A 144,179-nucleotide genomic window follows, 5' to 3' on the forward strand; every position below is an offset into this window, starting at 1 on the left:
CAATCATGGCACCCACCTGTTCCCAATTAGCCTGCTCACCTATGGGATGTTCCAAATAAGTGTTTGATAAGCATTCCTCAACTTTTCAGTCTTTTTGCCACTTGTGCCAGCTTTTTTGAAACATGTTGCAGGCATCAAATTCCGAAGGAGCTAATATTTGTAAATAAAAAAACAACGAAGTACGAACGTTAAGTATCTTGTCTTTGCAATCTATTCAAATGAATATAGGCTGAACAGAGTTTGCAAATCATTGTATTCTGTTTTTATTTGCGACTGGCATGTGCACACATAGGGCCCTATGGGTGCTTGAGCCCCTGCCCCTTTTTGCCTCGTCTTAAAAAGTGCCCTCTGCCTGTGTGTCTGTGTGTGTGTGTGTGTGTGTGTGTGTGTGTGTGTGTGTGTGTTTTTTTCTTTAAACAACATTAATAAATTCCTGTTAGGGATGTAAAAAAACAAACAAACAAAAAAAAAAAACAGCGGTACAAAAACTGCACGTTTTTTTGTAATACCGGGTTGTTTGAGCCTGCGCTTCTGCCAGATAGAGAGAGAGGGCGAGTGCGTGAGTGAGAGAGAGGGAGGAGAGAGAGCCAACTGCGGCCTGAGGAGACGTGACAGTGGAGCAACTTGAACCTGTGAATTATGATCTAGTCGCCGTCTACTTATTCAGCATCTAATATGGGTAATATTTCAGAAAAACGCTGTATTATTTTATTATTCAATGTGTCAGCTTCTGTTCTTGCCAGACGTCGGAGCACAGCGCATCAATTGAGCACTGCACATCTATTCCGCACAGAGCAGAGTGGATCGTGCAGGACAGGAAGTAGTGTAGAAAATATAAAATAAAACCCCGGGTTAATTTTCAAAATAAAATGCACTGTGTTTACGGCTGATCACCTTTCTCTCACAGTAGAGGTTTAGATATAAAGTTGTATTGCGTTTCAGCTGTTTAGTCTGAGCATTAAGTGAGAAAGACCATAAGTTACAACTTGATGGTGTTTTCATCTAGTTAAGGGAAGAAAGACAGATTTTCACATTGACGTTTTTTCCATTTGGGTATTTATTTTTTATTCAAAGTTTATGTTGCACTGTTCAATGTTCAATATTAAAGTGCTTATCTTTAACAATAAATAGCCTAATAATAAACCAGTGTTTTGTTGCTTTCCATGTCTTCCAAGCCTATGATAATGTGAATTAACTCATTATGACAATAATTTGTTGACACAAAATAAATGGCAATCACTTTTACCTACAAAGGACACACGGCTAAGTAGTTAGCTTCCTATTACCAAATTTAATTTTACATTAATTTCCATATTGTGTAAAGGACAAAAAAAAAATGTCCTGCCCTTTTCTGACTTTGAGCCCCAGCCCCTCCATAATCATGTGCACGTCCTTGATTTACAATGTACACAAAGTGCCAACTTCACTGGTTTTGGGTTTTGTAAATACTTTACCTGCACTTCGCCAGCCATCTCTGCATTCTGGGGTCAAGACCAATACAACTGTGTATAACTTTAAGAAAAATAAAAGCCTTTAGTGGTAGTAAACACATAATTATGTGACATAGTTTGACACCAGTGGACTTCCTTTCATCTCGAACAGATAAAATACCGAGATTGGATCATATCCCTGCCACCGCCATCCGCCTCCTCCCACCCTGTCATACCACCTCGGGATTCAGGAGCCTCTCACGAATACCAGCATGGCTGAGCTTGTCCTACCACTGAACCTGGTCCCACCTCCCATACGAATAAGGATAACACGCTCACACACACAGCTAAGAAACACAATTTCACCAGCATTTTGAGTGCTTAATACAAATACCCATGCATAACACAGCTCTAACCAAACCGTACGTCAGCCGCCAAATTTGATTCCACGGACATTTTCACAGTGTGCTGCTGCAGTTGTTATCTAAATATCTGAACAGAATAAGTAAGGGAGACAATAGAAGGAGTGACTCAGGGCAGGCAGCCATGCTTATCCTTCCCGTTACTGACTGCATGCTCACACACATGCATGAACACGACTCCACGTCTTCCTGGACAAGGAATGAATGAGACGTGTTGAAAAAAAAAAAAAGCTCATGGCGAAAGAAACCGCTAACGTAATGATGTTGATTTAAGCTGACAAGATTTATTTTAAAAAAGGTATTAATTTAAATAGAAAGATAATGTGGCTCATGAATATGAATCAACTGCACACATTCTGTCTGAATTTACTTGTGCTTGAATATGTTCAGGGTTTTATGAAAAAAAAACAGGCATTTAAACAAGCAGTTTGCAGCAAGATCCAAATGACAAAATATAAGAACACCACTTTTACAGACAAATGTCACATATGTCACAATTTAAAAAAATAAAATCACCATTCACTCTTTATTTATTTATGGAACAATATAAAAGTCCATACACTTAACAATTGTGTGTTATTTTGTTAGACCTTTGTAAAGGAGAAACTCCCAGGAAGCTGTAATAGCTTATAAGCAGGGGCCTCAAAATAGTACATATTAGATAATAATTATTGACACACGTAACACGTATCTTAGCTCTCTTAAAAACTGATGATTCTTCAGAAGAAAGTAATTCATGTTGTATCTAGTGTTGTCCTGACACCAATATTTTGATACCTGTACTGGTACCAAAATTATTTCGATGTTTTTCTAAATAAAGGGGACCACAAAATATTGCAATATTGGCTTTATTTTAATAGAACATCTTAGGGTATATTAAACATGTTTCTTATTGCAAGTTTTTCCTTAAATAAAATAGTGAACATACAAGACAACTTGTCTTTTAGTAGTAAGTAAACAAACAAAGGCTCCTAATTAGTCTCCTGACATATGCAGTAACATATTGTGTCATTTATCATTCTATTATTTTGTCAAAATTATTAAGGACAAATGGTAGAAAATTAAGTATTAATCTACTTGTTCATGTACTATTAATATCTGCTTACTTTCTCTTTGAACATGTTCTATCTACACTTCTGTTAAAATGTAATGATCACTTACCCTTCTGTTGTTTGGATACTTTACATTAGTTTTGGATGATACCACAATTAGGGGTATCAATCCGGTACCAAGTAGTTACAGGATAATGCATTGGTCATATTTAAAGTTCTCATGTGTCCAGGGACATATTTCTTTATAAACAAAATATACCGTTTAAAAAAAGGAAAGAAGATGTTGTGATGCCAAAATGTATCGACGTAATCATAGTAGTATCAACTAGATAGGCTTCTGTACTTTGTATCATTACAGTGGATGTCAGGTGTAGATCCACTAATGGCGTTTGTTTACATTTTGACGTCGGTGATCTAGGGTGTGTAGTGAAGCATGTTTAGCTATTCAACCAGAAGCTTCCCAGAAGCTTGTGGACAGAGGTGGGTAGTAACGCGCTACATTTACTCCGTTACATCTACTTGAGTAATTTTTGGGATAAAGTGTACTTCTAAGAGTAGTTTTTATGCAACATACTTTTACTTTTACTTGAGTATATTTATAGAGAAGAAACGCTACTTTTACTCCGCTCCATTTATCTACAATTAGCTTGCTACTCGCTACTTTTTTTTTTTTATCGATCTGTTAATGAACGCTTTGTTTGTTTTGATTTTGTCAGACACGCATTCTAAGTAGAATCTACGCATGCCTGTGTTTCACCAATCAAATGCAGTCACTGGTGACGTTGGACCAATCAAACAAAACCAGGCGGTCACGTGACCTTCACACGTCGAATCCGACCTAAAAAGGTTGAAAAACTTATTGGGGTGTTACCATTTAGTGGTCAATTGTACGGAATATGTACTGTACTGTGCAATCTATTAATAAAAGTTTCAATCAATCAATCAAAAGTGTAAAAGAAAAAAGACACTTTTTACTTCAACCGTACTTCCCGTCAAAAGCCTAAAGACTGATCGCACAATTCCTGTCTTCACAATAAAAGTGCCGCTCCATCGCGCCTGCGCTTAGTGCGCTAACAAAATAAGAGTCTCCGAAAGCCAGAGCATACAAGCTAGATAACTACGGAGTTTGCCGCCAATGTATTTATTGTAAAGTGTATAAAAACGAATATGGCAGATTCCCAAAACCAACGACATTCATGTGGTATTAGACAGAAAGGAGGAACTTTTTTTCTCCTCCATTTGAAAACATGGACGTTATCAGCAATACTGTCTGATTCCAATCAATGCAAGTCATCAGAATCAGGTAATACACCAACCTATATTCTTGACTTCATGAAAGATAGAATCTATATGTTAAACATGCATGTATATTCATTAAAACACCTTTAACATGTCAACAAAAACGGCAAAATAAATAACTATAAATTATATACAGATATATATATATATATATATATATATATATATATATATATATATATATATATATATATATATATGAGGTAGATCACCTCGACTTGGTCATTTATTAAGTAATTGATTAAAGTTGAAAAACTTATTGGGGTGTTACCATTTAGTGGTCAATTGTACAGAATATGTACTGTACTGTGCAATCTACTAATACAAGTTTCAATCAATCAATCAATGGATGAATGCCTACTGAGCCTATGGTGCTGTTGAGTTATTGTGGCTCAATTTGCCTTAAATTTTTTTATTTTCATGATTTATTATTTAATATATATTATTGTTTTAGTTGTTTAAGAGATATTCCTGGCTATGAATTTGCTCATTGCTATTTTTATGTTTTTGTGCATTATTTGTTGCCGTATTAATTAAACAAACAGGTTACTCATCAGTTACTCAGTACTTGAGTAGTTTTTTCACAACATACTTTTTACTTTTACTCAAGTAAATATTTGGGTGACTACCCCCTACTTTTACTTGAGTAATAAATCTCTAAAGTAACAGTACTCTTACTTGAGTACAATTTCTGGCTACTCTACCCACCTCTGCTTGTGGATGGCTATCGAAAGCGCCTTATCGCAGTGAAATATAACCAAATATAACCATTGCTGTATGTATACTTTTGACCCAGCAGATTTGGTCTCATTTTCAGTAAACCCATAATAAATTCATAAAGTAAAACAAACTTCATGAATGTTTTTTGTGACTAACAAACAAGTATGTGCTCCAATATCTCTATCACAAAAAAATAAGAGTTGTAGAAATTATTGGAAACTCAAGACAGCCATGACATTATGTTCTTTACAAGTGTATGAAAAACATATATTTATATATATACACACATACATTTATGTATATATGTGTGTGTGTGTATATATATATATATATATATATATATATATACATATATATATATATATATATATATATATATATATATATATATATATATACACTCCTCTCTGAGCTGCCACCTTATTGTGGTAGAGGAGTTTCCGTTTCCCAATGATCCTAGGAGCTATGTTGTCCGGGGGCTTTACGCCCCCTGGTAGGGTCTCCCAGGGCAAACAGGTTCTAGGTGAGGGATCAGACAAAGAGCAGCTCGAAGACCTCTATGAAGAAGACAAAACATGGGCCCAGATTTCCCTCGCCCGGACGCAGGTCACCGGGGCTCCCCTCTGGAGCCAGAAACCCGGAGGTAGGGCACGATGGCGAGCGCCTGGTGGCCGGGCCTGTTCCAATGGGGCCCGGCCGGGCACAGCCCGAAGAGGCAACGTGGGTCACCCCTCCAATGGGCTCACCCCCCATAGCAGGGACCATAGAGTTCGGGTGCAATGTGAGCTGGGCGCAGCCGAAGGCAGGGCACTTGGCGGTCCGAACCTCGGCTACAGAAGCTAGCTCTTGGGACGTGGAACGTCACCTCACTGGGGGGGGGAAAGAGCCTGAGCTAGTGCGCGAAGTGGAGAAGTTCCGGCTGGATATAGTCGGACTCACTTCGACGCACAGGAAGGGCTCTGGAACCACTTCTCTGGAGAGGGACTGGACCCTCTTCCACTCTGGCGAGAGTGGAAGAGTGAGAGGCGACGGGCTGGGGTGGCAATTCTGGTTTCCCCCCGGCTTAAAGCCTGCACGTTGGGGTTCAACCCGGTGGACGAAAGGGTAGCCTTCCTCCGCCTTCGGGTGGGGGGACGGGTCCTGACTGTTGTTTGTGCTTACGCACCAAACAGCAGTTCAGAGTACCCACCCTTTTTGGGTACACTCGAGGGAGTACTGGAAAGTGCTCCCCCGGGTGATTCCCTTGTCCTACTGGGGAACTTCAACGCTCATGTTGGCAACGACAGTGAAACCTGGAGAGGCGTGATTGGAAAGAATGGCCGTCCGGATCTGAACCCGAGTGGTGTTTTGTTATTGGACTTTTGTGCTCGTCACAGTTTGTCCATTACAAACACCATGTTTAAACATAAGGGTGTCCATTTGTGCACTTGGCACCAGGACACCCAAGGCCGCAGTTCCATGATCGACTTTATAGTTGTGTCATCGGATTTGCGGCCTTATGTTTTGGACACTCGGGTGAAGAGAGGGGCGGAGCTTTCTACCGATCACCACCTGGTGGTGAGATGGCTGCGATGGTGGGGGAGGATGCCGGATAGACCTGGGAGGCCCAAACGCATTGTGAGGGTCTGCTGGGAACGTCTGGCAGAGTCTCCTGTCAGAGAAAGTTTCAATTCCCACCTCCGGAAGAACTTCGAACATGTCACGAGGGAGGTGCTGGACATTGAGTCCGAGTGGACCATGTTCCGCACCTCTATTGTCGAGGCGGCAGATCGGAGCTGTGGCCGCAAGGTAGTTGGTGCCTGTCGGGGCGGCAATCCTAAAACCCCCTGGTGGACACCAGCGGTGAGGGATGCCGTCAAGCTGAAGAAGGAGTCCTATCGGGTCATTTTGGCTCATAGGACTCCGGAGGCAGTGGACAGGTACCGACAGGCCAAGCGGTGTGCGGCTTCGGCGGTCGCGGAGGCAAAAACTCGGACATGGGAGGAGTTCGGGGAAGCCATGGAAAACGACTTCCGGACGCCTTCGAAGCGATTCTGGACCACAGTCCGCCGCCTCAGGAAGGGGAAGCAGTGCACTATCAACACTGTGTATGGTGCAGATGGTGTTCTGCTGACCTCAACTGCGGATGTTGTGGATAGGTGGAAGGAATACTTCGAAGACCTCCTCAATCCCACCAACACGTCTTCCTATGGGGAAGCAGTGCCTGGGGAATCTGTGGTGGACTCTCCTATTTCTGGGGCTGAGGTCGCTGAGGTAGTTAAAAAGCTCCTCGGTGGCAAGGCCCCGGGGATGGACGAGATCCGCCCGGAGTTCCTTACAGCTCTGGATGCTGTGGGGCTGTCTTGGTTGACAAGACTCTGCAACATCTCGTGGACATTGGGGGCAGTACCTCTGGATTGGCAGACCGGGGTGGTGGTTCCTCTCTTTAAGAAGGAGGACCGGAGGGTGTGTTCCAACTATCGTGGGATCACACTCCTCAGCCTTCCTGGTAAGGTTTATTCAGGTGTACTGGAGAGGAGGCTACGCCGGATAGTCGAACCTCGGATTCAGGAGGAACAGTGTGGTTTTCGTCCTGGTCGTGGAACTGTGGACCAGCTCTATACTCTCGGCAGGGTTCTTGAGGGTGCATGGGAGTTTGCCCAACCAGTCTACATGTGCTTTGTGGACTTGGAGAAGGCATTCGACCGTGTCCCTCGGGAAGTCCTGTGGGGAGTGCTCAGAGAGTATGGGGTATCGGACTGTCTTATTGTGGCGGTCCGCTCCCTGTACGATCAGTGCCAGAGCTTGGTCCGCAAGTCGAACACATTTCCAGTGAGGGTTGGACTCCGCCAAGGCTGTCCTTTGTCACCGATTCTGTTCATAACTTTTATGGACAGAATTTCTAGGCGCAGTCAAGGCGTTGGGGGGTTCCGGTTTGGTGACCGCAGGATTAGGTCTCTGCTTTTTGCAGATGATGTGGTCCCGATGGCTTCATCTGACCGGGATCTTCAGCTCTCACTGTATCGGTCTGCAGCCGGGTGTGAAACGACCGGAATGAGAATCAGCACCTCCTAGTCCGAGTCCATGGTTCTTGCACGGAAAAGGTTGGAATGCCATCTCCGGGTTGGGGAGGAGACCCTGCCCCAAGTGGAGGAGTTCAAGTACCTAGGAGTCTTATTCACGAGTGGGGGAAGAATGGATCGTGAGATCGACAGGCGGATCGGTGCGGCGTCTTCAGTAATGCGGACGTTGTACCGATCCGTTGTGGTGAAGAAGGAGCTGAGCCGGAAGGCAAAGCTCTCAATTTACCGGTTGATCTACGTTCCCATCGTCACCTATGGTCATGAGCTTTGGGTCATGACCAAATGGATAAGATCACGGTTCAAGCGGCCAAAATGAGTTTCCTCCGCCGTGTGGCGGGGCTCTCCCTTAGAGATAGAGTGAGAAGCTCTGCCATCCAGGAGGACCTCAAAGTAAAGCCGTTGCTCCTTCACATCGAGAGGAGCCAGATGAGGTGGTTCGGACATCTGGTCAGGATGCCACCCGAACGCCTCCCTAGGGAGGTGTTTAGGGCACGTCAGAGAAGTTAAGTCCCTACCTTTAGTCAAAAGTGATTTATGACCCCCCATAAATCAATGATTTATGACCCTCAAGGTCAAAGGTCAATGATTTATGAGGGGTCAAGTTCAAAGGTTAATGATTTATGAGGGGGTCAAGGTTAAAGGTCAAGGTTAAAGGTCAGGTTCAAATGTCAGGTTCAAATATCAAGGTCAAGTGGGTGTGGCTTACCCGGAAGAGGGTGGAGTTAAGACCTGCGGTGGGAGTGGTTAAACCAGGAAGAGGGTGGAGTTTTAAACAGAAAGAGGGCAGAGTTAAGACCTGCGGTGGGAGTGGTTAAACCAGGAAGAGGGTGGAGTTAAGACCTGACAGGGAACAGAGGAGGGTTCAGTTTTTTTAAGAAAGCAATGTCATCTGAGCAGCATGTGACCATATATTTGATAGTTTAAATGTTTACGATCGTTTGAAACAACTTCCAGATTTCGATGTATTGATGGCTGGGAATGTTACGTGTGGAGATGTGGACACACACACACACACACACACACACGCACACGTAGAGGAGGGGTACAAAAGGGCGGTGTAAGGCTTAGTCATTATTTGGAGCTTTATACGTTAGCGTAAAGACTTTGTTCGATTCGGTCATGATTAGTGAAACGCCTGTTTCGATTTATAAAAATAATAAAACTTACATTGACGCTCCGCAAAAAAGTCGAGTGTTTCTAAATCGTATTCAGATGCCGCCGACCGAGTCTTTGCGTGAGAAATGGGATTTGGATGCGTACGGGATGGAGGGATCTTTTGGATTTGTATTCAGATACGAAATGGGTGATATCTGCTTATTTCAGCTAAAAGAAAGAAGAGACGGAAGCCCTTTCTCGATATTTTCATCGTTATCTACCGTGGATTGGGAAGTTTTTGGTGAACACGCACACACACGCACACACACGCACACACACACACACACACACGCACACACACGCACGCACACACACGCACACACACACACACACACACACACACACACACACACACACACACACACACACGCGCACACACACACACTTCACACACACACACACACACACACACGCACGCACGCACACACGCACACACACACACACACACACACACACACACACACACACACACACACACTCGTACGCACTGAAACAACTTCCGTACCTCACGAAAACATATTTAAACAGATGGAAAAAACTATCGCAGAACACAGTGTCACGTAGCAACTGGTCTTTACGGTCGTTTGAATCAACAGGTCAGTTTGGGGGACAAAAGGAGGGTTCAGTTTTTACTGACTTCCCATCTGACAGTTTAAATGTTTATGACCGTTTGAATCAACAGGACACGCACGCACACACACACACACGCACGCACACACACACACACACACACACATACACACACACACACACGCACACACACACACACACACACACACACACACACCATTACCTCTGCTTTACCATGTTATTAGACATTGGTTTAACTCCATTTAAGCATTTAAACGTTAAAAGCATTGCACTTGTACGACGTTGTAATACTTTTTACAACGTCGTACAAGTGCAATGCTTTTAACGTTTAAATGCTTAAATCGAGTTAACAATGTCTACTAACATGGTAAAGCAGAGGTACTGGTGTGTTACCTCGATTAGTTATAGTGTGTGTATTCATTATTTTGTTTTATAGAGGATTTGCCGTAAGATCCTAACGCGATCGTTTTAACACAATCGCAGTCTGGTGAGTCAAATGATTCTCATTTTACAAGAAAAAAAACATGCGGTATACGATACATATATACATATATTTACTTACAGATTTTCCGTTTACATCTCTTGCTCACTGGTCTCCCTTAAAGCTGGCGGGTCCGTCAACGGCCGTTCCAGGCAGAGGAGAAGGCTTGATTGCGCCAAAGACTCCAGACATCGATTCCTTGCTCCGAGGGGAAATCATCGAAAACGACGGTGAATGTCCGACAGGCACCCGCTGTAAGTTTTTCTCGTTTTCTGTAAGCTTTTTAAGATTCTCAGGAGCTTTAAAGAGCTCCTCTCACTCTAATGTCTTTCGCTCAAATGAATTTCGCGCCTAAGGGGAATGGGCGGGGACTGATTCCGGAGGTGGGCGGTTGTTTCCGCCAAGCAACCTTCTGGTTGAAATGGAGTGTGGATCAAGATGGATCCCTACTCTATATTCTTTTATTTAACCCAATGTTTTTTAAATACGTGTATAATGCTTTATATCCTATGTGTTGTGAATTCCATCCTACAATATCTTCCAAGGAACCCAAAGAAATGTTACCACACCTCCCGCTTTATTTATTCTATAGATTACCTGAACTATTTCATAAACTAAATCTTGTCTTGTTTCTGATGCTATGTTTTTTTATGCTCATCAATGCACTGTTGGACTGCGAGCACACAACTACTTTCCTTGCTTTGTTTTCCTCTATCCAGTTAACTGCCATATAAATTGCTACCAATTCCCCCGTAAAAACAGATAGTTTATCACTGATTATTTTATTTAATACTATGTTTCCTTGTGGGATAACTGCTACAGCTCTTACCTTTATTTTTTTTATATAGTTTTTGATGCATCCGTATATATCATATCTCAATCCATTTTTCTATCCGGTAACTATTTAAATTTCTATTCTTTAGTAATTGCATGTTTTCTTTTGGGTTATCAAACATCCACGGTGGTATTGCAGGCATTGGTACTGTAGGACTAACTTTAATATTGTCAATTTTAACTTTATTACATATGTCTCCTATAATCCACCCAAAACTATTCTTTTTTTCTTTTCTCTTTTTCTTGGCAGATTGGTAGCACTGGACAAGTCGGATATCCTTGCTTGGATCCTTTTAAAGTTGCCCGATAAACTGCTGAGAGTTGATCTCTCCTCTTGTCCAAAGGTTTTTCGTTCATTTTTACTTGTAATACTGGCACTAGGGTTGATGTAGTAGCTCCACAACATAACCTTAAAGCCTGTGACTGGATCCGGTCTATTTTCCCAAGTCATGTTTTTGAAGCAGATTGGTAAATAATGCATCCGTAATCAATAACAGATGGAATTAAAGTTATAAATATATACATGTATTGTTTTCAACGTTAACCTATCAGCCCCCCAATCATTACCCCTCAAAGCCCTCATTATATTTAACACCTTTTTACTTTTTCCCCTATTTTTTTATTTTCCGGAAGGAACACTCCTGAAGGAATAAATAAAGTACTATCTAATCTAATCTAATCAAATCTATTTTGCTGATGTGGGTTGACTAGTTCATATTTTTATCAAACCATATTCCTAAATATTTAAATACTTGTACCTCTTCTATATTTTCACCTTAGAGTTTTTATTTGGAGCTTGTTTGGTACTTTTGTCTTTGTAAAATGTATGACTTTTGTCTTTCCAACAGAGAATCTTAAACCTCAAGCCGTTCCCCAGTCTTGAACATTATTTACCACTTTGTTAGTTTTTTGATTATTTCTTTTGACTCTAAATAATATACTAGTCTTTCATTAATCTTTTTTTTTTTTTCCATTACTTTTCCCCAAATTTATAATTTCCTGCCTCTTCCGGGTCTTACCCTGACTTGCATATTGGAATTGTTACCGCTAATTTTCCCCTCTGCCGGTCATTCTCCTTCTTCATATATCCTGTCATATCATTTCAAGACCACTTCTTTGACGATGCTACCTAAGTTTTTGATCATTTGATAACCCGCTAGGTCTTTCCCCGGTGACGTATTTTTAACCTTTTTCAAAATTCGAACCATTTCATTCAAAGAAAATGTCATATCCATAGTGTTGGTAAAGCTATTATCGTTGTCTTCCATCATTTCCCCAATATTTAAACTCATTGTTTTTTCTCTCTTTTGTTTTTCCACATTTCTCAAATTATCATTACTGTGCACTTTAACAAATGTTTTTGCTAAAGGTTCTGCTGTTTCTTTACCCGTGACTACATCTTCTTTAATAAATGTGGCACATCATCCTCTTTACCCTTCATTCCTATCTTTACGAATCGTTATATATCCTTTTATTATAAAGTTAAATTTTGGCTTCAGCCCTGTTTCTTGAATACAAATTATACGTGGTTTAGTTTTCATATTTTTAATATATCCCTTTAATCCATGTTCGGTTGCTATCAAACTTCTGGCATTCCACCGGACAATTAACAGGGTGTTGGAATGTGGTAACATGACTCCGTCACGTCTACTCTCCGTAGTACAGCTTGCACCCGGTACCAAGATAGTTCTTTCAACAACTTTGATGCTGCTTTGACAATTATTTTGATCTTCTCAGTCTTATTTTTACTTTCATTTTGTATCAAAGTTGAGTTGTGCTCTCTGGTTTATTTTGCAAATGAACCGACAGAACATGATCATGTACAAGACTCGCCTACCCACAATGCACTGCAACCCAACGCTCCTGGTCGGATGTTTTTTTCGGGGTTCATGGAGAGATGCGGTAAAGAGTGGTAGCCAAGACACACGGTCACACACGGTCACACACGGTCACACACGGTCACACTCGGCAATTATTTTGACCTGGGGAGCAGATACAGAGGAAAAAATGTGTCTGGGGGGCCGGGATATCTGATTTTCAGGTACAAAAAACTTCACAATGACACAAAATAAACACAACAGTTAAACCTCACACTAAAAAACAAGACATTGACTTGTACGTTCAAAAGACAGAATAGAACAAGTCAAGACATGCAATGCCATCTACAAAATGTTATGTAAATGTTAGTCATTACACACGCGGCTATGGTTTTGATGTATTTGTTACAGACATGTTTACGTCAAGTAACATCACATGGTTCCATTTGCACCTTTCAACAAATCTGAAAAGGAATATTAAGAAGTAAAACTTATATTTAATCCTACCTCTTCTCCGAGCACACGGTGACTGTACATACGGGTCGAAAAATGTTGACCTAATTCAGCATTTCTCAAAGTGTGGGGAATAGAGACATGACAGGTGGGGCGCGAGGAAAGGGAGGAAATTTTTTATTTTTGATTTTTTTTTACTATGCTTTCATTTTCTATACACACTGTAAATCACTTTGTGATTCTGTCTGTGAAATCCGCCGTATAAATAAATGTAAATTACTTATTTTTCCTGTAGGCTTTAAATTTCTCGGCAGGAGCGAAAGTTTGACAGACATAGCAACAGTAACTTTTGCAGGCAGGGCTAAGAGGAACAAACTTTCGCGCGGATGGGTAGCAGGCTAATGTTTTGGCTCTGCCCATCCCTGTGCAGTTATTGGACTGACATTTTTAATACTTTGTCTGATGTTGTAATTACCTACTAGGCCTTCTTTGCCTTTATTTGATGTTGTATCTTTATGTTAGCAATTGGGACTTTTTGAATGAAATTGTCTGTGGCTCCATGTTAACGAAGTTGCCTGTACTATTTGACTGATGCATTTTATTGATTGATTTATTAGCAGTAATTGCACAAAGGCATTCTTCTTCTTTTAGTTTTCTGACAGCACGTAGGCGTTCGCATCAACTTTCGTCTTTTTAACAAATGGGTAAAGGGGGAATGATGTATGCCGTAAAACTAGTTGGCACATTTAATATTTAATAATAATGAATATTGTAAAATTCTATAATTTTTGTTATTTAAAGGGGAAAACCCGATTCAATAGTACATAACAGTTGTTTACTGGCTAAAAATAAAATGATCCTGAAAGTGATCACATTCATTTTAGATTTAATGATACTGTACAATATCCTTAAAACATGTCCTTGTGAAATAATTGATAATATTGTACATTGTACATTTTACTCCTCGTTTCATATTCAAAGTGAAAACATTTAAATGATCGGTTTGCCGTTTAAAGTGAGATCCGTACAATTAGGTCAGGGCTTCTCAAACTTTTTTTTTTTCTGTCATCATCACTTTAGACTCAAGGCCCACCTACCCCCATCGCCCCAACAAAACAATTTATTGGACATCATGTGTGGTCTCGAGTTGTCTCTTTACTTTGTTGGGCCTGATGCTGTCTGCTGCTAGCCGTTTTAGACAAAGAACACACAGGGGTCTCTCCTCTGCCCCCACCTCCGCTGCCGTGAATCCAAGAGCAAGATACCCTTCGCCATATTTTCTTTTAGGTTGACTTTTTGGTTGATTAGACCCGTCATATTTTTGTTTCTCCGCAGACCTTTGAGGTGCGAGTTGCAAATGTATCCATTTTGTGTAATTGTGGTCCGCACATTAGCCTGCTACCCATCCGCGCGAAAGTTTGTTCCTCTTAGCCCTGCCTGCAAAAGTTACTGTTGCTATGTCTGTCAAACTTTCGCTCCTGCCGAGAAATTTAAAGCCTACAGGAAAAATAAGTAATTTACATTTATTTATACGGCGGATTTCACAGACAGAATCACAAAGTGATTTACAGTGTGTATAGAAAATGAAAGCATAGTAAAAAAAAATCAAAAATAAAAAATTTCCTCCCTTTCCTCGCGCCCCACCTGTCATGTCTCTATTCCCCACACTTTGAGAAATGCTGAATTAGGTCAACATTTTTCGACCCGTATGTACAGTCACCGTGTGCTCGGAGAAGAGGTAGGATTAAATATAAGTTTTACTTCTTAATATTCCTTTTCAGATTTGTTGAAAGGTGCAAATGGAACCATGTGATGTTACTTGACGTAAACATGTCTGTAACAAATACATCAAAACCATAGCCGCGTGTGTAATGACTAACATTTACATAACATTTTGTAGATGGCATTGCATGTCTTGACTTGTTCTATTCTGTCTTTTGAACGTACAAGTCAATGTCTTGTTTTTTAGTGTGAGGTTTAACTGTTGTGTTTATTTTGTGTCATTGTGAAGTTTTTTGTACCTGAAAATCAGATATCCCGGCCCCCCAGACACATTTTTTCCTCTGTATCTGCTCCCCAGGTCAAAATAATTGCCGAGTGTGACCGTGTGTGACCGTGTGTGACCGTGTGTGACCGTGTGTCTTGGCTACCACTCTTTACCGCATCTCTCCATGAACCCCGAAAAAAACATCCGACCAGGAGCGTTGGGTTGCAGTGCATTGTGGGTAGGCGAGTCTTGTACATGATCATGTTCTGTCGGTTCATTTGCAAAATAAACCAGAGAGCACAACTCAACTTTGATACAAAATGAAAGTAAAAATAAGACTGAGAAGATCAAAATAATTGTCAAAGCAGCATCAAAGTTGTTGAAAGAACTATCTTGGTACCGGGTGCAAGCTGTACTACGGAGAGTAGACGTGACGGAGTCATGTTACCACATTCCAACACCCTGTTAATTGTCCGGTGGAATGCCAGAAGTTTGATAGCAACCGAACATGGATTAAAGGGATATATTAAAAATATGAAAACTAAACCACGTATAATTTGTATTCAAGAAACAGGGCTGAAGCCAAAATTTAACTTTATAATAAAAGGATATATAACGATTCGTAAAGATAGGAATGAAGGGTAAAGAGGATGATGTGCCACATTTATTAAAGAAGATGTAGTCACGGGTAAAGAAACAGCAGAACCTTTAGCAAAAACATTTGTTAAAGTGCACAGTAATGATAATTTGAGAAATGTGGAAAAACAAAAGAGAGAAAAAACAATGAGTTTAAATATTGGGGAAATGATGGAAGACAACGATAATAGCTTTACCAACACTATGGATATGACATTTTCTTTGAATGAAATGGTTCGAATTTTGAAAAAGGTTAAAAATACGTCACCGGGGAAAGACCTAGCGGGTTATCAAATGATCAAAAACTTAGGTAGCATCGTCAAAGAAGTGGTCTTGAAATGATATGACAGGATATATGAAGAAGGAGAATGACCGGCAGAGGGGAAAATTAGCGGTAACAATTCCAATATGCAAGTCAGGGTAAGACCCGGAAGAGGCAGGAAATTATAAATTTGGGGAAAAGTAATGGAAAAAAAAAAAAGATTAATGAAAGACTAGTATATTATTTAGAGTCAAAAGAAATAATCAAAAAACTAACAAAGTGGTAAATAATGTTCAAGACTGGGGAACGGCTTGAGGTTTAAGATTCTCTGTTGGAAAGACAAAAGTCATACATTTTACAAAGACAAAAGTACCAAACAAGCTCCAAATAAAAACTCTAAGGTGAAAATATAGAAGAGGTACAAGTATTTAAATATTTAGGAATATGGTTTGATAAAAATATGAACTAGTCAACCCACATCAGCAAAATAGATTTGATTAGATTAGATTAGATAGTACTTTATTTATTCCTTCAGGAGTGTTCCTTCCGGAAAATAAAAAAATAGGGGAAAAAGTAAAAAGGTGTTAAATATAATGAGGGCTTTGAGGGGTAATGATTGGGGGGCTGATAGGTTAACGTTGAAAACAATACATGTATATATTTATAACTTTAATTCCATCTGTTATTGATTACGGATGCATTATTTACCAATCTGCTTCAAAAACATGACTTGGGAAAATAGACCGGATCCAGTCACAGGCTTTAAGGTTATGTTGTGGAGCTACTACATCAACCCTAGTGCCAGTATTACAAGTAAAAATGAACGAAAAACCTTTGGACAAGAGGAGAGATCAACTCTCAGCAGTTTATCGGGCAACTTTAAAAGGATCCAAGCAAGGATATCCGACTTGTCCAGTGCTACCAATCTGCCAAGAAAAAGAGAAAAGAAAAAAAGAATAGTTTTGGGTGGATTATAGGAGACATATGTAATAAAGTTAAAATTGACAATATTAAAGTTAGTCCTACAGTACCAATGCCTGCAATACCACCGTGGATGTTTGATAACCCAAAAGAAAACATGCAATTACTAAAGAATAGAAATTTAAATAGTTACCGGATAGAAAAATGGATTGAGATATGATATATACGGATGCATCAAAAACTATATAAAAAAAATAAAGGTAAGAGCTGTAGCAGTTATCCCACAAGGAAACATAGTATTAAATAAAATAATCAGTGATAAACTATCTGTTTTTACGGGGGAATTGGTAGCAATTTATATGGCAGTTAACTGGATAGAGGAAAACAAAGCAAGGAAAGTAGTTGTGTGCTCGCAGTCCAACAGTGCATTGATGAGCATAAAAAAACATAGCATCAGAAACAAGACAAGATTTAGTTTATGAAATAGTTCAGGTAATCTATAGAATAAATAAAGCGGGAGGTGTGGTAACATTTCTTTGGGTTCCTTGGAAGATATTGTAGGATGGAATTCACAACACATAGGATATAAAGCATTATACACGTATTTAAAAAACATTGGGTTAAATAAAAGAATATAGAGTAGGGATCCATCTTGATCCACACTCCATTTCAACCAGAAGGTTGCTTGGCGGAAACAACCGCCCACCTCCGGAATCAGTCCCCGCCCATTCCCCTTAGGCGCGAAATTCATTTGAGCGAAAGACATTAGAGTGAGAGGAGCTCTTTAAAGCTCCTGAGAATCTTAAAAAGCTTACAGAAAACGAGAAAAACTTACAGCGGGTGCCTGTCGGACATTCACCGTCGTTTTCGATGATTTCCCCTCGGAGCAAGGAATCGATGTCTGGAGTCTTTGGCGCAATCAAGCCTTCTCCTCTGCCTGGAACGGCCGTTGACGGACCCGCCAGCTTTAAGGGAGACCAGTGAGCAAGAGATGTAAACGGAAAATCTGTAAGTAAATATATGTATATATGTATCGTATACCGCATGTTTTTTTTCTTGTAAAATGAGAATCATTTGACTCACCAGACTGCGATTGTGTTAAAACGATCGCGTTAGGATCTTACGGCAAATCCTCTATAAAACAAAATAATGAATACACACAATATTAAATAATTCGAAGGTTTAAACACACCTCGATAATCATCTTCCAACTTTGTAAGACCGTTTAAGCAAAGTTCATCGTCTTTCACTTCGTCGTCATCGGCTGGTAAAAAAAAAAGTATTACAACGTCGTACAAGTGCAATGCTTTTAACGTTTAAATGCTTAAATGGAGTTAAACCAATGTCTAATAACATGGTAAAGCAGAGGTAATGGTGTGTGTGTGTGTGTGTGTGTGTGTGTGTGTGCGTGTGTGTGTGTGTGTATGTGTGTGTGTGTGTGTGTGTGTGCGTGCGTGTGTGTGTGTGTGCGTGCGTGTCCTGTTGATTCAAACGGTCATAAACATTTAAACTGTCAGATGGGAAGTCAGTAAAAACTGAACCCTCCTTTTGTCCCCCAAACTGACCTGTTGATTCAAACGACCGTAAAGACCAGTTGCTACGTGACACTGTGTTCTGCGATAGTTTTTTCCATCTGTTTAAATATGTTTTCGTGAGGTACGGAAGTTGTTTCAGTGCGTACGAGTGTGTGTGTGTGTGTGTGTGTGTGTGTGTGTGTGTGTGTGTGTGTGTGCGTGTGTGCGTGCGTGCGTGTGTGTGTGTGTGTGTGTGTGTGAAGTGTGTGTGTGTGCGCGTGTGTGTGTGTGTGTGTGTGTGTGTGTGTGTGTGTGTGTGTGTGTGTGTGTGCGTGTGTGTGCGTGCGTGTGTGTGCGTGTGTGTGTGTGTGTGTGCGTGTGTGCGTGTGTGTGTGTGTGTGTGTGCGTGTGTGTGCGTGTGTGTGCGTGTTCACCAAAAACTTCCCAATCCACGGTAGATAACGATGAAAATATCGAGAAAGGGCTTCCGTCTCTTCTTTCTTTTAGCTGAAATAAGCAGATATCACCCATTTCGTATCTGAATACAAATCCAAAAGATCCCTCCATCCCGTACGCATCCAAATCCCATTTCTCACGCAAAGACTCGGTCGGCGGCATCTGAATACGATTTAGAAACACTCGACTTTTTTGCGGAGCGTCAATGTAAGTTTTATTATTTTTATAAATCGAAACAGGCGTTTCACTAATCATGACCGAATCGAACAAAGTCTTTACGCTAACGTATAAAGCTCCAAATAATGACTAAGCCTTACACCGCCCTTTTGTACCCCTCCTCTACGTGTGCGTGTGTGTGTGTGTGTGTGTGTGTGTCCACATCTCCACACGTAACATTCCCAGCCATCAATACATCGAAATCTGGAAGTTGTTTCAAACGATCGTAAACATTTAAACTATCAAATATATGGTCACATGCTGCTCAGATGACATTGCTTTCTTAAAAAAACTGAACCCTCCTCTGTTCCCTGTCAGGTCTTAACTCCACCCTCTTCCTGGTTTAACCACTCCCACCGCAGGTCTTAACTCTGCCCTCTTTCTGTTTAAAACTCCACCCTCTTCCTGGTTTAACCACTCCCACCGCAGGTCTTAACTCCACCCTCTTCCGGGTAAGCCACACCCACTTGACCTTGATATTTGAACCTGACATTTGAACCTGACCTTTAACCTTGACCTTTAACCTTGACCCCCTCATAAATCATTAACCTTTGAACTTGACCCCTCATAAATCATTGACCTTTGACCTTGAGGGTCATAAATCATTGTTTTATGGGGGGTCATAAATCACTTTTGACTAAAGGTAGGGACTTAACTTCTCTCACGTCCAACCGGTAGGAGGCCACGGGGAAGACCCAGGACACGTTGGGAAGACTATGTCTCCCGGCTGGCCTGGGAACGCCTCGGGATCCCCCGGGAAGAGCTAGACGAAGTGGATGGGGAGAGGGAAGTCTGGCTTTCCTTGCTTAGGCTGTTGCCCCCGCGACCCGACCTCGGATAAGCGGAAGATGGATGGATGGATATATATGTATATATATACATATATATATATATATATATATATATATATATATATATATACATATATACACACATCGATGAGGCGGCGACTTGTCCAGGGTGTACCCAGCCTTTCGCCCGAATGCAGCTGAGATAGGCTCCAGCAACCCTTGCATGCATTTTTTTGGTTAAGATTTTACATAGATGATGTTTTACAGACCATCTTCAAACCACGGCGATCCTATTTATGGTCTTATTTATGTGCCTTCACTATGACTGTGTCTTCTCTCCGTCATCCATGTTGTCATTTTTGCCGCTTCCGTATCGAATCTACTGACAGATATAAGTTAGAATTGACCCATCAGCGTTCCTGTTTTGTAACCCTGTACATTCTTTGTTTGTCTAATCTTAAATGGGTTTGTGCTGAAAACAAAGTTTTGTTGTACTTGTACAATGACAATAAAGACCTATCTATCTATCTATCTATCTATCTATCTATCTATCTATCTATCTATCTATCTATCTATCTATCTATCTATCTATCTATCTATCTATCTATCTATCTATCTATCTCTCTCTCTCTATCTATCTATCTATCTATCTATCTATCTATCTATCTATCTATTTATCTATCTATCTATGTATCTATCTATCTATCTATCTATCTATCTATCTATCTATCTATCTATCTATCTATCTATCTATCTATCTATCTACCTATCTAGCTATGCTTCTTTGTATTAGAAACGGCAACAGCGGAAGAAGATACATGTGCATGTACGAGCCAGTCTGCCCCACAACAAGAGGATAGTGAATAAGACGGCGCTTATTGACAACAGTGACGGACTACAATGGCGGACTCGAGCTTAGCTCTTCGGGTAAATCTCTACCATACATGGAAATATCCACTGATGTCACACTTGGGGAAAAATGTCACACATTGGGCACATTTCACTTAAAATCTAACTTACAGTATGTAGATCCCAAATATACAAAAACGGTACCAATAGGTAGTAAAAGTTGATGTTGCATAATAGTTTTCTTTTATATAAAAGCAGAGTTGGTTTAGTTGCCATGCAACAACTACTTAAATACTATTCATCCAACATTTGTCCGACATTTACATGTTGACTGACTGTCCAGCTTTGCACAAGTAAACACGTTGCAGGGTTTCTTGTATCAAAGCACCTATGCCGGATGTTTTATATTCAAGTCGATATAATCAGATGCTGATATTGTCCAGAGGTGGGTAGTAACGCGCTACATTTACTCCGTTACATTTACTTGAGTAACTTTTGGGATAAATTGTACTTCTACGAGTAGTTTTTATGCAACATACTTTTACTTTTACTTGAGTATATTTATAGAGAACAAACGCTACTTTTACTCCGCTCCATTTATCTACATTCAGCTCGCTCCTCGCTTCTTTTTTTATCGATCTGTTAATGTTTGTTTTGGTTTACGACAGACCTTCAAAGTAGGATACACATGCCTGTGTTTCACCAATCACATGCAGTCACTGGTGACGTTCGACCAATCAAACAGAGCCAGGTGGTCACAAGACCCGAATTAAACAAGTTGAAAAACTTATTGGGGTGTTACCATTTAGTGGTTAACTGTACGGAATATGTACTGTACTGTGCAATCTACTAACAAAAGTTTCAATCAATCGATCAAAAGTGTAAAGGAAAAAAGACACTTTTTATTTCAACCGTACTTCCCGTCATAAACCTAAAGACTGATCGCACAGTTCCTGTCTTCACAATCAGCAATACTGTCTGATTCCAATCAATGCAAGTCATCAGAATCAGGTAATACACCAACCTATATTCTTGACTTCATGAAAGATAGGAATTTATATGTTAAACATGCATGTATATTCATTAAAACACCTTTAACATGTCAACGAAAACGGCAAAATAAAAAAATATAAATTATATACTATATATATGTGTATATATATATATATATATATATATATATATATATATATATATATATTTGTCCGATCATTACCTTATAAAATTCGAGGTTCAGACGCATGTTCGTCAAACTAATAATAATAATAACTGCTATAGCAGCCGCAACATTAATACGGCCACAACGATAACTCTTGCTGACCTACTGCCCTCGGTAATGGCACCATTCCCAAAGTATGTGGGCTCTATTGATAACCTCACTAACAACTTTAACGACGCCCTGCGCGAAACCATTGATAACATAGCACCGCTAAAATTAAAAAAGGCTCCAAAAAAGTGCACCCCGTGGTTTACAGAAGAAACTAGAGCTCAGAAATTATTATGCAGAAAGCTGGAACGCAAATGGCGCACGACTAAACTTGAGGTGCACCATCAAGCATGGAGTGATGGTTTAATAACTTATAAACGCATGCTTACCTTAGCTAAAGCTAATTATTACTCAAATCTCATCCACCGTAATAAAAACGATCCTAAATTTTTGTTTAGTATGGTAGCATTGCTAACCCAACAAGGGACTCCTTCCAGTAGCTCCACCCACTCAGCTGATGACTTTATGCAATTCTTTAGTAAGAAAATTGAAGTCATTAGAAAGGAGATTAAAGACAATGCGTCCCAGCTACAACGGGGTTCTATTAACACTGACACGATTGTATACACGGCGGATACTGCCCTCCAAAATAGTTTCTCTCGTTTTGAGGAAATAACATTAGAGGAATTGTTACAACGTGTAAATGGAATAAAACAAACGACATGTTTACTTGACCCGCTTCCTGGGAAACTGATCAAGGAGCTCTTTGTATTATTAGGTCCATCAGTGCTAAATATTATAAACTTATCACTTTCCTCGGGCACTGTTGCCCTAGCATTCAAAAAAGCGGTTATTCATCCTCTTCTTAAAAGACCTAACCTCGATCCTGACCTCATGGTAAACTACCGACCGGTGTCTCACCTTCCCTTTATTTCAAAAATCCTCGAAAAAATTGTTGCGGAGCAGTTAAATGAACACTTAGCGTCTAACAATCTATGTGAAACCTTTCAATCCGGTTTCAGGGCAAATCACTCGACGGAGACAGCCCTCGCAAAAATGACTAATGATCTATTGCTAACGATGGATTCTGATGCGTCATCTATGTTGCTGCTCCTCGATCTTAGCGCTGCATTCGATACTGTCGATCATAATATTTTATTAGAACGTATCAAAACACGAATTGGTATGTCAGACTTAGCCCTGTCTTGGTTTAACTCTTATCTTACTGATAGGATGCAGTGTGTCTCCCATAACAATGTGACCTCGGACTACGTTAAGGTAACGTGTGGAGTTCCCCAGGGTTCGGTCCTTGGCCCTGCACTCTTCAGCATCTACATGCTGCCGCTAGGTGACATCATACGCAAATACGGTGTTAGCTTTCACTGTTATGCTGATGACACCCAACTCTACATGCCCCTAAAGCTGACCAACACGCCGGATTGTAGTCAGCTGGAGGCGTGTCTTAATGAAATTAAACAATGGATGTCCGCTAACTTTTTGCAGCTCAACGCCCAAAAAACGGAAATGCTGATTATCGGTCCTGCTAGACACCGAACTCTATTTAATAATACAACTCTAACATTTGACAACCAAAGAATTAAACAAGGCGACACGGTAAAGAATCTGGGTATTATCTTCGACCCAAGTCTCTCCTTTGAGGCACACATTAAAAGCGTTACTAAAACGGCCTTCTTTCATCTCCGCAACATCGCTAAAATTCGCTCCATTCTGTCCACTAAAGACGCTGAGATCATTATCCATGCGTTTGTTACGTCTCGCCTCGACTACTGTAGCGTATTATTTTCGGGTCTCCCCATGTCTAGCATTAAAAGATTACAGTTGGTACAAAATGCGGCTGCTAGACTTTTGACAAGAACAAGAAAGTTTGATCACATTACGCCTGTACTGGCTCACCTGCACTGGCTTCCTGTGCACTTAAGATGTGACTTTAAGGTTTTACTACTTACGTATAAAATACTACACGGTCTAGCTCCATCCTATCTTGCCGATTGTATTGTACCATATGTCCCGGCAAGAAATCTGCGTTCAAAGGACTCCGGTTTATTAGTGATCCCTAAAGCCCAAAAAAAGTCTGCGGGCTGTAGAGCTTTTTCATTTCGGGCTCCAGTACTCTGGAATGCCCTCCCAGTAACAGTTCGAGATGCTACCTCAGTAGAAGCATTTAAGTCTCACCTTAAAATTCATTTGTATACTCTAGCCTTTAAATAGACTCCCTTTTTAGACCAGTTGATCTGCCGTTTCTTTTCTTTTTCTTCTATGTCCTACTCTCCTTTGTGGAGGGAGTCCGGTCCGATCCGGTGGCCATGTACTGCTCGCCTGTGTATCGGCTGGGGACATCTCTGCGCTGCTGATCAGCCTCCGCTTGGGATGGTTTCCTGCTGGCTCCGCTATGAACGGGACTCTCGCTGCTGTGTTGGATCCGCTTTGGACTGGACTCTCGCGACTGTGTTGGATCCATTATGGATTGATCTTTCACAGTATCATGTTCTCATATGTTCTCATAGTCATCAGTATCATCAGTATCACAGTATCACGTTCTCATAGTCATTATTGTCACCGATGTCCCACTGGGTGTGAGTTTTCCTTGCCCGAGGATGTCGTAGTGGTTTGTGCAGCCCTTAGAGACACTAGTGATTTAGGGCTATATAAGTAAACATTGATTGATTGATTGATTGATATACACAGTGGGCAAAAAAGTATTTAGTCAGCCACCGATTGTGCAAGTTCTCCCACGTAAATGATGACAGAGGTCTGTAATTTTCATCATAGGTACACGTCAACTGTGAGAGACAGAATGTGAAAAAAAATCCAGGAATTTACATTGTAGGAATTTTAAAGAATTTATTTGTAGATTATGGTGGAAAATTAGTATTTGGTCAACCATTCAAAGCTCTCACTGATGGAGGGAGGTTTTGGCTCAATATCTCACAACACATGGCCCCATTCATTAATTCCTAAACACGGATCAATCGTCCTGTCCCCTTAGCAGAAAAACAGCCCCAAAGCACCACCCCCATGCTTCACAGTAGGTGGGGTGTTCTTGGAATGCAACTCAGTATTCTTCTTCCTCCAAACACGACGAGTTGAGTTTATACCAAAAAGTTCTATTTTGGTTTCATCTGACCGCATGACATTCTCCCAATCCTCTGCTGTATCATCCATTTATCCATTTTGGTATAAACTCAATTCATCGTGTTTGGAGGAATTTGCTCATTTCTATTTTTATGTTTTTGTGCATTATTTGTTGCCGTAATCATTAAACGATCAGGTTACTCATCAGTTACTCAGTACTTGAGTAGTTTTTTCACAACATACTTTTTACTTTTACTCAAGTAAATATTTGGGTGACTACTCCTTACTTTTACTTGAGTAATAAATCTCTAAAGTAACAGTACTCTTACTTGAGTACAATTTCTTGCTACTCTACCCACCTCTGCCGATGTCTGATATCAATATCCCGTACAAAACTATTCAATTATATAGATTCATGCACAACACCGGCTGTCACACAGACGGTTACACAAGAAGCCCAATTAGTCGTAACTCTGCCTGGAGGCGGTGAGTCTCAGTAATAAGTGCTTGTTGATGTTTTGTAAATCTGGCTAATGGAAAGAGTAAACATGCCTAACCTTTTAATTGAGTGATGACATGATGATGATGGAGAGATTGTTAAGCACACTCAGTGTGCAGCCCTCGTCTTTAATTTCACCCCTTCTGTCCCCCTCATCCTTTCATCCTGTTCCTGTTTGTGTGACGTAGCACCGCGAAGACCGGGCCTCAGTCCTAAAAACAAATGCTCATTCAGTCCCAATTGACGCACATTAAAACAATGCTTTATTTTGCAGTGCATGATTTGTAATATCATGGTTACCATTACAGCAGTGTGTGTTTAATGGACAGAGTTCCTCTATTCATTACTATTAACAACTGATAAGGCTGAAAACTGTAAGTCAGAAAGGAGCACAATTTTGGTCAAACAGAGTTAGAGCGAAAGCTATAGATGTAGGTGTCAAACTCTGGCCCATGGGCTAAATTTGGCCCGCCGTGTAATTTCATTTGGCCTTTGAGGCAATATCAAATTAACATTACAGCTGGCCCACCAGTACAGCGGTACCGTTGTAACACCGCATTCACCGATTTCCCGGGAGACTCTCGAATTTCAGTGCCCCCTCCTGAAAATCTCCCGGTGCAACCATTCTCCCGAATTCCACCCGGACAACAATATTGGGGGTGTGCCTTAAAGGCACTGCCTTTAGCGTCCCCTACAACCTGTCGTCAAGTCTGTTTTTCCTCCTCACAAACAGTGTGCCGGCCCAGTCACATAATATATATGTGGCTTCTACACACATGTAAGTAAATGCAAGCATACTTGATCAACAGCCATACAGGTCACACTGAGGGTGGCCATATAAACACCTTCAACACTGTTACAAATATGCTCCACACTGTGAACCCACGCCAAACAAGAATGACCAACACATTTCGGGAGAACATCTGCACCGTAACACAACATAAACACAACAGAAAAAATACCCAGAACCCCTTGCAGCACTAACTCTTCCAGACCGCTACAATATACACCCCCTACCCGCTACCAACAAACCCCGCCCCCCTAACCCCACCCACCTGAGCCCCGACATTAACTAAGCAGTAAAAAGGCCTGAATGGTTGATTTATTCATTATTTTATTTTCAAATGTATTAGCCTCTGGAAAAAGTTAATGTTAATATTTACCTCAAAAGGCTGCAAATACAAAAGAGGCATTCAATTTTTATTTAAATTTGATTTGATATGCCATTGATATTTTTTAATTATCATTATTATTATTTTAAACTCAATTTGCATGTCACTATAAAGTTATATAAGCCTTGCTTGTTCAATATTCAATGCCAAACTTGTTTGTGTCCCTATTAAAAGATTAATTTGTTCAACCTCGGCCCGCAGCTTTGTTCAGTTTTAAATTTTGGCCCACTCTGTATTTGAGTTTGACACCCCTACTATAGATTGTAAGACAAAGAAGACCATTATTAAGCATTACGTACAAAATAAAAGTGAATTATATTCATATAGCGCTTTTCTCTAGTGACTCAAAGCGCTTTTACATAGTGAAACCCTGTCAAGACTAGGACTATGGTGTGGATTGTTTTCCCGAGGTGCGAAGCGACTGGATCGGACATGGCGTGAATGTAATGACATCTTTTAATTTTAACACTCAAAAGTACTACAAAAACAAAGGGTATAAACAAAAACTATGGACATACAACAAAACTTGCAAACTATGGCATGAATAAAGAAAACTTACTTGGAACGAGAAAAGAGCATGAAAAAGAGCAGCATGGATCATCAGCATGAATAACAAGGGTGTATCAAGGGTGATGTCGCCAGGCTGACTGCCTGGCAACTGCAGGCTTGAATGGTGATGTGTTGCGTGACATAAGGACAGGTGAAAACTAATGGGTTGTCATGGAAAGAAAGCAGGTAGTGAAAAGACAGGAACTGGTAAAATCCAAAAACCAAACAGAACATAGCCAAACTAAATATGATCACCAGGACATGACAAACCCAATATCAAAGTTACATTTAAACCAGTGTGGGCGGCTCTGGGAACAGGTAGGTAAAGTGTCTTGCCCAAGGACACAACGGCAGTGACTAGGATGGCGGAAGCGGGGATCGAACCTGGATCCCTCAAGTTGCTGGCATGACCACTCTACCAACCGATCTATACCGCCTAAAACTGACTCAAATAAATGCTTTTTGAGTCGTATCCTATTGCAGTATTTAGGAAAATGACAATATCCAACAGTTCTGTTAAAGGCCTACTGAAACCCACTACTACTGACCACGCTGTCTGATAGTTTATATATCAATGATGAAATATTAACATTGCAACACATGCCAATACGGCCTTTTTAGTTTACTAAATTAAAATTTTAAATTTCCCGCGAGTTTCTTGTTGAAAACTTTGCGGAATGATGACGCGTGCGCGTGACGTCACGGACTGTAAGGAAATATTAGCGCTGCACCACTAGCGGCTAAAAGTCCTCTGCTTTAATCGCATAATTACACAGTATCTGGACATCAGTGTTGCTTAATCTTTTGTAATGTGTTTATTTAATAAATGGAGACTATAAAGAACAATGCTGTTAGTGGAAAGCGGTGGATTGCAGCTGTCTTTAGCACCGAGACACAGCCGGTGTTTCTTTGTTTGTTGTGAAGCAGAGCGGTCAAGCGAACATGTTTTCTCTACATCAACCAGCATGTTTTTGGATGGGAAAATTGTGATATATATCTTACCGGAGACATCATTGGATAATTCGTCGTCCTGCAGCAGCTGTCAAAAAACGCAGCTGTGAGCTTGGCTCCTCGGCTTCTCTCTGAGACACTGCGTGTTCATCGCAGCCATCCGACCTCGAGGTATGTCTTTACAATCATTAAAATCTCACTAAAACACTATTAAAACAATACGCCGATAAGGGATCTTTCAGAATTATCCTAGTAAATGTGTCTAATTACATCTGAAACGCTCACACTGCCGCCGACCGGAGCTGTCGCATTTTTTTTTTCTTGTCCTTCACTTTCAATATCCTAATTCACAAATTTTTCATCCTCGCTCAAATTAATGGGAAAATTGTTGCGTTCTCGGTCCGAATTGCTCTTACTGCTGGTGGCTCCCATTATAAACAATGTGAATATGTGTGGAGCCCTACAACTCGTGACGTCACGCGCACATACTTCCGGTAAAGGCAGTTGTTTTTTATTAGCGACCAAAAGTTGCGAACTTTATCGTCGATGTTCTCTACTAAATCCTTTCAGCAAAAATATGGCAATATCGCAAAATGATCAAGTATGACACATAGAATGGACCTGCTATTCCCGTTTAAATAGGAAAGTCGCATTTCAGTAGGCCTTTAAACCAGTTAACAGTTTTTGAGGACACTATTCATTCAGTGTTTGGATTATTTTATTATTATTTTTTTAGCTGAGAACAGGGGGGTATTTTAGGTAGGAGTTTCAACAAACCCTGAGTTTAAACCAGAAGTCTTAGCTGACTTACCCTGAGAGTCAGGTTGCAGAACAGCTGATCTGAGTTAATTCAATAAATCCTGAGTGTGCTCACTTTAATTTAAGACCACAAACAAGACATCATCATTGTAGAGTTGATAGCAATCTGGGACAGAAAGGGCTGTCTTTATTTAGCCAGCTGGGCTTCAAAGTGTTAATGTGTGTATTTAGTGAGTATAAACATTATTTTTTTGAAAGAATAGAATTCCAAAGAATATTGGACTGAAGTGAGAGACAATTACTTACAGAGTAAATGTGTAAGTAATTTATTGATTTAACATTTAATCACATTTTTTTATTAGCTTACAGGTCAAAAAGTGAAGGATTGATATGGAGTAAAATCAAATTTTGGAGAAAAACGCACACGGAAGCAGTGGAAAATATTATGTCGTATTTGTTTTAATTATATTTGACATGTTAAGTTAATGCAAATGGCAACTAAATATTGGTGGGTGTATCTATATTTTTTCTAACCTACAGTGTTTGTTAGATCATTTTGTACAAGAACATAAATACTTCCTGAAAAAATAAATATATCTGCATCTGCAATTTCAGCTTTGATTGTGAAGTTATTTTGCTAATTGTTATGTTTACAATAACGAAATATCAAAATATCTATTATATTAATTACAAATGTTATTATGACAGGTTTAATAACTGAAATATGTCTTTATCCTCTTTTTTGCTAATGAGATATTTTCTTTCCTGCCAGTTCACTTTATGCTTGACCAGTACTTCTCAATTATTTTCTGTTACGCCCCCAAAGAAGAAGAAAACATTTAGTGCCCCCCCCCCTCCTGCAACACACACTCTCTGCCCCAACCATCAACATTACAACTATGACGCTGCATAAAAATGTATCTTTATGAACATTACAGACAACAGAGAAAGAAAATAAATAAACTTTCAACAAAGAATAACTTTATTAACATTGTTTTTTTCTGTAACAGAAAATATTTGAAGTGCATCAATTTGCCTAAAATACGAAAAAAAAAAAAATGGTATCCTTATTTAAACTATAACTATAAACATTTTTTGACCAACTTGAACCATTTGGTACTGGAAATAAAATTAAATAAATTCAATACATGATAAACAAAATAGCAGGGGCCATAGAGGTCGGGTGCATTGTGAGCTGGGCGACAGCCGAAGGCAGGGCACTTGGCGGTCCGATCCTCGGCTACAGAAGCTAGCTCTTGGGGGGGAAAGAGCCTGAGCTAGTGCGCGAAGTGGAGAAATTCCGGCTGGATATAGTCGGACTCACTTCGACGCACAGCAAGGGCTCTGGAACCACTTCTCTCGAGAGGGATTGGACCCTCTTCCACTCTGGCGTTGCCGGCAGTGAGAGGCGACGGGCTGGGGTGGCAATTCTTGTTTCCTCCCGGCTCAAAGCCTGTACGTTGGAGTTCAACCCGGTGGACGAAAGGGTAGCCTCCCTCCGTCTTTGGGTGGTGGGACGGGTCCTGACTGTTGTTTGTGCTTATGCACCAAACGGCAGTTCAGAGTACCCACCCTTTTTGGGAACACTCGAGGGAGTACTGGAAAGTGCTCCCCCGGGTGATTCCCTTGTCCTACTGGGAGACTTCAACGCTCACGTTGGCAACGACAGTGAAACCTGGAGAGGCGTGATTGGGAAAAACGGCCGCCCGGATCTGAACCCGAGTGGTGTTTTGTTATTGGACTTTTGTGCTCGTCACAGTTTGTCGATAACAAACACCATGTTCAAACATAAGGGTGTCCATATGTGCACTTGGCACCAGGACACCTAAGCCCGCAGTTCCATGATCGACTTTGTAGATGTGTCATCGGATTTGCGGCCTCATGTTTTGGACACTCGGGTGAAGAGAGGGGCGGAGCTTTCTACCGATCACCACCTGGTGGTGAGTTGGCTGCGATGGTGGGGGAGGATGCCGGACAGACCTGGGAGGCCCAAACGCAGTGTGAGGGTCTGCTGGGAACGTCTGGCAGAGTCTCCTGACAGAGAAAGTTTCAATTCCCACCTCCGGAAGAACTTTGAACATGTCACGAGGGAGGTGCTGGACATTGAGTCCGAGTGGACCATGTTCCGCACCTCTATTGTCGAGGCGGCAGATCGGAGCTGTAGCCGCAAGGTAGTTGGTGCCTGTCGGGGCGGCAATCCTAAACCCCCTTGGTGGACACCAGCCGTGAGGGATGCCGTCAAGCTGAGGAAGGAGTCCTATCGGGTCCTTTTGGCTCATAGGACTCCGGAGGCAGTGGACAGGTACCGACAGGCCAAGCGGTGTGCAGCTTCAGCGGTCGCGGAGGCAAAAACTCAGACATGGGAAGAGTTCGGGGAAGCCATGGAAAACGACTTCCGGACGGCTTCGAAGCGATTCTGGACCACAGTCCGCCGCCTCAGGAAGGGGAGGCAGTGCACTATCAACACCGTGTATGGTGCGGATGGTGTTCTGCTGACCTCGACTGCGGATGTTGTGGATAGGTGGAAGGAATACTTCGAAGACCTCCTCAATCCCACCAACACGTCTTCCTATGAGGAAGCAGTGCCTGGGGAATCTGTGGTGGACTCTCCTATTTCTGGGGCTGAGGTGGCTGAGGTAGTTAAAAAGCTCCTCGGTGGCAAGGCCCCAGGGGTGGACGAGATCCGCCCGGAGTTCCTTAAGGCTCTGGATGCTGTGGGGCTGTCTTGGTTGACAAGACTTTGCAGCATCGCGTGGACATCGGGGGCGGTACCTCTGGATTGGCAGACCGGGGTGGTGGTTCTTCTCTTTAAGAAGGGGGACCGGAGGGTGTGTTCCAACTATCGTGGGATCACACTCCTCAGCCTTCCCGGTAAGGTTTATTCAGGTGTACTGGAGAGGAGGCTACGTCGGATAGTCGAACCTCGGATTCAGGAGGAGCAGTGTGGTTTTCGTCCTGGTCGTGGAACTGTGGACCAGCTCTATACTTTCGGCAGGGTTCTTGAGGGTGCATGGGAGTTTGCCCAACCAGTCTACATGTGCTTTGTGGACTTGGAGAAGGCATTCGACCGTGTCCCTCGGGAAGTCTTGTGGGGAGTGCTCAGAGAGTATGGGGTATCGGACTGTCTTATTGTGGCGGTCCGTTCCCTGTACGATCAGTGCCAGAGCTTGGTTCGCATTGCCGGCAGTAAGTCGAACACATTTCCAGTGAGGGTTGGACTCCGCCAAGGCTGTCCTTTGTCACCGATTCTGTTCATAACTTTTATGGACAGAATTTCTAGGCGCTGTCAAGGCGTTGAGGGGTTCCGGTTTGGTAACCGCAAGATTAGGTCTCTGCTTTTTGCAGATGATGTGGTCCTGATGGCTTCATCTGACCGGGATCTTCAGCTCTCGCTGGATCGGTTCGCAGCCGAGTGTGAAGCGACCGGAATGAGAATCAGCACCTCCAAGTCCGAGTCCATGGTTCTCGCCCGGAAAAGGGTGGAGTGCCATCTCCGGGTTTGGGAGGAGACCCTGCCCCAAGTGGAGGAGTTCAAGTACCTAGGAGTCTTGTTCACGAGTGGGGGAAGAGTGGATCGTGAGATCGACAGGCGGATCGGTGCGGCATCTTCAGTAATGCGGACGTTGTATCGATCCGTTGTGGTGAAGAAGGAGCTGAGCCGGAAGGCAAAGCTCTCAATTTACCGGTCGATCTACGTTCCCATCCTCACCTATGGTCATGAGCTTTGGGTCATGACCGAAAGGATAAGATCACGGGTACAAGCGGCCGAAATTAGTTTCCTCCGGCGTGTGGCGGAGCTCTCCCTTAGAGATAGGGTGAGAAGCTCTGCCATCCGGGAGGGACTCAAAGTAAAGCCGCTGCTCCTTCACATCGAGAGGAGCCAGATGAGGTGGTTCGGGCATCTGGTCAGGATGCCACCCGAACGCCTCCCTAGGGAGGTGTTTAGGGCACGTCCAACCGGTAGGAGGCCACGGGGAAGACCCAGGACACGTTGGGAAGCCTATGTCTCCCGGCTGGCCTGGGAACGCCTCGGGATCCCCCGGGAAGAGCTAGACGAAGTGGCTGGGGAGAGGGAAGTCTGGGTTCCCCTGCTTAGGCTGTTGCCCCCGCGACCCGACCTCAGATAAGCGGAAGATGATGGATGGATGGATGGATAAACAAAATCAACATTAAATACATTTTTGTGGTATGTTTTTTCTAAATCAAAATAAAGAAGTCAGGATTAAAGGCTACAATGAGCACATTTTGTGCTTCACAGCTTTTCAAAGCGGGATTAGAAGTATGATACTGCATGATACTGATAAAGCATATTCCCCTGGGTCACACCCTGCCATCACAGAGGTGCACGCCCCACTGTTTGAGAAGAACTGTGTTGGATATGCTTAACTACCTAGCGTCCTTTACAGTGGACATTTTTGTATTGGTTTCAAGGATGCTGTGGTTCTCAGCAGGATATAGCACACACTTTAGTTCTATTTACAATGACAAAACAAAATAATGTACGTTTTACATTGTTCTTTATTTTTTAGTAAAAACAAATCCATTCAATAATACATATTTAGAATACAAAATGTGTTTTTATTTACTAACTAGACGTTTTTTCTTACCAGTCTTACATAAGGATAGTATATCGAACTAACATGGCCTCACAATCCCGACAGAATGCGGACTAAGTTACCATGGTAATTGACTTGGGGTTTGATTCCCCTCTTCTTTTTAGAACCGAAAATCCTGAAATGTCCTTCATCTCAGAAGTTTCATAGACCAGTGATTTTTAAACTGTGGTACGTGTACCACTAGTGGAAAGTAGGCTTCGTTGAGTGGTACTGTCATATTTTGTTTCCCGGATCATGTTTTGTTTAGTTTTGACTACATCAGTTCTGTTTTCAGCACCCTTGAGTCCGTGTGTTTTTGTTACCACGGGTGCTGACTAGTTTCACCTGCCTCTGATTAGTGTCCGGGACGGTCCCCTGCTGCCGGGTGTCATGATCTGTGGTCTGGATAATTTATTTTCTGTCTAAGACTCCTTTGGTTCCTGTTTTTTTGTGCACCTTTGTTGGTTTTAGTTACCATGGTTAGTTATTATTTCCACCTACCTCTGATTAGTGTTCGCCCGCTCACCTGTCGCATGAGCACTAATCGGAGGCATTATTTAAACCTCCCTTGCCCTCCTGTCATCTCTGCTTCAAGTCTAGCACCCCTTCCAGCTTCAAGGCTAGTCCCATGCCAAGCTCCACCATGCCAAGCTCCACCACGCCAAGTTGCACGCCAAGCGCCAGTACCTGCACCACGCCGCCAAGTGCTGCCAGTAGCAGCTCCACGCCGCCAAGACCCAAGCCAAGTACCTAAACCAAGCTTTGCCAGTCGCACACCCACCACGCCAAGCTTCGGCCGTCGCATCCGCACCATGCCAAGCTTAGCCACTCGCAGCTTCCACGCCTGCCACTAGGGCGACGGACGCAACTTCCACGCCTGCCACGAGGACGAGACACGCAGCTCTCACGCCTGCCACGAGGACGACGCACCCACTTCCTTGTCGACCATGGATGTGACCGTTCCCTTGTCGTCCGCCACGCCAAGTGTGCCCTCCTCCTCGGCGGCCACGGATGTGGCCGTTCCCGGGTCGCCCACCTCGTCAGGTGTAGCGGCGTTCTACACGTCGCCGCCACCTGACTCTCCCTCGTTGGTTGCGGGGACACTTGGTCTGGCGACCCACCGCCAAGTCCCCTTCCCACCCTTCCATGACTCTTGATCATGTTTTTTTTGGTTTTGGACATCTGGGATCTGTCTAAGACTCCTTCGGTTCCTGTTTTTTGTGCACCTTAGTTTGTTTTAGTTACCATGGTTATTTATTTTTTCCACCTGCCTCTGATTAGTGTTCACCAGCTCACCTGCTGTTTGAGCACTAATCAGAGGCATTATTTAAACCTGCCTTGCCCTCCAGTCAGTGCTGGAGTATTGTTTGCTGTATGCTGTGGACTGCCTTTTTTTTGTATGCTGTAAGCTATTCCCTAGATCCCGACTCCTGTCCCTGTTTGCTGTTTCCTGGTTTGTTTTCCTTGCCTTTTCTGAACATTAAAAGCATGTTTTCATGTACCAAGCCTGTCATCTCTGAATCTTGGGGTTCGTCACCTCCACTTCAGAGTTACTTATTCCCGTTTTTCACCACGCTCGGTCTGGCTTCCTTGTTAACACTACGCAACAGTTAACGACGTCTATTTTTTTATTCCTCTGCCTGTTCATATGCTAAGCTTCCGCGCTAGCTCTTTTCAGCAGGCTTGTTTTGTTTTTCTGCATTTCCTGCATGATTTATACGAATAAACCATTGTCTCATCTGCACCTTTCCTCCGGAGTTTCTGTCTGCATCCTGGGAGAACAATTCGCGCGTCACCATGCGATCACGTCATTACAGGTACTCCAAAGAATCATTTGAATAAAGTACGGTGTTTTATTTTCCTATATTTAAACACACTGTTTCTGTTCAAACTGGGGGTTGTGTTACAGTAGCCAAAAATATTAAATAAACCTCTGCCTTGTTTTTAATGAACACTTAGGCCTTCTACGTGACTGTACTTTAATGTTGGTCCTGGGCATGACGTTAAAGTGCATCCGGCAGTGGAGGCTCCTCTATGGAGTTTTGGGGCACTAGGAGGTTAACCCCTTTACTACTGTTACCCCAGGTGGCCCTTGGCAAAGGCCTAGTACCTGACTGCCCCCTAGCCAGGGATACGGTGAAGACCACAACGGCGGAGCAGGAGGAAGACGGGAGATGTAAGAACTACCGCAACGGCTGCGATGGCAGAAGAAGGCTCCCCCACATCCATGTGGGCCCAGTTATGGGGAATTAACGACCCAAGACCTTAACGGTGGAACAGGTGGAGGATGATAGCTAACCCTATGGAGCGTCACAACGGCTGGGATGGCGGATGAAGGCTGCAGCAGAAAAGGGTCCCCAGTCGTCTTGGACTCCATGCCACTGGACCCTGACCCGGATCTGTCAAGGATCGTGTAGCGACTGTCTGTGCACCAGTCTCCCCACGTTAAACAAAGTCACGCACGGGCATCCTCCATAAAGGGATACCCCCCTAACAGGAGGATCGTCATACTCGCTTCGAGTGACCGCCGATGATGATGACTTTTGAGTTTGAGTTTGAGTTTATTTGGAACATGCAAGCATACAACATGATACATCACAATTTCCAGTTTCTTTTTTCAACATGTTCGAAAAGGAGTAGGAAGAAGCAGAGCTTATTTAATCCTACCCCTTTTCTTTACATAACAGTTGCTAAAACTTTTGTTCACTTCCTGTTCTCAATGTATTCACAATATACTCCATAAGTAATCACAATAAAAATAAATAAATAATTGATGAAGTAAGTGTTATTTCATATGATGAGAATGAAAGAATGAATGGGTGAATAAAATCAGAATGTTTATCATGGTTCTTCTTTTTTGTACTTTGTAAACACTTCCAGTTTGAAGAGTTTCTTGAAGTGGATCATATTAGTACATTGTTTGATTGCTTTGCTTAATCCATTTCATAATTTAATTCCACATACTGATATACTGAAGGTCTTAAGTGTTGTACGTGTGTACAAATGTTTTAAATTACATTTTTCTCTAAGATTATATTTAATGTTGGTCATAATGGTGGTACTCGGTGAAAAAAGTTTGACAACCACTGACATAGACAAAGTTTTCCCTTAGTCTTCTTTTTACAATAAGCCCCAGATCCTATATTTACAAAAATAAATGAAATTCCACATTGCCCATCCATCCATCCATTTTCTACCGCTTATTCTCTTTTTGGGGGGGCAGGGGGCGCTGGCGCCTATCTCAGCTACAATCGGGCGGAAGGCGGGGTACAACCTGGACAAGTCGCCACCTCATCGCAGGGCCAACATAGATAGACGGACAAATTTCACACTCACATTCACACACTAGGGCCAATTTAGTGTTGCCAATCAACCTATCCCCAGGTGCATGTCTTTGGAAGTGGGAGGAAGCCGGAGTACCCGGAGGGAACCCACGCATTCACGGGGAGAACATGCAAACTCCACACAGAAAGATCCCGAGCCTGGGATTGAACCCAGGACTGCAGAACCTTCGTATTGTGAGGCAGACGCACTAAACCCTCTGCCAACATGAAGCCAAATTCCAAATTGAAGAAAGACAATTACATATCCTCATTAGGATCAAGCTGTTGGTCGTATTCACTAGTGAAGACTGCCATGCCTTGATTGCATGAATATAAACATGATTAATTTTTTTGGTACAATGTATCTACGTCTGAATAACAACATATTGACAACATCTTACAATCGATGCAATGGTCCTGCAGGAAAGCATGTATTAGTTTGTTTACTTCCATGTCTGCTTGCTCCTCTTTGTCCTAAATCATTCCCAGAGCAATACATTTTACTCCTCACTCACTGCGTAAAAATAAAAAATCCATCTGATAAAAAGGAAAGCCAAACCAAGTGAATAAATAAATAACATAAAAAGCATAGTATTAAGTTACCCAATAGATTTCATATCTCTGTTTCCATGCCAGGATTTTTCTACCACTGGTATTCAACATATCTTCCCCTTTTGTCTGTAAACAATTACTGCCAGCAGGACATTTAGCAAAGGAGGATCGAGCAAGTCTTACTTCCTCTTGTGTGCGTCTTGCTATTCATGTTTTGAGAGCTCCTGTCAGAGAGCTGCCAGTACCGATTAATATGACGGAAAACTGTCTTTTTATGAACTCCAAGATAGCTTATTCATCTTTTAAATCCCTCTGCAAAAATATAGAGGGAATAAATGGTGTCTGAAATGTTTGTCCATACGCTGCAGATCTGTGTGTATATGAGGTATATGTATATATATATATATATATATATATATATATATATATATATATATATATATATATATATATATATATATGTATATATATATATATATATATATATATATATATATATGTATATATATATATATATATATATATATATATATATATATATATATATTAGGGCTGTGAATCTTTGGGTGTCTCACGATTCGATTCAACATACATTCTTGGGGGTCACGATTCGATAATATATCGATTTTTTTTTATTCGATTCTCGATTCAATAACGATATTTTTCCGATTAAAAATTATTCTGTATTCACTCAATACATAGGATTTCAGCAGGATCTACCTCAGTCTGCTGACATGCCAGCAGAGTAGTACTTTTTTTTTAAAAAAGCTTTTATAATTGTAAAGGACAATGTTTTATCAACTGATTACAATAATGTAAATTTGTTTCAACTATTAAACGAACCAAAAATATGACTTATTTTTTATCTACTGATTGCAATAATGTAAATTTTTTTCAACTATTAAACAAACCAAAAATATGACTTATTTTATCTTTGTGAAAACATTGGACACAGTGTGTTGTCAAGCTTATGAGATGCGATGCAAGTGTAAGCCACTGTGACACTATTGTTCTTTTTTTATTATTTTTTATAAATGTCTAATGATAATGTCAGTGAGGGATTTTTAATCACTGCTATGCTGAAATTATAACTAATATTGATACTGTTGTTGATAATATTCATTTTTGTTTCACTACTTTTGGTATGTTCTGTGTCTCCTCTCAATTGCTCTGTTTATTGCAGTTCTGAGTGTTGCTGGGTCAGGTTTGGTTTTGGAATTGGATTGCATTGTTATGGTAATACTGTGTAGTGGTTTGTTGGATTGATAAAAAAAAATGATAATAATAATAATTAAAAAAAATTTAAAAAATGAAAATAAAAAATCGATTTTAAAAAAAATGAGATTCAATTCTGAATCGCACAACGTAAACGATTCGATTCTATACACACATATACATACATATATATATATATATATATATATATATATATATATATATATATATATATATATATATATATATATGTATACACACATCGATCAACCCCTATGGCCATTATAAGGCACCGCAATAAGTCAATCACTATTAGCCGTATTGTTTGACGCCTCTTGCCATCAGTTTTTTACTATTATAACGCACCGAAAAGAGAACCCCATGTGTGTTCTTGTCTTACATAAGGATTGTGAATGATGGGCACAATTCCAAAGAAGGTGCAGTTCCCCTTTAAGGTTTTTTTTTCTAACCAAATGGTTAGCCTGCTTTTTAGTGCACACACTTTTGTTTAATCTCACAACTTTCCATTTATGAGGACTTCCGTTGTGTTTTAAAAAGCTGAATAGGAGCATCGGATGTCAGCAGAAAACCCAGCAGAAAATAGGATTCAAGCAACTAATTGTTTCCAAAGTACAACTTTTAGAAAAACACTTATTCCCACAGGATGTGACTACAGCATAAAATATGACAGACTGTTGTCCCCCTCGGACCACAGCCAGGATTTTTATTCAGCCGTTTCCTTTTTACTTTAGTTTTTGAAATAATTTGAATGCAAGGCAAATGTTTGATGGATGCCCAGTCACACAAATGTTCTCACTTTTGTAGTTTATAAAGAAACAGCACAGGGACTAAACAGGTGTACAGTGAATGGATCTTTCACCTTTATACCTTCACGGACTCGCAGTTAAGTGCTGTGTCTGAGTGCAAGGGAGGTCCTTGATCCCCAGGGAACCAATGGCAGGTCAGCACTAGAGGTACGGAAGGGGGAGGGGGTTGCCTATTAGAGATCCACAGAGGAATTCTCTGTGAAACAGAGACTAGTGGACTGACAGAGACGGCCCACAGCTGCATGGTTGCAGTGTCACTGACATGCTGGATACCTCCTTTATTTATCAATACTATTTTTTCAAATATCTTATTTTGAGCCATTATTTACATTATTAATATGTATATACAGTACAGTATATAACATCAATATTAAGGTTGTACGGCATACCGGTATTAGTATAGTACCGTGATACTAGATAAATCATATTCTGTACTATACTGCCTCTGAAAAGTACCGGTCCCCCACCTAACACTCACTGTAATGATACCAAGTATAGTAGTGTATCTAGTCGATACCACTATGATTACGTCAACATTTTTTGGCATCACAACATGTACTCTCATTTTTTTTTTTCAAGGCCTACTGAAATGAGATTTTCCTATTCAAAGGGGATAGCAGTTCCATTCTATGTGTCATACTTGATCATTTCGCGATGTTGCCATATTTTTGCTGAAAGGATTTAATAGAGAACATCAACGATAAAGTTTGCAACTTTTGGTCGCTAACAGAAAAGCCTTGCCTTTACCGGAAGTCGCAGACGATGACGTCACCCGTTGATGGCTCCTCACATATTCACATTGTTTTTAATGGGAGCCTCCAACAAAAACAGCTATTCGGACCGAGAAAATGACAATTTCCCCCATTAATTTGAGCGAGGATGAAAGATTCGTATTTGAGTATATTGATAGCGACGGACTAGGAAACATTTTTAAAAAAAAAAATAAAGTTAAAAAAAAAAACGCGATTGCATTGGGACAGATTCAGATGTTTTTAAACACATTTACTAGGATAATTCTGGGAAATCCCTTATCTTTCTATTGTGTTGCTAGTGTTTTAGTGAGTTTAATATTACCTGATAGTCGGTAGGGTGTATCCACGGGTGTGTTGACACCAGTGTCTGATGGAAGTCGACGCCAGCTGTACGGACGGCGCAAGCTCCGCTGATATCCGGTAAGTGCCGACTTTTTACCACAATTTTCTCACCGAAAACTGCTGGTTGATAAGTGTTCGGGATCCATGTTCGCTTGACCGCTCTGATCCATAGTAAAGTTTCACCTCAGTGAATTTTAAACAAGAAATCACCGTGTGTTTGTGTGGCTAAAGGCTAAAGCTTCCCAACTCCATCTTTCTACTTTGACTTCTCCATTATTAATTGAACAAATTGCAAAAGATTCAGCAACACAGATGCCCAAAATACTGTGTAATTATGCGGTAAAAGCAGTTGACTTTTAGCTGTGTGTGTGCGCAGCGCTAATATTTCCTAACAGTCCGTGACGTCACGCGTACACGTCAGCATTCTGCGACGTTTCAACAGGACACTTTGCGGGAAATTTAAAATTGCAATCTAGTAAACTAAAAAGGCCGTATTGGCATGTGTTGCAATGTTAATATATCATCATTGATATATAAACTATCAGACTGCGTGGTCGGTAGTAGTGGGTTTCAGTAGGGCTTTAAATGTATATTTGTCACGGCGGGGGGGGCGCAGCTTGCTGCGGTGTCGTTCCTCCCAGATTGCAGACAGACAACTCCAGACGACAGCGTGAGGTAGGAACATGATTTAATCCATAAATTAAACACAATACAACATGCGGGAAAGAATCAAAAGGGATATGTGCCAATTACACGCGGAAGCTAAGGCAAAACACTTAGCACAGGATTCGTAAGTCAAGAAAACAAGGAATACCCAACGTAACTGTTGCATTCGCAAACAAGGAAGCCAGACTGAGCGTGGCGAGCAAGGTGAATAAAAAGCTCTCTGATTAGCGGTAGACAGCAGGTGAGCGTGCCAACCACTAACCAGAGGCAGGTGAACCCAATTAATCCCTGTATTAACCAAGAAAAAATCCAGAGGTGCAAGAAACAGGAACTAAGGGAGTCCAAAAATAACAGAAAATGACTAAACATGATCCAGGCCACGGACCATGACAATATTATGTTTATAAACTCAGGCAATATGTCCCTGGATCCTGTAACGACTTGGTATGGGATTGATACCCAAATGTGTGGTATCGTCCAAAACTAATGTTAAGTATCAAACAACAGAATAATAAGTGAGTATTGTATTTTAACAGAAGTGTAGATAGAACATGTTGAAACAAGAATTATACAGATATTAACAGTAAATTAACAAGTAGATGAATAATTCATTTTCTACCGCTTGTCCTTAATAATTTTCACAAAATAATAGAATGGAAAATGACACAATTTGTTTCTGCATCTGTCAGCAGCTAAATTAGGGGCCTTTGTTTGCTTACTTATGACTAAAAGACAAGTTGTCTTGTATGTTCACTATTTTATTTAAGGACAAACTTGCAATAAAAATCATATGTTTAATGTACTGTAAGATTTTTTGTTAAAAAAAAGTTAGTAAAAAATTCTGTGGTCCCCTTAATTTAGACAAGTACTGAAAAGTACCGAAAAGTATCGAAATAATTTTGGTACCGGTACCAAAATATTGGTATCGGGACCACATTAATCAATATCCCTAAGCAAAACCCATGTGTTGGTTGGGAGGTTATTCTGCCTTATGTTTTAAAGAATATTTGTCAGTGGTTTTATACTCAATCAAAAAGTAAATTGGATTCATAGTCCAAATATTTCTATAGCCAAAATATTGGTTACATTTTTAGAAGGAAATTAAAGGTGTTTTCATGTGAAGAAAATCGTTTTTTGTCTGTGTCAGAATTGAAGGGACTTAGTTGTTTCGGATTTGTTTTTGCTTTCACTTTTGTCTTGAGGCCGGTTGCCTCTGAGCTTGTGCCGTCTTCTCTGGTGTGCGGCGGTCCAGCCTTTTGGGGCTCAATGGTGGTGGGGAATTTCAGTTTTTTTATGGCATGGTCGATCGCCTTCGGCTTTAAGCCTACGTCTTGTGGATTTCATCGTCATGATGATGATAATGATTTTTAAGTTAAAATACCACTGATAGTCGCACACACTATTACCATCCCCTTGTTCCACCTCCTGAGAGGTGAGGGGAGCCGTGTACCTGACTAAATGAACGTGTGATAGTGATTGATTTAATGTAAACAATTTCACTTGTCCAGCATCACCTGTTGGACAATTTAATTGGTCTGATGTGACCATGCTAAATTTCTTAGCGGCATGTGAAGCTTGTGAATCTGGTAAAAAAAAAAAAGGCTGAACATTGTTTAAGCCGCAAGCGTGGGGAAAAAAGTTGTGGCTTATAGCAGTGGTCCCCAACCACCGGGCCACGGCCCGGTACCGGGTCGCAGAATAATTTTTTATTCATTTAAAAAAAATTAAAATAATAATACTTTTTTTTTATTAAATCAACATTAAAAAACACAATATACAGTTAAAATTTGTGCACCAACCACAAAAACCTCCCTTTTTCATGACAAAAACGTCCCTTTTTCATGACAAGAAGAAAAAAAAAAAAAAAAGGGGGTTCCGCCCCCACCCAAATATCCAGAGCGCAGGATCGAACCCAGCACCTTCGTATTGTGAGGCACACGCACTAACCCCTGTACCATCGTGATGCCTAGACCTGATATGGCGGCGCTAAAGCCACATTACAACCGATAAGGTTGTAATTCCAGATAGCTGGGAATCTTTCCTTGCATCGTTACCCGCTATTACCGGCGGAATTTGTTCAGTGCCGATAAAAGCACCGAATTTGGTCCCCATCCCTAAACACACTATTCTGTATACTCGAATCGCAACAAAAATTATGTCAACAATATAGCGAAAGTCACAAGTACTTGCGCAAGCAATGGTTATTTTTGCTTATGTCACCTTGGAAGTCAAATTACTGTAAACTGGTTCCACGGTATAAAATGCTGGTTTAGGATTGTTTTTGTGGACTGTTTTTTTCCTATGGATATGGTGGAATGTGGAGCACTCCCAGTCCCAAGACACACACACACCTGTCTTCAAATTTGAGTCCGGTATACCAGTGCTGAAGGAGGGAGGGCTGTCTGTGTGTTGAGATGTGACTGTATCACAAACATACACACACACGCACACACACACACACTCACACACACACACACACTGGGTATTTACCTTGGCCCCAAAGGTGCAGGCAGAGTCAGAAAGAAGAGTGCCTGCAGTGTTTGGATAGTGTTCAATGCATGTGCGTGTGTGTGTGTGTGTTTGTGCGTGCGCGTGTGTGTGTGTGTTGGTGCACGTGTGTGTGTGTGTGTTTGTTTTGAAAAGAGCAAGTGTATTCTCTTATTAGCCAAATGATTTTCATTCTTGCAGCATGTCAATGAAGACAAACACATTATTGGCACGCAGCACTTCAATGGAGACGTCCATCCATCCATCCATTGTCTACCGCTTATTCCCTTTGGGGTGGCGGGGTGCGCTGGTGCCTATCTCAGCTACAATCAGATTAACTCAGAGTTAGAGTGTCTGCCCTGAGATTGATAGATCGTGAGTTCAAATCCCAGCAGAGTCATACCAAAGACTATAAAAATGGGACCCATTATCTCCCTGCTTGGCTCTCAGCACTAAAGGCCTAATTAAACCCACTACTACCCACCACACAGTCTGATAGTTTATATATCAATTATTAAATATTAACATTGCAACACATGCCAATACGGCTTTTTTAGTTTACTAAAATACAATTTTAAATTTCCCGGGAGTTTTATCTTGGAAGCGTCGTGTAATGATGACATATATGCAGGACGTGACACGATTTTAGGAAGTATGAGCGCTACACACACACACAGGTAAAAGTCGTCTGCTTTAACGGCATAATTACACACTATTTTGGACATCTGTGTTGCTGAATCCTTTGCAATTTGTTCAATTAATATTGGAGGAGTCACAGTAGAAAGATGGAGTTGGGAAGCTTTAGCCTTTAGCCACACAAACACACGGTGATTCCTTGTTTAAAATTCCCGGAGCTGAAACTTTACTATGGATCAGAGCGCGGTCAAGCAGACATGGATCCCGACCACTTGTCAACCAGCAGGTTTCGGTGAGAAAATTGAGGTTAAAAAGTCGCCATTTACTGGGTATCAGCTGAGCTTGTGTCATCCGTACAGCTGCCGTCGACACCCGTGAGACACTGCGGTGTCAAGACACCCGTGGACAAACCCCTCCGACTATCGGTAATATTAAACTCACTAAAACACTAGCAACACAATAGAAAGATAGGGGATTTCCCAGAATTATCCTAGTAAATGTGTTTAAAAACATCGGAATACGTCCCAATTCTATTGCGTTTTTTTTTTAAACTTTTTTTTTTTTTTTTTCTAGTCCGTCGCTATCAATATCCTCAAACACGAATCTTTCATCCTCGCTCAAATTAATGGGGAAATTGTAATTTTCTCGGTCCGAATAACTGTTTTTGTTGGAGGCTCCCATTAACATCAATGTGAATATGTGAGGAGCCCCCACACTTGCGACGTCATCGTCTGTGACTTCCGGTAAAGGTGAAGCTTTTTCAGGAAGTACCAAAAGTGGCGAACTTTATCGCCGATTTTCTCTACCAAATCCTTTCAGCAAAAATATGGCAATATCGGGAAATGATCAAGTATGACACATAGAATGGACCTGCTATTCCCATTTAAATAAGAAAATATCATTTCAGTAGGCCTTTAAGGTTTGGAATTGGGGGTGAAATCACCAAAAATGATTCCCGGGCGCGGCACCGCTGCTTTCTACTGCTCCCCTTACCAATGTTCTATTTTGGTTTCATCTGACCACATGACATTCTCCCAATCCTCTGCTGTATCATCCATGTATCCATTTTGGTATAAACTCAACTCGTTGTGTTTGGAGGAAGAAGAATACTGAGTTGCATCCCAAGAACACCACACCTACAGTGAAGCATGGGGGTGGAAACATCATGCTTTGGGGCTGTTTTTCTGCTAAGGGGACAGGAAGATTGATCCCTGTTAAGGAAATAATGAATGGAGCCATGTATCGTGAGATTTTGAGCCAAAACCTCCTTCCATCAGTGAGAGCTTTGAATGGTTGACCAAATACTTATTTTCCACCATAATTTACAAATAAATTCTTTAGAATTCCTACAATGTGAATTCCTGGATTTTTTTTTTCACATTCTGTGTCTCACAGTTGAAGTGTACCTATGATGAAAATTACAGACCTCTGTCATCATTTTAAGTGGGAGAACTTGGACTTGGTGGCTGACTAAATACTTTTTTGCCCCACTGTAAATCAACCATTTATAAATACACGTCAGCAGGCTAGATGAACCTCTTCAACATAGAAAGCCCACTGTTTAATGTGTTTGTGTGTATGCTTCACTCATGACAGTATTTGGCCAGCCCCGTTTTGTCCTACTAATTTTGGCAGTCTTTAAACTCATCGTTTTTTGTTAACGTGTACAACATTCTCCGTCGCTGGCACAGAAAGACGTGTTTTATGCCACTCCTTCGTTGACTCATTTTGTCCACCAAACGTTTTATGCTGTGCTTGAATGCACATAGGTGAGCTTTGTTGATGTTATTGACTTCTGTGGAGTGCTATTAATCATTCAAACATGCTATTTAGGCTAGCTGTGTGTACATATTGCATCATTATGCCTCCTTTGTAGGTATATTTGAGCTCATTTAATTTCCTTTACTTATCACCTCTGTGTATTTAATTTATATTTGCAGGTCTCATGACACATTATCTGTATGTAACATTGGCTGCATTTCTGATTGTGTTTCATGTTGTTCCAGACCACAGCAAACGTTACCCAGCTTGCAAAGATTGTAATAAATCCATTAAAAGAAGACAGCCTGTCCTTTCCTTTAACTTGGGCACACACATCTATACCCTTGTCAGTTTCAAGCCAGTCATTTCCAGGAGTTATCTCTGAGACAATTAATGTGTTGCCTTAATTATAACACTTACATAAGGCTTTTAACTTTGTGCGGCTCCAGACAGATTAGTTTTTTTGGTCCAATATGGCTCTTTCAACATGTTGCCGACCCCTGGTCTAGACTCTAGAGTTCCCTTTGGCTACTGTTTATTTACCCAGATGAGTGCAGATTTGGGAGTATTTTAAAAGTTTTAGAAGCAAAAATATAATCGATCATGAAAAAATATTTAAAATGGTATGGAATGAACGAATAAGATTTTTTTTTTTTTTTAAGATTTAAACCAATTATTATCACCGAATTTGATATTACTGCTTGCTTCAATCTCAAGGATTTAAAAAAAGATTGGATTGGAGGCACATCTTGTCCGTACATCTGAGCGGTCCTCAAATTATTAATTAATTGGTGAAAGACAAAGTTGGACTTATCACTAAGTATCGTATTTGATTGACATCAACGAAGGAGTACTGTGCTGCTGTGATCATGATGCCAATGAGAAATGGGATAAGTTTGTTTGCAGTTGATTTCCTGCTACAAATATTAGTCTCATCTACAATTCATGTCTGCAGTTGTTTTTATGGTGTGAAATTCATGTTTTGTTTCAATATTTAGGTATAGATGTCCCTGTTGTTCAGCAATGTTTGTAGCGATATCCAGATTCAGGTGACCCTTCAGAAGAAGACTGCAGATTACAGTCGAAAAATGTCTGGAAAAAATTCCATGCTGCTGGTAACTATGATTGCAAACAATGTGAGAATGTGAGGAGCGCCACAACCCGTGACGTCATGCGCACATCGTCTGCTACTTCCGGTAAAGGCAAGGCTTTTTTATGAGCGACCAAAAGTTGCGAACTTTATCGTCGATGTTCTCTACTAAATCCTTTCAGCAAAAATATGGCAATATCGCGAAATGATCAAGTATGACACATAGGATGGACCTGCTATCCCCGTTTAAATAAGACAATTTCATTTCAGTAGGCATTTAAGTTGCATGTTATGAGCCTCTGTCATGTATTAGTTTCACTCTTTTTGCTGGAATGAGCAAACCTTCATCCGAAATTCAAATTTTTTGAGTTTCACCTTAAAATGTCCATTCATCAAACTCCGATAAAAATGTTTTATTTTAATTTTATTCTCTTAAACAAGTAAATTACAAATTCGTAAAATAACAAATGCATGCGATGGTTCCACAGCCTCCGTAGCAGAACCTCCAGGTTCTGTAACAACTTCTTCCCTCAGGCCATAAGAGTCTTGAACGCATCATAATAATCCCCTAAATTCCCCCCCAAAAATGGATTAACTCGCTGTAATATAAAGACATATACATATCCAAAAGTGCAATATATATCCACACAGTAATGTATTTTTTTATATCTGCACCTTATTGCTCTTTTATTCTGCACTACAACAAGCTAATGCAAGGAAATTGTGTTCTTATCTGTACTGTAAAATTCACATTTGAATGAAAATAAAAGGAAGTGTAAGTCTAATATTGACTTAAAATTAAGTTATTAAAATGTTGCTGCAAAATCAGCCATTTCAAGCTGCGACCATCACAAAGAAAGCCTGCAAAATCCGACAAAGACTCACACACACACGCACAAACACACGCACACACACAACACCCTCACTCATTGGACACAAGTGTGGTGTGTGGGGCTGATGTTTGATTGGCAGGCAGTTGAAAGGAGAGGAAGTGAAGCTGACAGAGCACTCAGGTGTCGTTAACTCCTAAATGACAGGTATAGGCTGCACCCTCGCTGACAGGTGTTAACGCTTCCATGGCCCGACTCCCACTGTGAAATGTTTCCAAAATATGTTTATTTTCAGATTTATTTATTTTTTTGCAGGGGCTATTTTCCCCTTAACATGTTAATTGCATTTTTTTCTGTTTTTGTCTCACATTTGCCCACAACCACCCACTCGCTCTTTCTCGTTGAGTACTATCTTGCATCTGGTCCCTTCCGTCTTCTCCTGTTTCTCCAGAGTGTTTCTGCTGATCCCTGCAGTTCCCCAGGGTGTGTGTGTGTGTGTGTGTGTGTGTGCGTGCATGTAAAGCCAGGTGTCTGCTCTTTGGGCTATGTCTATCAGTGGTGTGTGTGTGTGTGTGTGTGTGTGTGTGTGTGTGTGTGTGTGTGTGTGTGTGTGTGTGTGTGTGTGTGTGTGTGTGTGTGTGTGTGTGTGTGTGTGTGTGTGTGTGTGTGTGTGTGTGTGTGGGAGCTGCCAGGGCACTGTGACCAGGAGTGTCTGGGAGAAAATTCCCTACATTCTCAGGGATCTGCCTGGGATAAAAGCTCCCTACTGCTGTTATGCACCTGGTGAGAGAGCGACACAGATACAGTCCCGACGCGCACAAAGACCATGGCAAAGACGCACACCCCGAAAGCTGCACGCACACACACAGGGGCGCCAATTAACCTGAGATGTAAAACAACACCATGAGGTGCAAAGGTCAAATGGTAAAACCGAAACAGAGGACCACCCCTCCTCCCCTGTCCCACCCTGAAAGAGGAGAATATAAACTCACCTTTACTAATAAATGAACCTAAAATATGACATTTTTATCCTTGTGGTAAATAATACATGCAGTGTGTTGTCCAGTTTATAAGATTAAATGCAAGTGTAAGGCAGTGGGACACCATTGATTTTTATTAATAGCTATGACAGCAACGGAAAGTATTTTTTTTCTTGTTTAATGTTTTTATTCCCTGTAGGTTCAATCAATTTCCTTTATTTAACCATGTAAATACTGCTGGTATTCGTATTATATTTGATACTATTGTAGTTATTATTCATTTTTGTTTGACCTATTTATCATTTTGTGTTGTGTTTGTGTCTTCTCAATTGCTCTGTGGATTGCTATTCGGAGTGTTGCAAAGTTGTTCTCTACAGTATTGTTTTGTTTGGATGGACTGATTTTCGGTGTGCACTAGGGTCGTACGGTATACTTGTATTAGTATAGTACCGCGATACTAATGAATCATTTTCGGTACTATACCGCCTCTGAAAATTACCGGTCCGCCAACCCCCCGGACTGAAACCCAAATTTGTGGTATCATTCAAAACTAATGTGAAGTATCAAACAACAGAAGAATAAGTGATTATTACATTTTAACAGAAGTGTGGACAGAACATGTTAAAAGAGAATTTAAGCAGATTTTACTAGTAAATGAACAAGTGCATTAATAATTCATTTTCCACCACTTTTCCTTAATAATTTTGACAAAATAATAGAATGGAGAATGACACAATATGTTACTGCATATGTCAGCAGACTAAAATAGGAGCCTTTGTTTGTTTACTTACTAATAAAAGACAACTTGTCTTGTATGTTTACTATTTTATTTAAGGACAAACATGCAATAAGAAACATACCGTATTTCCTTGAATTGCCGCCGGGCATGTAATATGCGCCTGCCTTGAATTACTACCGGGTCAAACTCGCTCCCCAAATTTATTAGTGCATGCTTACTTTTACCGCTGGGTCAAATTCGTGACATCACGAGTGACGCTTCCCTTGTCGTCTTTCTTAAAATGGCGAAAGAGGTTTTTTTTTTGCTTTTACTATGTGTAAACCAGGGGTCTTGTTCCACAGCCATACATATCACACTGATGGTTGTGATATAAACAACTTCAACACTCTTACTAATATGCGCCACACTCTGTGAACCCACACCAAACAAGAAGGACAAACACATTTCTGGAGAACATCGGCTCTGTAACACATTATAAACGCAACATAACACTTACCCAGAATGGAATGCATCCATGACTCTTACTGCTTATATTATACACCCCACTAGCACCAACCCCCCCCCCCCCCCCCCACACACACACACACACACACCCCACCCTGTCCGCAAGTCGGTTGAGGTGGGCGGGGTTGGGTTGGGGGCGCGTGTATAATATAGCCAAGAGTCATGGATACTTGGCATTCTGGGTAATTCTTATGTTGCGTTTATAATGTGTTACAGAGCCGATGTTCTCCAGAAATGTGTTTGGTGTGGGTTCACAGAGTGTGGTGCATATTAATAAGAGTGTTAAAGTTGTTTATATCACAACCATCAGTGTAAAAGGTATGGCTGTTGACCAAGTATGCATTGCAATCTTGCATGAGAAGAAGCGAAATGCATGCATCCGGCCGGCATGCAGTTAGCATGGTGTAAAGGTGGGAGCGATGACATGTTGTAGAGCAGTGGTCCCCAACCACAGGGCCGCGGCCGCAGAATAATTTTTTTTTATCTTTTTTTTTTTTATCACACTCCATTTTTTACTGCATGCCATTGGTAAGCACAGGGGTGAGAAGAGGTTTTAAAATGATTAACGCCTGCTTACTTTTACTGCATGCCTTGAATTCGCGCAGGAGTGAGAAGAGGTTTTAAATTAATTAGCGCCCCGGCGGCTTTTCAAGGATATACGGTATGTTTAATGTACCCTAAGATTCCTGTGTTAAATTAAAGCCAATAATGCATTCTTTTGGTCCCCTTTATTTAGAAAAGTACCAAAAAGTTTTTAAATATTTTTGGTACTGGTACCGGTACCAAAATATTGGTATCGGGACAACACGATTGTGTACAGGCAAAATATTGGTATAAAGTCACGGACAACTGCATTCCTGAATGTCCCCAACACAGTGCAACAATACACAAAAGGCTCATCAATTATCCACAATTCAACCTTGTCTCAATTGGGGCCAAACTGGAGATCAGTCTCCTTTACATAGTTTAAGAAAGCAGTCCATACTTCTTGAAATTTTACAGAACAACCACACAATGTCTGCCTAATTTTCTCCAATTTAAGTAAACAAATAATATCTAACAATTATCCTAACCCGATTATGTTTGGATTATCTGAGAGAGGAGAGAACAGAAAGGCTACCCTGATTAGTCTACTTAGAGAAGGAGTGTCAAATATGCGGTCTGCGAATAGGTTTTATCCGGCCCACGGGATGAGTTTGCTTAGTATAAGAATTAGCTGAAATTTTTGAATGAACGAAATTGCTGTTCTAAATGTGTCCACTAGATGTCCCAATAGCAATTCTTTGTATTTTTGTAGATTATGCTACATATATAAAAATAATAATAATACATGATTGTGACAGACTTCCTGCCGTCACCGTGTGGGTTGCGGGGACACCGGACACACGATGCATCGTAGCAGGTTTGATTCACATTTATTATTCCAGTAAATCTGTTTTTGGGCCTGTCGGGCACCGCTTCCTGGTCACGATGCACCTTTCGGTGCTCGCCTGCTGCGTCTGTGGCGGGGACTCATCTTGGTGTGATCTCGGTTGTCGGGCTCGTGGTCGGGCTGCCGTGGTTTCCTCCACTCGTCCCGCGATCATGCCCCCTTTGCCTCTCTTATAGTCTAGGAGCAGATGCGCCGATTGTGAGCAGGTGTGTGTCTTACGCACCTGACTCAGGTTGCCTTTCTCGTGCCGCTCCGCGTGCGTCACGCCTCTCCTCGCCGCCACATGCCCCGCCTCCTGGCCTCCTTCTTGGTCCACACCGCCTCTCTCAGCCCGCTGTCGGCCCGTCGGCTGCGTCTCTCCACAATGATGTTAGTGCACCCGTTGAGGAAAATGAACAAACTACATAAATAATAGGGGTCTGGAAAAAAATTTATTTGAATTTGAATCGCGATTCTCACGTTGTACGATTCAGAATCGATTCTCTTTTTTTTTTAATTGATTTTAATTTTTTTTAATTTTCTTTAAATTTAATCCAACAAAACAATACACACAATACCATAACAATGCAATCCAATTCCAATACCAAACTTGACGCAGCAACACTCAGAACTGCAATAAACAGAACAATTGAGGAGACACAAGCACGACACAGAACAAACCAAAAGTAGTGAAACAAAAATGAATATTATCAAAAACAGTATCAATATTAGTTATAAATTCAGCAAAGCAGTGATTAAAAATCCCTCATTGACATTATCATTATTGCAATCAGTTGTTAAAACATTGTCCTTTACAATTATAAAAGCTTTTTTTTAAAAATCTACTAATATGCTTGCATGTCAGCAGACTGGGGTAGATGCTGCTGAAATCCTATGTATTGAATGAATACAGAATCATTTTGAATTGTAAAAATATCGTTTTTGAATCGAGAATCGAATCGATTTGAAAAAAACGATTTATAATCAAATCGCGACCCCAAGAATCCATATGGAATCGAATCGTGGGACACCCAAAGATTCACAGCCCTGATAAATAACATCCTGTGATTTGATTTTGATATAAACTTTTTATCTTGATAGATTGAAAATTAACACCAATGAGTTGACTGGTGAAACATTATCACATAATTTATTCAGAAAGTATAAATAACGACATATAAAGATCGAATACTATTAACCGCAACATGTAAGTGTAAAAAAAACACCAACAACATTATGATTTGTACATTTTCAGAATGTGCTTGTTCTATTTTTAAACAAAGAAAACAATCTGAAGTTGTCTTTATTTTTAAGTTATCGTGCTGTGATTTTACCAGTCCGGCCCGCTATGGAGTAAATTTTACTCCATGTGGCCCCCGATCTGAAATGAGTATGACACCTCTGACTTGGAGGATTCAGTAGACTACTTTTGCCAGTTACCAAAGACAAAGTATCAAACATTTCTGTCCAATACCTGTTTCATTTTGGAGAAAAGTATGAAAAAATATTAACTTCCTCAGGACTTTTCCATCTTTAACTGGGCAACAATTATTTCCCAGTGATATACAGAAAATGTGAAATAGAAATATAAACATTAAATATGGATGATAAAATAGAACATAGATTGAACAACACAAATATAATTTTATTTAGATTAATACAACTAAAAGTTATGGAAAACTAACTGGAACATGAAGTTACCTGAAAAAACAATTAGATATGCTCAAAGTGCTGTCCAAATAAAAATAAAAAAATGTTATAAAAAATGCTAAACATTATATATGTTTAATACACAATGTACTCTTAGCTTTATGCTATAGGTGACAAAGTTTTGTTATTTTTAATTATTACTGGATTACACAAAGCGTCATTTGCACCCCGCAGGTGTTTTTAACCTGCAGAATATTTTCGGGGGGAAATACAACAGTCAAATGTAGAAAAAAAGAGCAAAATCACCTAATGTAGTGAGAAAAAGCCAAATTTCTAGATACTAATTAATAATGATAATACACTTTTTCACTTTAAACACAAAAATGACACAAGGTTTTGTTTTGAATACATATTATTTATGTTATTAGCATTTTTTTAACAAAACAAAAAAAATGCATAATTAGAATTTTCCTTGGTGGAAAAAGTTTGCACACCCTTATTATTATCATTATTATTATTATTATTTTCAACACACTGTGTCTTTTTGCCCTTTTTCCTACATTTTCACTATTGTTTTTTTTTTCCGACAATATCCTGCAAGCCAACAAAACTTGAGCAGTGGCCCCAATTGGTCCCCGAGACGCACTTTGGACACCCCTGCTCCAAGGGTGAATGCATGTACTCGTCAAGTCCAGATGTGTGAGCCAGTCAAGCAGTGTATGTAAAAGAGAGTTTAACAAGGAGTGAAAGTGTGCTGGGTGAAACTGTTTGGGTGATCAGAGACTCTCCTGACAGTCTGTCGTCTGTCATCAGGAGTCATCAGGAGCACTAAGAAAATAACCACGCCACTCTGTGTGAGGGGGGCCGTGTCACAGTAGACAAAACATTGTTGTATTTACAGCGTGATAGTAATAATTGTGTACAGTATATCAAACTTGCTACTTTTTTCACCACATTTTAAACTTATCTTGAATGGGGCAACCTGCTCATTGTTTTAATCGAGCATTGATTTCAGGAGCATAGATGGATTTGCATTGTTGATGTCTTCATTATAACTCTCTCAGAATAAACTTACATGTCTATCTTTTTGGAACTTTAAATCTGATAATACGCATAATAAACTACTCAAAATGTGCATTGATCAATAACAGGCAATTTTGCTTTTAATTTTTTTGTACAAAACTCAATGTGAAGTTGGCACAATGTGTAATTCGTAAATAAAAACAGAATAAAATGATTTGCAAATCCTTTTCAACCTATATTCAATTGAATGGACGGCAAAGGCAACATATTTAATGTTTGAACTAAGAAACTAAATTTTTTTTGCAAGTAAAAATTAACTTAGAATTCAAAAAGTTGCAAAAAAAAGTTGGCACAGAGGCATTTTTACCACTGTGGTACACGGCCTTTCCTTTTGACAACACTCAATAAATATTTGGGAACTCATCCATCCATCCATTTCCTACCGCTTATTCCCTTTGGGGTCGCGGGGGGCGCTGGTGCCTATCTCAGCTACAATCGGGCGGAAGCTGGAGTACACCCTGGACAAGTCACCATCTCATCGCAGGGCCAAATGTTTGGGAACTAAAAAGACCAATTTGTTAAGCTTTTCAGGTCGAATTATTTCCCATTCTTGCTTGATGTACAGCTTACGTTGTTGAATAGTCGGGGGTCTCCGTTGTCGTATTTTACGCATCATATTGCACTACACATTTTCAATGGGAGACAGGTTTGGCAAGTCTAGTACCCGCACTCTTTTACTACGAAGTCACGCTGTTGTAACACATTGCATTGTCTTGCTGAAATAAGCAGGGGCGTCCATGAAAACATTGCTTGGATGGCAACATGTGTTTTTTCCAAAACCTGTATGTACCTTTCAGCGTTAAGGCTGCCTTCACAGATGTGTAAGTTACCCATGCCTTGGGCACTAATACACCCCCATACCATCACAGATGCTGGCTTTTGAACTTTGCACCTAAAGCAATCCGGATGGTTCTTTTCCTCTTTGTTCCGGAGAACACAACATCCACAGTTTCCAAAAACACTTTGAAATGTGGACTCGTCAGTCTACAGAACCCATTTTCACTTCGCACCAGTCCTTCTTAGATGAAATTAAAGTTTGTCCTTTTTGTGTTTTGCTGTTTAAGTGAAGTGAAGTGAATACAATTTATATAACCTTTTTCTCTAGTGACTCAAAGCGCTTTACATGGTAAAAAACAATATTTAAGTTACATTTAAACTAATGTGGGAGGCACTGGGAGCAGGTGGGTAAAGTGTCTTGCCCAAGGACACAACGGCAGTGACAATGATGGTGGAAGCGAGAATCAAACCTGGAACCCTCAAGTTGCTGGAACGGCGACTCTACCAACCGGGCTTCATTTGTCTATAAAATTGCTATAAATACACCTTGGCATAACATTGTGTTCTATTAACATTAAAAGCAACAAAAAAGACAAAATACATAACGATCAACATAGAACAAAAACAAATTTATTAACATTGTTTTTTAGATTGAATAAGAAAAGATTTAAAGTGAATCCAATTGCCTGAAATAAAAAAACATATATATCCTTATTTAACTATGAACATTTTTTGACCGACTTGAGCCATTCAATATTGAAAAATAAAATAAACTAAATAAAAAATAATAAAATCAAAGTCATAAGCAACATTCACTCAGGAGGACAACAAATTTAACCAGGGGTCCCCAAACTTTTTGACTCGGGGGCCTCATTGGGTTACAAAAAAATCTGGCGGGGGTCGGGCAGATATTTACATTATATATATATATATATATATATATATATATATATATATATATATACACTTAATGTCATGGCTGTCTTGTGTTTCAAATAAATTCTACAATTCTTATTTTTGTGTGATAGAGTGATGGCTTCACGGTGGCAGAGGGGTTTGTGCGTCTGCCTCACAATACGAAGTTCCTGCAGTCCTGGGTTCAAATCGGGATCTTTCTGTGTGGAGTTTGCATGTTCTCCCCGTGAATGCGTGGGTTCCCTCCGGGTACTCCGGCTTCCTCCCACTTCCAAAGACATGCACCTGGGGATAGGTTGATTGGCAACACTAAATTGGCCCTAGTGTGTGAATGTGAGTGTGAATGTTGTCTGTCTATCTGTGTTGGCCCTGCGATGAGGTGGCAACTTGTCCAGGGCGTACCCTGCCTTCCGCCCGATTGTAGCTGAGATAGGCGCCAGAGCCCCCCGCCACCCCGAAAGGGAATAAGCGGCAGAAAATGGATGGATGGATGGAGTGATTGGAGCACATACTTGTTGGTGACAAAAAACATTCATGAAGTTTGGTTCTTTTATGAATTTATTATATGTCTACCTAAAATGTGACCAAATCTGCTGGGTCAAAAGTATACATACATGTCCCTTGGCAAGTTTCACTGCAATAAGGCGCTTTCGGTAGCCATCCAGAAGCTTCTGGTTAAATTTTTGACCACTCCTCTTGACAAAATTGGTTCAGTTCACCTAAATTTGTTGGTTTTCTGACATGGACTTGTTTCTTCAGCATTGTCCATACGTTTAAGTCAGGACTTTGGGAAGGTCATTCTAAAACCTTAATTCTAGCTTATTTTAGCCATTCCTTTACCGCGTTTGATGTGTATTTGGTGGCATTGTCCTGTTGGAACACCCAACTGCGCCATGATTTTAGGTTGTCCTGAAGAACAGGCCCACAGTATAATACTATCGCCACCGTGTTTGACGGTAGGCTTGGTGTTCCTGGGATTAAAGGCCTCGCCTTTTCTCCTCCAAACATGTTGCTGGGTATTGTGGCCGAACAGCTGAATTTTTGTTTCACCTGACATCACATGGACAAAGATAAGACCTTCTGGAGGAAAGATCTTTGGTCAGATGAAACGAAAATTGAGCTGTGTGGCAACAATACCCAGCAATTTCACATTTTTACATTTTCAGTAGACCCATAATAAATTCATAAAAGAACCAAATTTCATGAATGTTTTTTGTGACCAACAAGTATGTGCTCCAATCACTCTTTCACAAAAAATAATAATTGTAGAAATTATTGGAAACTCAAGACAGCCATGACATGTTTTTTACAAGTTTATTTAAACTTTTGACCACAACTATATATACATATATGTATATATATATATATATATATATATATATATATATATATATATATATATATATATATATATATATATATATATATATATATATATATATATGGTGTCATGTTATCAATGGGAAAATGCATTTTTAGACAATATGGTATGCTTGAGTGCATAGGAGACACCGGGAGTAAGAAGTGGTAGAAAATGGATTAGAAAGAACAGCTTTAAAAAAAAAAAAAAAAGATTAAAATAAATATTTTTAACTTTGGACTTCCCGTGGGCTGGATTTTAGGACGCTGGCAGGCCGGATCCCACAGTGAGCATGTTTGTAGTGCACAGCTTTTTGAAACTGGGTTTTAAGCATGATATTGCATGATACTGATAAAGCATGTCATATGGCATAGCATTGAAGGTGTTGATCTGGAAATGTTTGCCTCGGCATTTTTGATGGTGTGGGCGTGTTGCGCCGAACGGAGATGTTGACATGCGGAGTAACCACTCTTCATTCTCTAGCAGGTGACTTTTCAAATGATAATAATAATAATAATAATAATGGATTAGATTTATATCGCGCTTTTCTATTGTTAGATACTCAAAGCGCTCACAGAGAAGTGAGAACCCATCATTCATTCACACCTGGTGGTGGTAAGATACATCAGTAGCCACAGCTGCCCTGGGGTAGACTGACGGAAGCGTGGCTGCCAGTTTGCGCCTACGGCCCCTCCGACCACCACCAATCATTCATTCATCATTCATTCACCAGTGTGAGCGGCACCGGGGGCAAAGGGTGAGGTGTCCTGCCCAAGGACACAACGGCAGCGATTTGGATGTCCATAGGTGGGAAGCGAACCTGCAACCCTCAGGTTTTTGGCACGGCCGCTCTACCCACTACGCCATGCCGCCCCAAAATGATGCTACATATTAGCAGTAATGCTACTTTTTATAGCAACGCTTTAGCACCACACTTGACAAATTACGGTTGTCTGTTCGACATATTCCCACTTGAAGCCAAACCACCTGCCAGACGATGGGCCCCCTGCTATTTTTCTTGGGGAATCAATTCTTCCTTCATTTGTTATCAGATTGGCCCCTTCTCTCTCTTGCATCGCCACTCGCACGGCTCTGCTAGTATCACAGCTAATGTTACCCATGCTTCCACCTCTCTGATCCACGAGGGCGTATACGTATGTGACGTATGACGTGACAGTATGTGATGTATGTAAGGAGATGCGCTTGTCTGTCTGTGAAAAGGAGACACAAGAAAGAGTGTGAAGAGCCTGTAGTGTAATGCCAGCAGCTAAAAGCAACTGCATGAAAACGTATACCGTATTTCCTTGAATTGCCGCAGGGCATATAGTATGCGCCTGCCCTGATATACTGCCGGGTCAAACTCTTTTCCCAAAATAATTAGCGCATGCTTAGTATTACCGCCTGGTTAAACTCGTGACGTCACGAGTGACACCTCCCCTGTCATCATTTTCAAAATGGAGGAGGCTGATTTCAATACCAGTAATTCGAAACTGCATAAGGGGAAGAAGATTAAGAGCTATTCAGTAGGATTTAAGGTCCAAACTTACATCACACTCAAATTTTTACTGCATACCTTTGGTAGGTGCCGGAGTGAGAAGAGGTTTTAAAATAATTAGCGCATGCTTACTTTTACTGCATGCCTTTGATAAACGTATGAGTGAGAAGAGATTTTAAATTAATCAGCGCCCCGGCGGCAATTCAAGGAAATACGGTACTCGAAATCACGATAAGGTCATTTTCTATATCGCACAGAGACAAACCCGCCATATATCGAGTATATCGATATATCGCCCAGCCCTAATGCCAACCACAGCCAAAACACTATACCTGAACAACATAAGCTGGCATTTTGTGGAAAAAGGCAAAGAAAAAGTGAAACAGAAACCTATTAGTCAGATTTTTCACCCAAAAGAAAATCAATCAAAGGTCCACTCTAAGTCGAGGACATACATTAATATTTTAGATGCATTGAACTTGACACAAGATTGTTAAAAGTGTCCTGCTCAGCTAACTTGTCATCATATATTTGACATACAAATAAACTGACAAGTGTAAAAGTTGTCAAAAGTAATTGGTCAAGATAATGCACGTGATTTGATTATAAACTCTTGCTAACACTTTAGAATGGGGAACATATTCACCATTAATTACTTGTTTAATAACATGCAAATTAGTAACATATTGGCTCTTAGTTAGTCATTATTAAGTACTTATTAATGCCTTATTCTGCATGGCCTCATTATTCAACGAGTAAGCCATTGACGAAGAGTTTTCCCTTAATAACCTCAGAAATATTGCTTGTTAATAACCCTAACCCTTATATGTTCCCTGACTGTCCAAATAACTCTAAATTAAGTATTTGTTACTTAAAGTATGTTCCCCATACTAAAGTTTTACCAAGCTCTTGCCACTACTCCCTGACTCGAAGTGCGGACTTTTGCAAGAGCCAGTGTTTACTTGTTCTTCCCTCCTCTCCTCTTTTGTTATTCCTTCATCCTCTCTGCTCTTCTCCCCTTTGAGCGTTTGCATGTGTGTGTGTGACTTTTTCCACACATGCTTCTTCATGTCCGTGTGTGCACTTGCAGGTGTGTTATTGCATGTATATGTGTGTGTGTATGTACGTGTATGTGTGTGTCTTCAGGAATGTTGACCCACACAGGAAAAAAAAGAGTGAAAGACTTCCCAGACATCAAAGACCAGGTAGCTGTCAAGGAGAAGAGGGGCCGATAAGACCATTTGGGTGACAATAGACCCGAGGGCACACCTGGACTGTATGGAAAGGCAGTGACGTGGAGAGAACCGTGTATACACACAGACACACACACACACACACACACACACAATGGTCTGAGGGCTTAACACTATCTCAGTCATTTCTCTCTCTTGTTACTCTTCTAAAATTGGAGAGACAATTTCGGACTACAATGTACTATAAACCGACCGTTCCTAGGCCTCACAGTAAGTTCGATCATTTTTGTAGGTGCGCATCACGTGACGCCGCAGGGTTCTTTGGGGGAGGAGCAGAAGCATAAACCACACATCTTCTACAGAAAGTGAACCACCCAACACCCCATCCCTGACCTCTGAACCCACAGGTGTTGTCTTTGTCCTTGAACGTGTACCAGCAGCCCTATGTTGTGATGATCCCCTCAATCACCTCATCGTCACCTCCTACAGGTGCAGTAGACTTCCAGAGAGCGTTGAGTACCAAGATGAAAGTTACTCCAGTCAGATTGAAAATATTGGCATGTGGTAGTCCTGCAGTTGTGGGTCTGTGCTACTTAAAGAATTAAAGGCCTACTGAAACCCACTACTACTATCGCAGTCTGATAGTTTATATATCAATGATGAAATATTAACATGGCAACAAATGCCAATACGGCCGGTTTAGTTTACTAAATTACAATTTTTTTTTAAATTCCTTTTACGGAAAGTTATTTGTAGCGAATAAATGATGAAAAAAAAAACACTTAATCGAACGGATTAAAAGAGGCGAAAACACAAAAAAAATTCAAATAAAATTTTGAAAAATAGTTTATCTTCAATTTCGACTCTTTAAAATTCAAAATTCAACCGAAAAAAATGAATAGAAAAACTAGCAAATTAGAATCTTTTTGAAAAAAAATAATAATAATAAAATTATGGAACAACATTAGTAATTTTTACTGATTAAGATTAATTTTTGAATTTTGATGACATGTTTTGAATAGGTTATCATCCAATCTGCACTTTATTAGAATATATAACAAATTGGACCAAGCTATATTTCTAACAAAGACAAATCATTATTTCTTCTACATTTTCCAGAACCAACATTTTAAAAGAAATTCAAAAGACTTTGAAATAAGATTTAGATTTGATTCTACAGATTTTCTAGATTTGCCAGAATATTTTTTTTGAATTTTAATCATAATAAGTTTGAAGAAATATTTCACAAATATTCTTCGTCAAAAAAACAGAAGGTATAATGAAGAATTAAATTAAAATCTATTCATTATTCTTTACAATAAAAAAATAAAAAAAATACTTGAAAATGTATTTAAATTGTCAGGAAAGAAGAGGAAGGAATTTAAAAGGTTTAAAGGTATATGTGTTTAAAAATCCTAAAATAATTTTTAAGGTTGTATTTTTTCTCTAAAATTGTCTTTCTGAAAGTTATAAGAAGCAAAGTAAAACAAATAAATGAATTTATTTAAACAAGTGAAGCCCAAGTCTTTAAAATATTTTCTTAGATTTTCAAATTCTATTTGAGTTTTGTCTCTCTTAGAATCAAAAATGTCGAGCAAAGCGAGACCAACTTGCTAGTAAATAAATCAAATTTGAAAAATAGAGGCAACTTACTGGTAAGTGCTGCTATTTGAGCTACTTTTAGAACAGGCGAGCGGGCTACTCATATGGTCCTTGCGGGCTACCTGGTGCCCGCGAGCACCGCGTTGGTGACCCCTGGTGTAGAGTTTGAGCAGAAAATGAGATATGAAAGAGCTGTCTAAGAGTCCCGAATGAAGTGGTTCATAAAGGTAATAAACTCAAAGGAAAACGAAAAGGTTCCTAAAACTATCACTTTCATCATCTTGTGTAATACAGTCGGACCGCTTGTGTCTGCAGTGATCACTTTGTAAAATGTTTGTTTTATTATTTGATTTGTTTGAAAAACTTCAAGTTTATTCCGTACTATATTAGTGGCTTATGATAGCAGAATTAAACGTAAGAAAAGGACACATGATCGCATTAGTTTGTGTTCTTTTGTGGTTGCTCTGCCTAAAAATAACTATGAAGACTTGGTTGTTCAAATAAACTAACGTCATGTCAAGTCCTAGTAATAAATATTGGGATTGTTGGTCCAATCCACCATATATTCATCGTCAATTTTCATAACAGAAACTAAAAGCTTAGTCAAGTGTTTTATTCCACACAGATGACCACATTATTGCGTCTTTTGTGCTATTTGTTAGCATCAAGAAATTATCCTTAATGGTCTTAATAAACGAGATGAATAAATCTATCAGAGGCTCAAAAGCAAAATCTTGATATCGCTAGCAAACATTGCCAAACAACAGTGACATCGATAGCTAAATAATGAGACAAAATATGAACTTCACACCATCAAAAATAACTGCAGACATGAAGTATAGATAGGACTAATATTTGTAGAAGGAAATCAACTGCAAACAAACTTGACCTTTTTCTCATTAGTGTCACGATTACAGCAGCCCGGCATTCGTTATGTCAATCAAATACGTTACTTACCAATGCATGAATAAGTCCAACTTTGTGTTTCTTGATTAATGTTTAATTTGTGGACCTCTCAGATGTAAAGACATGATGTGCCTCCAATATTTTCTTCTCCCCCTTGAGTTTCAAATCAAGTCAGGTCGTAGCGAGCAGTAACCTCTTGGTGATGATAAATGGTTTATATATTTGTCTTTAAAGCATACTTGCCAACCCTCCCAAATTTTCCCGAGGGACTCCCGAATTTCAGTGCCCCTCCCGAAAATCGCCTGGGGCAAACATTCTCCCGAATTTCTCCCGATTTCCACCCGGACAACAATATTGGGGGCGTGGCTTAAAGACACTGCCTTTAGCATCCTCTCTCACCTGAAAAGGAGACTATTATATTTGTCTCCGTTATCCATAGGTTTATCTATAACCCATAAAGTAGGCAGGCACGGAGCTATTTCTCAACGTGTGTTTATTCCAGCCGGCAGGTTAATACACTGACACACAACATCCGGATTCCCATCATGCACTGCTTCAAAACTACGGCAAGTAGTAATGTCCAAAAACATAACAGAGACGAAGCAGAAGAACGAAGAAGAGACATGGCGACGACGAGTAGGAAGAAGAAATACGCTTGCAAGTTCCAAAATGTTTGGAAAAAAATAATATCTGTCACACCGCGGTGAGGGAAGTCTTGTCTTGGTTTTTCTTTCTTGTGATTTACGTGTTTTATTTTGAAAAGCTACCCTCTTGTGTCAGACCACCTACCCTTCCTCTTGTGTCACCAGTCTGACGTCATCCCTGATTCCTGATTGTTTCCACCTGTTCCCCATCACTCCCACATCCTATTTAAGCTCACTTCGCCGTTTGTCCTTTGCCAGATCGTCTCGTCTACCGTGCCTTTCTAGCGTCCATGTCCATGTCCTTGATTAGCTCCTTGTATTGCTCCTGTTTTCCTAGTTACCCTAATTTTTGCTGTAATTTTGAGTTTACTTTTTCCTCCTTCGAGCGTCCTTGGTTATCATTCGTCTTCCTAATCGGTGAGTTTTTATTTTTCCAAATTTTGAATTTATTGCCTCATTGATTGAGTGATTTTTTTGTTATTTATAGTTAGTGTTTATATGTAGGTGTTTTTTCCTCCTGTTGGAGCGCTTTTCGTTCATTCTTATTAATATTTTTTTTTTTGTTAGAATTTCCTTAGATTAATATTCCTCCTTATTTTTGTGGAGTGATTTTAAGTTAATTGTTTATCCTCAGAATTATTTTTCCGCGTGTTGATTATTCTTGTGAAAAACTTTTTGCATTGGAGGTAAAAAGTTGTTTAAAAATAAAAGCTTTATTTTTTTAAACTTCTTCTCTGCATCTGGGTCCGAGTCGTAACAATTTCAGTTCATCCAGGACAGCTCGAAAGGGAAGGGATATGCTGCCTGCAAATTCTGTAGATCAGACTTCTCCATTGAACACGGTGGCCGAAGGGATATACTCATTCATGAACGGATTACCCCCCCTCTCACGAATTCGGAGGTCTCAATGTTGGCAAGTATGCTCTAAACCAGTGGTCACCAACCTTTTTGAAACCAAGAGCTACTTCTTGGGTACTGATTAATGTGAAGGGCTACCAGTTTGATACACACTTTAATAAATTGCCAGAAATAGCCAATTTGCTCAATTTAACTTTAATAAATAAATCTATATGTATAAAAAAAAAGGGTATTTCTGTTTGTCATTCCGTCGTACATTTTTTTTCCTTTTACAGAACGTTTTTTGTAGAGAATAAAAGATGAAAAAAACACTTAATTGAACGGCTGAAAAGAGGAGAAAACAGGAAAAAAAATGAAAATTTAAATCTGAAACATAGTTTATCTTAAATTCAGAACGCAAGCGAAAAAAAGAGGAGAAAAACTAGCTAATTCGAATCTTTTTGAAAAAATTTTAAAAAATAATTTATGGAACATCATTAGTATTTTTTCCTGAATAAGGTTAATTTTAGAATTTTGATGACATGTTTTAAATCTGCATTTTGTTAGACTATGTAAAAAATTGGACCAAGCTATATTTCTAACAAAGACAAATCATTATTTCTTCTAGATTTTCCAGAACAAAAATTTTAAAAGAAATTGAAAAGACTTTGAAATAAGATTTAAATTTGATTCTAAAGATTTTCTAGATTTGCCAGAACATTTTTTTTGAATTTTCATCATAAGTTTGAAGAAATATTTCACAAATATTCTCCGTCAAAAAAATTAATTGATTTAAAATGTATTTATTATTCTTTACAATAAAAACAATAATTTACTTGAACATTGATTTAAATTGTCAGGAAAGAAGAGGCAGGAATTTAAAAGGTAAAAAAGGTAAAAATCCAAAAATCATTTTTAAGGTTGTTTTTTTTCTCTAAAATTGTCTTTTTGAAAGTTATAAGAAGTAAAGTAAAAAAATAAATGAATTTATTTAAACAAGTGAAGACCAAATATTTAAAATATTTTCTAGGATTTTCAAATTCTATTTTGAGTTTTGTCTCTCTTAGAACTAAAAATGTCGAGCAAAGCGAGACCAGCTTGCTAGTAAATAAATAAAATTAAATAAAAATAGAGGCAGCTCACTGGTGAGTGCTACTATTTGAGCTATTTTTAGAACAGGCCAGCGGGCTACTCATCTGGTCCTTATGGGCTACCTGGTGCCCCCGGGCACCGCGTGGGTGACCCCTGCTCTAAACCTTTCAAAATCCGCCCAAATCTGCACTGATTCAAGTAAATAAACAGTAGCCTAATGGGACTATAGACCGTCGCCTGAAACCTGGGAGTGCCTGAATGTGCCTCGAGGTCACATGATTGCAACCCAGCTATGGAACCAATTTACGCCGGTTTCTACTCAAAAGTAGCATTACCATATACGTTATATCAGGTTTATGACTTCAAAGATAACAAAATGTAACAAAAGCTAATGTGTCTTAGTCTAACTGATTATTAGTGCTGATCAACTAGAACGTGGACATTTTAAGTGACATCCAAATTTTCATTTTGCAACTAATATTTAATTTAAACTCTATCATTTGTTTTTATTTTGTAACCTCCATGACCCAGAGAGTCCTCTTTGTGTGCACACAGGTGCTAGGTCTGATAATGAGCCCAAGGTCTCAGAAGGGAGGACAGGAGCGTGATAATAAAGAGGTGAGCGATAGTTGGGTTAACAAAGACTTTCTCTGGTGTTTTATAATACTATTGACTACTGGCGTCCCAAACTCCTGGATTAGGTGGAAGGTGGGAAAATGCCACAGTAGCTCTAGCGATAGAGCACAGCAGTCATGAAATACCCACAAAGACCAATAAATCTACCAAGTATCTCCAGTAGGGCTGTCTAATGATTGAATTATTTAATCGCGACTATTCGTTTGTTTATACTTGACTCGAAATTAATTGCTATTAAATTAAAAAAATTACATTTTTTGTCATTAATGAGTGTACCCTAAACAGATCATTTTCAAGTTTTAAGGACTGGACAATTAGTTTGTTTTAATGAAGTTTTTCTTTTTTTTTTTTTTTTTTTTTTTTAAACATTATGCTGGTTTTAAATAGCTCAACAAAAAAAGGACATCCACACGCTTTGCGTTTGTATTCCTGCTGTAGGAGCCCGTGCATTCAGAGGAGAGGAGCTACGCCTTGTTTAGATACCAGTTTCATGCATTAATAACACCAAATGTGGATTGGTACGGTCATGGTGTGATTGCCAAAGATGTTTGATAATGTAATCACTTCTGATATTATGTACATTGAATGTTGTACAAGTTAATGGTATTCATACCTCTGCATGGCAATGTTTTAACCTTCTCTATTTATTCATAAAATGTAAAATCCTTGATGTGTACTATGGCTATGAGTTGTTGTTTTTTCCCCTTGGCCTCAGTCTGGACCCCCTCTCCGACGCAAATCCCATAGGGGTGATGAATGGATGGTCAGCGCCTGAAGAGCTGCGGTCTACCACCATGACCTTGAACTACCTTCCCTCTGTTGCTAGATATCTCGAGATGCATGTTGTAATATGTATATGTGCTTTGCTATGGAGGTTTTTTCCCACTCCAGACTGGGCCCCCTTAGGAGGCCAGTCTAGATTGTGTTTTTTTACGCATCCTTCCCCAGCGTTTACTTTTTTCCCATCTTTTACGGGGCGCCTTATGGCGACCCATCAGCGTTCTTGTTCTGTAACCCTGTACACTGTTTGTTTGTCTAATCTTGAACAGGTTTGTGCTGAAAACAAAGTTTCGTTGTACTTGTGCAATGACAATAAAGACCTATCCTATCCTCAGACCAATTTTTTTATTTTATTTTAATCTTCAATTTTTTCTCCCATTCTTCCCCCTTGTTTACCTGTATCTCATCTTTTTTGTAAGGGCCGCTGGAAGCCGGCAGACCCGGCAGCGATCCTGTTCTGTCTCCCTGTAATGTTTGTTTGATCTTGAATGGGATTGTGCTGAAAATTGTAATTTTCCTGAAGGAATAAATAAAGTTCTATCTATCTATCTATCTATCTATCTGTCTATCTATCCAGCCCGCTAAATATTCTATAATTGCGGGCTATCAATTAGAAAAGGTAATAAAAGAATACAAACTTTATTTCAATCAACCATAAAATATTTGTTTCGGTACAAATATCACAGATTACATTACAAAACGCCTTTGACAAAGCACCATCGTAATGTAAGATGATTTTTCATTGTTTTCCTAGTTTGATCGGATGTGATGCGTAGCGTTACAATTGTGAAACCGAAATTTGATGCGTATGTTTAAGTGATGTGTGTGTGTATGAGAAGAGGTGTCTCCACATGTTTTGCCAAACGTCTCAGATAAAAGTGACCCTAGCCTTCCTCTCTACCGTCTTTTTTTCTGCTGAGCTCTTATTCCATCTTACTAAAGCGGTGAGAGGAAAAATCTCTGTGTTATGTTATTAATGCACTCCACTGTAATGTAAACACAGACGTGACTCTCCTTTTTACAAGCGGCAAAGCGCACCAGTAGGGGTTCGCTTCAATGATGTTGTCTCACGGCGATTGGAGTGTTAGAATAATGATGTATATATTATCACACAACTCGTATGCTTAAGGGCCGTTGTTATAGTTATTATCAGTTGTGCTGAAGTTGTACTTTTTCTACCTGTGCAAAGCAAGTCATCTCTCATCAGTGTTTTCAGACCCTGAATCGGCCTGCTGACTGCCAAGGGAACATCGAGTGCCGTGACGCAGACAGAGCAGAGACAGAGGGATATCACGAGTATCAACACATTTGCATTTCATTAATAGCCATATATAGTGTCAAACTTGGGCTATCGAGATTACCCCCTTCCCTGGGCGACAGCTTCGGTGATGTGACCAGGGACCTGCCAAATAAATACAGGAAGCATGTGGGCTGGACTTTAGAGCATAGTTTGGATCTGAAACTAGAGTACAGCCCAAAAAACGTCTCTCCTCAATTGAGGTAAATTGAACTCTGTCTCTGCATGATTCCTTGCTTCTTGTCTGTTTAATAGATGTCATCAATGTTTGAACCTGACATTAAGATAAAATATTATTGTCTTGTCGGGCTTTGGATCTGAGACTTCCAAAATGTCCCCCTTTCTTTGTCCATTACTGTTCTCTGTTTTCGCAACTGAACGACGCCGTTACAGCATAGGTCAAAAAGGAGTCAGGACGCATGCTCGTTAATCAAAAATGATCGCCTTTAATGAAGCCCTAACCTCCAGGTATCTATCTAGAGGGCGATTAAAAAGTGAATCCCTATTTTAAAATATTTCTAATTAGTGCTGTACGGTATACCGGTATTAGTATAGTATTGTTGTACTAATTAATCAAAAACGGTACTATACTCACATTCACACACTAGGGCCAATTTAGTGTTGCCAATCAACCTTGGCTGAAATAGGCACCAGCGCCCCCCACGACCCCAAAGGGAATAAGCGGTAGCAAAATGGACGGATGGAGGGTACTATACTATGTTTGAAAATTACCAGTTCCCCATTTTTTTTAATTTTTTTTTTTTTGGGCATGACGGCGCGTCGTCACGTCATGACATTGCTGGTTTTACGAGCAGTGGAGCGTGTTCGGCAGCGCACAATCATGGAATACTTACAAGGAGACAAGGTGTTCAGATAGAAAATGGAGAACGGACACATTTTGGCCTAAATACTAAAGACAAAGGTGAGCTATAACACTAAAACGACCACAGGAAGCGGTGCTTTAAGACTTAACTAGCCAGCTGGCAGCTACAAATAAAGTATGTTTCTTACAAGTATCATCCCTGCAGGATGAGGAATAGCTAAACATGCATCACTACACACCGTAGCTCACCGGAGTCACCACTAATGACGCCATACCTGAATGTAAACAAATGCCATGGGTGTATCTACGCCTGGCATCCACTGTAATAATCAAGTACAAGAGCGTATTTAGTCGATACTACTATGAATACTTCAATATTTTGTATTGTCACAAAATCTTTTTTTCCTTTTTTAAAAATTCATGTTATGTTTATTGTGGCGACGCGGACCCGACGGTCCGACAGATAGGCAGGGCACGCTGGAGCCCGGCCCAAGATGGCAGCGAGGAGGTGGAGTTGGCGAGGAACGACGCCACAAACGAGATCAGGTGTGTGGATCGCGCACCTGGACACGATTAACATATCTCCTCTCGATGTATAAAAAGGGAAAAGGAGGAGAGAACGGGGCAGGAACGAGTTGGAGAGCCCGCAGCACATGCAGCGCACGAGAGACGGAGAGCAAGAGGCGGACGGAGGTACGGATTGCTGAAAAGCAGACGGCGGAGCGAGCAGCAGAGGGAGACGGGAGACGCCGCGGAAGAGCGACCCGACCGCAGACAAGCTGGTTTTGAAAAATAAAGCAAGTCAAATCTGCTCAAAAGAATGTCCTTCCTTGGTGGTCCATGGAACCCGCAAGACGACGGCTTGAGACCGTCACATTTATAAACTCAGGAAATACGGGATAGCACCCAGATCCCCCCGGGAGGAGCTGGACAAAGGAGCTGGGGTGAGGTAAGTCCTGGCTTCCTTGCTTAGGTTGCTGCACCCTCAACCTGACCTCGGACAAGTGGAAGAAGATGGATGGATGGATGAATGGAAGAAAGAAAAAGGGCTGATGAACAGGACCTTAATTCCATAGAAGATCTGCAAAACCATCAGTATTTGGAGGGTGTCTCTAAAGAGGAGCTGACCAAAAGTGCTTATTTTACTGATTATTAATGACAAAGTCCCATTACTGCTCCACAAAGGACGTACTTGCAAGAGGCATGGCGGCGTCCAACCACCGCTGAGTGCCATTCTTATCAGACTGCAAGGGGGTTCTAATCAGACTCTTTACTTTACTTAGCCTCACATCCTGTTTATCCTGCCAGGATGTCCCGTCACCTTGGTGATCCAGTGGCACACGCAGCCTCTCAGTACCAGCCTTCATCAAAGGAGTCGACAAGGCACAGGAAATTGGTTTGCGCTCTCAGAGAGGGAATCAGTCCATTTCCTAATGGGCTCTCATTAGAACAATGGTGTGACGTTAATAAATCTGGCCAGATTCATAAGGCCCCATTCCTGGCTGGATCTCCTGTGAGAGGAGGAGAGGGGGCTAATCATTTGGCAGTCTGCTGAAAATCATGGAAAGTGTCACTCTCCATAGCAACTGACTCTATGGTCAAAGTTGGAATTGCCACAAAACACACTGGATAGTGCAACTCCCCAATTTGTCACGTGTTATGTGTCTGGTAAACTGCAACGTATTGAGCCCAATGAATCCCCTTCTTACTGTATGTTTTACTTGTTTGTGATTCATATTGCCATGTGGAGGTCAACTCACTCTTATCTTGCAACTGAGTGCTGATTGGTCAGCTTCTACGTACTTGAAGTTCTTATGTTGATTCAATATTAAAAAAATATACATATATTTTATTTTTTTTCATTATTTATTTATTTTATTTTTTTATTTCTTGTGTGGCCTGGTACCAATTGGTCTGCAGACCAGTACCGGGCCCGGTGGTTGGGGACCTTTGATGTAAAGCACTTTGTGTTGCATTCCTTTTATGTATGAAAAGTGCTTTATAAATAAAGTTTGATTCATTTATTTATCTAATTCAATCATTGTCACATTGGCATGAAGGAATCAGCGAGCTTGTGGGGGGTCTAAAGAGACAAGCCTCGCAGCCTGAGAGGCACTATTCCGCCTGGTGCTAGTGTTTGACTTGTCTCCATTCAATAACATAACATTATTTTTCGAAGTTAAAAAGGGCAGAGGACAAAACTTCTTTATGAAAAAGTGGACAGGTGACGCAAATTTTGTGCGTCATGTTCCACAACGTAGCAAAATGCTACGGGTTGGAGCACAATGTGGAAGATATGACTGTCTCCATGGTAACATGAATTGATTAACGTGGCCCCCGACTTAAACAAGTTGCAAAACTTATTCGGGTGTTACCATTTAGTGGTCAGTTGTATGGAATATGAACTTAGAGGTTGGTAGAGTAGCCAGAAATTGTACTCAAGTAAGAGTACTGTTACTTTAGAGATGTACTACTCAAGTAAAAGTAAGGAGTAGTCAACAAAATATTTACTTGAGTAAAAGTAAAAAGTATGTTGCGAAAAAACTACTCAAGTACGAAGTAACTGATGAGTAATCTGTTCATTTAATTATGACGGCAACAAGTAATGCACAAAAACATAGAAATAGCAATGAAAAAATTCAGAGCCAAGAATATCTCTTAAGCAACTAAAACAATAATATATATTAAATAATATATATTTGGTTTTACACTGTATTGAAAAAAAAATTGGAAAATGAATTTTACCTTTGCAACCTCATTATACTATTGGCTAAGTTTTATATTCATAAATGTAAGTTTCTTAATACCCAACCTGTTTTGCGTGCCTTTAAAAAAGATTTAGAACTCTACATTAAATTACTCTACCTCTAACAACCAAAAAGCTGTGAAAACGATGATGCTGTGTTCCAAATTTAAGTTATTTACTGAGATTGAGTGAGCCTATGTCTTTGCACTTTGTTTATTTTATATATATATATGTATATATATATATATATATATTTTTTAAATTCTATTTAGTTACTTTGAATTTACAACCCCCTGGCGCTGTTTTTATACGTTTTTTTACAGTTTTTGTACTTACTTTGATTATTATTTTCATCTGTTTGTAAATGTTGAAATATACAAATAAAGGTTTATAAAAAAAATATTTAAAAAAGTCTGCAGTTCATCTGTTTGATTGGTGAAACAGAGTCAAACATCACCAGTGACTGCATTTGATTGGTGAAAGGCAGGCATATGATACAGTCGATCCTATTTTGAAGGTCTTTCTGACAAACCAAAACAAACAAAACGTGCATTAACAGATCAATAAAAATCAGTAGCAAGTAGCGAGCTGAATGTTGATAAATGGAGAGCAGTAAAAGTAGCGTTTCTTCTCTATAAATATACTCAAGTAAAAGTAAAAGTATGTTGCATTAAAACTACTCTTAGACGTACAATTTATCCCAAAAGTTACTCAAGTAGATGTAACGGAGTATATGTAGCGCGTTACTACCCACCTCTGTATGTACTGTACTGTGCAATCTACTAATAAAAGTTTCAATCAATCAACAGAGGGTAGTACACATAAACAGCTTTTAATACGGCATCTGCGCCTCTTTTGCACTTGTTAGAGCGATAGAACGTGCAATTTTTCTTTGGGGATCTGGATAAATCCAGCCCTATGTCCGTGACAGTTGGTCCTAATTATAGGAGTTAGCATGTTTAATAGATTTCAACATCCCGGGTTTGCTATCCAATGAGATGTTGATTGATCCATCAGTGAGATGTGGACCGCTCGAGTCGGGCCTGTAACCTGCTTTCCAAGGTTATCATACAATGCTCTGTCAACACATATTGTGACCACATGCTGGCCAGAATCGAGTATGATTGACCTACCACTGCACACGTAACATCTGTCAGTGACTCGGTGCGGCTAAAATTACTGTTGATGTAGCTGGTTTAGCATTAGACTGAGCAAACATACGTGAGCATCTGGGGGCTTTCGTTGCACTTTGGATTATGTGGAGGTCATTTAAGAGCATTCGCAAACACATTCAGACATCGGTGGCGGAGATGGCCATGCAGGGTTGCAACCAGCCGAGCAAGGACAAGACATGGGGTCACACCCTGTTACCACAGAATAAACAGCTGGATTCATGGAGTTATGAGTTCCAATAAGAATTTGATACGCCATAATAAAACATTCGGCCTGTGCTAAACATCCTAGAAGAACTTCCTACTCTTTCATTTAGATTGAGGTTAACACGATCTGTCAGCGCCTCGCCCTGCGTTTATTATGAGTGGACTCTTTCCTGTGTTAGGTAAAAATAATCGGGCAGTCCCAGTGATGCATTTGACCGCTTGGGTCCCGATTTGTTTTTTTTTTGCAGACTCCCCAGAGGGAAGTGTTGGATTGACTGGAGGACACAGTGGTTTGGTTTCTCCGTTACAGTGGGGAATGTGCCCACAATCTCAAACTTACCTGCTCGTTTTAACACAAGAAATGTACTTAATTTACCGAAGGATGAATTAATGTGACACTTTTTGGAATCATCTCATTTAAATTATATGTTATAATACTGAACATTTTTGGTCAACAATCTCAAACCTTTTTCTTTTTTGTATCAAATCCGATCCCATTTTCGGATTCCGATCCGATTCTTTAAACAAAGAGTATAGAACTGAAAATGTTTTACAGCAAGTAACTAAAGTAAACGCAGTAACACATTTTTACAAAGCTTATTTTGACGCTTGGCTGGCATCGTTATGCAGGTGGAGCTCTTTCAGGGTGCAGATCGGGCACGGACACAGCGTAAAGGTAAGAAGTATCGTTTTATTAAAACCAAAAACAGACTAAGAACAGAAACAACTTGCACTTGGCACTAAAAGGCAAAACAAAGCGCTAGCATAGGAGCTAGGAAACACAAAAGGCTAAGCACGGAAGCTAGCAAGTCCAGAAATAGGTAGCCGAGTCGTCACTTGTGAAACACAAACAGTGTTTACATTAAACTATGAGGAGAGAACGAGTGAACGGAAAGGGCAGGCTTGAATACAGAACGTGATAATCAAAACCCAGGTGCGCGTAAAAAAAAAAAGAGCAGGTGGAACAAATGAGAAACCATGGTAACAAGATAAAACAAGGTAGAGCCAAACCAGGGATCGGAAGAGTCCAAAAACAAAACAGGAAACACAAAAGGACTCAAAAACCAAAACAATATATGATCCGGGCGGCGGATCATAACACTTACCTTATTACATTTTGAAATGTGCAACTATTGTTGTAAATTAGATGATGTATTAATGTGTGCTATTGCATGCTATATATAACATTTTGAACTAATTCAAGTGGCTACTTCTCAATAACTGAACAAAAGAAACAAGCTACTATTCTAATGACTTGGGTTTTGTTTTAGCATGGAGCACCGGGACGGACAGGCTTCACAGTTTCTTGGCTGAATGAGCAGGTATCGGACACCTCGGTCTCCTTGGACGTATCCTCGCTCATCCATGCCGACTGTACACTGGCCGAGTTAGTGGGCAGCCGAGTGTGGAGTCGGCTCTTTTGGTTGCTTTGTTGGGTCTGCTCCTGTCTCTGGCCATGTTTCCAGCCCACCCCAGCAGAGGCCACCACAGTGTATATGTTTCTTTTACTTTTTATTCATAGCTGTATCTAGAAGTGGCTGGTTGCATCAGCTCTGCTCTTTTAATGTCTTTGATGTCCTTTTGTGTTCTTTGATGTTTGATGTTTCCCTCTTACACACATGTAAGTGGGATGTGTGCTATGGCTACGAGTTTTTTTTCCCCTTTGGCCTCAGTCTGGACCCCCTATCTAGGGGCCCAGGCTTAGACCGATTTTTTTTCCCCCATTGTTTACCTGTGTCTCACCTTTTTTGTAAGGGGCGTCGGAAGTTGGCAGGCCCGTCAGTGATCCTGTTCTGTCTCCCTGTGATGTTTTTCTGATCTTGAATGGGATTGTGCTGAACATTGTAATTTCCCCTCGGGGATTAATAAACTATTTCTGATTCGGATTCTGATTCTGATTCTGATTCTTGAAACTCCCTTTGTTGCTCAAGGTAATATTATTTATATAGTGCTGATTTCAGCCTTTTAAAGCTCCAACAATTTTTGACCTCGGTATTTGTCAAATTCTATTTATGGCCCTGGCAGTAGGGATCATTTGAGCTTGGCAGCTCAGTAGCAGATCAGTCAGTAAAAGCAAATATCAGCCTCCGATCTGATCCCATGGTCGGGATCCGAACATCTCTGAAAATTTGACAACAAAATATCACGCTTGCTCACCAGTACATCCCATGATACATCATTCAGTATGGACACACAACCATTAACATGTATGGACAATTTAGTCTACCCTGCATGTTTTGGGGATAAAAGGAGAACATCAAGTAAATCCACACATGTAATACAAACTCCACTCAAAGATATTCGGACAGAGATACAAACCAGGACTTCCAGACTGCGAGACTCACCACAAGGCCACCGTGTGGCCCCACAACAATGACAAACTGCAAAATTGCAAAACGACAAGACTCAAGTTCAGCCAAGCTCAGCAGTATCAGTGATGTTCTACACTGGATCAGCAAAAAAACAAATATCAGCCTTAACTGGCACATGGTTTCATCTGTCTTCTGGCTGCATGGAATTTTTCTAAGATCGAAATGCCGTTATTTCCTCGGATATATTTTAGGGGTTAAAAAAACATAAAGAAATACAACGTATGGCAGGATCCATCAAGTATCGATAACATTGTTTAATTTATTTTGCAAATAAAACAGCATTTCCATTTAAAAACAAAATGTTATGAACATTTTATTCAATACATTTACCTCATACTGTATGTTTGCACAATGGCAGTGTTAGCACAGTTGTCTTTTACATGCATTATGCAATATTCAGTGTTGACAGCTAGATTTTTTGTGGACATGTTCCATAAATATTGATGTTAAAGATTTATTTTTTTGTGAAGAAATGTTTAGAATTAAGTTCATGAGTCCAGATGGATCTCTATTACAATCCCCAAAGAGGGCACTTTAAGTTGATGATTACTTCTATGTGTAGAAATCTTTATTCATAATTTAATCATTTGTTTATTTTTAACCCGTTTTTATTTCTTTGTATATCTTTTTTTCCAAATAGTTCAAGAAAGACCACTACAAAAGAGCAATATTTTGCACTGTTATACAATTCAATAAATCAGAAACTGATGACATAGTGCTGTATTTTACTTCTTTATCTCTTTTTTTTTCAACCAAAAATGCTTTGCTCTGATTAGGAGGTACTCCAATTATAAAAATGTTCACAGGGGGTACATCGCTGAAAAAAGATTGAGAACCACTGGTTTAATGGATGCAATAAAACATAAGTAAGCATATAAAAGTAAACGTGTTTACTACTAGTACTTTAAAACATTTTTGGTGCATGGTAAGTGAACCATGGAAGGAGCCTTTACATGCTGGTGTGTGATAAATATTGAAAGTATCCGAAAATAAAGGTCACACATATTACGCAAGTGGGTATGTTTGAAGGTGTTGATCCAATTGAAGATTGATTGACTTGGTAGAGGTCTGCCCTGAACTGCTGGTAGAGATTTTTCTTCATTTTTGATGCATAATTTATTATTTTCTGTCCTACCTTGTTTGTTTAGCTTCAACCTGCAAGATTTTGCTATCCCTAAAGTTACTGTATGCTGCAGACACATAGCAGCTATGACAGTCCTCATGCACACACTGCAAAAACTGCAATCTGAGTAAGATTAAATATCTCAAATAAGGGTGATATTTGCTTATTTTTTGTCTGATAAGATAATTCTTCTCACTAAGCAGATTTTATGTTAGTGTTTTATTTGTTTTAAGGGTTTTGGTCCTAAATGATCTCAGTTAGATATTAAAGCTTGTTGCTGAGATTTTATAAATGATAAATAAATGGGTTGTACTTGTATAGCGCTTTTCTACCTTCAAGGTACTCAAAGCGCTTTGACACTACTTCCACATTTACCCATTCACACACACATTCACACACTGATGGATTGAGCTGCCATGCAAGGCGCTAACCAGCACCCATCAGGAGAAAGGGTGAAGTGTCTTGCTCAGGACACAACGGATGTGACGAGGTTGATAATAGGTGGGGATTGAACCAGGAACCCTCGGGTTGCGCACGGCCACTCTCCCACCGTTCCACGCCGTCCCAATTTGACTTGTTTACCATGTAAGCCCAAATTTAAACTGTTCTCCAGTCACACAAGAAATGCTGCCAAAAATGTATTATTTGCACAGTTATGTTATTTATTTTACGTAGAAATAATATTTTTCTATTTATGAGCCATATTGAGTAAAACACGCTTGAAACTAGAATATCAACTGTTGCAAAGTTGTGTCATCAACACTCACAAGTATAAAACTACTTTTTTTAAAGTAATAGTTTCTTATTTAGAGCATGAAAAAATAATCATGACTTTGACACAAACAAATGACAGCCAAATGGACTTTGATGTTTTATTTTCAATGAAACATTAGAAAATACGTACTCCTAAAGTAGTACAGTTGGCACAGTAAAGTAAACTGACAGTTAATATTTAAACATTTAACATGTCTAACAATTTTGAACTGAAAAGGTTCATGCAATTTCTTCAAAATTACAATTAAAAAAATTTTGGCCGGGGGCCGGGCTGTATATATGCGCACTAATTGACTGAAATCAGAATCAGAAAAGTTTTAATTGCCATTGTTTGAGAACGGGTTCACAAACTATGAATTTTACTTGGCGAAAGAGCACGTACTTGGCACGATGATGTCATGTTGTCGATGGAAAAATGCATTTTTAGACAATATGATTTGCCTGAGCGGCTAGGACAGGGGTCGGCAACCTTTACTACTCAAGGAGCCATTTTGACCCGTTTCACAAAAAAAAGAAAACAATGGAAGCCACAAAACTCTTTTGAAATTTATAATGAAATACCATTGCATACAGAGATGTTTTTTTGCTTTGTGCTATGTATAAACCAGGGTTCTCAGACACGCGGCCCGCAAATTGATATGAAAATTTAATGTTAGTGCGGACCGCGAGTTTTGTATGAATGCACCTTGACAGCATCACACCTGACAACCCTCCCAATCCTTCCGGGGGACTACCAAATTTCAGAGTGACTATTCTCTCGGGTATCAGCTTATTCTCTCCCAGACAATACTAATAAGCGCGTACTATCGTAACCTGTGTAATCAACTTAAAAACCCAGTCAGGGTTAGGGTTAGGATTCTGGGTATTTGTTCTGTTGTGTTTATGTTGTGTTACGGTTAGGATGTTCTCCCAAAATTTGTTTGTCATTCTTGTTTGGTGTGGGTTCACAGTGTTCACAATTAATAAGAGTGTTAAAGTTGTTTATGTCACAACCCTCTGTGTGACCTGTATGGCTGTTGAACAAGTATGATTGCAGTCACTGACGTGTATGAACAAAGACCACATACTACATGTGACCGGCTGGCACGCAGGTAGCACTGGGTAAAAGCAGGCGCGATGACATGGTTGAGAGGTCGGCACGCAGATAGAACGATGTAAATGTGTGCGCGGTGAGGGCGTTAAAGGCGTTTCTATCACGGCATGCCCTCTATATTGTTGTCAGGGTGAAAATCGGGGAAAGCTTATCCTGGGAGAGGCACTGAAATCTGGAAGCCTCCCGAGGGTGTCGGCAAGTATGCAGCTGAGCCACATCAGAGTGATCAAAGGGCCGCATGCGGCTTTGGAGCCGCGGGTTGCCGACCCCTGGGCTGGGAGATCCCGAGAGTAACAAGCGGTTGCCTTGTTGCCTTTCCATTAAGAACAATAAATTAGTTTTTAGTATAAATTTGCTGGTTTCAAGAAATGTAATGCTGAGCGCGTGAGGTCAATATATTGGCACCAGCATTTACTGAATTTAATAATATTTTTCAACATATTGAACAAAAAGGTTTCTTTTTTTTCTACCAAGAAAAGTGCATTTGTTATTGGTGAGAATATACCTATTTTAAAGGGGAACATTATCACCAAACCTATGCAAGCGTCAATATATACCTTGATGTTGCAGAAAAAAGACCATGTATTTTTTTAACCGATTTTCGAACTCTAAATGGGTGAATTTTGGCGAATAAACGGCTTTCTGTTTATCGGTCTCGTAGCGATGACGTCAGAACGTGACGTCACCGAGGTAATACAGCCGCCATTTTCATTTTCAACACATTACAAACACCAGGACTCAGCTCTGTTATTTTCCGTTTTTTCGACTATTTTTTGGAACTTTGGAGACATCATGCCTCGTCGGTGTGTTGTCGGAGGGTGTAACAACACTAACAGGGAGGGATTCAAGTTGCAACAAAGATGCGAAAGTGTCTGCCAGACCCCCATTGAATGTGCCTGAGTGTCTCCACATTTTACCGGCGATGCTAAGACAGACATGGCACAGAGATGTATGGATAACCTGCAGATGCATTTGCAACGATTAAGACAACTAAATATCAAAGGTGAGTTTTGTTGATGTTGTTGACTTATGTGCTAATCAGACATATTTGGTCGCAGCAGGTAATCGATGCTAACATGCTACGCTAATCGATGTTAACATGCTATTTATGCTAGCTGTATGTACATTTGAAACTAGATACCCACATTTAATGTGAAACAAACACTTACCAATCGACATATTTAAGTTGCTCCAGTGTCACAAGATGCAAAAGTCCTGATCGTTTGGTCTGCACATTTTACCGGCGATGCTAATAAGGCAGCCATGCTATGGGCTACTTCATTAGGTACACCCATGCTATGGCCGAATAGCGTCAATAGCTATGTGCTCAATAGCTTAATTTTCTTCTTCAATTTCGTTTTCGCTATCTGCCTCCATACTCCGACCATCTGTTTCAATACATGCGTAATCTGTTGAATCGCTTAAACCGCTGAAATCCGAGTCTGAATCCGAGCTAATGTCGCTATATCTTGCTGTGGTAACCTCCATGTTGTTTGTATTGGCAGCACTGTATGACGTCACAGGGAAATGGACAGTCGCATTGCAAATAGCGAAAATCAAGAACTTTGGGATATTCCGAGAGGAGTAAAGTTTTGAAAAAGACTTCAAAAAATAAAACAAGCCACTGGGAACTGATTTTTATTGTTTTTAACACTTTTGAAATTGTGATAATGTTCCCCTTTAAGGTATTTTTGGGTTCATAGAGGTTAGCTAATTTCGCTTATTTTGGAAAGTTTTGAGAAGCCAAATGTTGTTGTTCTATTGGCAGATAATTTTGATTAGTTAAAATAAAATACCCCTAATTTTTATGTATATATTTTTTGTTTTTGAACATTGACTTTTTGCAGTGCATGCACTCTAAACTCATACCAATTTCAAGTGTGCTGAGTTCATTGTTTAGTGCACCTGTCAGCAAATCTGGTCATTCACAAGAATTTACACCCTCCCACACACAGGAGCTGGGGGGGGGGATGTAGTAGCATGTCGGCCAATGTCAGCGTTAGGGCAAGCAAAATATTTTCATTACCGCAATATCTGTTTGTGTCAACAATCTGATAGGGCGCTGGGTAGAGATAGGATAGTTTCCCAGGAGGTCTGTGGCCTCGGCGGCTACGAGGAAGAAACGGTGAGGACGACTGGGGGTCATGAGATGGGCATTGTGGGATTGCTTGTACCAGTTATCGGGAACATAGTGAGTGTCAACACTTCCAGCGGGACTGATAGCGTTTAAGGTCAGGATGTGGCAGTCCGGTGATACGCCATTTATTTTACATGCACTTGAAGTCTCTTCACCTTTAGCGACACTCAATGCAACATAATTATGACTGGAATAGTCGTTTAAAAATATGATAAAAATTCAACCTAGGTCGGGGGTCGGCAACCCACGGCTCTAGAGCCGCATGCGGCTCTTCAGCGCCGCCCTAGAGGCTCTCTGGGGCTTTTTCAAAAATGTATGAAAAATGAAAAGAGATTATAGGAAAAATATATAAAATATATATTTTTCATTTTATTATAGTTTCACTAGGAAACTATATTAAAACAATTGTTGTAAAGCACACTGTTTTTATTAAACATGCTTCACTGATTCGAGTATTTGGCGAGCGCCGCTTTTATATACACTTTGATTTCTATTTTACTGTTGTAATTGATTTTACCCTTTAAAACTGATTTTAATCATATTTGTTTTTATATTGTTTTTTTTTATATATTGGTTTTATATTTATTTATTTTTTGTTTTTATTCAGTCATTGGTGGAGCATAATATTGTTTTTTTAATACTGTTTTTAACATGGCTGTGCAGGACTTTAGAAACGTTATTGTTGTTTAAATGTGCTATATAAATAAAGTGGATTGGATTGGATTGGATTTGTCCTACTAATTTTGGCGGTCCTTGAACTCACCGTGGTTTGTTTACATCAGAGGTCGGCAACCCGCGGGTCGGGAGCCGCATGCGCCCCCAACCTTGCCCACCTCAACCGACGCACAGAGGGGGAGCGGAGTTTGGTCCTAGCGGGGTGTATAATATAGCCTGGAATAGTCATGGATGCATGGGATTCTGGGTAATTGTTATATTACATTTATAATGTGTTACTGTGAGGATGTTCTCCCGAAATGTGTTTGTCATTCTTGTTTGGTGTGGGTTCACAGTGTGGCGCATATTAGTAAGAGTGTAAAAGTTGTTTATATTACAACCTTCAGTGTAACCTGTATGGCTGTTGAACAACTATGCCTTGCAGACGTGTACGTGAATCTGCGGAAGCCACATACAACATGTTACTGGACTGGCAAGCATTGTGTACATGTTGTAGAAGCCGTCAAAGGCAATGGCTTCATTGCACGCCCTTATTATTGTTATCTGGGTGACCATCAGCAGATATTCGCTAGAATGGTTGCGGCTCCTATTGTCTTCTTTATTTTGTGAAACGGGTCAAAATGGCTCTTTGAGTGGTGAAGGTTGCCGACCACTGGTTTACATGTATAACTTTGTCCGACTTTCTCGGACGTGTTTTATGCCACTTTTTTCCCCGTCTCATTTTTTCCACCAATCTTTTAACGTTGTGCATGAATGCACAAAGGTGAGTTTTGTTGATGTTATTGACTTGTGTGGAGTGCTAATATTTGGTCACTGCATGACTGCAAGCTAATCGATGCTAACATGCTATTTAGGCTAGCTATATGTACACATTGCATCATTATGCCTCATTTGTAGCTATATTTGAGCTCATTTGGTTTCCTTTAAGTCCTCTTAATTCAATTTATATCTCATGACACTATCTGTATGTAATATGGCTTTTATTTTTTTGCGGCTCCAGACATACCGTATTTCCTTGAATTGCCGCCGGGGCGCTAATTAATTTAAAACCTCTTCTCACTCCTGCGCTTACCAAAGGCATGCGGTAAAAGTAAGCATGCGCTAATTATTTTAAAAACCTCTTCTCAATCCGGCACTTACCAAAGGTATGCAGTAAAAATTTGAGTGTGATGTAAGGTTGGACCTTAAATCCTACTAAATAGCTCTTAATCTTCTTCCCTTTATGCGATTTCAAATTACCGGTATTGAAATCAGCCTCCTCCATTTGAAAATGATGACAGGAAAAGTGTCACTCGTGACGTCACGAGTTTGACCAGGCGGTAATACTAAGCATGCGCTAATTATTTTGGGAAGCGAGTTTGACCCAGCAGTAATTCTACTATATGCCCTGCGGCAATTCAAGGAAATACAGTATTTGTTTTTGTAATTTTGGTCCAATATGGCTCTTTCAACATTTTAGGTTGCCGACCCCTGGCATAGGTCATGCTAAAAATAACGAGTTAATTCACGTGACTAATCACAAAACATTATCGGATTGATATACAAGTACAACCCATTTAACCCATTTATCTTGCATATATGCAGATTAATCAAACAATTTATCATGAGTGCAGATGCTCCATTACTTGTGGAAGATTACCTGAAAGGTGTGTGTTGTTATAGTGTCAGAGATCAGGTTATTGCATACGTCTGTGCAAAGATGAGTGAGTAATGAGTGGCAATTTCACTTCAAAATAAAACTCCAACGGTAATTTAGCTAAAATGTTTGGAAGTTTTCAGCAAACAAACAAATGCATTCAATCAATTTTTGTTTTTTGTTTTTACTTCCTGTATGACATTCTGTAATTGTATTTGTGTCCAAATAGTTGTATCTAAAAAAAAATGCAAGGATTCCACAAATTTGAAAATTTGATCAATCTGATTTTAGTCAATGGAATCATTTGATAGCATTAGTTTTTTATTCGTGAAGTGAATTATATTTATACAGCGCTTTTTGTCTATTGACTCAAAGCACTTTACATAGTGAAACCCAATATCTAAGTTACATTTAAACCAGTGTGGGTGGCCCTGGAAGCAGGTGGGTAAAGTGTCTTGCCCAAGGACACAACGGCAGTGACTAGGATGGCGGAAGCGGGGATCGAACCTGGAATCCTATAGTTACTGGCACGGCCACTCTACCTAATGAGCTATACTGTCCCAATACCGTATTTGTTTGTAAAATGTAAGGTGCAAAAGTTCTCAGTTTTTAAATTATTCAAGCAACCAATAATTTGTGATTTTTCGTGATTAATACAAAAATAAAGATGGAATTAATCTGGTTGAATGTTGTCTTGTCTATCTGTGTTGGCCCTGTGATGAGGTGGCGACTTGTCCGTGGTGTACCCTTGCCTATCACACCGCATGCAACTGGGATAGGCTCCAGCACATCCGCGATCCCAACAGGGACAAACAGTAGAAAATGGATGGATTGATCCAAATCTACTTTCGGGTACAAATAAAGTCACTTGAACTTGATCTTGGATGGATGGAAAAATGGAATCATTTGGCTGAATTAGTTTTTTATATAATGTCATTTGTTTTTAAAGTGCACACGTTGTCGGTTTTCAAATTGTGTAAGCGAGCGATAACCTGTGAGTAATGTCATTAATCTAAATTCAAAAGCGTGATTCATCTGAATAAAAAATATTTTATAATTTGACAGCATTAGTGGTTATTTTTATATATTTCTTTTGTAAACTGCAAAAGTTGTCACTTTGAAATTATGCAAGCGAGTAACAACCTGTGTTTTATTGTGATTAATTCAAATTCAAATGTGTGATTAATCTTATAAAAAAAAATGGAATGATTTTATCCCATGAGGTATTTTTTTAATGTACTGTATTTCTTTTGTGAAGTCCGAAAGTTGTCAGAGAGCGATAACCTGTGATTAATTGTCATTATTCCAAATTAAAAAGCGTGATTAATCTGATTAAATAATATGGGATAATTTGACAGCATTGTTTTTTTTTATATACTGTATTTCTTTTGTAAAATGCAAAAGTTGACAGTTTTGAAATTATGCAAGCGAGTAATAACCTGTGATTAATTGTCATTTATCCAAATGAAAAAGAGTGGTTAGTATGATTTTTGAAATTGTCATTGTTTGACAGCATTATATTATTTTAATATAGTGTATTTTTTTAGTAAAGTGCAAGAGCTGTCAGTTTTGAAATTATGGAAGTAAGTAATACCTGTGTTTAATTGTGATTATTCCAAATTCAAAAATGTGATTAATTTGACTGAAACATTCAATCATTTGACAGCACTAGTTAAACATTTGGATTTGATTCAAATAAAATTAGGACTGTCAAGTCATATTTTTTTTAATCAGATTATTCTCACTTGAAAACTGGGATTAATTATAATTAATCACGGGTTATTATTTGCTTGCATAGATAAAATTTGCTAAAGAAAATACCCCAATATTTGGATACAAATGGAATTTGGTAGTCAAAAAGTCATACAGGAACGATTTGTACATGTTTTACTGAACCGCAAGTCATTGATTTGCTCCAAACTTGGTGACAGTAAGTATAGTAGGATTTACACAGTTTTTAAAATATTTGCAATCATATTGCAAACCTGTCACTAATCGATAACTTAGTAAGCACACTCAAAAACAACTTAAAAAATTAGAGCAACATTTAAATTAAAGGTGTCAAACCGTTTAGCAAAGGCCTATTTTTAACTTAACTGTCGTCCTTTTGTTGACAACGTTGATACAGGCAAACCGCCAACGTCGCCTTCTCTTCTGCTTGGTGTCGATATAGCTGGCATTCATGCTATTGGCGCCATCCTCGAGTACGTGTTTCACATTAAGACGGTATTTTAAACTTGATGTGCGCAGATGATAAGATATAATATATGTGTTGCTGCAATACCAACAACGGACCTCAGTTTTATCTAAAATTCGGTTTTAAAATTGGCCGCCTCTCATCCTGATCACAGACTGTGTGACAATGCTTGTGTTTTAAGCCTTAATGCAGATTTGATAACGCTGTAAATTTTTTTACCGTTGACAGCCCTGAAAAAAGATACAAATGGACCTTTATCCTTTTTTTCTGGAGATATCTTATATTATTATGGACTAGAGTCAAGGAAATACCTGTCAACCAGCCTCAGCCTGGGCAACACTTAGTAAACATGGGCATTACACACGTCCTACAACCTTCTAAATAAAAGTAGGGATTTGCTCAAATTGACAGGTTGAGAGAGATTCCCCAACATAGTGTAAATATCTGAAGAAATAGGAGACCTATTATCCTTATCTAAAGATGAGCAGTGAGTATTTCTGTCAAAATAACTGTGATATGAAATTTGACTATCATGTCATCCTTTCTTCTGGCAACATAATTGTGTGTAGAAATGTTTCATTATAGGCTTCTGGTTGGATAGTTTGTCATCAGGGAACACTGACTGGACCAAACAGGACTACACTTAAACCAGCTGATGGATGGGTCTCGGCCCGCCTGCAAGCTGACCAGTGGTGTGCAGTTAGGGCCAGCAAGGCCTTCCCTGCTGGCCTAACATAACCAGAAATCATGATCAGAATTAAAGTTAAATACATTTTTAATGTACTTTCCCTAAATATCAAAAAGTATTCATATTATTTTCATGTCATATTAGGCTCCTTCCAGTGCTGTTGTTTTTAAGTTAGACTTTATATCCAATCAGAATTGTCAGGCTTGAACTTGGACTTGGGTTGTTTTCCCGTGGTGCGAAGCATATGGAGTGGAAACGGCGATGGCGTGGAGGTAAAGACATCTTTATTTTAATACTAAAACTAAAAACAGGAACCAACAAAAAGCGCGCACAATGGCTGTACGAAAAACTGGGCTTTGAAACAAAAGACTAGCACAACAGCAGTTAACTATAAACATGAAAAAAAACTTCCACTGTGGCAGAACTTTGAACTAAAACAAAAAGACTTACTGTGACCGAAACAAGCGGCATGGATAGCAAGGTGCGTAGCAGGTGATGGAGGGCATGAAGGGGGTGATGTTGCCAGGACGAAGAAAGAAACCAAATGACCTAAATAATAACTGTGATCATTACAAACAGGTGTGAGGGCTGAGGACAAGGGCGTGACTTGAGGGCAAGGTGAGAATCAATGAGTTGTCTACTAACAAAAACAAACCAGGAAGTGCAAAACAAAACTGAGTGTCCAAAAAAACTAAACATAACATGATCAAAACTAAACATAATCCATAGGCGTGACAGGAATTCAGTTAGCTTATGTTGCCATGTTGTACGAAATCTGCCCAAAGCCTTCAGAATAAACAATGCAGGCGTCTCTGCACTGTAAGTGAACGGACACATACGGTTGATAGACAATTGCCATAGCCAATCAGATCACAAGTTGTTGCCAGTAAGGCCTTGTAGTTCGCCTTACGCTGTGATTGGATTCTCACTTGGCAGTCTAGCTAATCACAACTTGCAAAAACAGGAAGAAGCCATAGAAAACAACAAAAAACTCAACGGTACAATAACCACAAAGATAAAGTGTTGGTCTTACACCTAATGTAACAAAGCAATGCAGGTTTAGCGAGCGGTGCACGCTCCGGCGAAGAAAATAATTTTTGGCAGGCATCACATTTTGGCACAACACCGGGGGTAAAACGGGGAAATGTCCACCACTTTCACACAAATCAACCGACTACGACTTTACCACTGGCTTATACGGCGTCGGATAGGTGCTAAAAATTGTGAGTTAAAACATTGTATTTCTTTATTTTTTCACGTTACATTTGTTTTATACAATTTTTTTTATTTTGACAGTACCATGTAAGATATGTTTTAATTGCTGAAGAGGGTCTATTGAATGTTAAATGCGCCAAAAAATAGACCTGTTCGTACACTGTTGTGGGGTTTTAGTGTCCAGTAGCGTGCAAGTGTGTTTCTGTATAGTATCTCCAGCTGTGTCCATGTGGTGACATTAATTACGGTATTTTGAAAGGTGAAGTCAGACCAAGTAGGACGTCACTGAAGGACTAAGTGAGAAACTGAGGCTGACTATAGTCCTGATTGAGGCAAATATTAGCACTGGCTGCATCAAAACAGTGGATATGATGCCTCAAAATGCGAGCAAAAAAAATAAAAGTAATAGTTAATAAAAAAATAAGGGTCAAATATAAGCTTAGAAGAGTAAATACAGCACTGTAATTTCTGGACTATAGAGAACACCTATATGTAAGACGCACCCACGTAATTATTGGACAGATTTCTTTAGCATTTATGTGTTTGTTTTGGAGGGAAAAAAGTCCTATGATCATACATAACCATAAATAAGCCATGTACACAACTTTATGCATATGCTTAACTGAGAGCTTTTTTTGGTCCACTGACAAATATACAATAAACAAGTGGAACAAAGTGTAGGTGTAAACAAAGCACACTGTTTGAGGTTTCTGTGTATAAAAACATGTTTAAAATTGATATTGCGGACAGGCGGAGCTGATCTATTACACTTGTGTGCAGAGGATGATTGTCTCTTAAGTGAGCAGAATGAGTGCAATCCATTTAGCGTGTCTGTCTTTATGTATATGCAGAATATATGCATCAGAACACCCTCAATACTGGGAGGAGAGAATGCAAATATAATCATTCAGCATGCGCAGTGGGATCGATATTATCGGCTGATAAATGCTTTAAAATGTAGTATCGGAAAATATCGGTATCAGTTTTAAAAAGTAAAATATTTGACTTTTTAAAATGCCGCCGTGTACACGGACATAAGGAGAGGTTCTTGCGTGCCGGCCCAATCACATAATATCTACAGGTTTTCACACACACTAGAGAATGCAAGGGAGACTTGGTCAACTGCCATACAGGTCACACTGAGGGTGGCTGTATAAACAACTTTAATACTGTTACAAATATGCGCCACACTGTGAACCCACACCAAACAAGAATGAAAAACACATTTCGGGAGAACATCCTCACCATAACACAACATAAACAACATAAAAAAATACCCAGAACCCATTGCAGCACTAACTCTTCCGGGACGCTACAATGTCTCACAGTCCATGTGTTGACAAGCGTAGGAAAGATGGAGCGGCAGCGTGATCGCCACTTCTCTCACAGCTATTTCCACACAACTGTCAGTATGAATGTTGTACCACATCAAGATGCTAAACAGTGGCCACAGAACAGTTTCAGGCTTGATAGATCACACGCTGTGTGCTAAATAATTATATAGGCATTTCAACGCCCAGTATTGTGGGTGTTCTGATGACCAGCATAGTTTCTGCACATTCATTAAGACAGACACGCTAAGATACAGGTGCCCGCAACATAATTTCATGTGGCCTGCGAAAGTCAATAAGGCATTTCATTTTTCTTCATTAAGATATTTGAATTTTGACCCAAAAAAATGTAATCAATGCAAATGCAACTATTAACACAATAGTATTTGAAACAAACTTATACAAGGTTTTTTTTTTGTTTTTTTTGTTTTTTGGAATAGAAACCGTTTTTAAAATAAATTATACACAGTGGGGGGAGATGTAGCCAGCGCTGCCTGTAGGAGTAAAAGTCACCGCCACTGTCCGTGGTGCTGAGGACTAGCGACATCGGCGAGACACAGCTGGCAGGTGATTAGATTTCACAGGTGTTACGTGTTAATCTAATCATCTGTTGTCTTTAACAGTGAGCAGCCGGGTGCAGGGAGGGGAGGAAGTGTGGAGAGAGACAAGAAAGTCCTGGAAGAAAGCATATTTTTTGATGGTTGTGTTTTCAGCTTTTAGAAATTGTGTACAACATGGGGCCGTGCATTGTCATGCTGCAAAATGAGGTGTTGGTCTCGGGTGAATGGCACAACAATGGGCCTTCGGATCTCGTCACGGTATCTCTGTGCAATCAAAATGCCATCAATAAAATATACTTGCGCTCGTTGTCCGTAACATATGCCTGCCCATACCATAAGCCCACAACGTTGATATCAGCAAATCGCTTTTCCACACGACGCCACACACAATGTCTGCCATCTGCCCTGAACAGTGAAAACCAGGATTCATCCGTGAAGAGAACATCTCTCCAACGTGCCAGATGCCTTTGAATGTATTTGCCCACTGAATTCGGTTACGATAACAAACTGCAGCCAGGTCGAGACCTAGATGAGGACGACGAACATCCAGATATGCAAACCAATTGTTGCAGCAGGTGTCCGAGTGGCTGGTCTCAGACGATCATGGACGTGCACCTGTTGGATGTGGAGGTCCTGGGCTGGTGTGGTTACACGTGGTTTGCAGTTGTGAGGCCGGCTGGATCTACTGCCAAATTCTCTGAAACGCCATTGGAGACTTATTGTAGAGAAATTAACATTCAATTCATGATCAACAGCTCTGGCGGACATTTCTTCAGTCAGCATGCCAACTGAATGCTCCCTCAAAACGTGTGACATCTGTGGCATTGTGCTGTGTGACAAAACTGCACATTTCAGAGTGGTCTTTTGTTGTGGGCAGCCTAGGGCACACCTGTGCAATAATAATGCTGTTTACTCGTTGTTAATTATTGATATGCCACAATTGTGAAATGGAATGGAATATCTTGGCAAAAAAGGAATGCTCACTAACAGATTTAGACAGATTTGTGAACAATATTCAAGAGAAATAGGTCAATTGTGTATATAGTAAAGTTTTTAGATCTGAGAGTTCAAGTCATGAAAAATGGTAGCAAAAACAAAACTGTTGCGTTTATATTTTTGTTCAGTGTATGAAGCATACTTGCTTAGTTGGCATTGAAAATTGCAACATTACCTAAAGGCAGTCAGTGCTGAGTGTTGCTTCAGTGATTTTTTTCCCCCTAAAAGTGTAAGTCGGCCAAGTCTGCAACCGGACGTTGCGTCACGTCCAACCAAAGTATTGAAATATGACGCCGTTTTTTTGGGTGATTCCATACCTGGTAGTACCAATGTAATTTTGTCGGTGCCTAGAAAAGTATCCCTGGCTACAGGTGTGAAGTTTGCGAACGCACCCCAAAATAATGGTCAGTTCAGTGTTAACTTAACACGTTTCTTTGACTTTTTTTCTGTATTGTGCCATTGTTGTTCTGCATTACTATCTATTTGTGTCCTTCGATAACAAATGTTTTTCTCGTCTGTCTGAATTCTTCTGCACTCCCACTCCTTTTTCCAAGCGCTGAACGACCTCCTGCTGTCCTTGTTCATATAGAAAAGTGCTCTTAAATGACCCGGCTGCTGAAGTGAAGGACTGCTGACACCGCGTGTGTTTGTTTGAGCAAACTCCTCTCCGTCCATCAAGTAGTCGTAATGTTTTCATAACACTCTGCTTAACAGTCGCTCCAGGAGTGTGTCATAAGGGATACACCCGCAGCCTGATACATTTACATTATGTAACATTTTTTTTATTGTGTAAAGCCTGGAAGGGTATGAATAGATTTATTCTCCCAATACTTCTGAAAAAAACCCTTTAACACTTCAGAGTGTCATAATATTGTGTCAGTTAGATCAGTCATAACAATGCATCACATTATGCCAATGGCACAGATAAGACAGGAAATGCTGTAGACAATAAACAATATCCATTTTCGCTCTCTAATCTTTTTTTATTTATTTTTTTGGCATGCACGTACTAAAAAAAAAAACGAAATAAAGACCATGTGGACCATATTATAGGGAGTTTTTGCTTATTGCTTAGTCTTTAGGATTACCAAGCCGCACTCCTGTGGAGAACTGACTTAAAACTTAAGCCTTTAAAGCTTAACTTAACTTAAAGCTTAACTTAAACACCCAGCCCCCTCTGAACACAGCACCACGCAACTACCTCTGTGCTCTGATATGCTGCATAGGCGCCCGCATATGTTGGAACTGTTTGTGTGTTATGTAATACATAACATAACAAAATAACGATACTTATCTTTGCAACCAAACAAGATCTTCATGCTCAAAACAGCCATCCATACATGCAGATGCCTGTGAGGCCCTGCATGAATAAGCAGCGTAAAATATGAAATTTTAGCGCAAACATATTCACTAGCCCTTTCCTGCTCCATCACTGATAAGAATATACAATGGTACTTCAACTGACAGCTTAAATGCTGCTGTGAAGGATCTTTTGAATCAAAATTATTGTATCCTTATTTGTCTGCCACTGAAATGCATCAAAATCAATTGAACCTGGTGCTTGTCCCCCAAAATAACCCAATTGTAATATTTAACAAGGAAAAACTGGATAAGAAATATTGTAGAAATCAATAAAATTCAATGTTCTACTAACACCTATTTTAGTTTTATGAAGTATTATGATAATAATGCTACAGTTTCTCCTTCCAGGGGCTTTTTCCGTCAAACACAGCATCAGCAGCTTTTCCATATTTTCATTGAGAAATGTGTGCCATTTAGATATTATTTCAACATCTTTGGCTGGCATGATCGACTCCTTCTGCTTCAGTATGGTGCAGACGAGCAGTGCTACGCCTCAACCAATTCGCCAAGTCTTTAAATTTTTTTTATTTATTTCTTCAATTCAATGAATATTCATTGATGTGCATTTAGAACGATAAATAATTATATCACAATTATACAATTTAAATTCACACAATTCCTGAGAGGGAGCAGGATGAAGAAAATCTTATAATTTCCTGAGCCCTTTGACATAATACATTATCTTACTTCATGAATATCATTTAAGCAGACACATATATCCAAATGTAATGAAACAATCAAAAACAAAAAAACACAAGAAAAACACAACAAGTGCAAAACTTCATAAAGTATAAACCAAACCAAGAAAATAATAGTAATAATATAATATACACCTCACGGAATGATACAGAGCAAATACAAAACCAGACAAAAAATAAGTAAATTAATAAATAAAAAACTAAATGTAAACACGTATGGCTGTCCATATGATCTTATTGTTCTATCATTATATATTTTTTTCAATTGGAATATATTTTTACAGTTTTTTATCTCGTTGTAAAGAGAATTCCACAATTTTACCCCCACCACTGATGTACACATTTGTTTTAAAGTTGTCCTTGAATATTGTTGTTTGAAATGACATTTTCTTCTATGCTCTGTATTCTCAGAAGTGATGACAAACATTTTTTGTAAATTTGCTGGTAATGTTTTACTTCTAGCCTTAAATATGACACACAATGTCTGTAGCTTTACTAGCTCCTGTAGTTTCAATAGTCCAGAGTTAATAAATAATATGTTAGTGTGTTCTATATCATCCACTTCTTCTCCTAGCACTGTCACACTTCACACTCATCTTCCTCCCAAATATACAACATAAAGTAGCAAGAAACAAGTCAATAATGACTAAAGCAAAACATGTTCTGGACCAAAAATCACTTCATATTCTTAACTGTTTGCTAGTGTTAACATATCTGAGTTATTGTGCAGAAATATGGGGAAACAACTAGAAAAGTGCGCTTCATTCACTAACGGTGTTACAAAAAAGATCGATTAGAATAATACCGAAACAGACTCTTGCTGTCGTGCAGGTTCCACTGACCACCAAGGAAGGACATTCTTGAGCAGGTTTGACTCTTGTTTATTTTTTCAAATAAATCTTAGTGAAGGTCAGGTCGCCTTTCAGCTCCTTCCTTCTCCACTGCTCGCTCTTCGATCCGCTTTTCAGTCGACCGCGTCTTTGTCTGCCTCTTGCTCTCCGAATCTCGCGTGCTGCATGCGCTGCGGGCTCTCCAACTCTTTATGCCCCGTTCTCTCCTCCTTCTCCCCTTTTATACATCGATAGGAGATACCTTTATTGTGTCCAGGTGCGCGATCCATGCACCTGATCTCGCTTACGGCATCGCTACCGGCACGCCCGGCCTCGCCGCTCGCTCGCATTCGCCGCCTCCTCGCCGCCATCTTGGGCCGGGCTCCAGCGTGCCTTGATGCTCTGTCAGACCCTCGGCTCCGCCTCTCCACAAATACATAATGTTGGGTATAGAGAGCATACAACCCCTTTCTATTGAATCAAAAATATTGAAATTCAACGATTTGGTGAGTTTGCAAACAGCTAAAATTATGTACAACGCAAACTATAATCTGCTACCAAAGAATATACAGCAATTATTCACAACAAAAGAGGAGAAATATAATCTTAGAGGAAAATCTCATTTAAAAACATTTGTATGCTCGTACAACACTTAAAACCTTTAGTATATCAGTATGTGGAATTACATTTTGGAACGGACTAACCAAAGAAATCAAACAAAGCACCAGTATGATTTAGTTTAAGAGACGGTTCAAACTGCAAAGGTTCACAAAGTACACAGAACAAGAATTCTGATGAACATCTTGAACCCTTTTTTTCTATTTTTTTTCTTTTGAGATAATATTTTTTATGTATCTAATGTGTTTACTTACTATGGTAATTTGTATGTATTATTTATTTATTCACTGTTCTGTTACAGAGAACAACGAAATGGGATAAAATTGCTATGTATGAAAAAGGGTAGGATTAAATAAGCTCTGCTTCTTCCTACACTTTTTCGGACGTACTGTAATGAAACAACTGGAAATATGTGATGCCTTACATTGTGTCGTATGCATGTTCGAAATAAACTGAAACTGAAAACTGAATAGTTACTGAATGAGACCAGATGTTTTGTTCGGATCTTACGGGGTTCGCTATGACATTTTTCCACGCCGACTAATGGCGGTGATGCTTTTAACTCAAATGTTTGCCTCCAAATTAAAGGCCTACTGAAACCCACTACTACCCACTACGCAGTCTGATAGTTTATACATCAATGATAAAATATTAACATTGCAACACATGCCAATACGACTTTTTTAGTTTACTAAATTACAATTTTAAATTTCTTGGGAGTTTCGTCTTGAAAACGTCGTGTAATGATGACGTGTACGCGTGACGTCACAGACTGTTATGAACATGAGCGCTGCACACACACACAGCTATAAGTAGTCTGCTTTAATGGCATAATTACACAGTATTTTGGATATCTGTGTTGCTGAATCTTTTGCAATTTGTTCAATTAATAATGGAGAAGTCAAAGTAGAAAGATGGTGTTGTGAAGCTTTAGCCTTTAGCCACACAAACACACGGTGATTCCTTGTTTAAAATTCTCGGAGGTGAAACTTTCCTATGGATCAGAGCGCGGTCAAGCGAACATGAATCCAGACCAAATGTCAACCTGCAGGTTTCGGTGAGAAATTTGTGGTTAAAAAGTCAGTTCTGAGCTTGTGCCGTCCATAGCTGCCGTCGACTCCCCTGACACACTGCGCGTCAAGACACCCGTGGAGACACCCTTCCGACTATCAGGTAATATTAAACTCACTAAAACACTAGCAACACAATAGAAAGATAAGGGATTTCCCAGAATTATCCTAGTAAATGTGTTTAAAAACACGTCCCAATGCTATCGCGTTTTTTTTTTAACTAGTTTTTTGTTGTTGTTTTCTTCCTAGTCCGTCGCTATCAATATCCTCAAACACGAATCTTTCATCCTCGTTAAAATTAATGGGGAAATTGTCGTTTTCTCGGTCTGAATAACTGTTTCCGTTGGAGACTCCCATTAAAATCAATGTGAATATATGAGGAGCCATCCTTATGTGACGTCGTCGTCTGCGACTTCCGGTAAAGGCGAGGCTTTTTCAGGAAGTACCAAAAGTGGCGAGCTTTATCGTGGATGTTCTCTACTAAATCCTTTCAGCAAAAATATGGCAATATCGCGAAATGATTAAGTATGACACATAGAATGGACCTGCTATCCCCGTTTAAATAAGAAAATCTCATTTCAGTAGGCCTTTAAAGCATAACAATTAACAGAGAGACAGCTCTTATCTCGAAACACTCTTAAGTTTCGATGTCCCCAAAGGCAGTTAGTAAAATAAATAAACGCTATTAGTGGAACTACACCTAACTTCCACTGTAATGATACCAAGCACAGAAACGTATTTAGTCAAAACTGCCATGATTATGTCGATAATTTTTGTCGTCACAACATCTTCTTTTGTTTTTTTAACATTTATATTATGTTTATAAACTCTGGAAATATGTCCCTGGACACATGAGGACTTTGAATATGACCAATGTATGATCCTGTAACGACTTGGTATCGGATTGATACCCAAATTTGTGGTAACATCCAAAACTAATGTTAAAGTTTAAAAAAACTGAATAATAAGTGATTATTACATTTTAACAGAAGTGTAGATAGAACATGTTGAAAGAGAAAGTAAGCAGATATTAACAGTAAATGAACAAGTAGATTAATACTTCATTTTCTATCATTTTTCCTTAATAATGTTGACAAAATAATAGAAATATAAATGACTGCATATGTCAGCAGACTAAAATAGGAGCCTCTGTTTGCTTACTAAAAGACAAGTTGTCTAGTATGTTCACTATTTTATTGAAGGACAAACTTGCAATAAGAAACATATGTTTAATGTACGGTAAGATTTTTTGTTAAAATAAAGACAATAATGCAATTTTTGTGGTCCCCTTTATTTAGCAAAGTATCGAAATGTATCAAAATAATTTTGGTAACGGTACCGGTACCAAAATATTGGTGTCAGGACAACATTAGCGTGATGTCACATTGCTGGTGCATGCGAGTTGGTTGAAAGGCCCAACTTGACGTATTTTCTAAAGTTCACTGAACTTGTTATTTTTTAACAAGTCTCCGCTCTTTTTTCTAGTTGAATTTTTCATAACTCTTCTGACTTATTGATGATGGACAACAATAGTCGTTCTGACGAAAATCCAAAACCAATTTTAACAGTGAAATTACATTTTAATTATTTTACAATTACAAAATATACATTTTGAATAATTTATTTCACATGAATGAATGTTTTAGTACAAAACACGTATTTGATTGAAGTTTGATTAAAAAGGTTTAAAATGATTTAAACATAAACAAATAAAAAAGGGGTCAGCACGGTAGGAGAGGGGTTAGTGCATGTGCCTCAATACGAGTAGTCATGAGTTCGATCCTGCGCTCGGGATCTTTCTGTATGGAGTTTGCATGTTCTCCCCGTGACTGCGTGGGTTCCCTTCCGGCTTCTCCGGCTTCCTCCCACCTCCAAAGACATGCACCTGAGGATAAGTTGATTGGCAACACTAAATTGGCCCTGGTGTGTGAATGTGTCACGCACATGTGATCATGTTTCGTTTTTGTCATGTTTGGTTATTTTTTGGACATTCAGTTCTTGCTTTTGCACTTCCTTGTTTTCTTTGTTTGCATAGCTACTCATTGATTTTCACCTTCCCCGCATGTCACGCCCCCGTCCTCAGCTCTCACTCCTGTTGTTAATTATCATAGCCTATTATTTAAGCCACAGTTACCAGGTAGTCGGCTGGCAACTTTCTGTCAAGCTTGGACTTGGATGTGGGTTGTTTCCTCTACGCAAAGGATAGTTGGCACGAGCGAGACGTGAATGTGAGTACTAGAGATGCGTGGTTTGCGGTCTCATCCGCGGGGTCCGCGGATAAACCGCGGGTCGGGCGGGTGACATGACGAAAAAATAGATTTTAATTAGATTTGGGCGGGTGGCGGTTGAACCATTCGGAAATATTTGATATACATGGTTCAGGGATCGGTATCTTTTACTATTCAAAGAGCCATTTAGGACCCGTGTCACAAAGCGAAGAAGACAGTAGGAGACGCAAACATTCATCAGAATGACTGCCGGCAGTCAATCAGTTAATAAGTATTAGGGCGTGCTATGAAGCCATTGGCTTTGTCGCCTTCTACAACATGTCCAATCTACTTGCCATTCCAACAATATAATGTGTGTGGCTTCCGCAGACACACGCATACGATTGCAAGGCATACTGGGTGACACAGAGTACACTAATGGTTGTGATATAAAAAAATTTAACACTCTTAGTAATATGCGCCACGTTGTGAAGCCACACCAAACAAGAATGACAAACACATTTCGGGAGAACACCCTCCCGGTAACACAACATAAACGGAACACAACAAATGTCCAGAATCCTTTGCATCAATGACACTTCCTGACTGTTTTATACACCCCGCTAACAGCAAACCCCGCCCCCTCACCCCACACCCCACCCCCTGCGTCGGTATGGTGGGCGGGGTTGGGGCGCTGGGGTGTAAAATATATTCAGGAAATGTCACGGATACAAAGGATTCTGGATATTTGTTTTGTTGTGTTTATGTTGTGTTACTGTGAGGATGTTCTCCCGAAATGTGTTTGTCATTCTTGTTTGGTGTGGCTTCACAGCGTGGCACATATCAGTAAGAGTGTTAAAATTGTTTATATCACAACCATCAGTGTACTCTGTATCACCCAGTATGCCTTTCAATCTTGTATGTGTGATTGCGGAAGCTGCATACAACATGTTGCTGGACTATCAATCGGTTTGTACATGTTGTTGAAGATGTCAAAGGCAATGGCTTCACAGCACGCCCTTATTCTTTTCATCAGGATGAACACCATTGGATATTCGCGAGAACTTTAGCGGCTCCCATTGTCTTCTTTATTCTGTGAAACGGGTTCAAATAGTTCTTTGAGTGGTAAAGGTGGCCGACCTCTGATGTATTTCAACGGGCGGGTGGCGGGGGGTTGCGGTTCTGATAAAATGTTGGTTCGGGTGGACGGCGGGTGGATGACGACTTTGGTGATGCGGTTGCGGATTATATAATTGCCTATCTGCGCATCTCTAGTGAGTACATATTTATTTTTAACACTATAACTGAAAAAAAAGGCAAACGAAGGGCGCTCAGAAGGAGGTACGAACACTGGGCTATGAAAAAACAAAAGACTAGTAAAAAGGCTACAAACTATAAACATGAACAAAAACACTTGCGCTGTGGCATGAACAACGAAACGTACGTGGTGTGGACAAAACGAACAGCATAGCATGGCATGAAGCAGATGAGGAGAATGGGTATGTATGTAGGAAGTTGCCAGCCGACTACCTGGTAACTGTGGCTTAAATAATAGGCTATGATAATTAACAACAGGTGTGAGAGCTGAGGACAGGGGCGTGACATGCGGGCAAGGTGAAAATCAATGAGTAGCTATGGAAACAAAGAGGTAGAAAATGGATGGATGGATGAATGGACAAATAAAATAGTACTAATTGGTCCATTTTGAAAAGCAGACTGCAGTGCAGCACACCACTTGTTTTATCCTTGAGAAACATTTGGAGAATAGTGGGTTTAATATCGTACGTCTGTGACACCCTCAGTGCCTGCATGGCAGGACACATTGACTGAACTGATGGCCTTCACTGGGGAATGTTTAGCCTCAAGTCGGAGGCAAAAACAACTCATTTGTGCTTTTTTTAAAAATAGTTCCACTGTCGTCAACATAACAGAAATGGGAGCAAGGGCTACAGGGTGATAAGGTATAGACATCACTGAAGATGGGGATTCATGCCCGTTTCTGGAAAGTTTAAATGTGTCTGCTTATTCTCAATCGGTGGTGCAAACGTGGTGCAGACAGCCTATGTAAATGAGTGTTTTGGGTGTATACCGACTGTCACCATGGAGACGCTCATTCCCATTAACATTTAAGGAATCATATGGTTCCACCTGTCGTGTTTTATTATAATTTTCAATACAATTTGTAGCACCTTTTTTAGGCTTTCTTGTCGTAATTAGAACCTATTTAAAAGCAGGCTGAAGGTGCGCTCTGGGAGGCGCTGCAGTGTTGTGATGGTGCATCGAGAGTGATCCAGACGCAGGAAAATGCATATTGCAATTATTTATTTTAAATAATAACTGTGACAGTCTCCTGCCGTCGTCGTGCGGGTTCCACTGACCACCAAGGAAGGACATTTCTTTTGCAGGTTTGACTCTCATTTATATTGTAATTAAGAAAGTATTTTGTGCCGTCGCCGCTCCCGCTGCTTGCTCCTCCGTGTCGCTCTTTAGTCGGCCGCGTCTTTGTCGTCGTCGTCTTATTCTCTCTCGCTTCCGCTCTTCATGCGTTTCTGCTCCGTTCTCTCCTCCTTCTCCCCTTTTATTCATAGTTAGGAGATACATTAATTGTGTCCCGGTGTGCGATCCACGCACCTGATCTCGCTTGCGGCCTCGCTCCCGGCACACCCCGCCTCGCCGCTCGTTCGTATTCTCCGCCTCCTTGCCGCCATCTTGGGCCAAGCACCAGCATGCCCTGCCGCTTTGTCGGACCGTCGACTCCGCCTCTCCACAATAACATACATTATTTTCCAGGCTACAGAGTGCACTGCACTATTTAAGCCGCATCCACCAAATTTTTTAATATATATATTTTTTTTTCATAAATCTGCCGTAGTGGACTATGAGCAGCAGATATATACCGGTACGTAAGATTTTGTGAATGTTTATTTACAGGCTTTAATTGTTTCCGGACAGTGCCTGGCTGATCAAACAAAACAGAAGTCATCATCATGGACCCACTAGCTAGCTCTCCAATCAGCTAAACAGACTCAATAACTCCACGGTGACGTCTTTGTGAGTTTACTAAGGACATTGCGAAACTGGAACAAAACAAAAACAAAAAATTGTTGTAAGTTAACATTACTAACAGAGAACACGTGTTACACTAATGCTAACAATGCTAGCTTGATTATATTACAATAGCATGTTTTGAATATGCATGAAAACACTCCTAGAGACATCACACAAGGAACAGTTTAGTAAGTATGAACTGTTTTAGTTATATTGTAAAACTTACAAACGTGGCTTGGAGTGAAGAATGAAGTAATGGAAGCTGTATGGACGTTTATACTTCCGGTTGAAGGCACGAAAGAGGAAGTGCATTTACAACACGCAGCACCTCGAGTGAGCAGATTCGTCAAAAAGTTGGTGCCATAGTACAAACAATAACACACCTTTTTCGTGTTTCTGTCGGGGTTCTATGAAAACTATTTGTTGAATACAACCATTTATTAGCCGCCGCAGGGTTCAAAGCTTGGGGAAAAAATAGCGGCTTATAGTGTAGTTTGGAAAATACAGCATCTCTTATATGAAAAAATTAACTCCATAAAAAAAATGCCAAAAGACACCAAAACAAATAAATTTTTAGTTGTTTAGTTGTTTTAGTCATCCTCTTAATTCACCCATCAGTTATAAAATTAGAAAACGTTATTGCTGAGTAGACAAAATGTCTAATATTTTTATTTCTGATATGTTGACGCCAGTGTTCTGAGAAATTCCTTTTAAAAAGTAATTAATTATAACTACTTTTTACTTTCCCGTAAAAGTAATTGTAATTACTCTCTTATCATCTCATACCCTCAATTTATTACTCAGGAAAGTAATGAATACGTCCATCCATCCATCCATCCACCCATCCATCCATTTTCTACCGCTTATTCCCTTTTGGGACCCCGGGGGGCGCCGGTGCCTATCTCAGCTACAATCGTGTCTCTAACAGAGACACGTGTAACTGTGTTACACTAATGCTAACAACGCTAGCTTGATTATATTACAATAGCGTGTAACATCACACAAGGAACCTGTTTAGAAAGTATGAACTGTTTTAGTTATATTGTAAAACTTACAAACGTGGCTTGGAGTGAAGAATGAAGTAATGGAAGCTCTATAGACGGTTATACTTCCGGTTCAAGGCACAAAAGAGGAAGTGCATTTAAAACACGCAGCACCTCGAGTGAACAGATTCGTAAAAAAGAAGGTGCCATAGTACAAACAATAACACACCTTTTTTGTGTTTCTGTCGGTGTTTTATGAAAACTATTTGTTGAATACAACCATTTATTAGCCGCCGCAGGGATCAAAGCTTGGGGAAAAAATAGCGGCTTGTAGTGTAGTTTAGATAATACACTATCTCTTATATGAAAAAATTAACTCCATAAAAAAATGCCAAAAGACACCAAAACAAATACATTTTTAATTGTTTAGTTGTTTTAATCACCCCCGTTAATTCACCTATCAGTTATAAAATTAGAAAACGTCATTGCTGAGTAGACAAAATGTCTAATATTTTTATTTCTGATATGTTGACGCCAGTGTTCTGAGAAATTCCTTTTAATAAGTAATTAATTATAGCTATTTTTTACTTTCCCGTAAAAGTATTTGTAATTACTCCCTCATCATCTCATACTCTCAATTTATTACTCAGGAAAGTAATGAATACGTCCATCCATCCATCCATTTTACTACCGCTTATTCCCTTTTGGGATCCAGTGGGGCGCTGGTGCCTATCTCAGCTACAATCGGGCGGAAGGCGGAGTACACCCTGGACAAGTTGCATCCTCATCGCAGTAATGAATACGTTACTTAAAAAAAAAAATCTAATATCTGGCATACGGAGTTGAGAGCACAGTGTTTGCGTGTTATTACCAACACTGGTTGACACTCACGCAGAAGAAATACTGTTTTTCTCAATCGTCTGTCTTTGAAGTGCGATCGCCTCCTGTTTAACTGCCATTTGTGCATAACTGTGCCAGTTCGCACTAACATTCCAGACGTGCTAAATATAGGCTCAGAAAAGGGGCCATAAAACAGTTTCAGTCTTGATAAATCGCGTTGCGTGTGCTAAATGATCACATTTGCATATCCTTCTGTGAGTATTGTGGGCATTCTAAAACTCAGCATATATGTTAGCATGTTAATATAGTACTGTTTGCATGCTTTTTTAGCTCATTTTGCTCATACTTACTTGAAGCTATCTGGCCAGCGTGCTAACTTTTAGCATTTCAGTTCGGCTTTGGCTCTTCGGCATTCACAGGGAATGCCTACCAACATTGCACTTTCTTTCTTTGACAAAAAAATATAGAAATTGTTTTGGTTTTAATGGTGAAAACTACCAAAATGGTCCCCAATTGATCAATTGATTTTTAGTATGTGTCAGGCTTTCCCCTGACAGTTTGTCTATGTTTTGATTTTTTCCTCTGCATTTGTCTGTTTCCTCTGTGTTTAGTATCTCCTGTCTTTAGTTCCTGTCTAGTGCTCTTATTTTGTCAGCTTCCTGTCTTGTTCCCTGAGTGCTGTGTTCCTCCTCAGCTGCGGCTGATTGGCACCTGGCCACACCTGTTGCCAATCAGCCCGCTCCTATTTGTACCTGCTTTGTCTTGTGTCAGTTGCTGGATCATTGTATTGTCATTTGGACTTGTCGTTGCCATATGTTGCTCTTGTCGTGTCGATGTGATTTTTTTCAGCTATTGCCTGTCGTGCTACATTTTGTCCTGGTCGTCGTAGCAGTAAGCTGTTCTTGTTAGCCATTACTTATTTCCAGTTTTTCTGTTCGCTATCCACTAGCTTCCATGCTAAAGTTCCTTTTTGTTTTCTAGCTGCCAGTGCTAGCTCCCTTAGTTTGTTATTCCGCCCACGTGCGCGCATTTTGTTTGTTCTTGTTTAGTTTTAATTAAATCATGTTTTCATATTCTATGCCTGCCTCCTTCTCTGCATCATGGGGTTCATCAACAAATACCTGTGACTGTTTGTGGCTCTCGGTGGAAAAAGTTAGGGCCCCCCAGTGTTAAATTATATATTATACCAATTAATACTGGTTTTATTGGTATTAGAGATGGGATTTATGATTATTTGAAGGAATCCGGATATTGAGAATACCAGGGATTCTCTTTCCGATCCAAAACCGAGTAAAATTCCTGTTTGTATCGGCGATACTGATCCGATTGATTGATTGATTGATTGATACTTTTATTAGTAGATTGCACAGTTCAGTACATATTCCGTACAATTGACCACTAAATGGTAACACCCGAATAAGTTTTTCAACTTGTTTAAGTCGGGGTGCACGTTAATCAATTCATGGTAACGATGATATCGATGCTTTGTGGTAATTTACGGAACGTGTCTGGTAAAATTTAAAAAGTGTATTTCGGTTATAACCGTTACACAATGAACATTGTGTTCAGTAGATTGAGAACAAGGAACAGAAAGAAAAGGTACAAGTCAGGATGGGAGTTCAGCGAAGGAAGAAGAGAGTTCATCCACCTGTGTTTGATTTACAGCGGTCAGATATATTATCCCAGGCCGCAGACTCATATAGCTTCTTTTCTTTTTAAATCAAATATCTAAAGATGCCTACATAGCATGAGGTCTGTTCTTCATATCCGAGACAAAGAGGGCGCCTCTACTTGTTGCTTATTGGTGAAAAACATAAAAAGGAATGAGCTGTTAATTCAGCTCGTTTTCCACTGTATTGGCTCTTTTCAGGAAAACAAACAAAAGTGTACTTTAGTGACAGTTGTCTATTTCCTGTGTAAAATGTCACATTGTTGCTGCATGTCATCCAAAATCTTAATTTGTGTGTTTACTTTGGTTTGCTTGATTTTTTATTTGTGCTAAGGAGGAGTTTAGTTTGGTTTACGTTGGCACTTTTCTAGAACTGGAAATTACACAATCAACTGAACACATCACTTTTGTGATTTAAAAAAACAACATTTACAAAAATGTAATGTTACTTGGTGATACAGAACATTTTACTGTATGTAAATAATGAATTTACCAATGAGAAACACAAAGTAGGATTACACACACATTTCTGACACATTTCAAAATCTGTGGTATTTGTTCTTAGAATCCATGAGTGTTTATAGAAAATCAATATCATTGTAATTTTATAATACAATTTTGCAGTCTGAACTAATAGTTTGTTGTTTTTTTTACTCAAAAATCTATGGTCATTATTTTAACATTTACTGTAAATGTAAAAACTGTATCACTTTTAATTTGACAGTCAAATTATGGCAACGGAGCTGCCAGTTTTTTAATCTACAGATTTTGATTTTGCAGTGTATTACTGTAAAAAGAAAAATGGTACCATTATTATTTTTACGCTAACATTTTGGTGAATTAGCTGCCATTTATTTACCGTAAAATCAATGACCGCTGTTTTTACAGTACATCACTGTAAATGGAAAAACAGTAACACCAATATGTTTACGATAAAAAAGTTACATTACTGTAAATGAAAAAAAAGTAACACTGTTATTTTTGCTAAAATATTTGCGACTGAGCAGCCATTTGTATACCGTAAAATCCACAGTCAATTTATTTTACAGCGCATCACTGTAAATGCAAATACAGTAACACTGATATGTTTATGATAAAAAAAAAGTGCAGTAAATGAAAAAAATAACAGTAGCACTGTTATTTTTGGTAAAATTCTGGCGACTGAGCTGCCATTTATTTACCCCAAAATCAATGGCTGTTGTTTTCACAGTGCGCTACTGTAAATAGAAAAACAGTAACACCGATATGTTTACGATAAAAAAGTGCATTACTGTAAATGGAAAAAGACTACCACTGTAAAATTCTGATGACTGAGCAGCCAGTTTTTTAATTAAAAATGTGTTTTTTAATCAACTGACTGTTTTACGGTACTGTATTTTCCGGACTAAAAGGCGCAATTAAAATCCTTTTTTTTTTCTCAAAACTCAACAGTGCGCCTTAAAACCTGGTACGCCTAATGTCCAGAATACTGTAATTCTGGTTTTGCTTACCGACATCGAAGCAATTTTATTTGGTACATGGTGTAATGATAAGTGTGACCAGTAGATGGCTGTCAAACATAAGAGATACGTGTAGACTGCACTTTGATGGCAATATGACTCAAGTAAACAACACTAATATTTGATATGTTCCATTGAAAATATAGTACATTACACACGGCACAAAAAAGTCAATCAAAATGTTTTAGTACGACTTTGGTAAGCTATGAAGCTGCACCTCTTGAAGGATTGTTGGCGCTTTAAACATATGACTATTATTATGGTGTGTGTATAAGGTAAGACATATTATCTGGCGTTTTGTTATGCAATATTATGCAAAAAAAACAACTTTTCTCACCTTCTGGTACCTGTTGATCTGTATTTGGGAACTGCATGAATCCTGAAAAATTGCGCGAGTCCGCCTTTGTAGTCTGTGTCGACAATGTATTCGATAAGCTTCTTCTTTTTCTCTACTTGTTATGGGTCATTTACCCTCTGCTGTTGCCATTTCTGATATAAAGTATCAATCAATCAATGATCTTTTATATAGTCCTAAATCACTACTGTCTCAAGGGGCTGTACAAACCACAACACAAACCACAACGACATCCTCGGTAGAGCCCACATAAGGGCAAGGAAAACTCACATCCAGTGGGACTCAAGTAGTGTAAAGTTCTTACTTATATCTGACAGTAAACTCGCCATGAAAGTGCTAAAAGTGAGTTTATATTATTCACCCAAGAAACTTTAGTTATTGGAGAGTTCCGGTGGGACGGATTTTCACGGTACACATTTCCGGTGTTGCTATTTCCGGATGAGAAGATGCTGCTCCGTTATTGTTTAAAGTCTGAATGTTATTAAAACAGTTAGCGCCATCTTTTGACACTTCTTCCACTCCCGTCCTTGCATGCTACACCACTATAACAAAGACGACGGGCAGAACACGCTGCCGATGGTGAGCCACGTAAATAAGATCCGCCCACAAAATGGTGCATCCTGAAGCGACTGTCAGAAAGCGGCTTGAAGATAATCTGTAAAACATCATCTATGCCAGTGGTCCTCAACCAACGGGCCGCAGCCCGGCTCGATTGGTACCAGGCCGCAGAATTTTTTTGTATAAATTTTTATTTTAATTGTTTGTTGTTGTCTTTTCCATTAAATCAACATAAAAAAAACAAGATACACTTACAATTAGTTCACCAACCCAAAAAAACTCCCTTTTTCATGACAAAAACCTCCCTTTTATAACAAAAAAAAAGTAATAAATCCCCCCCCCCCCACACCGGGCCACGGGACAAATTATTAAGCGTTGACCAGTCCGCAGCTACAAAAAGGTTGGGGAACACGGATCCATGCAACATTTTGACCAAAGAAACACCATTACATGTTATGTAGACCAATGGTCCCCAACCACCGGGCCGCGGCCGATTAGTCCCGGGCCGCAGAATAATTTTTTATTATTTTATTTTATTTAAAAAAAAAAAAGATATATTATTGTTTTATTTTATTGTTTTTATTAAATCAACATAAAAAACACAACATACACTTACAATTAGTGCACTCAAAAAAACTCCCTTTTTCATGGCAAAGGAAAAAAAAAAAAGAGAATCCCCTCCCCGCCGGGCCGCGGGACAAAAAGGTTGGGGACCACTTATGTAGACCACAAGGAAGTGTTTTCAGTTTAGAAAAAAAATTATAATAATGTGACTCCTTTAATGCGTCTTATAATCCGGTGCGCCTTATATATGAAAAAAGATCGAAAATAGAGCCATTTATCAACGGTGCGCCTTATGGTCCGGAAAATACAGTAGTGTAGTTTCTGACAACCTTCCTACATTTATAAGTGAACCACATTTAACATTTACAAAAACTAAGGGATTGCATCTATTGGGGCACTTTCTCCTATGCCCCTAATGGTAAGTTGTGTCACACATTTCAATTTGTGTGCCGTTTTTGTGCGTGAGTTCTCGTAAATGCATCACCCCACGTCATCACCAGCAACCATCCACACGCACGGAAGAGCTAATTAGCAATTCGTGACCAGCTATGTCGTGCCACCGTCGTAGCCCCGCCACAGTAACATTTCCTGTGCGCGGCGTCACTGATGACTGACGTCCTCCGGTCGTTTTGCTCCGACACAAAAAGAACTCAGACCCGAGCTTTGGTCACTCATTATTTCGTCAATTCTCCTTTTCCCTCCTTCTTTCTCTAATCATTGAACTCAGCTGTCAGAACAAAGGCTGATGTTTATTTTTTGCAGTGCTTTCCTTTTGGGCGTGTGTTGGTCTTTGATGTTGTACCACACCAGCGTTCCCTCACCAAAGGATGGTGGACGTCCACAAAGGAGGAATATTTTCCCTTTTCAGCTTGGAACACGTTAAAAACAGGTGAATGTTTTTCACCTCTCTGAAGTATATTTTCCCACATAGTGGAATGTTACCAAGAGAGTCAGTATTGTCTCTTCGGGCTAAGGCAGTGGTTCTTAACCTCGGTTCGATCGAACTCTAGGGCTTTGGTGAGTCTGCCTCAGGGGTTCGGTTGAGGTCAAAACACACCCAACTCATCCTCTCAATAAAAACTTCTCCCTATCGGCGTATTACTGATACGACAACAGCAGAAGTAACACTGATTTGCAGGTGTGTAATTTGTTGTGAGTTTATGCACTGTGTTGGTTTTGTTCTTTGAACAAGGTGATGTTCATGCACGGTTCATTTGTGCACCAGTAAAAAAAAACATGGTAACACTTTAGCATGGGGAACATATTCACCATAAATTAGTGGCTTATTAACATGCAAATTAGTAACATATTGGCCCTTAAAGGGGAACATTATCACAATTTCAGAAGGGTTAAAACCAATAAAAATCAGTTCCCAGTGGCTTATTTATTTTTTTGAAGTTTTTTTCAAAATTTTACCCGTTCCGGATTATCCTTAAAAAAAAGCTATAAAGTGCTTGATTTTAGCTATTTGCAAAGGCACTGTCCATTTCCCTGTAACATTACATAGTGATGCCAATACAAACAGATGGTGGATAGCACAGCAAGATATAGCGACATTAGCTCGGATTCAGACTCGGGTTTCAGCAGCTTAAGCGATCCAACAGATTACGCACGTATTGAAACGGATGGTTGGAGTATGGAAGCAGATAGCGAAAACGAAGTTGAAGAAGAAACTGAAGCTATTGAGCGAATAGCTATTGACGCTATTCGGTCATGTTTGCTTTAGCATCGGCGGTAAAATGTGCGGACCAAACGATCAGGACTTTCGCATTGACACTGGAGCAACTTAAATCCGTCGATTGGTAAGTGTTTGTTTCGCATTAAATGTGGGTGGAAGGAAATGCTGGATGTAAATATAGTTTCAAATGTACATACAGCTAACCTAAATAGCATGTTAGCATCGATTAGCTGGCAGTCATGCCGCGACCAAATATGTCTGATTAGCACATAAGTCAACAACATCAACAAAACTCACCTTTGTGATTTGGTTGACTTTATCGTTGGGAATGCATCTGCTTTGAGTGTCGCAGGATATCCAGACATTCTTGCCCTCTCTGTGCCATCTCTGTCGTAGCATCTCCGGTAAAAACCAAACGAGGGACTTTCGCATCTCTTGACACTGGAGCAACTTAAATCTGTCAATTGCTAAGTGTTTGTTTGGCATTAAATGTGGGTGGAGAGAAAGGCTGGATGTAAATATAGCTACAAATGAGACATAATGCTGCAATATGTACATACAGCTAGCCTGAATAGCATGTTAGCATCGATGTGCTAATCGATGCACATTCTACGTAAATCAACTTGAATCCGTCCCTGATCGTGTTGTTACACCCTCCGACAACACACCGACGAGGCATGATGTCTCCAAGGTACTGGAAAACAGTCGAAAAAACGGAAAATAACAGAGCTGATTTGACTTGCTGCGTGTAATGTGGTGGAGAAAATGGCATTGACTACCTAGGTGACGTAACGTTCTGACGTCATCGCTCCGAGAGCGATAAATTGAAAGGCGTTTGAGTCGCCAAAATTCACCCATTTAAAGTTCGGAAATCGGTGACAACAATATATGGTCTTTTTTCTGCAACATCAAGGTATATATTGACGCTTACATTTGTCTGGTGATAATATTCCCCTTTAACTAGTCATCATTAAGTACTTATTCGGCATGGCCTCATTATAACCCTAACCCTCTAACCCTAACCCTAACCAAATAACTCTAAATTAAGTCTTTGTTACTTAGAATATGTTCCCCTAGTGTCTAAAAACCTCTAAATTAAGTCTTTGTTACTTAGAATATGTTCTCCATACTAAAGTGTTACCAAAAACACATAACTTTGTCTTGAATTTGGAAAAAAACATTTTATTTTTCACTAAGGAGTGTTCGATGAATGCGCATATGAAACTAATGGGGTTCGGTACCTCCGACAAGGTTAAGAACATCTGGGCTAAGGTGTTTTGTTATGCAATTTGTACAAAAATATAACAGGAAAACAAGGAAACTTGCATTTTCTTAAATAAATAAACAGTAGTGCTTATTTGAAATACAATACATCACATCAGGGCAGCACGGTGAAACAGGGTTTTGTGCGTCTGCCTCACAATACAAAGGTCCTGTGTAGTCCTGGGTTCTATCCCGAGCTCGGGATCTTTCTGTGTGGAGTTTGCATGTTCTCCCCGTGACTGCGTGGGTTCCCTCCGGGTACTCCAGCTTCCTCCCACCTCTAAAGACATGCACCTGGGGATAAGTTGATCGGCAACACTAAATTGGCCCTAGTGTGTGAATGTGAATGTGAATGTTGTCTGTCTATCTGTGCTGGCCCTGTGATGAGGTGGCGACTTGTCCAGGGTGTACTCCACCCTCCGCCCAAATGCAGCTGAGATAGGCTCCAGCACCCCCCACAACCCCAAAAGGGACAAGCGGTAGAAAATTGAGGGATGGATACATCAATTTACTTGCAGTTAACATCTAAAGGTCCACCAATAAGCACACACATTTGGTCTTTTATTGTATTTAGTCATGTAATTTGCAAAATGTAAACATGGTAGGCTATAGGCAACTAGGAGCCAGCAGCTACACAACAGGTAAGCGCACAATAGCACACAAGCTAGACACACGTAATATGTGGATTTAATTAGATTAGATTAGATTAGATTAGATTAGATTAGATTAGATTAGATTAGATTAGATTAGATTAGATTAGGTTAGATTAGATTAGATTAGATTGTACTTTATGTATTCCTTCAGTAGAGTTCCTTCAGGAAAATTAAAATTTTCAGCACAATCCCATTCAAGATCAGCAAACATTACAGGGAGACAGAACAGGATCTCTGACAGGTCTGCCGGCTTCCAGCGCCCCTTACAAAAAAGGTGAGATACAGGTAAAAAAGTGGGGGGGATGGGAGAAAAAAATAGAAGATTAAAATAAAATACATTTAAAAAATCGGTCTAAGCATGGGGCTCTGGAGAGGGGGTCCAGACTGAGGCCAAGGGAAAAAAACAACAACTCATAGTCATAGTACACATCCCTCTCATATGTGTTTAAGGGGGAAACATCAAAGAACACAAAGGACATGAAAGACATTAAAGCAGCGGATACAACCAGACACTTCTACATACAGCTATGAATAAAAAGTATACACTGTGGTGGCCTCTGCGGTGTTCCACACCATTGTCTGCTGGGGTGGAGAGAGCATGGCATGAGACAGGAGCAGACCCAACAAAGCAACCAAGAGAGCCGACTCCACTCTCGGCCGCCAACCAACTCTCGGCCAGTGTCCGGTCCGCATGGATGAGCGAGGATACGTCCAAGGAGACTGAGGTGTCCGACACCTGCTCATTCAGCCAAGACACCACGAAGCCTCTCCGTCCCGGCGCTCAGTGCCAGCTCCGCAGTCCTGTCCCCTCATCCGCATCTCCTCCTGTCCCGTCGAACCGACTCCGGTGTGGCAGAGACCCAGCTGCTGGTCTCCATGGCCAAAAGGCTCCCGGGAGGCGGATCCAGAAGTCCACAAAAAATCACCGCAGAGGTCACGAACGTGAACAATATTGCATTTTAAAACACAACATTTGTCAACAAATATAAAATAACTATAGTTGGATCTTACGTACACATACAAATATCACAATCTCACGTCACAGTGTGGACGTTAGTATTATTTTCCTGAGTTTCCGTATTATTTTGCACTGCAGCACTTCTATTTTTGTTTTCCACTTCCTGTTTTCCTCCGCCACTTGTTTGAACGCTGGCTTCCTCACCTGTGCCTGACTGGCAATCAGGACACACCTGTCTCTAGTTGCCAATCAGGTTTCTTTTTATGCCAGCCCTGTCTGCTGCACCGGGCTGTATCATTTTGATCATTTTAAAGTGTTTATGCTTCCTATGCACTTCCTGCTGCACCATTCTTTGTTTTTTTGTTTTAAATTGAATATGTATTTTACCTGCACTATGCCTTGTGGTGTCTGCATCCTGGGATTCCAGATGCACTCAAACGTCACAACTAAATTTCCAAGACGGAAGCATATTATGCAGTAACAAAGGGGTCCGCATCAATACACTTTCTGCATCAAGATTTTAAAGGTAACCTAAGGCTGGGCTGATAAATCGATATCAATATATATGCGACAGGCATGTAATTGATATCAATGAAAAAATGTGTTCGATAAAGAGTTCAATACAGATGTTTAACTTTGGGGTCGGAAAAAAATGGAAATAATGAATCATGGTTGGAACAAAGGTACTTGCGGTATGGTAACCTAGAAAAACAGGAAGTGGTCAGTGAGCAATGGGCGGGATATGCTTAACAGCCAATCGCATAAGAGCATTAAATATCAAGTTTAGTTGCGCCATCTTGCTGTTGATTCTCTGAATCAGGGGTGTCAAACTCATTTTAGCTCAGCGGCGGCGTGGAGAAAAATTTAAAAAAATAAAGACAATTTCAGAATGTTTTCTTTGTCTCACATTGGCCAAAAATACAACAAACACATTCTGAAAATATTACAATAAAAATATAGAAAAAAATCCCGGCAGCGTTAATTTTAGATCCATGAAGGAAGAAGAAAGTGTATGAATGTTTATAAATGATTACATTTACATATGCATAAAAATTTGTTTTCTTTTGTATTATTTTTTAAAATAAATTAAGTAACGTTTATGACAACCTTTTCCAAAACACAATAGTGCGTCTGCCTCACAATATGAAGGTCCTGCAGTCCTGGGTTCAAATCCAGGCTCGGGATCTTTCTTTGTGGAGTTTGCATGTTCTCCCCGTGAATGCGTGGGTTCCCTCCGGGTACTCCGGCTTCCTCCCACTTCCAAAGACATGCACCTGGGGATAGGTTGATTGGCAATACTAAATTGGCCCTAGTGTGTGAATGTGAGTGTGAATGTTGTCTGTCTATCTGTGTTGGCCCTGCGATGAGGTGGCGACTTGTCCAGGGTGTACCCCGCCTTCCGCCCGATTGTAGCTGAGATAGGCGCCAGCGCCCCCCGCGACCCCGAAAGGGAATAAGCGGTAGAAAATGGATGGATGGATGGAATATAAAATGTGAGATATAAAGGGATAATGCAGACATTTATCATTTGTTTTCAAAACGGTTACACAAAAGTGGGACCCCAAAAATGTACTGTGGGACCCCTTTTTTATGACTTGATGGGGTCACTGGGACCCCATTTTGAAAATTCCTAACGCCAACACTGATGGGAGTATTGGTGCGTGCAACACAGCAGCAGGCGGCTGTTGCCTGCGGGCCGGTTCCAATTTTAATCCAATATCATCCCTGGGGCCATAGATAATTCATTCGCGGGCCTTGACCTTGACACATAAGCTCTGAATGGAATGAGAAGAGAAAGTAAAAATGAGAGTAACAGAGAGCGAGGAAATTGTGGATAAAACAGAAAAAGTCACCTCGACTGTTTTTTGGATTTTTTTCTAAACGACCGTAGTCCTTCGCTGCGCTCATCTTTTTCAGTCATACTGTCATGGTCCACGTCTTGGACCATGTCATGTTCTGTTTTGGTTCTGTTTTGTTATCACCCTGTTTGTTATTTGACGTCCTTAGTTCCCGGTGGCACTTCCTGGTTTTGTTCCGTTGTCATAGTTACCCATTTTGTGTCACCTGTCTCTCCTTTGATCACGCGCACCTGCCCTTGATTATTTATTTCCCTATATATGCCCGCCTTTGTTTGACACTCGTTCTTGGACTCTTGTTTGCTCCCACGCAACAGTTGACGTCGCTCGTCCTGCATTGTGGTAAAGACTACTTTTGTATACTCGATTAGCTTCCATGCTATTTTGTTGGTTTGTCCCTAGCTACACGCTAGCGCCTTCTGTTCCCTTTGTTCTTTCTAGCTCATACGCTAGTTCTGTTGGTTTTTTCTAGTGCCTTTGTGCCAGTGTCTTTGTTTTAGTTTGATTTATAGTATAAATAAATTTGTATTCCTACCTCACGCTGTGTCCATCTTCGCTGCACCCACGGGAGAACGCAAACACCGCCACGATGCCAGCAAAGCGTCACACATACATTGGCATGTTTGTGAAGTATTTGAAATTCCAAAGATACGCAGGACCTTTGGCATTGTGCAGGTAAGAAGATTATTTACTTTAATACACAAGGCAACATAACACAAGTGAAGTGAATTATATTTACATAGCGCTTTTCTCTAGTGACTCAAAGCACTTTTACATAGTGAAACCCAATATCGACATTACATTTAAACCAGTGTGGGTGGCACTGGGAGCAGGTGGGTAAAGTGTCTTGCCCAAGGACACAACGGCAGAAACTAGGATGGCGGAAGCGAGGATCGAACCTGGAACCCTCAAGTTGCTGGCACGGCAACTCTACCAAACGAGCTATACCGCCCCCAAACACAAATAGATGCTATCTTAGCATAGCATTAAGATTAGCAGTTTAAAGTGCAGGACTGTAGAAATACAATAAATAACAAAATGTAACACACTATTGTTATTATTATCATTAAATAATAAAGTAGTTCTATATTTTTGCATTCTAATAACTGCATAACATTAATGTATTTCCATATCTAAATACAATTGTTCTTGTTCTTCTCAGGTTTCTTTGTTTACATTTTCACACATTTGGTTGCACTCTATTAATAATTTTTTACAAACTCATTATGTTTGCTCCTTAATGTAAAGAACCTATTTGGAAGTGTTTTTGAATTGTGTTTCCATTGGTTGAGCTGAGGGGATTATAACCAGAAAAAAAGTTACATTAAAACATTTTAATCCTTGTCTGTATTTTCCATACGTCATGAAAATTATCAATAACTATTGATATCGACCAGTATTAAAAAATAATATTGTGATACAGTTTTTAGCCGTATTGCTCAGCCCTATGGGAACCTGTGATGAATTGTGTCTCTTCTGACTTATAAATGTTGTACAATGTTGGATAGTTGTGTTAATTAATCTCAAAGCGTCAAATCATAAGGTTATATGTCTTTTATGTTGCACAATTGCGCCAGGTAAAATTCTTAGTTTGTGAACCCGTTCTCAAACAATGGCAATAAAAACTTTTCTGATTCTGATTCTGGTTGTGAGCTTGCATGCAGTTTTGAATGCTTAACAGTGGGCCATTTGTGATGTCACACATTGACGGACGTACATATGTGGTCATTCTTGGACATATAGTGTCAGAAATGCTCCTCCCTCTCTGCTGAGCCCAACTTCCGTGCATTCCTTTTCGTTTCGCGGGGGGTGCTGGACCCATAAAATAAATACTATGAAATAAATACGTCTGTGTATTATTTTCGTCTAGTCTTGGCATATGCATAATAACACCCACTTTTGACATGGAGTGACATAAACCCTGGTAGATTCAACCTTTTTTTGCAACTCCCTGAATTAATCAGGTGCACCTAATGTTGTGACCAGGTGACTCTTTATAATCTACCATCCATTTCTACCGCTTATTCCCTTCGGGGTCTACCGGTATTAGTATAGTACCGCATACTATTGACTCGTATTCGGTCAAGTCAAGTCAAGTAAATTTTATTTATATAGCATGTTTACAGGCTTCACGGTGGCAGAGGGGTTAGTGCGTCTGCCTCACAATACGAAGTTCCTGCAGTCCTGGGTTCAAATCCAGGCTCGGGATCTTTCTGTGTGGAGTTTGCATGTTCTCCCCGTGAATGCGTGGGTTCCCTCCGGGTACTCCGGCTTCCTCCCACTTCCAAAGACATGCACCTGGGGATAGGTTGATTGGCAATACTAAATTGGCCCTAGTGTGTGAATGTGAGTGTGAATGTTGTCTGTCTATCTGTGTTGGCCCTGCGATGAGGTGGCGACTTGTCCAGGGTGTACCCCGCCTTCCGCCCGATTGTAGCTGAGATAGGCGCCAGCGCCCCCCGCGACCCCGAAAGGGAATAAGCGGTAGAAAATGGATGGATGGATGGAATATAAAATGTGAGATATAAAGGGATAATGCAGACATTTATCATTTGTTTTCAAAACGGTTACACAAAAGTGGGACCCCAAAAATGTACTGTGGGACCCCTTTTTTATGACTTGATGGGGTCACTGGGACCCCATTTTGAAAATTCCTAACGCCAACACTGATGGGAGTATTGGTGCGTGCAACACAGCAGCAGGCGGCTGTTGCCTGCGGGCCGGTTCCAATTTTAATCCAATATCATCCCTGGGGCCATAGATAATTCATTCGCGGGCCTTGACCTTGACACATAAGCTCTGAATGGAATGAGAAGAGAAAGTAAAAATGAGAGTAACAGAGAGCGAGGAAATTGTGGATAAAACAGAAAAAGTCACCTCGACTGTTTTTTGGATTTTTTTCTAAACGACCGTAGTCCTTCGCTGCGCTCATCTTTTTCAGTCATACTGTCATGGTCCACGTCTTGGACCATGTCATGTTCTGTTTTGGTTCTGTTTTGTTATCACCCTGTTTGTTATTTGACGTCCTTAGTTCCCGGTGGCACTTCCTGGTTTTGTTCCGTTGTCATAGTTACCCATTTTGTGTCACCTGTCTCTCCTTTGATCACGCGCACCTGCCCTTGATTATTTATTTCCCTATATATGCCCGCCTTTGTTTGACACTCGTTCTTGGACTCTTGTTTGCTCCCACGCAACAGTTGACGTCGCTCGTCCTGCATTGTGGTAAAGACTACTTTTGTATACTCGATTAGCTTCCATGCTATTTTGTTGGTTTGTCCCTAGCTACACGCTAGCGCCTTCTGTTCCCTTTGTTCTTTCTAGCTCATACGCTAGTTCTGTTGGTTTTTTCTAGTGCCTTTGTGCCAGTGTCTTTGTTTTAGTTTGATTTATAGTATAAATAAATTTGTATTCCTACCTCACGCTGTGTCCATCTTCGCTGCACCCACGGGAGAACGCAAACACCGCCACGATGCCAGCAAAGCGTCACACATACATTGGCATGTTTGTGAAGTATTTGAAATTCCAAAGATACGCAGGACCTTTGGCATTGTGCAGGTAAGAAGATTATTTACTTTAATACACAAGGCAACATAACACAAGTGAAGTGAATTATATTTACATAGCGCTTTTCTCTAGTGACTCAAAGCACTTTTACATAGTGAAACCCAATATCGACATTACATTTAAACCAGTGTGGGTGGCACTGGGAGCAGGTGGGTAAAGTGTCTTGCCCAAGGACACAACGGCAGAAACTAGGATGGCGGAAGCGAGGATCGAACCTGGAACCCTCAAGTTGCTGGCACGGCAACTCTACCAAACGAGCTATACCGCCCCCAAACACAAATAGATGCTATCTTAGCATAGCATTAAGATTAGCAGTTTAAAGTGCAGGACTGTAGAAATACAATAAATAACAAAATGTAACACACTATTGTTATTATTATCATTAAATAATAAAGTAGTTCTATATTTTTGCATTCTAATAACTGCATAACATTAATGTATTTCCATATCTAAATACAATTGTTCTTGTTCTTCTCAGGTTTCTTTGTTTACATTTTCACACATTTGGTTGCACTCTATTAATAATTTTTTACAAACTCATTATGTTTGCTCCTTAATGTAAAGAACCTATTTGGAAGTGTTTTTGAATTGTGTTTCCATTGGTTGAGCTGAGGGGATTATAACCAGAAAAAAAGTTACATTAAAACATTTTAATCCTTGTCTGTATTTTCCATACGTCATGAAAATTATCAATAACTATTGATATCGACCAGTATTAAAAAATAATATTGTGATACAGTTTTTAGCCGTATTGCTCAGCCCTATGGGAACCTGTGATGAATTGTGTCTCTTCTGACTTATAAATGTTGTACAATGTTGGATAGTTGTGTTAATTAATCTCAAAGCGTCAAATCATAAGGTTATATGTCTTTTATGTTGCACAATTGCGCCAGGTAAAATTCTTAGTTTGTGAACCCGTTCTCAAACAATGGCAATAAAAACTTTTCTGATTCTGATTCTGGTTGTGAGCTTGCATGCAGTTTTGAATGCTTAACAGTGGGCCATTTGTGATGTCACACATTGACGGACGTACATATGTGGTCATTCTTGGACATATAGTGTCAGAAATGCTCCTCCCTCTCTGCTGAGCCCAACTTCCGTGCATTCCTTTTCGTTTCGCGGGGGGTGCTGGACCCATAAAATAAATACTATGAAATAAATACGTCTGTGTATTATTTTCGTCTAGTCTTGGCATATGCATAATAACACCCACTTTTGACATGGAGTGACATAAACCCTGGTAGATTCAACCTTTTTTTGCAACTCCCTGAATTAATCAGGTGCACCTAATGTTGTGACCAGGTGACTCTTTATAATCTACCATCCATTTCTACCGCTTATTCCCTTCGGGGTCTACCGGTATTAGTATAGTACCGCATACTATTGACTCGTATTCGGTCAAGTCAAGTCAAGTAAATTTTATTTATATAGCATGTTTACAGGCTTCACGGTGGCAGAGGGGTTAGTGCGTCTGCCTCACAATACGAAGTTCCTGCAGTCCTGGGTTCAAATCCAGGCTCGGGATCTTTCTGTGTGGAGTTTGCATGTTCTCCCCGTGAATGCGTGGGTTCCCTCCGGGTACTCCGGCTTCCTCCCACTTCCAAAGACATGCACCTGGGGATAGGTTGATTGGCAACACTAAATTGGCCCTAGTGGGTGAATGTGAGTGTGAATGTTGTCTGTCTATCTGTGTCTGCCCTGCGATGAGGTGGCGACTTGTCCAGGGTGTACCCTGCCTTCCGCCCGATTGTAGCTGAGATAGGCGCCAGCGCCCTCCGCGACCCCGAAAGGGAATAAGCGGTAGGAAATGGATGGATGGATGGATAGCATGTTTACAACAACTTTTAAAATTGAACCAAAGTGCTTTGCAGGTTAAAAAACTAATCCTAGAGCAAAAAATAAAATAAAAAACAGAACATAAACAATGAATGAGCTGAACAAAATAGTGCAAAAAGCAATACGTAAAAGGGGTCGAATAAAAAGTAAAAATTTGCTAAATAAAAATCATAATTATAAAAGTGCGACAAATAGAAAAAAAAACAAAAGCGAAGGGGTGTAGGGTGGTAGGAGTAGAAAATGGTGGCCTAGTGGGCAGACTCAGCTCAGATACTATACCGCCTCTGAAAAGTACCGGTCCCCCACCCTCCTGTACCCCAGCCATGGGGGTCGCTGGAGCCTATCTCAGCTACAATCGGGCTTATAAAGTTTATTTTTCACCGTATTTGAAAAAAAAAGTATATATGTATGTATATATATATATATATATATATATATATATATATATATATATATATATATATATATATATATATATATATATATATATATATATATATATATATATATATATATATATATGTATGTATATGTATGTATGTATGTATATGTGGGTTATCCATTATTCAGTGTGTAAAGGATATCACCACATGGGCTCAGGAACACTTCAGAAAACCGCTGTCGGTAACTACAGTTTGTCGCTGCATCTGTAAGTGCATGTTAAAACTCTACAATGCAAAGCGAAAGCCATTTATCAACAACACCTAGACGTATGTGGGTGTTGTTGATACATGGCTTTACTAGGCCCGAGCACATCTAAGATGGACTAATACAAAGTGGAAAAGTGTTCTGTGGTCTGACGAGTCAACATTTCAAATTATTTTTGGAAACTGTGGAAAAGAACCATTGGGATTGTTACAGGTGCAAAGTTCAAAAGCCAGCATCTGTGATGGTATGGGGGTATATGCCCAAAGCATGGGTAACTTACACAGCTGTGAAGGTACCATTAATGCTGGAAGGTACATAAAGGTTTTGTAGCAACATATGTTGCCATCCAAGCAACGTAATCATGGACGCCCCTGCTTATTTCAGCAAGACAATGCCAAGCCACTTGTTATAACAGCGTGGCTTCGTAGTGAAAGAGTGCGGGTACTAGACTGGCCTGCCTGTTGTCCAGACCTGTCTTCCATGGATGGTTTGTTCAGATAGTTTACCATCTATTTTTAGTTTACCATGATTTTTACAAGATGGCGTCGCCCGGACGGGCTGCGATATTGCGGAGCTATTGCTAAAGATGGAAAATTTGGCGGAAATGCCGGACAGTTCTGCAGACTTCATGGCTGGCTCGCATCGTGGTCACTCCGTGATCACGTACGACCGTCAGACACTTCTGGATATGGACATATCGGGCCGCTTTGGACTGATAGACGCGTGCTTACTGGACGCGCTGACTAGCACGGGAGTGCTGCGGCGGCTACATCCAGCGGCCTGTGAAGCAGGGGAGTCTAGTAGCAGCGGGGGCCGTCTACGGAGCAGACGCCAGCGGTGTGATCGGAAACGCGGATGTCGAGCGGGGCTAAAAACAAAGCAGGAGGCTAATCCCCACAGAACACCACTTCCCTCCATCCTGCAGCCGCATTTAAATGAAAGATGCGAGACTACTGGTCTGGGTAAGGAGTCAGTTAAATTAGAAGAAGTTTTTTCTGCTTTGAGTGTTTCAGAGTTGGACATGTGTTTTACTGAGGTGGCTAACTATGATGCGTGCAGTTTATCAAAGCAGCAAACAAACAATCGGAAAATCCCCGTTACTGAGGTGGCTAACCATGATGCGTGCAGTTTATCAAAGCAACAATCAAACAATCGGAAAATTCCCGTCGTATCAATTCCTAGATATGGTCGAAACTATACTAAATGCACTGGGCATAATAAACACAACATTATTAATATTGCTACTACGGATAATTTGATCAAAAATCCCCTAAAACAGCCCACTACCTATAATATAGGTTTTTTAAACATGAGATCATTGTCTCCCAAAACATTGTTAGTTAATGATATTATCAGAGACAACAATCTTAACGTCATCGGTCTCAGCGAAACCTGGCTTAAACCAAACGACTTTTTTGCGCTAAATGAGGCATGTCCTCCTAACTTTACACATGCGCATATTGCTCGTCAGCTTAAAAGGGGTGGGGGGGTCGCACTAATATACAACGAAAACTTTAACCTTAGTCCTAACATAAATAATAAATATAAATCGTTTGAGGTGCTTACTATGAGGTCTGTCACACCGCTGCCTCTACACCTGGCTGTTATCTACCGCCCCCCAGGGCCCTGTTCGGACTTTATCAATGAATTCTCAGAGTTCGTTGCTGATCTAGTGACACACGCCGATAATATAATCATAATGGGAGACTTTAATATCCATATGAATACCCCATCGGACCCACCGTGCGTAGCGCTCCAGACTATAATTGATAGCTGTGGTCTCACACCAATAATAAATGAACCCACGCATCGCAACGGTAATACGATAGACCTAGTGCGTGTCAGGGGTATCACCGTTTCCAAAGTTACGATACTCCCGTATACTAAAGTATTGTCCGATCATTACCTTATAAAATTCGAGGTTCAGACGCATGTTCGTCAAACTAATAATAATAATAACTGCTATAGCAGCCGCAACATTAATACGGCCACAACGACAACTCTTGCTGACCTACTGCCCTCGGTAATGGCACCATTCCCAAATTATGTGGGCTCTATTGATAACCTCACTAACAACTTTAACGACGCCCTGCGCGAAACCATTGATAACATAGCACCGCTAAAGTTAAAAAAGGCTCCAAAAAAGCGCACCCCGTGGTTTACAGAAGAAACTAGAGCTCAGAAATTATTATGCAGAAAGCTGGAACGCAAATGGCGCACGACTAAACTTGAGGTGCACCATCAAGCATGGAGTGATGGTTTAATAACTTATAAACGCATGCTTACCTTAGCTAAAGCTAAATATTACTCAAATCTCATCCACCGTAATAAAAACGATCCTAAATTTTTGTTTAGTACGGTAGCATCGCTAACCCAACAAGGGACCCCTTCCAGCAGCTCCACCCACTCAGCTGATGACTTTATGCAATTCTTTAGTAAGAAAATGGAAGTCATTAGAAAGGAGATTAAAGACAATGCGTCCCAGCTACAACGGGGTTCTATTAACACTGATACGATGGTATATACGGCGGATACTGCCCTCCAAAATAGTCTCTCTCGTTTTGAGGAAATAACATTAGAGGAATTGTTACAACGTGTAAATGGAATAAAACAAACAACATGTTTACTTGACCCTCTTCCTGGGAAACTGATCAAGGAGCTCTTTGTATTATTAGGTCCATCAGTGCTAAATATTATAAACTTATCACTTTCCTCGGGCACTGTTCCCCTAGCATTCAAAAAAGCGGTTATTCATCCTCTTCTTAAAAGACCTAACCTCGATCCTGACCTCATGGTAAACTACCGACCGGTGTCTCACCTTCCCTTTATTTCAAAAATCCTCGAAAAAATTGTTGCGGAGCAGTTAAATGAACACTTAGCGTCCAACAATCTATGTGAAACCTTTCAATCCGGTTTCAGGGCAAATCACTCCACGGAGACAGCCCTCGCAAAAATGACTAATGATCTATTGCTAACGATGGATTCTGATGCGTCATCTATGTTGCTGCTCCTCGATCTTAGCGCTGCTTTCGATACCGTCGATCATAATATTTTATTAGAACGTATCAAAACACGAATTGGTATGTCAGACTTAGCCCTGTCTTGGTTTAACTCTTATCTTACTGATAGGATGCAGTGTGTCTCCCATAACAATGTGACCTCGGACTACGTTAAGGTAACGTGTGGAGTTCCCCAGGGTTCGGTCCTTGGCCCTGCACTCTTCAGCATCTACATGCTGCCGCTAGGTGACATCATACGCAAATACGGTGTTAACTTCCACTGTTATGCTGATGACACCCAACTCTACATGCCCCTAAAGCTGACCAACACGCCGGATTGTAGTCAGCTGGAGGCGTGTCTTAATGAAATTAAACAATGGATGTCCGCTAACTTTTTGCAACTCAACGCCAAAAAAACGGAAATGCTGATTATCGGTCCTGCTAGACACCAAACTCTATTTAATAATACAACTCTAACATTTGACAACCAAACAATTAAACAAGGCGACACGGTAAAGAATCTGGGTATTATCTTCGACCCAACTCTCTCCTTTGAGGCACACATTAAAAGCGTTACTAAAACGGCCTTCTTTCATCTCCGTAATATCGCTAAAATTCGCTCCATTCTGTCCACTAAAGACGCTGAGATCATTATCCATGCGTTTGTTACGTCTCGCCTCGATTACTGTAACGTATTATTTTCGGGTCTCCCCATATCTAGCATTAAAAGATTACAGTTGGTACAAAATGCGGCTGCTAGACTTTTGACAAGAACAAGAAAGTTTGATCACATTACGCCTGTACTGGCTCACCTGCACTGGCTTCCTGTGCACTTAAGATGTGACTTTAAGGTTTTACTACTTACGTATAAAATACTACACGGTCTAGCTCCATCCTATCTTGCCGATTGTATTGTACCATATGTCCCGGCAAGAAATCTGTGTTCAAAGGACTCCGGCTTATTAGTGATTCCCAAAGCCCAAAAAAAGTCTGCGGGCTATAGAGCTTTTTCTTTTCGGGCTCCAGTACTCTGGAAGGCCCTCCCGGTAACAGTTCGAGATGCCACCTCAGTAGAAGCATTTAAGTCTCACCTTAAAACTCATTTGTATACTCTAGCCTTTAAATAGACTCCCTTTTTAGATCAGTTGATCTGCCGTTTCTTTTCTTTTTCTTCCATGTCCCACTCTCCTTTGTGGAGGGGGTCCGGTCCGATCCGGTGGCCATGTACTGCTTGCCTGTGTATCGGCTGGGGACATCTCTGCGCTGCTGATCCGCCTCCGCTTGGGATGGTTTCCTGCTGGCTCCGCTGTGAACGGGACTCTTGCTGCTGTGTTGGATCCGCTTTGGATTGGACTCTCGTGACTGTGTTGGATCCATTATGGATCGAACTTTCACAGTATCATGTTAGACCCGCTCGACATCCATTGCTTTCCTCCTCTCCAAGGTTCTCATAGTCATCATTGTCACCAACGTCCCACTGGGTGTGAGTTTTCCTTGCCCTTATGTGGGCCTACCGAGGATGTCGTGGTGGTTTGTGCAGCCCTTTGAGACACTAGTGATTTAGGGCTATATAAGTAAACATTGATTGATTGATTGATTGATTGATCTAATAGCCAACAATATTATATTTGCCAGAGGATGGAAAAAAGACAGTTTGTACCAATTTGGTTTGTACACAATTGGAGTGTAGAGTACATCCAATAATTATTTTACACCTATAATATTTTCTTGTATTTTTTAATACAAGAGTCGTATGAGTTTTTAATACGAGTAAAGCTAATGAGGGCCATTTCTGAGTTTAGCTCTAACAAGTTTGGTTCAAAGTTTTGCCCTTCAGGTGTTGATGTTGTCGACTTTGAATAGACAGAAGGAGGTAAGGCTCTGTTACATGAGTCTCTCACCCAAACACACACACACACACACCTCGCCATCGTCTGGTGGTTATCACGCTTGAACTAACGTAAAGAATGCCTGCGTTTTTGTGTGTGTGTGTGTGTGTGTGTGTGTGTGTGTGTGTGTGTGTGTGTGTGTGTGTGTGTGTGTGTGTGTGTGCTTGCAGATCACAATGGGTGTGAAAAGTTTGACTTCTTCCTCACCTCTGAAGAAGATTTGAATGTTTTGTCTTACACTTTTACTGACTAAGAATAATTAACTATGTTAGTAGTATCGTGTTATGTCCAACAATCAAATATTACGTCATCAAATAGAACAGTTACTCTAGTTCAGTGACGTGCGGTGAGGTTCATGGCTGGTGAGGCACTGACTTCATCACAGTCAGATTTATAAACATATGCACCCTATAGAGTATCTTATTCACCATTTGATTGGCAGCAGTTAACAAGTTATGTTTAAAAGCTCATATATACCAGCATTCTTCCCTGCTTGGCACTCAGCATCAAAGGTTGGAATTGGGGGTTGAATCACCAAAAACGATTCCCGGCCGCTGCTGCTCACTGCTCCCCTCACCTCCCATGGGGTGAACAAGGGGATGGGTCAAATGCAGAGGACACACTTCACCCCACCTAGTGTGTGTGTGACAAGTATTGGTACTTTAAGGTAATGTAGCAGGTACTTTAGCTAGTATAGTATATTATAAATAAATTACATTTATTATTATCATTATTAGCGATAATACTGCTAACATTAACAATATTTAATAATCACATGTACGTAGAAAATAACAAACACGACAGTACACAGTGTTGTCACTATGACAGGTGTAGCCGCGCTCCAGCGGCCGTGTTCATTCATTGTCTTTACTGTAGCATAAAAAATGCAGATGGCCTTAAAACACCACAATACTCAGTCACCATATTTAAGTACCCAAAATAAAGACTCGACATAAATATAATTCAATCGGATCAAAAACATTGGAGGAAACGGGATTAAAACCCGATGCTAACCGCCCATGGAAAATACATGGGTACGGCTAGTAGCTACTATTAGCAAACAAATTCACTGACCAAGTCGGCGTAATATCTCAACATCGACACACTCTTTCGTCGCAACTCTGCCCTGATGGTCAGCACTTATACGTTTACAATTAGTTGTACAATGTTGGGCGGTTGTTTTTACGATATGCAGGCAAACGACAACTTTAAAACATACCGGCTTCGGCCTAGCCGAATAGTGCAAGAATGATCTCTGGGATCACTAGCGCCCTCTACCACCAGGAGGCCGGACAACAGGAGCCTCACCTTGTGCGTGTTCGCAGCCCTTTTATGATTGCCCAGCACAAGAAATACGTTACACACATACAGTTGGTGACAAAATACACTGTACTTTATATACCTCAGCTAACTAAACTATGGAAATGTATAATATAATTCATACGGTCTCACTGCACAGAAGACAGCAGTTAGCCGAGTCATTGCGCAATCCATGGTGACGGGGAGGCTCAGCTGGCTGTGACTCAGCGCAATTAATTCTTAGTATTTGAACGACAAATGTGAAAATTAAGCGATTTTGAATAAAAAATAATTTAAAACTGGTGAAGTTAAATGGAAAATAACTTTATAGTATGACCACTGGATACATATAAAAATGTAATAAATGTTTTTTCTTTTTACATTTTTTTCTTTCCATGATGGCAAGACACTTCACCTGCCGCCCCTGACTGCACGTCACTGCTCTAGTTACTGGTGGGTTTACAGTACAATACATTCTAAAGTGTGATCCACAAGGGGGCGACGCGTGTCAATCAATCAGTCAATGTTCATTTATATAGCCCTAAATCACTAGTGTCTCAAAGGGCTGCACAAACCACAACACAAATCACTACGACATCCTCGGTAGGCCCACATAAGGGCAAGGAAAACTCACACCCAGTGGGACGTCGGTGACAATGATGACTATGAGAACCTTGGAAAAGACCACATATGTGGGCATGATACTGTGAAAGTTCAATCCATAGTGGATCCAACACAGCCGCGAGAGTCCAGTCCAAAGCGGATCCAACACAGCAGTGAGAGTCCCGTCCACAGCGGAGCCAGCAGGAAACCATCCCAAGCGGAGGCGGATCAGCCACGCAGAGATGTCCCCAGCCGATACACAGGCAAGCGGTCCATCCTGGGTCCCGACTCTGGACAGCCAGTACTTCATCCATGGCCATCGGACCGGACCCCCTCACAGGGGAGAGTGGGACATAGGAGAAAAAGAAAAGAAACGGCAGATCAACTGGTCTAAAACGGGAGTCTATTTAAAGGCTAGAGTATACAATTGAGTTCTAAGGTGAGACTTAAATGCTTCTACAGAGGTAGCATCTCGAATTGTTACCGGGAGGGCATTCCAGAGTACTGGAGCCCGAGTGGAACATGCTCTATAGCCGGTAGACTTTTTTTGGGCTTTGGGAATCACTATTAAGCCGAAGTCAGTGACTGGTGAGTAGATGGCCCACCTGGGCCTTGTCATCTAATAGAGATCCATCTGGATTCATGAACTTAATTGTAAACATTTCTTCACAAAAAAAGAAATCTTTAACATCAATATTTATGGAACATGTCCACAAAAAATCTAGCTGTCAACACTGACTACTGCATTGTTGTATTTTTTTTTTTTTTTTTACAGTTTATGAACTTACATTCATATTTTGTTGAAGTATTATTCAATAAATATATTTATAAAGGATTTTTGAATTGTTGCTATTTTTAGAATATTTTTTAAAAATCTCACATACCCCTTGGTATTCCTTCAAATACCCCCAGGGGTACGCGTACCCCCATTTGAGAACCACTGCACTAGGCCACTGAGTAGGTGTGGTGAATTATGTCCTTAAAGTAATCGCTAAAAACTGCATCTTTATGTGAGCCAAGAATGCTTGTTGTTCCCTCGTCTGAACATTTTAAATGCTGACAGTTAGTAAGAGGTGGCTAACAATGCAGGTAATGCGGATACAATCTATTCTGCCTGTCAAGTGATCGAAAAAAAACCTCCTACAGTACACCAAACTTTCTGAATGTAATGTCGTAACAGGCACATTCATCCACATATTTACAGTATTTTGGTCATTTTTATCACAATATGTGTGACAGTTGTGTGTTGTTTTCCTGTGTTTAGTGTTTATTCGTGTCTAGCGCTCTTATTTTTATTCCACTTCCTGTTTTGGGTTAATCTTGCAGGGACATTACCACTATTTCTGAGGTCTTATCTCCACACCTGCTTTTTGATTAGCGATCAGGGGACTCATCTGCCTCCGATCCCTAATTAGGAGGGTTTATCTGCCGGTATGGCTTTCTTTATGACACTGGTTCGATTTCTATTGTGACTAAGGTCCAGGGTGTGCCTTCTGATTTATTGCCTAGTCCTAATTAAAAGACCTTCTTATATGTGTATAGGTTTAAGGTACGTAAAGCGATTTGACGCTGCTACGTATTTCGACTACTGATGCGGCAGGATCTTGCCCAAGGATACTTCAACATGGTCAAGGGGTTATTGAGGATCAAACCAGCAACCTTCAGGTTTGGAGACCAATCACAAACGAGTTCCAATCATAAACCCCAGAATTTTTCAAATTTTTCTCCACAGTCTCTGGGTTCAGTTTTGATGCCATAGTTATGATAATGTATTGTTATTTATTTGTTGGTATGGTTGAATTTATTATTGTTTAAAAAAAGCTTTATTTTTAATCAAAATATGTACGCTTAATTTTTTAAGTTTATCAACAACACCCAGAAATGCCGCTGGCTTCGCTGGGCTTAAGCTCATCTAAGATGGACTGATGCAAAGTGGAAAAGTGTTCTGTGTTCTGACAAGTCCACATTTCAAATTTTTGGGGGGAAACTGTGGACGTCGTGTCCTCCAGAACAAAGAATAAAAGAACCATCCACATGGTTATAGGGGCAAAGTTCAAAAGCCAGCATCTGTGATGGTATGGGGGTGTATTTGTGCCCAAGGCATGGGTAACTTACACATCTGTGAAGGCATGTTAATGCTAAAAGGTACATACAGGTTTTGGAGCAACATATGTTGCCATCGAAGCAACGTTATCATGGAGGCCCCTGCTTATTTCAGCAAGACAATGCCCAGCTACGTGTTACAACAGCGTGGCTTCATAGTCAAAGAGTGCAGGTACTAGACTGGCCTGCCTGTCGTCTAGACCTGTCTCTCATTGAAAATGTGTGGCGCATAATGAAGCGTATAATACCACAAACGGAGACCCCAGACTGTTGAACAACTTAAGAATTCCACCTGCAAAGCTTAAAAAATTTGGCTCCTCAGTTCCCAAACATTTACTGAGTGTTGCTAAAAGGAAAGGCCTTGTAACACAGTGGTAAAAATGCCCCTTTACCAACCTTTTTGCAACGTGTTGCTGCCATTAAATTAAAAGTTAATGATTATTTACTACAACAAAAAAAATTAACTTTCTCAGTTTGAACATTAAATATCTCGTCTTTGCAGTCCATTCAATTGAATATAAGTTTAAAAGGACTTGCAAATCTATGCATTCAGTTTTTATTTACGAATTACATAACATGTCAACTTCACTGGTTTTGGGTTTTGTACATTCAGGCAAATCTCTTTAAACATGAATAATTCTTTCCAGCCTTAACAAAAGTCCATATTTTAGTGAATGTTTGTCCACTTTGAACGCAATGTAAATACTGTAGTTATACAGGACCAAACAGACATAACAAAAGGCGATGGATCAACTTTCTATTTAATAACAAAGTCAAAATAACCACAACTAGCTGAACTGTCCTCCATGCAGCCGGCCACACACACACACAATGTCACTGGCACTGTGGTGCATTCACAGTTTCAAATCGCAAAACTCCTTAACTTTAACTGCCAGGTAGCTACAATGATCAAGAATAAAACCTAAAATCAACTTTACCTTGTCAATTCATCTTCTTGAAGTGCGGCGGACAGGGGGGAAAGGAGGAAGTGTCGACAACGCTGTGGATACTTCTGGATTGTTTCAAACCGCACATCACTTGTCCTTTGCTTTTTTGGACTCATTCAACTGCAATTGGTTGAAAAAAAAAACCTTTTAATAAGTATTTATCCAGACTTGAAAAAAGCGTTTGATACGCCTAATCATGAAATATTATTGGAGAAATCGTATAAATATGGAATAAAAGAAGAGGCTCAGGAGTTACCTGAAGGACAGAAAACAGTTTGTGGAAGTTACCGATTTGAAGTATGCATGACATAATATTAGTTGTGTAGTACCACAAGGATCAGTGGAGTACCACAAGGATTGGTCCTTGGACCAATACTGTTTCTCGTGTACGCCAATTATATTACCATGGGTTCCCAACTTTTTAAGTGTATTTTATTTTAAAACAATAATAAAAAAAAAAAATTTAAACAAATATTACCGTATTTTTCGAGTATAAGTCGCTCGGAGTATAAGTCGCACCTGCCGAAAATGCATAATAAAGAAGGAAAAAAACATATATAAGTCACACTGGAGTATAAGTCACATTTTTGGGGGAAATGTATTTGATAAAACCCGACACCAAGAATGGACATTTGAAAGGCAATTTAAAATAAATAAAGAATAGTGAACAACAGGCTAAATAAGTGTACGTTATATGACGCATAAATAACCAACTGAGAACGTGCCTGGTTATCAAACTTGGACTTGGATTTAGGTTGTTTCTTCTACGCAGAGGGAATTTGGAACGAGCCAGGCGTGAATTAAGGTACATCTTTTTATTTTTTACACACTAAATACAAAAACAGGGAAAACAAGGACGCGCTCAATGGCGGATAATCAACTAGACTAATCAAAACAGAACTGGCACAATGGCATGAATAAAGACAAAAAAACAAAACTTGCACTGAAGCATAAATACAAAACTTACTTGGACCGAAACAAGGGGCATGGATAGCAAGGTGTTCGAGGACATGAAGGAAATGCAGCGTGGGTAGGTGAAGATGCCAGGACGAGGACAGAAAAAGAATGGCTTAAATAGCAGCTATGATGATTAGCGACAAACATGTGTGAGGCTGAGGACAGGGACATGACTAGGAGACCAGGTGAAACTAATGGGTTGGCATGGAGACAAAAACAAAACAGGAAGTGAAAAGACAGAACTAAATGTCCAAATAACTAAACATAACATGACCAAACATGTCAAAAAACAAAACATAATCCACAGGCGTGACACTGGTATGTTAACGTAACATAGTATGATAAGAGTCATTCAAATAACTACAACATATAGAACATGCTATAGGTTTACCAAACAATCTGTTACTCCTAATCACTCAATCCCATGAAATATTATACGTCTAGTCTCTTACGTGAATGAGCTACATAATATTATTTGATATTTTATGGTAATGTTTTAATAATTTCACACATAAGTCGCTCCTGAGTATAAGTCGCACCCTTGGCCAAACTATGAAAAAAACTGCGACTTATAGTCCGAAAAATACGATATTTGCGGACAACACCAGTCTATTTTACTCACGACAAAAATAAAGGGTTTTAGAAGTGGCTGACAACGAATTTATCAAAACTAAAAGATATTTGATGTAAATAGATTATCCTTGAATATTAGTAAAACTAAATGCATGATTTTTAGCAGTAGGAAAAGTTTGGACGCCTCATTATATATCGACGGAGTTGAGATTCAAAGAACAAAGGAGATCAGGTTTTGGGTGTTACGATTGACAAACATTTGTCATGGAAATCACATATAAATGATACGGTTACGAGCCGCTGCCCCGATCATTTATTATTTGGATTTTGAGTTTGTTTGTGCACTTCCTGGCTTGTTCTGTCACCATGGTTGCATAAAAGTTTCACCTGTTCCTTGCTTTTGACGCACACCTGTTGTAATTACTCTCTCTTATTCAAGCCTGCCTTTTCCGTTGTTTCGAGCTCGCATCCGAGCTTATGTTCTACGCAACAAGTGACGACGCTAACTCCCGACTTTTGGTAATCTTGCTTTATTCTCGCTAGCTTCTGCACTTAGCCTCTGTATTTTGCTAGCTCTTTGCTTTGCCTGTTGTGCCCGATACTAGTGTTTCCGTTTGATTCTCTAGCTCACATGCTAGCAGCTCTTTGTTTGCCTTTTCTGCCTAGCATCAGTGTTTCTGTTCTTTGCCTGTTTTTAGTTTTAATAAATCAGCATTTCTTACCTTTCGCTGTGTCCGAGCCCAAACTGCATCTTGGAAGAACGCACCATCACCACCATGCCCAGCAAACGTCACAGATACAAAGGTTAAAGTCTCTCAAACTATTTCTATTATACACAAAGTCAAGGATTTTCTAAATCAAAAAGCATTGTATATTTTGTATAACTCTCTTATTGTTTCATATCTAACATACTGTGTTGAAGTGTGGGGAAGTTCCTGTAAAACATATCTCAATCCAATCTTCCTCCTGCAGAAAAGAGCCGTAAGAATCATTATTGGAAATGCATACAGGGAACCCACAAGCACAATATTCAAAGAGTTAATAATTCAGCCAGTCTCATCTCACAGCGAAAAATAGTCCTTTCTTTTTCTGGCTTTTACCCTGATATTTCCATAAGGTAAACTCCCCTTTGTTCATTTCTGCTCGCTTGTGACTCATCAGTACGGCTCGGCAGGGGAGTCAAAAAGGAAGTGTTCGCATTAATCGCCCGATGAAAAAATGTGTACCGTTATTGAAATCCATACTATTATCGCGTTGACTTTGACATCACTATATTGCCAAAAGTATTTGGCCACCTGCCTTGACTCACATATGAACTTGCCATTCCTAACCCATAGGGTTCGATATGATGTGGGTCCACCTTTTGCAGCCATTACAGCTTCAACTATTCTGGGAAGGCTGTCCACAAGGTTGCGGAGTGTGTTTATAGGCATTTTCGACCATTCTTCCAAAAGTGTATTGGTGAGGTCACACACTGATGTTGGTGGAGAACGCCTGGATCTCAGTCTCTGTTCTAATTCATCCCAAAGGTGTTCTATTGGGTTCAGGTCAGCACTCTATGCAGGCCAGTCAAGTTCATCCAAACCAGACTCTGTGATCCATGTCGTTATGGACCTTCCTTTGTGCACTGGTGCACAGTCATGTTGGAAGAGGAAGGGGCCCACTCCAAACTGTTCCCACAAGTTTGGGAGCTTGGAATTGTCCAAAATGTTTTGGTATCCTGGATCATTTAAAGTTCCTTTCACTGGAACTAAGGAGCCAAGCCCAACTCCTGAAAAACCACCCCACACCCTAGTTCCTCCTCCACCAAATTTCACACTCTGCACAATGCAATCCGAAATGTAGCATTCTCCTGGCAACCTCCAAACCCGGAATCTTCCATCAGATTGGCAGATGGAAAAGCGTGATTCGTCACTCCAGAGAACGCGTCTCCACTGCTCTAGAGTCCAGTGGCGACTGCATCCGACGCTTTGCATTGGACTTGGTGATGTATGACTTAGATGCAGCTTCTCGGCCATGGAAACCCATTACATGAAGCTCTCTGCGTACTCTACGTGGGCTAATTGGAAGTTCACATGAAGTTTGGAGCTCTGTAGCAACTGAGTGTGCAGAAAGTCGGCGACCTCTTTGCACTATACGCTTCAGCATCCGCTGACCCCTCTCTGTCACTTTACCTGGCCTACCACTTGGTGGCTGAGTTGCTGTTGTTCCCGAACTCTTCCATTTTCTTATAATAAAGCCGACTGTTTGCTCTGGAATATTTAGAAATGAGGAAATTTCACGACTGGATTTGTTGCACAGGTGGCATCCTGTCTTGAGGTATTGATGTGTGATTTCCAAAAGCGTCTGTACATAGATAGTACTAGATAGTACTTTATTGATTACTTCAGGAGAGTTCCTTCAGGATAGTTCCTTCAGGAAACGTAAAAAAAGAAAATGTACAAGAAGGAGAAAGACGGGCATGTCTGGATGACTCGCCTCCATCTTTCTAGTGGTTGCCGCCGAGTTACCGAACGGGTTGTTGTGAATCTGGCTGTGGCGCGTTCTTTCTGATGTCACTACCTGTGTGGAGCGTGGTCTTTCTGGCGTCAGTTATTCTCCGAACTCAGTTTGCAAAAGATCAATGAGTCCATACAAAGCTAAGAGCCGGAGATTCAAGAAATACGCGGCGCACTTAGCCGTGTAAAAAAATATCCGTTGAGGGGCGCCTTAAACGCTGATTTAGTGTGGCTGAAACGGGGCTTAGGCTGAATAATTATTTGTTTAAGGCAGGGGTCTCAAACACGCGGCCCGCGGGCCAATTGCGGCTCCTGAGACGTTATTTTGTGGCCCGCACCTTAATATGAAAATTTTATGTTGGTGCGGCCCGTGAAGTTTACATAAATGGCGCTTTACGTTATATTTGTATACCTTCGATTTTCCCAGGAGTCTCCCAATTTTCGGTGCCCCTCAAGGGGTAACTATTCTCCCGAACTTCACCTATACAACATTATTAAGGGGGCACCATGGGGGCACTGCCTTTGAAGTTCTCTACAACCTGTACAAACTGCGTGCCAGCCCAGCCACATGTTGTAATTGGCTTCAGTAGACACGATACGCGACTGCAAGAGATAGTTGATCAACAGCCACACAGGTCATACTGAGGGTGACCGTATAAACCAGGGGTGTCAAACTCAAATACAGAGTGGGCCAAAATTTTTAACCGAACAAAGCCGCGGGCCAAGGTTGAAAAAATTAACATTTTAATAAGGACCCAAACAAGTGTTGCATTGAATATTGAACAAGCAAGGCTTATATAACTTTACAGTGACATGCAAAATTGAGTTTCAAATCATAATAACAATAATTAAAAAATATCAATGGCATATCAAATAAAATTTAAATAAAAATTGAATGCCTCTTTTCTATTTGCAGCTTTCTGAGGTAAATATCAAAATAAACTTTTTCCAAAGGCCAATAAAGTAAAACATTGAAAGTAAAATAACAATAAGGAATGAATCAAACATTCAAGCCTTGAAGTAGCAAGAGAAAGTGAATGAATAAAACTTTAATTATTGCCCAGTTTGCTACACTGATTTGCTTTAACAACGCTTATACAACCTAATAGTGCAAAATCAAAACAAAAAACAAACAAAAAAACATCACAGAAATAACATTTAAATAAAAAATGTAATGCCTCTTTTGTATTTGCAGCTTTCTGAAGTAAATATCAACATTAACTTTTTCCACTAGCTAATAAATTTGAAAATAAAATAATGAGGTGGCGGGCTTCGGTGGTAGCGGGGGTGGATATTGTAGCGTCCCGGAAGAGTTAGTGCTGCAAGGGATTCTGGGTATTTTTTCTGTTGTGTTCATGTTGTGTTTCGGTGCGGTTGTTCTCCCGAATTGTGTTTGTCATACTTGTCTGGTCAGGGTTCACAGTGTGGTGCATATTTGTAACAGTGTTGAAGTTGTTTATACGGCCACTCTCAGTGTGACCTGTACGGCTGTTGATCAAATATGCGTTGCATTCCCTTTTGTATGTGTGTGTACAAGCCGCATATACTATGTGACTTGGCTGGCATGCTGTGTGTATAGAGGAAAAGTGGACGTAACGACAGGTTGTGGAGAACGCTAAAGGCAGTGCCTTTAAGGCACGACCCCAATATTGTTGTCCGGGGAGAAATTCGGGAGAATGGTTGCCCTGGGAAATTTTCGGGAGGGGCACTTAACTTCGGAAGTCTCCCTGGAAAATCAGGAGGGTTGGCAAGTATGAGTATAAGCGGTGAATGCGGTGTTACAGCGGCACCGCCGCTGTATAATACCGACGGGCCAGCTCTAATGTTAATTTGATATTGCCTCAAGGGCCTGATGAAATTACACGGCGGGCCAAATTTGGCCCGCGGGCCAGAGTTTGACACCCATGGTATAAACCACTTTGACACTGTTACAAATAAGCGCCACACTGTGAACCCACACCAAACAAGAATGACAAACACATTTTGGGAGAACATCCGCACCGTAACACAAAATAAACACAACAGAACAAAAACCCATAATCGCATGCAGCCCTGATTGTCAATCTTGTTTGGTGTGGGTTCACAGTGTGGCGCATATTTTTGACAGTGATGTTTGTTTATACGGCCACCCTCAGTGTGACCTGTATGTCTGTTGATCAACTATGTCTTGCAGTCACTTCCGTAGGCTTGCAGAAGCAACATATAAAATGTGACTGGGCTGGCACATTGGAGAACCGGACGAGACGACAGGTTGTAGAAGACGCTAAAGGCAGGGCCATCTCATTGTTGTTATTGTCCAGGTGAAAACCGGGTGAATGATTGCCTCGGGAAATTGTCGGGAGGGGCACTGATATGCGTTTGTTTCCCAGAATGATCGCGAGAGTTGACAAGTATGTTGCTAGGGTGGGAAAGCCATTCAAAGAAGGTGAAGTCATTAAAAAGAGCATGTTGGATTTTTAAAGAAATCTTTTCTGGCGGCCCAGCCTCACCCAGTTTCTGCATCCAGTGGCCCCCAGGTAAATTGAGTTTGAGACCCCTAAGGTGGCCTAAGATGGAAAAAAGTTTGAGAACCACTGATTTTCAGTATGCAGTCAATATGGACACATTTCCGAAAGTACTTCATCTTGACTTTTTTAATCCAAATAATTCCACCTCCACGTGCTGGTAGCCACCTCTAGTAATACCATACATGCCCTGCAAAGGCCTATGATTGCCAAGTGCTATTAGATGGCCAAAACGGATTATTTCTTCAAAAGAAACATTAGCTGCCTTTAGCAAGGCGTGTGAGGGATTGGAAACCACCCCCATTCCGCCCTTCCCTTAATCTAGCAGGGGACCCCACAGTCACACTTCTCCACCTGGCTCCCATTACCCTTCCCCAAATCCTTAATCCCTCAGTTTGTTTTCCTGGATAGAGAATGGAGAAGAGGCAGAAGAGGAAAGTCAGGATTTGCGGTGGAACGACAGTCTAATCTGCCTTTTAATAAATACCGCAACTCTTAAATGTGTGTGTTTGTGCGAGTGTGTGTGTGTGTAGTGGGATGCGGGGTAATGACAATCTCTTTAATAAAAGTATTGTTTGTCTTTCCCCTGATTAGGAACACATTGTGTCTGGGTCGGACCTCTTTAGAACTGGGGGTCCAGGGTCTTGGGGCAGTCCAGGGGTCCTGTTCTCTGGGGGTCTCGCCCTTCCTCTTCTCTCCTCAGAAGTCTGCTCTGTTCGTGGGGGCCACAAGGGGCAGTGAGGTCACCCCAAGGAGGTGTCCCGCCGCGAGATGACCCGACTCTGCCTCTATCAGGGGGTAACCTTATTCTCACCCGCATACCCCCCTCATTCCCTGCAGAGATATAATACATACATGGAGGGCAGCCACACATGGTGATGAAGTAAACATGCTCACACGGAAATGGTGAATTGTTTTGTGCCAGGTCTCACACACACACACACACACACACACACCTTCCCTGCAGGAACACACAGGCATCACCAAGGAGACCTTTATGCAGGTCCAACTCACCTGCCTTGGTGGCTTCAGGCTTTGTTGTCGTGGCGACCCCTCTCCTTTGAGATCCCACATCTGATAGTGTTAGAACAGGGGTGTCCTAACTTTTTCCACTGAGGACCGTACACTGAAAAGTCAAAGCAAGCGGGGGCTACTTATTTTAAAAAACAATCCAATATATGTATAAAAAATATGCATTTAGGCCTCCACTCTCAGGGAGGTTTTGGATTGGTAAAAATAAAATGTTTAGAAATCTGTCAATATTCAGTATTATTATTTGTATTATTATTTAAGTTTTAAATCTTTGGATCAACATTAGGTTTATCTGTCGATATGACGTTTTTAAAGATTTAAGTTGTATGCTCTTTTTGTTAAAGAAAACCAGGTTTTTTATGGAAAAAAACACAAAATATGGAATATTTTCACCCAATAAAATTTTTAAGTAGAATGTTTGAGATTATATAATAATTGGAACCGTAAAAAGGTCAACAATTTATAACACCATTGATTTTATTTCACTATTATTTTTTGAGCAATGACACTTAAAAACAAAACACACTGATCCAAAAGGGTCCTACTCATTAAAGTGTGAAAAAATAAATTATACTTTCTTTTTTTACTGTTTACTTTTAACACAATGGTCTCGAGATCAACTTCAGATATATTCGTCAATTATACGTTTTTTGTTGTTTATGTTTTTTGTTTGTTTGTTTTAGGCCATTCTTTAAAAAAAAAAAAAAAAAACAGCTCAGTTTTTTTATATGGCAAACACAAAATATCCATTTGCCCCAAAAAATATCTCAAAGTGGAATATTTAATGTGACATAATTGGAGCCTTGAATAGGTCAATAATTCATAATTGATTTTGATTCACTATTTTTATTTATTTTTTTAAGAAAGAAACAGCCTGCATGGCAGCTTTGTGTTATTAGAGTAAACATTGCAAAATGTTCTTGTTACATTTTACATTTGCACTTTTATACCACTTTTTATGTTTTAATTTTTTTCAATTGTATTTTTAAAATGTGCCTTAGGGCCGTTAAAAAAAGCCCTGCGGGCTGCACTTTGGACACCCCTGTGTTAGAAAGTGCGTGACAAAATCAAAACGGCATTTAAGAAAAGGGGAGTATCGACTAAGTAAAGAGGCTGGATCTAAAGTTGGAGAAAATGGAAGTGAGAGATGCCGAAAGAATCCGACACATGGACTCTATATTATTAGCAGGCAGCATGAGCTCATGTGTTTGGACAGACCTGCTGAAGTTCGAGGACCAGTACCGAAGCCTTATCTGATCTAAGAGATAAGTTCTCACACTACGAATAAGAGGAAAACGCACACAGAGGCCATGAATGGCCATGAGTGTATTTGTTCATTGATTTACTTTATTTACTGATAATGTTAATTTCCATCCATCCATCCATCATCTTCCGCTTATCCGAGGTCGGGTCGCGGGGGAACCAGCCTAAGCAGGGAAGCCCAGACTTCCCTATCTCTATGAGGGATTTTTTGATTGATTGATTGATTGATTGATTGATTGATTGATTGATTGATTGATTGATTGATTGATTGATTGATTGATACTTTAATTAGTAGATTGCACAGTTCAGTACATATTCCGTACAACTGACCACTAAATGGTAACACCCGAATAAGTTTTTCAACTTGTTTAAGTTGGGGTCCATGTCAATCCATGGTACAAATATATACTATCAGCATAATACAGTCATCACACAGGTTAATAATCATAGTATGTACATTGAATTATGTACATTATTTACAATCTGGGGCGTGGGATAGGGAGCCCTGGTTGATATCAGTACTTCAGTCATCAACAATTGCATCAACAGAGAAATGGACATTGTAACAGTGTAGGTCTTCCTTAGTAGGATATGTACAGCCAGCAGAGGACATAGTGAGTTCAGATAGCATAAGAACAAGTATATACATTAGAAGTACATTTGATTATTTACATTAGGTTATTTATAATCCGGGTAGATGGGATGTGAATGGAGGAGGGTATTAGTAAACGGTTGAAGTTGCCTGGAGGTGTTGTTTTAGAGCGGTTTTGAAGGAATATAGAGATGCACTTACTTTTACACCTGTTGGGAGTGCATTCCACATTGATCTAGCATAGGAAGAGAATGAGTTAGGAATCTGGGTTTAACTTGGTTTGTGGAGCTCCCCCTGGTGTTGCGGTTATGGCGGTCATAAAGAAGTAGTTTGACATGTACTCCGGTATCAGGGAGGTGTAGCGGATTTTATAGACTAGGCTCAGTGCAAGTTGTTTTACTCTGTCCTCCACCCTGAGCCAGCCCACTTTGGAAAAGTGGGTAGGAGTGAGGTGTGATCTGGGGTGGAGGTCTAAAAGTAACTGGACTAGCTTATTCTGGGATGTTTGGAGTCTAGATTTGAGGGTTTTGGAGGTGCTGGGGTACCAGGATGTGCAAGCGTAATCGAAAAAGGGTTGAATGAGAGTTCCCGCTAGAATCTTCAAGGTGCTTTTGTTGACCAGAGAGGAGATTCTGTAGAGTAATCTCGTTCTTTGGTTGACCTTTTTGATTACCTATCGGATGTCGTGTTGTCCCGATACTATTTTGGTACCGGTACCTAAATTATTAGGATACTTTTCGATACGTTTCAGTACTTTTCCAAATGAAGGGGACCAAAAAAAATTGCATTATTGGCTTTATTTTAACAAAAAAAACTTAGAGTACATTAAACATATGTTTCATATTGCAAGTTTGTCCTTAAATAAAATAGTGAACATACAAGACAACTTGTCTTTTATTAGTAAGTAAACAAACAAAGGCGGCATAGCTCGGTTGATAGAGCGGCTGTGCCAGCAACTTGAGGGTTGCAGGTTCGATTCCTGCTTCCGCCATCCTAGTCACTGCCGTTGTGTCCTTGGGCAAGACAATTTACCCACCTGCTCCCAGTGCCACCCACACTGGTTTAAATGTAACTTAGATATTGGGTGTCACTATGTAAAAGCGCTTTGAGTCGATAGAGAAAAGCGCTATATAAATATAATTAACTTCACTTCTAATTTAGTCTGCTGACATATGCTGTAACATATTGTGTCATTCGCCATTCTATTATTTTGTCTACATTATTAAGGACAAGTGGTAGAAAATGAATTATTAATGTACTTGTTCATTTACTGTTAATATCTGCATACTTTCTATTTTAACATGTTCTATCTACACTTCTGTTAAAAAGTAATAATCACTGTTGTTTGGATAATTTACATTAGTTTTGGAAGATACCACATATTTGGGTATCAATCCGATACCAAGTAGTTACAGGATCGTACATTGGTCATATTCAAAGTCCTCATGTGTCCAGGGACTTATTCCCTGAGTTTATAAACATAATATACATTTTTTTTTTCAAATGAAAGAAGATGTAATCATAGTAGTATCGACTAGATACGCTCTTGTACTTGGTATCATTACAATGGATGTCAGGTGTAGATCCACCAATGCCGTTTGTTTACATCTACGGTGTGTAATGAAGCATGTTTAGCTATTCCTCGTCCTGCAGGGATGATACTTGTAAGAAACTTACTCTATTTGTCGCCCTGGAGGCGAGGATTAGTGATTCAAAAGTAGCTAAACATTGCCGACGGCGGATTAGCCGCTAGCTAGCTAGCCATTCCTTAAAACACTTCTTCCTGAGGGCGTTTCAGTGTTATAACTTCACCTTTATCGTTAGTTTTTCAGCCAAAATGCGTCCGTTCTCCCTTTTCTGTCTACACACTATGTCTGCTTGTAAGTACTCCGTGATTTTGCGCTGCCGAACATGGTCGTCAGCTCGTAAACCAGCATTGACACGACGTGACGACGACAGGGGGGACAGGGGGGGTGGGGGACTGGTACTTTTCAGAGGCGGTATAATACCGAAAATGATTCATTAGTATTGTGGTACTTTTAATTTAAAGGCCTACTGAAACCCACTACATCGCAGTCGGATAGTTTATATATCAATGATGAAATATTAACATTGCAACACATGCCAATACGGCCTTTTTAGTTTACTAAATTACAATTTTAAATTTCCCGCGGAGTTTCTTGTTGAAAACGTCGCGGAATGATGACGCGTGTTTGTGACGTCTCGGGTTGGAGGGGACCTTTTAGCCCAGCACCACTTACGTCTAAAAGTCGTCTCTTTTCATCGCATAATTACACAGTAATTTGGACATCCATGTTACTGAATCTTTTGCAATTTGTTCATTTAATAATGGACACTATAAAGAAGAATGCTGTTGGTGGAAAGCGGTGTATTGCAGCTGTCTTTAGCACCGAAACACAGCCGGTGTTTCTTTGTTTGTTGTGAAGCTTTAACACAGAGCGGTCAAGCGAACATGTTTCTCTACGTCAACCAGCAAGTTTTTGGATGGGAGAATTGTGATATTAAGTCGGCTCTTACCGGAGACTTCAGTGGATTATGAGACCGCCTACTGTAGCTGTCAAAAAGGCAGCTATGATCTTGGCTCCTCGGCTTCTCTTCAGAGACACTGGCGTTCACTGCAGCCATCCGACTTTCAGGTATGACAGTAGAATCTCACTAAAATACTATTAACACAATAAGCAGATAAGGGATTTTCAAGAATTATCCTAGTAAATGTGTGTAATTACATCTGAAACGCACCCACTGACGCCGTCGCTTTTTTTTGTTTGTTTGTTTGTTTGTTTGTTTGTTTGTTTTTAGTGCCTCACTCTAACTTTCCTCATCCACCAATCTTTCATCCTTGCTCAAATTAATGGGAAAATCGTCGCTTTCTCGGTCCGAATAGCTCTTGCTGCTGGAGGCTATGATTATAAACAATGTGAGGATGTGAGGAGCCCTACAACCCGTGACGCCACACGCACATCGTCTGCTACTTCCGGTACAGGCAAGGCTTTTTTATTAGCGACCAAAAGTTGCGAACTTTATAGTCAATGTTCGCTACTAAATCCTTTCAGCAAAAATATGGCAATATCGGGAAATGATCAAGTATGACACATAGAATGGACCTGCTATGCCCGTTTAAATAAGAAAATCTCATTTCAGTAGGCCTTTAACTTAACTTTAACTAGTTGGGGGCCGAAGCACAGTGTTTGGTCTGCGTATAAGGAGGGACAGAACTGCATTTAGTAAAATGGCTCCCCTTTAAGTTAGAAAAAATAATAATTGTCTGCTTAATTTTTTTTTAAATATTTTTTAGATTGTGCACAATGCAATTGTGTAATTTTACCCAAATATAAACAGTCTTAACGATTCGCAGGCCCCTGTTAGGATTTAATGATGATTGTGTTTGACTTCAAGCACATCTGTTAAGTCCAGTCCCGTTTATGGACAGCGGACATCAGTACCGGAGCCAACTGTCCTGCTTTTGCTGAAGCTTTGGTGCCCAGCATGATGTTGTTTCCTGCAGGAAGCACAAGAGCTGAAGAAAAGCAAAACAGGACATCTTCAGATCTGTCAGGGGAGTAGCCCCTCTCCTCCTTTCTGCCGCCGGGGGACAAAGCACCAAAGGAGTCTCCCTCTTGCTCTGTGCTCAGCTCTCCATGGGATATGTTCTCCTTCGCTTCCCCTCCAAAAGTCAACTACTGTATTGGTCCTGCATCGCACTGACACATAAAATAATGCAGCAATATCGGATTATCAGTGTTACTTTTTTATAGTTTGCAATATTATGTTATTTACAGTCAAACTCATTTTAGAGGAAAATCTGTGCACACGCGGGCCGGACTATTAAAATCATGGCATTAAAACTACAAAATAAAGACAACTTCAGATTGTTTTTTTTGTCTTACTTTGGCCCAAAATATTACAATAAAAATATAGAAAAAAAATACCGGCAGTGGTAAAGTTTAGATTCATGAAGGAAAGAAGAAAGTGGATGATAAGAACGAGCTTAAAAAGTAGATGTGTTTCTGTTAGAGGAGTTCAACTGTGGAACAGCTTGGATGATTCCTTAATGTGTTCCATTTCCATTCACACATTTAAAAAACACTTTAAGACCATTGTCTTGAAGAAATATATCACTCTTGAATCAACATCGGGATTAATGTTGATTGAAAATTAAACTTGGGATATAAATAATAATGAAAGTATAAATGTTTGTATATATAGTATATAATTGGTGCAAAGTTTTAATACGTGTGCAAGGATATTTTGCATGCCTTTACTGTGTATATAATTGAACTACGCTTATGTTGTGTGTAATGTGTTTTCACAATATGTTGTGCAAATGACATTTCAAAATTTTTCAGAAGTTTATATTCATTTTGTACTTGACATTGCTTATAGGGTTAGGCGCAATAAGTTTTCAACTTCAGCCTAAACCCTTTCGGTCTGCAACATTTTTTCATTTTATGTATGTATAACTGTTTGTTTGTTGACCGAAGAACAATAAACTTGAACTTGAAGAAAGTGAATGAATGTTTACAACTGAATACATTTACATATGCATAAAAATGTGTTTATGTTGTATTTTTTTTTTTTTAAGAATGAATTAATGTTTATGACAACCTTTTTCCAAAACACAATATACAATGTGAGATATATCTGGATAATGCATACATTTATAATTTGTTTTCAAAACAGTAATAAAGAAGCAGGAACCCAAAAATTTACTGTGGGACCTCAATTTTATGACTGATGGGGTCCCTGGGAACTCATTTTGAATATTTCTAACACCAACACTGATGGAGTATTGGCAGAGGTGGGTAGAGTAGCCAAAAACTGTACTCAAGTAAGAGTACTGTTACTTTAGAGATGTATTATTCAAGTAAAAGTAAGGAGTAGTCACTCAAATATTTACTTGAGTAAAAGTAAAAAGTATGTTGTGAAAAAACTACTCAAGTACTGAGTGACTAATGAGTAACCTGATTACGGCAACAAATAATGCACAAAAACATAAAAATAGCAATGAGCAAATTCAGAGCCAGGAATATCTCTTAAGCAACTAAAACAAAAATATATATTAAATAATAATACATCAAAATAAAAAAAAAGGCAAATTGAGCCACAATAACTTAACAGCACCATAGGCCCAGTTGGCATTGATTGATTGATTGAGTGAAACTTGTATTAGTAGATTTCACAGTACAGTACATATTCCGTACAATTGATCACTAAATGGTAACACCCCAATAAGTTTTTCAACGTCAATCAATTATTAAAAAAATGACCAAGTCGAGGTGATCTACCTCATATATACATACACACACGTATCATATACATACACACACATATCATATATATTAATATGTCCAGGGTGTACCCCGCCTTCCGCCCGATTGTAGCTGAGATAGGTGCCAGCGCCCCCCGCGACCTCAAAAGGGAATAAGCGGTAGGAAATGGATGGATATATATATATATATATATATATATATATATATATATATATATATATATATACAGTATATAATTTATATTTATTTATTTTGCCGATTTTCTTTACATGTCAAAGGTGTTTAATGAATATACATGGATGTTTAACACATAGATTCCTATCTTTCATGAAGACAAGAATGTCAGTTGGTGTATTACCTGATTCTGATGACTTGCATTGATTGGAATCAGTAATGCTGAAAACGTCCACGTTTTCAAATGGAGGAGAAAAAAAGTTCTTCCTTTCTTTTATACACTTTACAAGAAATACATTGCCGGCAAACTCCGTAACTTGCTTGCTTGTTTGCGCTGGCATTCGGAGACTCTTATTTTGTTAGCGCAGGCGCGATGGAGCGGCACTTTTATTGTGAAGACAGGAACTGTGCGATCAGCCTTTAGGCTTTTCACAGGAAGTACGGTTGAAATAAAAAGTGTCTTTTTTCCTTTACACTTTTGATTGATTGATTGAAACTTTTATTAGTAGATTGCACAGTACAGTACATATTTCGAACAACTGACCACTAAATGGTAACACTCCAATAAGTTTTTCAACTTTTTTAAGTCGGATTCGACGTGTGACGGTCACGTGACCGCCTGGCTCTGTTTGATTGGTCCAACGTCACCAGTGACTACATGTGATTGGTGAAACGAAGGCATGCGTAGTTCCTACTTTGAAAAACCAAAACAAACATTAATAGATCGATAAAAAAAAGTAGCGAGTAACGAGCTGAATGTACATGAATGGAGCGGAGTAAAAGTAGCGTTTCTTCTCT

This window comes from Nerophis ophidion, linkage group LG13 (assembly GCF_033978795.1).
Source record: "Nerophis ophidion isolate RoL-2023_Sa linkage group LG13, RoL_Noph_v1.0, whole genome shotgun sequence".
NCBI classification, from domain to species: Eukaryota; Metazoa; Chordata; class Actinopteri; order Syngnathiformes; family Syngnathidae; genus Nerophis; species Nerophis ophidion.